General features: G+C 34.8%; 2 protein-coding genes across 5 annotated transcripts; one reads left to right on the top strand and one right to left on the bottom strand.

The window, feature by feature from the left end:
- Positions 1-3,361: 3,361 nt before the first annotated feature.
- Positions 3,362-29,425, bottom strand: LOC123526352 (protein lev-9-like). 3 transcript variants are annotated; one of them, XM_053525407.1, is made up of 13 exons: positions 29,341-29,425; positions 19,151-19,297; positions 18,563-18,754; positions 17,771-17,977; positions 14,109-14,288; positions 13,609-13,791; positions 12,453-12,626; positions 11,730-11,912; positions 10,635-10,719; positions 9,135-9,226; positions 8,334-8,510; positions 7,514-7,693; positions 3,362-5,019 (listed from the first exon to the last, which is right to left on the bottom strand). In XM_053525407.1, the coding sequence occupies exons 1-13, from the start codon at positions 29,408-29,410 to the stop codon at positions 4,742-4,744; spliced, it is 2,148 nt and encodes a 715-aa protein (XP_053381382.1). In that variant the 5' UTR covers positions 29,411-29,425; the 3' UTR covers positions 3,362-4,741. The 3 variants fall into 3 exon arrangements, with proteins under 3 accessions (XP_053381382.1, XP_053381384.1, XP_053381383.1); XM_053525409.1 differs by having other exon boundaries at positions 11,739-11,912; XM_053525408.1 differs by having other exon boundaries at positions 17,777-17,977.
- A 10,693-nt stretch (positions 29,426-40,118) lies between these two features.
- On the top strand, positions 40,119-115,082 carry LOC123525238 (uncharacterized). 2 transcript variants are annotated; one of them, XM_053525405.1, is made up of 7 exons: positions 40,119-40,174; positions 65,256-65,415; positions 79,622-80,211; positions 86,210-86,359; positions 87,750-87,812; positions 101,163-101,190; positions 107,083-115,082. In XM_053525405.1, the coding sequence occupies exons 3-7, from the start codon at positions 79,681-79,683 to the stop codon at positions 109,263-109,265; spliced, it is 2,955 nt and encodes a 984-aa protein (XP_053381380.1). In that variant the 5' UTR covers positions 40,119-40,174; positions 65,256-65,415; positions 79,622-79,680; the 3' UTR covers positions 109,266-115,082. The 2 variants fall into 2 exon arrangements, with proteins under 2 accessions (XP_053381380.1, XP_053381381.1); XM_053525406.1 differs by lacking the exon at positions 40,119-40,174 and adding an exon at positions 62,103-62,210.
- Positions 115,083-121,259: the final 6,177 nt, after the last annotated feature.

Here is a 121,259-nt window from a genome sequence, read left to right as displayed (position 1 = left end):
CCCATAAAAATTGCATCAGATTTAAAAACAAAAACGAGAACATAAAGTCTCACTTGAAGAAGAGAAGCCAGAATGAAATCAAAGGGAAGAAAAGAAAGCATTTTTTTCGGACAAAACGGAACATTTGATTTCTTTCGTTTTCAGTTTAATGAATGCGCCAGAAAGATATAATTTTGAAGAGCGTGTTTTCCATTATGCATTTCTCAAGCACATATTTATGGCTTACCAACATTATTTTAAGTGTAAGCATACCCAAATGTTTTGTTTAGTGCGTTGCAATAATTACTGTTTGCGTTATCATATTGGCAGTAGCTACGCAAATATTTGCGCAAATAACCAATCTGTGCATTTTTTAAATTGCTTAGCGCAAATAACCAATTTGCGATTAGTGCAACGATTGGCAAATCGGGCAACCTTGCCCACATTTGTTAAACGCGCAAAATTTCATAAGAGGGCTATTAATTAAATTGTTTAAAATTTGTTGAAAATGGCAAAACAGACATGCTTGAACATATGAATAGTCCAAGCCGTTTTGCATTATATGTCGACCGAAAACCCCAAAATTGGAGTATACACTAAATATTTTACATGAAAAGTTTCTACAACATGTACCTTCATAGAAACTGGGTAATGCAACTTTGTCATCATTGAGCGTTTGGAAATATAAAAGATGGCCTATTATGTTGAAATTGTAATGCTTTTGAATATGAACGTCCATTCTATTCACCTCTTTGTTACGAAAGTGTTATGAGCATTTTCATTTATTAGAAGTAATCATAAACAATAGGAATACATGCACATATAGAGTGTCTAATGCAAAACATGGGAATTTTCCAGTTTGGCGTCCATTTTGACCGCCATTTTGGATTTTTCAAAAGATTTTTTCCTTTGAAATATATATTAAATATATTATCTTGTTACCTCTAGCAACAAAAGTAATATATACATTAATAATCCTGTCTAAATCTTCTATAATTTAGGAGATACGTCAATGTTACATGTTTGGCGGCCATCTTGGAGGCCACCTTGAGTATTTCAAAATGCTCAATGATGACAAAGTTGCATCATACAGTTTCTACGAAGGTACATGTTGCAGAACCTTTTTATGTAAAACTATTTTGTGCATACTGTAATTTACGGTGTGGTAGCAAATTGGCATTTAGCATACTGTATATTACATTAAATAATAAAGAGGTGATCCACATATTATGCAGTCATTTGAAGACGATATACATGCATACGTCCTTGGTAATTTACATACTATTTACTGACTCTAAAAGTAGTTTTTAGAGCAACTTGTGTATTCTATAAGCAGGTATTATTATCAACTTTTTAAGGATAACATGGTGTAATAGGCCTCAATTTCTCCAAAAGCGTACATACAATTTGATAATTTAAGCTTTAAAAGTGTGAAACGATAGAAATAAGGTGCATATTGACAAGTTATATAGTGACAGAAGTTCTCAAAAAATTCCTTTAGATTACCTCCCCTGATAATTTTGTTTTTCATGGGTTATCTCATGTCTGTTGTGTTCAATTTATTGTGCATCTTAGTCCTTAGCATTTAAAATTATATAGAGCCCAAATTCAATACCTGATTAGACATTTACCAGAATAATGGTCTTGTTGACAAATGAGCTAGGTTTGAAACTTATTCATTTCGGAGGGACAACTAGGTAAGTCTGAAATTTAAGTACAACCATATACCGAAACTAAAAGGTCAATTTCGCATATGGGTCATGATCAGTCAATGCGTAGGTCACTGAATACAACAATAAAAACCCTGTTTTCACTACAAAGGCAGATGGGTGTGTATTAAACCCATAGAATAGAATATAGTAGTATTAAAGACGTTGGTCGATTAAACTAAGCCTATAGAAGGTAAAGTAAGAAGAAAGTTGGATGTTTCAGCAGGAAAAGTTACAATTTGATAAAAATGATATTATATCTGTGTCTTTCCATATCAAACTTATTAAACTCGTTAAACTTAATTGATGAAGTGTTCCGTAGAGCCTCACATTTAACTCGTTTAATAAAATCAGTATGAAAAGACACTCATATAATATTCTCGATATACAAATAACTGCTTTGTTTATTACATTCAAATAAACGAATTAGGAAAAGGGATGTTGCGATAACTTCGAGGGATTTAAAGCCTAAAATCCTTATTCCGATATCAAATCACAAGCAATACGCCGGAAAACCATACAAATAAAATCCTGACGTTGATGTGTAGCCATAGAATTATTCTTGCCATTTACTAGTTATTTTGGTATTCTCTCAACGTACGACTGGAATATATTTAATTATAACGATGAAAACTGTATCGACGACGTATAACATAACGCAGGCAAATTATTTTTCATTTCTAACTGACCTGAAATTCTGTAGTTTTTAATTTATACTTTCAGCATTGTGGAGTTAACTGTATTTTCTCGTGTTCAACAGGTTGCATGTTAACAAACTTAATGAAGATAAACGTTGAAAATAATCCCCTTCAAATGTCATATGACATTTTTAACAGATTTTAGTTACGATAATGATCAATGCAAACGTATGAGTTTAAGTTTAAGCGCAGTCCTTTCAGATTTACGTTATGGTTGAAATATACCCCCATACGCCATCCAAGCATAATTTCATGCATTGGCAGGCACCGTGGTAGAACCATCGACCGTTCGTAAGTCAGCTATATGACTTCGTAACAGGTGGTTTCTCGAACACACAGTGGTTAGGGGCAAATGACTTGAAGTCAGCGGCCTTATATTAACCGCGCGGCTAGGCTGGTCCTAAAAATTACCATCTGAAAAATTACTTGAAAATACACATAGATGTGTTGTTTTCTAACTAACAAGAATATTCTGAATGTAAAAACTGGCAACATTCAATTTAAGAATTCTACTTAAGCGCTTAATGCACAATTGCATTTGCTGAATGCATACGAATATCATAATGTATGAAAGAAATTGGCTTAATATTTTACGATTTGTTATTTTAAAGGTGACTTATTTCTTAAACCTGTATTTCCCTTGATGATAAATATTATGCAGCCGCGTTTCATATGTTTATGGACAGAACGTGTGTGATTTCTTTAACTAAAGACAACTTTTCAAACATTAAATGCTATTTTTGCGTTAACATTTTGCATACCGGTGTAAACGACATTTAGGATGTAAATCCATGTACAGCGATTATTACGCTAGTGTTGTTTATTCGAAAACATACGGTTTTTTAGACAAACTGTAGAAAATTATGAATATAAAAAACTTCAAATTTTCTTTAAGTGAAATTTCATTTACATCTGTTTGTAAGTTTAAACTATTTCAAGGTCTACTATATGCAATAATAAAAACGTAAACATAAAAACATTACATAAAATTAATTTTATTTATTTCATTTTTCTTACAAGTCATTCAAAAATGTTAAATTTACATAACATAAAACTAATACAACAGAGTTGTAGCACAACAGAGTTGTAGCACAACAGCAATATTCAAAATATAAGTGAAAATCATTGTACATTTACAGGCTTTGTCCAAGTAGATTAGTACAGTGCCGCAGTACCGCAGAGCAAAAGCAAAAGTAAACATCTTGCGAAAGCATACCCTACCCACATTTTTACCTCTTTAAAATTTTAATTCCAAGTGTCCGGCACATAATCCTTTAAACAAATATTTTAGGAAATATAATTCAGGTGTTACTGGATTATTTTTAATGGCGGATATAGCGAATCGGGCATCTGACACAAGTACACCAGTACCAGCACTAGTAATTTGATATTCAGACAATAAAAGGGTTCTGTTAAACACAATGACAATAGCATCAAGAACAATACAACCTTTTACAAAATTAAGAGAAATATAAATTTTACTGGTCAGGTGTGTCAGTATAAATTTTGAACTTAAGATAGTTTATTAAAGTCACTGAAAACTGACGCCCAGCTAAGAAGAACGTTTAGTTCATTAAAATGTAACCAGAAAAAACTGACAGTTATTTTAATCGTCTGCTTATATTTATTATTATTTTGACAAACTGGAACATATACTTTCAAAAATTTACTACATCTATCCAGAGTCGAACTGATGAAGAACCTGATATATTTAAACACTATTCGGACATACTTCAACTTGTAGAATTAACATATAGCTTTTAAACATGTTAACAATATTATATCAAGAAATTGAGTTCTCTAAGAATTATCTTTATGACAAACAAAACGTATGACGTCTTCTGCACTTAATTGCAGTTTCTGTTATAAACTGATAGGTCAAGCTAGACCGACGGTGTAATATATGTCAAATAACAATGAAGAGAATTCATGAACTACTTCTGACATGGTCAAGTTTCTGGGTTCAATGTTCGACTTTTCACAAGCTGGTTCCATAGTGATTGTTTTACTTTAGTGTGACCCTTCAGAACAATGTCATGCGGAACTTTTCCAACTCTGTTTCTAACTTTACCTTCCTCCTTTTTCCAGATACCGAAAAAAACAACATTGAAAATATGTCTATAATTTCAGGCAAAAGGACATCTTATGAACTTGTTATTAGAAGGAATTTCACTAAAATCAAAAACATAGCCAACATTTTCAACCATTTCAACTGAGTTGTAGCAGAGCAAACAAGCATATACCATAATTTGCATATATGCAAATATTGCATAGAATCATTGTATGTTTATGATGGATTTCTGATAATATTTTTACATCGATGAGATCGTTTGCAATTATTTTATGACTTTTTTCTCAGTTGTTTGTATAGATATTTGGAATAGGTGTCCACAGCTTTCGGAACGGCGGATGAATTGCTGGCTCACATTTTGTACCACTGAGCGGAGGCTGCCATTGTCCATTGACACAAGTAGCGCCACCTGGACCAGTGATTCGGTAGCCAATATCGCAGTCGAATTCCAGTCTGTCACCGTGCCGTATCGAGCGTATGTACGGTTTAAAGTCAAATCTTCTTTTCAAGCTCTTTTTATAGACCTGTCCGTGAGCAATGGTTCCAGGGTTTGGACAATAGACTGTAAAAATACATCTACACAATTAGAAGTAAACAAAACAAGGGACATTTACCTCTCTGCATGCTGATAATTCGTATAAAGATGTACGGATATTGTCGACGTTTAAAAAAGAGAAATAAACTAATAGTGTAGTCTCGCTTTTGTTAAGATTAGCATGTATATGATTCAAGCGTTCAACAAAAACTTACGTTTCTATGAACAAAAGCATGAACTGTATGCGGCGCCGTTTTACAATTTTTAGACATTTTATGACATCAAAAAACAAGAGGACCATGATGGTCCTGAATCGCTCACCTGTTCCCACATGACCCAGTTTTGAGTATGACGTCGTTTTTTCTATTATCTGACATAGTGACCTAGTTTTTGAGCTCAGGTGACCTAGATATTATCAAGATAAAAATTCTGACCAATTTTCATGAAGATCCATTAAAAAATATGGCCTCTAGAGAGGTCACAAGGTTTATCTATTATTTGACCTATTGACCTAGTTTTTGAAGGTACGTGCCCCTGTTTTGAACTTTACCTAGATATCATCAAGGTGAACATTCTCACTAATTTTCATGAAGATCTCATGAAAAATATGGCCTCTAGAGAGGTCACAAGGTTTTTCTATTTTTATACCTACTGGCCTAGTTTTTGACCGCACGTAACCCAGTTTCAAAACTGATCTAGATATCATCAAGGTGAATATTCAGACCAATTTTCATGAAGATCCATTGAAAAATATGGCCTCTAGAGAGGTCAAAAGATTTTTCTAATTTTAGACCTACTGACCGAGTTTTTGACCGCAGTTGAACCAGTTTCAAACTTGACCTAGATATCATCAAGATAAACATTCAGACCAACTTTCATACAGATCCCATGAAAAGTATGGTCTCTAGAGAGGTCACAAGGTTTTTATATTATTTGACCTACTGACCTAGGTTTTGACCGCACGTGACCCAGTTTCAAACTTGACCTAGATATCATCAAGATGAACATTCTGACCAAATTTCATGAAGATCCATTCAAGGGTTTGGCCTCTAGAGAGGTCACAAGGTTTTTCAATTTTAAGACCTACTGACCTAGTTTTTGATCGCAGTTGACCCAGTTTCAAATTTGACCTATATATCATCAAGATAAATATTCAGACCAACTTTCATACAGATCCCATGAAAAATATGGCCTCTAGAGAGGTCACAACGTTTTTACATTATTTGACCTACTGGCCTACTTTTTGACGGCACGTGACCCACTTTCAAACTTAACCTAGATATCATCAAGATGAACATTTAGACCAACTTTCATACAGATCCCATGAAAAATATGGCCTTTAGAGAGGTCACAATGTTTTTCTATAATTTAACCTACTGACCTAGTTTTTGATGGCACGTGACCCACTTTCAAACTTGACCTAGATATCATCAAGATGGACATTCTGACCAACTTTTATGGAGATCCATTCACAAGTATGGCCTTTAGAGAGGTCACAAGGTTTTTCTATTTTTAGACCTACTGAACTAGTTTTTGACCGCACATAACCCAGTTTCAAACTTGACCTAGATATCATCAAGATGAACGTTCAGACCAACTTTCATACAGATCCCATGAAAAATATGGCCTTTAGAGAGGTCACAAGGTTTTTCTATTATTTGACCTACTGACCTAGATTTTGAAGGCACGTAACCCACTTTCAAATTTGACCTAGATACTATTAAGATGAACATTTATACCAACTTTCATACAGATCCCATGAAAAATATGGCCTTTAGAGAGGTCACAAGGTTTTTCTATTATTTGACCTACTGACCTAGTTTTTGATGGCACGTAACCCACTTTCAAACTTCACTAGATATCATCAAGGTGGACATTCTGACCAATTTTCATGAAGATCTTATGAAATATATGGCCTCTAGAGAGGTCACAAGGTTTTTCTATTTTTAGACCTACTGACCTAGTTTTTGACCGCACGTGACCCAGTTTCGAACTTAACCTAGATATCATCAAGGTGAACATTCTGACTAATTTTCATAAAGACCCCATGAAAAATGTGACCTCTAGAATGGTCACAAGCAAAAGTTTACGCATGGACGCACGCACGCACGGACTGACGGACGGACGACGGACGCTGCGCGATCATAAAAGCTCACCTTGTCACTTTGTGACAGGTGAGCTAATAAATCTTGATTTTTAGAATTCAGTTTCTTGATATTATTTCTTTTCTGAAATTATACTGTTTTGTTTAAAATTGTATTTTTGTTTTTTATATATGACTGCTTGGTTTACCTACGGGTCTAATTTAGACCATCTAGTTTGTATCAGTTTTAAATAATGTTGGCACATGTATTGTCTTCTGTATGGTCCAAATATCGTTGGGCACCAAATCTTACAGCGTTCCGTTTAAATTATGAACGAATACTGATTATTAAACCAGGAACAGAAATTAAGTAAATGTACCTGTATTTGTAATTCAACAGCTAACGTAAACAGTTTAATTGGTAAAAACATAACTTACACTCCTCACAGTGTGGTCTTCCACCATTCCAGTCCCCAAACTCACAGGTCAGGTATGTTCCATTCATGCCCGTAAGACGGAAACCAGCAAAACATTTGTACTTAGCTCTGAACCCGTGCTCCTTCCCCATGTAGATACGCATTCCATTGTGCACGTGCGGAGGAGCAGAGGGGCATGGTGCTGAAAAGAGGAAAAAAATCAAAATGTATTTTGACCTGTTCTTGAAGGTACCATTGTTAATATATTAGTACACATGAGTGTTTTAAAAATGTTTCAAAAATAGCATATACATGTACAGGTATTGCAGAAGTCAAAAAATAAAGTACTTTTAAATATGTATGTATGTACGTATGTATGTATGCATGTTTGTCTTGCTTTATCAATATTATTTATAATAAATTACTAGTAATTATTATTCTTATCATATTAATTTTTTTGGTTTTTAAAATAAAAAGTAGGTAGTATTATCAAAGGAACTATGCCACTAGTTAAAAATTTACATTTTATTCTAATGTCCAACAAAACAAATGTATTTTGGCTTATGGGTGCATTCAGCTATACGGGTAGTCCGGTGACAATGATTACAAACAACAAGATCTGGAAAAGGGATAGAATAAAATGTGGTCACTATAGTCACTGACTCCTCAAGTGAAACGCATTAAATTTTCCTTTATTGACGATTAAAATATATGTTATTAAACATGTTCAAATAATTCACTGCCCACTTGCTATCACAATTACATTTGGTATTTAAAGATGTTTAAACGTTCATGTTGTATATGACATAAACGTAATGAAAATGAAGTGGTATGTTACGCACCCGGCATACATTCGGCAGAACTGGACCATGTTCCATTATTACATTTCATGCTTGACGAATCACGTGGCACAAGTCCACCTTTACACTGAAACTGTACTTCCGTGCCGTGGTTCACGTAGGCTAACTCACGTCCACCAACTAAAGTAGCATTGGGTATGGCTGGAACTTGACACTGGCCTGAAAAGTATGGAATGCCTTGTGAAACTCATGTGCGCCTGCGCGCCAGGAAGCATATCAAGCCAGCTTAACGAATGCAGTCCTATCAAAATTTATAATCATACACAAATGAGATCTCCTATCAAAGCATGACAAGGAAAGAAGATACCGTCGAAGAAGTATCAGGTAGGTAATACTAATCAAATTTGTTTTATTTATAAAGTTGTGTCTCTATGCCCTGCTCCGTGGCTATTCAAATTCTGTTGTGTGTATGCAGCCCATGATAACAATAGGTAACAGTTAACGGCCATGCGCCACACTTTAGCACGCAAAACCACAGGTATTTTATATAGACTTTTATATTAAACAGACTCTATTTTAACAGGCGTCACTGTTCTTATTAAGTGTTTTCATGCTTTTTCGGTGACAATTTAAGGCTAAATGGTAGGACTAGGTCTTTAAGATATTAATTACATATAAAAAACGGACAAACAACCGTATATAACATAAAATGACATATATATTACTCCATATAGTGTAAACTTACTTTTATTTTTTGTGTAATTTTAAAACTGCTAAAGTACCTAAAACAAACTTTTTTCGTAGTAAGAAACCGCACAAAAATGAGTGAAGTACGGTACATACCCCAGCATATTGGTGGTTTGTTGGACCATTCGCCAGTGTCCAAACACTGGGTCTGAAAAGTGTCCCCCTCAAACGATGTACGTGTGTTGCAACTAAAATATATACATTGTACAAGCATAATTTCAGGCAAATTTAAAGTTTGCATTCAATATGATTTCCTTCTAACCTTATGATTGTAGAAATATCATCTTTGTGATTAACAGAAAAGGGATATTTTTATCTTATAGACTAAGTGTAGATTATGCATCACGTAGTTTTAGTTAAAAATATTAAGTATAAATTAACGAACTGAACAGAAAATAACACTGACAAAAACAGAACTACATGATTGGCCGCCATGAATATAAAAAAGAAAAAAAAAAATTATTAAACTACAAAAGTTTCAGACAGTGATACCATATAAAATGCACATATATTCAGATGTGTGAGAAGTACTGACGTAAAATGATTCAAACTTTTTGTTAAAGAACAAATTGTGACGGAAGTAAACGAATGGTAAAACCGTCCTTATTTAAGCTTTGCCATATGTAATAAATCAACGAATGAATTAAAATTTAGATAATTAGATAATTATATTTTGAAGGTTCTTATGTTATAATATCTTATGTAAAAGTGTTATCATCTAATTTTAGTTCCTTATGGATTTTGTTTTACAGACTTTTGTCATAAACACCACTTTTGATATAATGCGTACCGTATACGGAATGGACGATGACGTCGATGTTCCCAAAGTGGTTGCCGTGTTGTTAATTTGATAGTACGTGTCATGGTATCTTTTTTATATTTTATTTTAGTCCAATTTTCATTTTTTTTTCACCAATTATTGTGTTATTATGCTCTTTCTAAGAAGATATTGTCAAATGTTACATATTTCCGGATAATTGAACGGGTGATGTTGTGCATGTGTCTTTGTTGTGCATTCATCATACCTTATGTACTGGCTCTGTGGTTTTACAAAGAAGATATTACACGAGTGTCTTTTCATATTGCATAAAATAACAAAATGCGAGGCTCTGCCGAGCATTTTATCAATCTTATTCAACGAGTTAAATAAATCCAATGAGGGAAGTCACCGATGTAATATTCTTTTTACCACACGTTAGTTTTTTATGTGGAAACATGAAAATCTATTTCTTTAATTATTATAAACAAGCCAATTCGACCAATGTATAGTCCTATAGTCGTCAACGTCAAAGCTTTATTACACAAGTGTAATATCAAATGAGAAAGGCTTTATTCACTCACGCGACGTCAACATGTGATAAATATGTTTACGATTTTTTGTTATAATATTTATCTCCCTTGACAAAACTGGCAGCCATTTATGGAATCTAAATTCTAGATATCTAATAGAAATAGTTTACAATTTAAGCAAAATTTATTAAAAGTTTCATAAAGTGAAAAAAAGGAAAAAAAATACATCATGTTACGTTTTAAAATCGATGGACAATTACCATTAGTCTGTGTATACGCAAAACGGATCTAACAGGGGACCCTTACCTAAAGAAGATAGTTGAACCGACAGTGGTCTTGTGCCCTATCAGATAGCCGTTGTAAAAAGGTCCAGGCCACCCACAGTTTATCTCTGTTAAAAGAATACATAAGACATAAACGCTTATAAATTATACAATCGTCTGTTTCATATAAATAATAATTCCAGAGAGAAATATACATGTACAGTCTATAAAATAAACAAACGTGTTTGTAAACATGGACGGATCCAAACGGAAGGGGAAGAAGCATTTTTATAGTAATATTCCGATGGCAAAATACAATACATATCCGTAGCCCTGACTAACCTTTAAACCGGCAAGTCTATTTTATAAGTATATCAACACGGCTGACCCATTAAACGAACTGTAATTGTTTTCTTAATAGCAAACAACAAGCCAAGAGTTCATTCTAAGCACAATATAAGTAGCAGCTTATTTATATTTTGATTAGGTTTGTAAGCTTTTGTGATGTTTAAATTTTCAAATTTCCTATTCTTATGTAATATACTGGTATAATATAATTCTTCAATCTAACGTTAAGAGAAATTGTCCCTCATGACTTCCAGCTTGGAAGACTCTATCAACATTTTTTAAATATCCCGTTCGATACTGAGAAAATTGAAAATACGCTGCCCAGCCTCTAACCCACCACCCCGCACCGCCTCAAACCGTCCACCATCCCGCCACCAACTCATGAAAACTACGTCATTTTTAACAATACGTCGGCATGTGTGAAGAATAGTAGCCTACGAATCCAGTGGGACAATTTTTAAAGATCTGTATAAATTAATTAATCATTGTATCTTCAATGTATATAAGATTTTGTTTAAACAAATCACAAATTATGGACCTCTTCTTATGGCGTTGGCATTTTTAACGTGGAAACATACAACACAATCAAATCACAACGACACAATTTCAAGTTAATAATTATAATACAAAAATCATAATAATTACGTTCCAACAGCAAACGTCTCCATGTCTGATTTCGAATCAGCAATCTAGAACTTTTTGATGTCAGATCTTTTATGTTGTAAAGGCTAGTAATGAATATCTAAAATTTAAAGATAATTGTTGCATTTCTATAGTTAAACATAAGAACCTTTGTAACCTTCACATTTCGCTGAATGTCCGCTCCATGTTCGGTCGGCTTGGCAACGTCTTTCGGTTGACCCAACGTTCTTGTATCCATCATCGCATTCAAATCTAATGACCGTTCCATAGCCCGTCCCATCTCCGTACATATGGCCGTATACTGGAGCAAAGAGACTCGGACATGTTACAGCTGAAAGAAACAAGACAGAAATATAGCGTAAGGTGGATATTACTGACACTTTTAAACGTTTATACCAATGCACAATCCCGATATTTCTATCCAAAATGACTTCGCAATAAGCAAGATATTTTCTACTACCATACTGTCGACAATCTAAAGCTTGACACTTCTTGACAGCATGCTGCGACTGCTATATCATTTTGTCGTTTACATACAACAGAAAGCTAAAAATAATATTACACATTTAGATAAAGAACGATATTCCTTTCACCACCAAGAACATTGTTCTAAACTTCTGATTGCCTTCAAGGAATAATACAGAACAGTATTCTTGTGCGGCAGCCAGCACTATTAAGAAAATAGATGGCTAGTAGGAACCTTTCATTTGACGTAAATATTTATCGGGTGACAGTTTTGCCTGCACCAGGGTTATTCAGAACACTTAGCACACGTTCTTAAATCCGAAACACTACTTTTTTCACTCCAATGACTTAGAGTGCGTGAAAATCGTTTGGAGGAGCCAAAGGAATATGCTCTGGTATTACTCACGTTCGCATGAAGGCTTATTTCCCGTCCACATGCCGTCTGCCTGACAAGTCCGGTATCCATCACCTATAAGTTCGAAGCCGTCATGACAGTAATAGTTGACCTTGTTCGGATAGGTGAAGGCGTAACCTGTACGCCAACCGTTGTCAATGTCTCCAGGAAATCCACAGCTTCTTGCTGCAAGGAAAGAAATTCAGTTCAAAAGCATTTAAGGTGTTGATTCCATAATGACACTCGGAAATTTGTTAGAATTTCAAAATTGTGATTTTTTTTACATAGATTTCCATTACGAAAACTTTTCTGAGGTTCCATTTTTTTCTGATATGTATAGCAAAATATCAAGCACACGAAGTTTTTTCTTTTCCTTTGTCAAATTTTACAAATATACCTTGAAGTTTTGAAAGTTCAGGGTTTAATAAAATTCTTCGTTGAAAATAACATAAAATAAAAAAAATAATAATAAAATAAATAAATAAAAACGTGCTGTACTAATGTCTAACGGCAATCTACGTTTGATTCCGTACTCTACGTTTACAAATGGCTTCTGCATTCCCCGATTGTGCTCGTTTGCAAAATATTAACTATCAAAGCATACCGAAAATAATCAGTTGAATATAAATTACCAACAGTCATTGTGGGTCCATTATATTAAAATGTTGCGGTTTTGCTTTGTAAAGCACAAAAACGGGAGTCTTTCTCTTTGTTTCAAATATAAAAAATCTATCACTAAAATAGTTCATATAATCCAAGGGCATTTTTACAGAAAGCTTCATGCGATAGCATATGTGTTACATGGACATGCACCAATAAGGGTAATCGAAAATGTTCTAGTACTGAAATATATTTACTAGGGCTACGGCCCTCGTGGTATAATTCCTGCGCATCTGAACTATGGAATGAGGTAAGCCAGGCGACAAAGTGCTCGAATATCTTGATTATTTGATAAATGAAAGAACATCTTAAACCTGGAGTCGCTAAATATATAATTTGAATGTTTGGCCATTTTTTCATAATAAGAGACCTCTTTCAATTGTCGTATTTTGAAAGAAACAATTTGAATAACATTTTTTACCTGTAACTTCGGATGGGGTATTTGAGCACGGCTTTAAACAAGTAAAGTCATATAATATTAATTTAAGAAATGGGCGAAAATAATTACGTGAGCAAAGCAAAGTAAGCCCAATCCATTTTCCTTCTCCACTACACATAGCACGTGGTTGTCCGTCCGCATAGTAACCATAGGAACACGTGTAGAGTAACTGCTCACCAGACGGGAACATTGGCTGGGTTGGATCACCATCGTGTTGTGCATGCTCGATATTCGGCGGCGCTCCACATGTCACTAAAGTTCAACAATAGTAGCAATTTTATGATGATTCGAGCATCTTGTATCTGTTAATAGATTTTTTTTTCAATTAAAGTTGCTTCTCTTTATTTACAGACAAAACCATTGTGTGTTTTCATTTGTACATCCATGTCATTTTTGGTGATGCAATTTCGAAAAATTGCAAGTCCACTTGTGATTTGTTCGATATGGAACTTCAATAATATCTTAATAAAACATGCTTACGTTATATCTTTACAATATTTAATGAAACATCAAAATAATTTTCCTAATCGGTTGCTAAATGGAAATAAAAAGATCCAGTTTATACCTACCGGCCTCACAACTAGGGGGCACTCCCTCCCACTTTGCCCCACTCAGACATTTTCTTTTCTCCCTGCCAGCCAGGAAAAATCCCCGTTTACAGTGATAGACTGCGACACTGCCAATACTATTAGACGGATGCTGCTCTACCCAGCCGTTCTGAATGTCTTCTAGTCTTGGACAACCTGCATCTGCAAAACAAACATAAAATACCCAGACTCATTCAATGAAAGACCTATCGCCAAAGCAGCAAACGGCTCGAGCACCTGAGCTCGATCGAGCAAGTAATGTTGTCCCCGGTCGTTTTCCCTATGCATTTTCAGTTTGGATATCTCAAAATCCTGGATAGCTCGAAAATCTTGCTTATCCCGCTGCAACGTGGTATCTCTATTTTAAAAGATGGATTGTCAGTTCACAGTAACTAAATAATTTTTTGTACGTATGAACAATACACGATTTATATGCCAGGACAAAAGTAGCATATTCTTAACACATGTAGAGCTAAACACAGTATGGATGTGTACTACCACTAAACAACGACAGTTCTTTTTATAACAGATGACTGTTGCTACAAGACATCTGATTGTGAAAGTACCTATACATGCTCAGTTACATCTAGTTAATATATTTAGCCAAGTTGAAAACATGTGATGAGGATTTTCTGCATTAAAAAATCAAACAATAAGATATTGCTTGAGAGTGGTGCCTAAATACATATTTCCGAGTTTAATTTCTTTTAGTTTAAACAGTAGTTATTCATATGAAATTTATCATGTATGTAGGTTAATACATCAAATGAATATATCTCAAACCAATGGGAGAAAACCTCTTAAAATCGAACTAGTTCTTGATAATGGATTTAGAACTTAATCAATTTTGAAAATAATACTCTAGCAAACTTGAAACTGTCAAGGTAAAAGTTATTGAAAATACTAAAATAGGCAAGCAAATAGCACTCCTAGGCCAGTCGGATATTAAACACACAGCAAAAATTATATACTTCTGTTATACCTATAAATCTAGCACTAGTCACAAACCTGGAGAATGATGGACTTAAATGAACACACAAGTTGTAACACGGTAGCATTTGTCGTTTTTCTTCCAAATAAATACATAGATACAAAACACTTTCATTCGTTGTATTTTTGCTACAACGTTTAGCTGATGCATTTTTTTGCCACTTTTTATTCGAGTATAGGTGATGTATAGGTGATATCACCAGCTGAGGACGTGCTATCATCTATATCTTCTCCCAATTACAAGTTACTGGAATGTGTGAGGTTATATTACCTACTTGAAAAGACGGTATATCTTGTATTTTGGAAAACAGTATAGGGCATATATTTTCTAAAAGTTATGAGAACATATCATATCAACTTATCTTGGGTTATAAATAGTACGAAAATAAAAATAGATCGAAGTAGGTGCTTGGAAAACCAATATCACCCTGATTTGGTCTAAATTTATTCCTTATTTCTTTATTAAAGATACAATTGTAATAACAAGACTGACTATACATTTATTCATGTAATAAAACAATTTAATTTATTGACTTTTTCATAGGTTGATATCAGGATTTATCAACCCTCAAAAAGTTATAAAATATAACTCTTTTCGGCTTGATAAATCCTGATATCAACCTATGAAAAAGTCGATAACTGTATAATGCATCATCAAGCAATGTGATTTCATATAATCCTATTCCAATAGATTTACATTTAATTTACACATTAATCAAACTGATGATATCATGATTTACTTCTTTAAAACTCAATGTAGATTCAATTGGTTTGAATTAACTTGAAGAATATTATTTCATATTTCTCAGTAATATAATACCTCATGCGTTTGGTATTCGGAACATGTGATATAATTTTCATATCTCCTTTCAGAGGGAGGTGGGTGCGAGAGAGGGCGGTATGATATTTTCTCACTGGCACTGCAACGGTACAATTGACAATGCGCTTATTATATACTCATATTAAAGTGGTCTAAATAGTATTTTAGCAACATTTTATGATGGTAAAATTCAGCAAAACATCTTTTATCAACGTTTCGACGCTTACGACTTCATCAGGATAATTACATTGTAAAACAACGGTCGTGACGTCATGAAGTTAACGTTACGTTGAATAGCGAGAAAACGTAAAGTATTTTTAAGTACACCTAAATTAAATGTATGTATACTTAATACATGTCAAATGCACATGTGAATAACAAATAAAAAGTTTAGTACAATGCGGATATAAGAATACTGAATTTACTACAGCATTATAATTTACATATTAGCCGTGCCATGAGAAAACCAACATAGTGGGTTTGCGACCAGCATAGATCCAGACTAGCATGCGCATCCGCGCAGTCTGGTCAGGATCCATGCTGTTCGCTAACGGCTTCTCTAATTGCTATAGGTTTTGAAAGCGAACAGCATGGATCCTGACCAGACTGCGCGGATGCGCAGGCTGGTCTGGATCCATGCTGGTCGCAAACCCACTATGTTGGTTTTCTCATGGCACGGCTCAATTATATAAAACATAAATAGTAAGGAACGTAATTAGTACTAAACATACACATACTCATGTAAAATTCATTAAATTAGGTTTAGTATTTTTAACTTATGAATCCAAAATGTTTCCTTGTATAACCGGTTAATTTAATTATTTACCACATCAACTGGCATAAATGTGAAATCATCAATATTATGGTCACCTTGATTAAAATGGCCAACAACCAACGTGGAAATATACAGGATCTGTAAAGCTAGATATGTCAAATTTATGTCTATTCATACGCCGTTAAACGGGCTCTACAGTCTGTCCAACGTATTGCATAATGTATTGCATCTTTTACAAAAACTTACGTAGTAGTCGCTTAAATTTTTAGTACGTCTGTACACCACTATAGGTTTGTATTCGTCATTTAACATTTGTATTCTTTGCAATGTTAAGATGATCCCAATATTTGTGTATATTTGGTAATGATGGATTTTATTCTACGATGAATGGAATAACACTTGTTCTGTTTTTATCTGAAGGCGTCAGGACTTCGTTTTGTGACGACTGCGACACCTTATTGAATGCATTAATCATATACAAACTGAAGCTTGTGTATTTACTCAAATTAATAAACAAACATTTTCGGATTTCAAAAAGTAAGGATTTCGTTATCAATATGAGCTTTACCGGATCTTGACGGGATATGCCGAGAAGATACAACTGGCGTTTTTAACATGTTTTATTGAGATATTAGGTATGGAAATAGACGGATAGATAACGCCACACAACACTAGTATTCCTCCGCATTCAGCAGGGGATAAAGATGAACACCTCTAACTGATACAGGGAAGGATGGGTTTTAGTGATGTACCGGTGTTAGTTTTAAGCTTTGGAGATTAGTTAACATTTTGAAGGCTTTTATTTTTGATATTGTTTGTTATCAAAGCTACACGTAAACTCAAAACTCCTGTACAAAACGGTGTTAAGTAACTACTGCAAAGCGCAAATTTTTAAAGACGCAAAAAAGGTTTGTTGTCTATCAAATTGCGAAATGAAATAAATGCAAAACTAACTATACTGTGTATTTCGAGCATTAATAGTATGCATTGTAATAACAGTTTAATCTGAACCGCAGTCTAAGCAGAAACGCAAAATAAAAAAGCAGAACGTTTGGTTACCCTTACGTGTGCAGGTCATGTTTGGCCCGACCCATCCGGTGATACCTCCACCTACACACCACGCCCGCACAACCGCATCACTGTTGAGGGTGAAGTCAGGTTCGCACTTGTATTGTAGCATTCTTCCAAGTTTAAACTTTTTCTGGTCCGGTGGACCGTCATGGACCGCATGATAGATCTCAGGCGGTGACGAGCATTCAACTTTCTCTGAAGTAAATAACAGCAATGAAAAGTATGGATGTATGTTTAATATAAACTAGACGAATGTTTAGTTGCTTTTTTCTTGGAGTTGGGGAGAGGGTGTTGGGGCGGGATGGAGGGGGAAACAAACTGTCCCCAATAGTTCAAAAGTTGTTCTTTTTTTTCTTACACTACGATATACACAATTAGTCAAAAATTCAGCTTCATAGATTGTATCCAGCAAACAATACTAGAGATAAGACATGGACAATTAATACTTAATATGTATAAAAATAAAAGGGCCATAAATCAAAACCCTAAAACATATATAAATGCGCACGTAGACTATGTACTGGTTAAATTCAAACAGACATTGAAATTCGTGGATTTTGGAGACGGGGGAAGGACAACCTACGTGCAGACAAATTTCTATATCACTTTGCAAGTATGTATAAACATAACAGACCAATAACTCAGTGAAAAATTAATTACTGATATGTAAAATCCGGTCAGGGTTCTTTGAGACCAGCATGCGGACGGACAAAATCAGAGGTTGTCCATGGGTGGGCTTTTACTTGTGTCCGTTACATGCTAATATACACAAACACTTACCGACGTTATGATTAACAAAACATTGGGGTATCGAACCGCTCCAAGTTTCGTCTCCTTGACACACCCGCGCCTGATCCCCGCGCAGCTTGTATCCATCTTCGCAAAAATACTGGGCCACGGCGCCGAAGCGGTTATTGGGCTTGATTTCTACTCGACCATGTGGGATATTGGCCAGTGGTCTGCATTCCTGGTCTACAAGAAGATATAAAACCTTAATTTTTTAATGAATTTCTTAGTGTTTTTGCTTCGTATAAATTTTCTGCAACATATGATGTAATTTGAAAACGCATTTTCACTGCTTGCTACAAATTAAATTTTGTTTTATTTTGTGAATGCCAAGAGCGTCAGTATTTTACATCGTAAAGTCTTTATTCTTTTGTCATCATTCCTAATACCGAGCTGCAAATATTTTGAACGGTAAGTGTTCATTCTTGTATATAGTTAATATGTAATCGTGCTTGATCATCTATAACACATTTAAATAATTTATATAAAACATATTAGAATATAATACAAAATATTATGCATCTAGTATATCTTAAGAGTTTTTTAATGCTCTTTACATGCAAAGTTTTGATCATAACTTACTTAATTTAATACAGCTCATGCCACAGATTCCGTCACACTGGCATTTTTTCTTGCTGGATCGACATTCTCTGTTGTGTACACACGCCTTGCGGCACTCTCGGCCCGTGGGTAGTGGATCTTGACGTTCTTGACATGTTCCTTCTAATGCTGAAGTTAAAGAAGAAACAAAGTAAGAGCGTGTCGGTCTCTGCGATATAGAATTCTAAATGTGACAATTTGATATCCTGTGTGTTTTAATCTAGCTTCTAACCATGTTGTTGGACCCGCCAATCCATAATGATAGTGTTGTTAGCAAATCTCAGCTTTATTTCTATGTTCAGTTTCTGATATAACTTAACATCATTTATAGTTCCTGATATAACTTAACATCATTTATAGTTCCTGATAAAACTTAACATCATTTATACTTAACATCATTTATAGTTCCTGATATAACTTAACATTATTTATAGTTCCTGATATAACTTAACATCATTTATAGTTCCTTATATAACTTAACATTATTTATAGTTCCTTATATAACTTAACATTATTTATAGTTCCTGATAAAACATAACATTATTTATAGTAAAACAAACCTAAACCTTAACTAGTTTAAATATCCAATTAGTAGCCAGATATAGACAGTTTAAAGACCTGCTCCAGTCCTACCTTTTAACCTTAAACTGTCACTGAAAAAGCGTGAAAATCCTGACTATGAACAGTGACGCCTGTCAAAATAGAGTCTATTTTATATAAAATTCTACGTAAATACCTATGGATTTTTGCGTGCGGCACGTGGCCGTTAACTGTTACCTATTGTAATCATGGGTTGCATACACACAATAGAATTTGAATAGCCGCGGAGCAGAGCTTTAACTTATTTAAAACCTACTATCAACAACCAGAGATAGTTAAACACATTTAATCCGTAGCTAGAGATTTTCAATTTTTTGTCTCATTTTTAAATTTGTAAATTTTGCCAGGTCGCACAGTACCTATTAATTGCATCCATTAGGTAGATCATTTAGTAGGCAAATATGAGGGTTGCTAACGATTTTTACAATTTCTTCAAATCTTAAAATAAACAAAAAAGTCGATTTATATTATTAAAGGTATTGTCTTGTAGAGTAAAAAATCTTGTTACGGAATAGGCAGATCAAACAGTAACATGACATATCACTCATAACTGAATGCCTCCTGAGCAGAATCGAAAATTACACTTTGATTTATCTATTAATTTTCATCGGAATTCCAAAATGAAATAAAATCTATATATATAGCAATTAACGCAGTCACGAATAACACTGCACCCGTAAATTGACAACTGTTCTGCTTGCTTCGCTTGCAAATTATGACACACTGTATTAAATCTATGATTTGAAATTGTGCACAGCCCTAGTCTTGTCTGCACTGGCCACAGATAAAAATCTTGTTTTTCCTGACAGACAAAGAAGTAATCATTCATATTTTCAGCGTTTGTTGTAATAAATCAAATAATTCAAATCTGAAAACCCAACGGCGCTGCGCAGCGAATTTCAGTATAAGATGTAGTTTCTAATTTAATAATTTGCAGAACTACAAGTCTTTTAATATCCAGTCAGCAACCAGGAATTATAAAATCTTTCACACAGTTATTGGTTTATTGTGCCAGGTCACGCATAAAGTAGATCATTTATTTGGCAAATATGGGGATCTCAGTATTTACTTACTGTTTTCCATGTTAAACTAGAAACAGATAAAAATCAGTTTTAGACCTTTATTCCAATCAATTTAGTTATTGCTTTCACTTCATCCGTTACAGCAAAAAAAAAAAAAAATCAATAGATTTCAACATGTCTTAAGCATTCTCCTGTCTTTTGCAGCAGGATTACGCCGGTCCATTGAATGGCTGTTTAATACAGGTTTGACTGTAAAGCCTTATTATAAACTGACGTTTGCATGTATAATATAAATTCTGAAGGATGGTAAAAGCCGCAATATAAAATAGATCTTCATTTTCGAGATTAAAATGCTTGCAAACACAATTTATCATCTTTCGGTGATGATTGCTGTGGGAAAACTCAATATTCACGTTGTGTTTTAGACATTTATTTTATTTATCTCCATTTCGGTTGCAATCAATTACAAGTATTTTGCGCGTATTTGACATTCCCTAAAATTGCAGACGAGAATTTTACATTTTAATGGGACACTATGCTTTTCATAATATGAACTTGTTGCTATGCGAGAAATCCCTAGAAAGCAGTACTTAGACTTTTCAAAATTATTACACCTAAACAACTGATGTTTTAAACTGCTTATTATTTTTTTTTTTTTTTTTTTTTTGGTATCCGTACAGCCATTGTAATTGTTTTAATTGTTTAATTTCGTTGTGAAACATCTACTTTAACCTTAAATGCCGGCGGCAAGTAAATTCTGCCTTTGTGACAAGTGTATATTATGATCAGCCTGCACATCCATGCAGTCTGATAAAGATCTGCACTGTTCGACTTGCAGTCAGTATCTTTTAGGTAAACACCCATTTTAACAGTTAATGGTACTTTCAAAATTGAAAGACGGGCAAGTTCATTATAGAAATTTAGCAGGGTAAGAGTCAAAGCTGTGGGGCCGTTATGACAGTTGGCAATTTTCGTGCAAATTTCTATTTGTGTCTGTTATTTCGGGAATACTCAGTTTACTGAACAAAATAATCTTTTCATTTACCCTGTTATATTTGCATATGATTATATTCTAAAACACAACAACATTCATGGTAGCATGTTGATAAATGCTAGTTATATATTTCATGCATCTCTGCATTACTGCTTTTTTCATGCATTGCGGATTTAACATCTTCTTGTGAGACATGATAATAAATTCAGTGAAAAGGTCATTGGAGCCGCACCATGAGAAAACCAACATAGTGGGTTTGCGACCAGCATGGATCCAGACCTGCCTGCGCTTCCATGCAGGCTGGTCAGGATCCATGCTGTTCGCTTAAAGGTTTCTCTAATTGCAATAGGCTTTGAAAGCGAACAGCATGGATCCTGACCAGACTGCACGGATGCGCAGGCTGGTCTGGATCCATGCTGGTTGCAAACCCACTATGTTGGTTTTCTCATGACATGGCTCAATTTTGGACATATAGAACGCAAGCAAGCACCATAACAGCAGACTTGTTCTAAATGAGTCTATGATATGTGAAAATCGCGTCCCATAGCACCGGAATAAGCCGAATTCTATTATAATAAATACTAGAATGTTTTCCATGATCCTAAAGTACCAGAAAGTATAACAACACCAGGTCAAAGTAGGGGAGACTTTTACAGCCGCAATATGGCATTTAAAGTCTGTTGCTGTGGTGATAGCTACTATTAATTGAAATAGATATATGGAGACGGGAGCAATCGTCATGTGATATAATATATATCTATGCTATCTTTTTTCTTTTATAAAATTCTATTATGTTAAAGCTAGCAAGCATGTACATGTTTGTATGTATCAAAATCTTATATATCAAAATTCATGTCTGTTTCTGGCAGACCTCATTCCTCTTTCCCAGTAAGAGTTTGAGAAAACCTTAATCAACAAGCCGAACGTTTCTAACAAAAGTGTTGTTTCGCAGATGATATACAACACATTACTTGTTATGAATTCCAGAACGCTGCATAAAAATATACAATGTAACCAGAAAGATAGTTTTCCTAAATTAGATATATATGACATTACATATATATAAAATCTATCCCACTGTAAGAGAATTCTGCTTGTAAATAGAATCAAAGAACTCTGGTCAGTTGAAGCCTATGTTATTCTTTTATTTTGATTAAGTTTAAAGGTTGTTCACGACCGACTAAATAAATGTCTAATTATCATTCGAAATGTCGATCGTATAATTAATCAGTCGTTATAGCGAATAAGAGTCTCTGTAAATAAAAATGAGCAATCAACCATCTCGGACGATCAATCGAAGCCTATGTGATTCCTTTAATTTGATTAATTTACATGGTTATTCACTACCGATTGAATAAATATCTATCTAATCATTGCGAGTTACGGTCAGCGCTCCACTCTCTCCGATTTACTTTAGAATGAACAAGCTTATTTACAATCGTCACCGGTAACCCATAGAGAAGACTCTGGCAATTCTAAGCGGGACAGCCATGCAAGACACAACAATACAGAAGACACCAATTCCGGAATCTACCCAGGTTGTTTAGCGTGCCAGATTTTAAGTATCTAAACACTGAACTCTAATTTCAATATTGGTAATTCTAGTTGGAGGAAACTTCCCAACTACAAAGCAATTTCTACGTTTTTGTTTTTGTATAAATACATCACCTCAAAATCGCAAAAATGTCAAAATTTCAGTTCAAATTTCTAACCATTTCATGCTGCATTTTAAAATGCGTGCAATAATTTCCAAGAAGAAAGACTTGTTAAACAAACAATACAATTCGATGATCTTCCGAGTAATTGAAAAATGAAACAAAACGTCCATCATACTCATAGAATGTAATTACATTAAAAGACAACTGTCAATTGACTACGCTTTAGTTATGTAGCTTAAAAATGGTAGAATGTTGGTAACTTGTAGTGGGAGAAAAAATGCAAGATACAGAAGATAGTAATTCCGGAACATTCCCCGTTACTTGAATGTGCCAGGTGTTATGCACCTACACACAGGACTATAAAGTTGGGCATTGTGCTCACTGCTACAAGTAGACACCGTCGTTTATATGACTGAAAATTTGTTGAAAAAGTCGCTAAACCCGAACACACACACACACACACACACACACACACACACACAAACATGATTCTAATCCAACTATTAGTAATTAGTCTGGTAATAAGTGCAAACAATCATGACTTTTTGTTGTTTATAGATAGATCTAGATCATTACAAAATCACGCGAATGTCTTAAATTGCAGTACAAATTTCTAACGATGAAATATTATGTTGTGAAATGCGTGCACCGTTCTCTCAGAAAAATCTCTGACAACCAATATAGTTTGGTGATATACTCAAAAAGTTAAAAATTAAACAAGACACTATCATACCCAGACAATATAATAATATTAAAGACACCTATCATCCATGCTTAAGCTGTGTCACTGAAAACGATAGAAGTTTACCTAATGCACACTCAGACACAGTTTTAAACTATAAACGACTCCTTTGACAAGCCTGATTTTTAGGCCCACAAAGAAGTAAATGTTTGACACCATAAACAATTGATTGTAAGTTTGAAAAACTTATTTTACCATCAACGTGAAACTGTTATATAAATGAAGTAATTATACTGTTTTAATGAAATACATTTAGCATAAAGTGCAATGCTACTATCGCTGTTTTCGCCCAGAAGATGACAATAACATGAAATTAGAGCGAAACTGTTTTAAAACTAAAAGCTGTTATTATAAACAGGTCATCGAAGCTGTACACATTGTTGGACGTATGCAAATTATTATCTTGGCTAAAAACTATTATTACTAGGTGTACAATTTAAATAGGCTGGATGGATGTCTTTAACATACAGTTGCTGTCGGAATTAACATGTCGAGGGAACCAAATTATGGCCAAAGCCGCAGTAACGTAAACTTTAATAAATAATAAGAAATTCCGTAAGGTATTTTCATTGCATTTATGGACAAACTGAACAGATTTTGCTTGGATATTCATCCAGTTAATAAGTTAACATTACAGCAGTCCATGTGGTATCCGTACAAATAGTTCTGTACTTTTTGTGTCTTGTTTCTTTTGAGTTATAGAGAGCATGATAGAATTCCGTTAAAGCCGGTCACCGTTGCTTTATGGAAGCCGTTGAAGGGTATTGCACATTTCATCCACCCTTATGAACAGACCAATCAAACCGAACCAAAATCTTATTATCCTGTTTCGTTCTTTGCTTCAAAAAGATCTTATATTTTATTGGAATAATAATAACATGCTTTATTTAATGTCAAGCACTTGTCTTAGAAAGAAAATTTTCTTCTTATTCGTAAGAAAAACTGATAATTTCTGTCAAATGATTTCAACTGAGTTTCATTCTATTATATTTTGTCAATAAGAAAACCAAATTAAAGTTGGTATACATTCGCAGGAATGTTGAATGTCTGTGAAAATATTTGAGAGTAGTTTCGTGTGCTTGATTGACGGGAATAAATTGAAATTTGTTTTCCAGCGCTTATTGACTTGAAAACTGGCTTAATAAGAATGCTCTGTAACTAGAATAAAGCGTTATTTATTGTCAGTCAATAGTATAGTAGTACAGACATCTACACTCCGCTACATATTATTTACCTTGAAGCCCTGACAATATGGAACAGTCCTGTCATTTGTTTTAACATCAGATTTATTATTCATGATGACGCAAACACACTGATGTAATTTTGATAAACTGGTAACGTCGAAGTTATAGAAATGGGCCCGTATCAATAACACTCGACAATTTGCGTGTGAATACGGTGCGTATTCCTGATAGCCTTAGTACCATCGCATTGTATCTTAACGTGATCATTGCTTTCTGTAAAAAACAGAGAATGTCGAAATGACATCTAGAGAATACTTTATTTGGCGATTGTCAATACTGGTCCACTACCATACTGGGAAACACGTAATTTGTACCCTTTGGTAGATGAAAGATTACTTTTTGAAGAAACTTTCTCCTATTGCAATTTTGAACATCTCTTTATATTACTGAGACAGACGTCTTTTGTATCTAATGCGTTGAGACTTTCCAAGCACCTTTGCACCCGCGGTGTCAGAAATCGTTCACAGAAAACAAGATCATATTGACAACTGCAGTGTTACTGAGTATTGCCTGCCATCATATTGTCTGGAGAAGGCGCTATTTAACGATCTTAAATTCAATAAAAGACGTAGAAAAGATGACGCCTTTGGATAGTTAAGACGACAGAGATCTATAATCATTGACATGTTTCACAATATTTGACAAAGTGCAATTCTCTTTAAGTACATTCTTCTTACAGTAATATATTTTTTCGATCTTATAACAACTACTATAAATGAACGATTACTAGTAACCTAAAAAGTATTCTTGCCTATAATAAGCCCCCTTAATACACTCGTTGACCGGTTACCAGTAAATGGCGTACAAACAGTTCTGAAGCATTTCTGTCGGGAAAAATATTAAGAGAAGTATTTTAAATCCAAATTAGCCGTATTACGGATTTTTGTTTTTTAGAAAGTAGTATGTCATGTCATTTCAATTTAAGACAGATATCTACCAATTTAAAAGTAACAATTTGTTGACATATGATAAATTTTTTTTTCACTTTTTGATTTGCAAAATGAGTGGTGCCAAAGACAAATTGTGATGTATTGCGATTGGAGTTTTTCGTTTACTGCTCCTAACCTTTGGAACTCCCTTCCCGTGATTAGCGAAGCTGACACACTGGCTGCTTTCAAAAAGCATGCTAAAATTCCGCTTCCTTATACAACATTATGAAAACGGACGATACAATTTCATATCAACGCGTAGAACAGTATTTTATCTATAAATAACTTTTTGTAAACGAGATCACAGAGTGATCTTGGCGCCCACCAATGTGCCATTTTTGAGTGTTCCAAATTTCAAGACTTATTGACTGGCTCAAGGTCAAATTTTCATTTCCATACACAACACTGTGCATGTGGTCCAAATTCGAAAGCTGTACCTTAAGAAATGTGAAAGTAGGTCACTAGATCAATTTCAAGGACAAAGTTCTTTGTACACAGAACTATGCATGTGCATCAAGTTTGAAGGCTGTAGTTTGAGAAATCTGAAAGTAGGTCACTAGGTCAATCTTAAGGTCAAAGTTTATTTCGGTACACAAAACTATGCAAGTGGTCCAAATTTGAAGGCTGTAGCTTGAGAAATGTGAAAGTAGGTCACTAGGTCAAAATCTAGGTCAAATTTCACTTCAGAACACAAATCTATGCATGTGGTCCAAATTTGAAGCCTGTACCTTCAAAAATGTGAAAGTAGGTCACTAGGTCAATGTCAAGGTCAAAGTTTGTTGCGGTACACAATCCTATGCATATGGTCTAAATTTGAAGCCTGTAGCTACAGAAATGTGAAAGTAGGTCACTAGGTCAATCTTAAGGTCAAAGTTTCGGTACATAAAACTATGCAAGTGGTCCAAATTTGAAGGCTGTAGCTTGAGAAATGTGAAATAGGTCACTAGGTCAAAATCAAGGTCAAATTTTATTTCGGAACACAGAACTATGCATGTGGTCCAAATTTGAAGCCTGTATCTTCAAAAATGTGAAAGTAGGTCACTAGGTCAATGTTAAGGTCAAAGTTTGTTTCGGTACACAAAACTATGCATGTGGTCCAAATTTGAAGGCTGTAGCTTGAGAAATGTGAAAGTAGGTCACTAGGTCAAAATCAAGGTCAAATTTCATTTCAGAACATGAAACTATGCATTTGGTCCAAATTGAAGCCTGTACCTTCAAAAATGTGAAAGTAGGTCACTAGGTCAATGTCAAGGTCAAATTTTTTTCAGTGCACAAAACTATGCATGTGGTCCAAATTTGAAGGCTGTAAATTCTGAAATGTGAAAGTAGGTCACTAGGTCGAAATCAAGGTCAACTCATGTCAAGGTTCATCTTGCCACTCAAAAATATACATGTGGTCCAAATTTGAATGTTGTAGTTTTTAAAAGCTTTTCCCTATATAAGTCAATATGAACCATGTGACCCCCGGGGCGGAGCCATATTTGACCCTAGGGGGATAATTTGAACAAACTTGGTAGAGAACCACTAGATGATGCTACATTGCAAATATCAAAGCCCTAGGCTTTGTGGTTTGGACAAGAAGATTTTCAAAGTTTTTCCCTATATAAGTCTATGTAAACCATATGACCCCCAGGGCGGGGCCATATTTGACCCTAGGGGGATAATTTGAACAATCTTAGTTGAAGACCACTAGATGATGTCACATATAAAATATCAAAGCCCTATGCCCTGTGGTTTTGGTCAGGAGGTTTTTCAACGTTTTTCCCTATATAAGTCTATATAAACCATGTGACCCCCGGGGCGGTGCCATATTTGACCCCCGGGAAATAATTTGAATCATCTTGGTAGAGGACCGCTATATGATGCTTTATACCAAATATCAAAGCCCTAGGCTCTGTGGTTTTGGACAAGAAGATTTTCAAAGTTTTTCCCTATATAAATCTATGTAAACTATAGAAATAAACAAAGGGCCATAACTCACTCATAAATTGTTGAACCAGTCTGATTTTCAGGGGGACACAACTAGGGTACCAATACATCATTCTGACAAAGTTTGGTCAAAATCCCCTCAGTAGTTTCTGAGGAGATGCGATAACGAGAAATTATTAACGGACGGACGGACGGACGGAATGACGGACGGACGGACCACGGACGCAGAGTGATTTTAATAGCCCACCATCTGATGATGGTGGGCTAAAAAAGTCTATCCATCTTTGTCTTGTTTGGTTATATCTATATGTCTTTATATTGATATTTTGTTAATTTGAAGAGGCGTTTATATATTTGTTCGTACCTTTTTTTTGAATTTATTCTATAAAGCGCATTTGAACGTGTATATGTGCATGACAATAGTGCTATATGAATTTGACAATTATGATTATATAAACTACCACTAATAATAAGAAAAATGCATGCAAGAAGGTCGCCAACGATAGCAACCGAATGAGAAATATTATATTATATATTTTGGCAGTTAATGACATCTCGCTGGAATACTTATTTTTTTTTTTTTTTTTGCTGAAAACACATACACTGATATATATTGTATATTCTAGGGAAAAAGTCATATCCAAAGATGTAATTATCATTACCGTACGTTTCCACATTACTGTTATGTTTCCTGTCTTGCTGCATAAACAGATATTCGGCTCTTAGTGTTTACATTGTACTGTTATAAAATGATACGACAATCATAGATATATCGCTAGAGAACGAAGTGAGCATCTGCACGCAAGTCCTTAAGTTCAGCATACGATGCTAACAGTTTACATGTTTAATTATTGGTATGAAATGATATTGTCCGACATGTATTTCTAGTATTAAATTTTGACGGCCTCATACCCTTAACATCTTACCTGATTCCATGTTCCATGCGCCGTTCAAGACTTAATTTCGGTCTACACAAGCCTAACGCCCACGACATACGAAGCACATACACTAGAGATATATTAGACAATGAACCGAATAGTATACAATGGCTTACCTGCCGTTAATTCAAAAACATTCCACAGAACAGCACAATATAGACAGAAAAATAGCTTTCTTTGGGTCATATTGCTTTAGATTTACACAAATTTCTAACCCACTGTAAGAAATCTATTTCTGTCTATTTATTATTCCAAAACCTTTAGTCAGTTATATCCTCCTTAATTTCTATAATCCTTCTTTATTTAATTACATGAATATCCATGCCAGTGAAATTCATGTGCTTATTCATCCTACAAAAGATATCTGAGCCGTGCCATGGGAAAACCAACATAGTGGGTGTGCGACCAGCATGGATCCAGACCAGCCTGCGCATCCGCGCAGTCTGGTCAGGATCCATGCTGTTCGCTAACAGTTTCTCCAATTCCAATAGGCTTTAAAAGCGAACAGCATGGAGCCTGACCAGACTGCGCGGATGCGCAGGCTGGTCTGGATCCATGCTGGTCGCACACCCACTATGTTGGTTTTCCCATGGCACGGCTCATCTGATCTCTATTAGTTTCCGATTATAAGATTAATCTGTCATTATTGCTAGTTAAGGCTTGCACGCTTAAACAGATGTTTGTAAATAAATTGGCTTCGTGCTGTTTCTGATTGCCGCTAGAATCCTTTTTGCGTGCTCATTACTGCCAATCAATTATCACGTAGTTATCATTAATTAACAGCTAAAGCAGGAAAATACCATGATAATCACCCGAGATAGCAGTTCATATTTCAGATAATTAAACGCTGCTTTTAACAATGATGTCTGCATATTTTCTCAGAAAGTTCAGTGTTGACTACAAATATGCAGCCTTCCAACAAGTGTAATTTGTCGGTGGATATTTGTCACGCCGCCAAGTGGGGATGGGGTGGGGTGGGGGGAGGGCGTGACAATCCACCGACAACTGACCTGTTTTCCCTGTCTGGAGGCACTGATAAAAATTGATCTACTGCTTGAAAGTTTTATAATGTTTATCTTCTGTCCATGACTTTAGTTGTTTTACTGAATGAAGATAGGTGATAACAACGCTTGGTTTCTTGATAAGGATCGTCTGGAATGTCATTTGAAAACAGTAACTTATTCTTCTTATCAGGGACAGTGTATGGAAATTTGAAGTCGTATTTTCTCTTCCATGTTCTGGGAAAATCACTTGAAGGAAAACAATACAAAATGTCCATCAATGTTTCAAAGTTTCAAGAAAGCACCCATACACGAATAATGCAATTATATTCAGGTCTGATAGCATTTCCCTTAGCAGTGTGATTATATAGACAACATATAAATATATCAGGTTCACGAAAAGTAATACGTACAATACCGACGGTTAACATGAGATTAACGTCTCCGTTACCACACGCTGCTCCTTGAAACGACAAACTCTCCAGTTAAATTCCTTGAAATTTGTAGAATTGCTGCCGGGAATTGAAAGAAAAACTAATACTTTATGTCAAAGAAGTAAAGAGTGTTTTATTAAATCAAATTTCCATCAATGAAACAAACCCATTAATGTCGGCGTGTGTTCAAAAGAGTGTCCAATGCCTGTCTAATCATTTGAGCGTTACTCCATGTAGCTGACTTTCGCGAATTAATTTAACGTTTGTCGGCCCATTTCCAAGATATTGAAAAGAAACTCGGCTTAATAAAATCGAAGCACAACTTGAATACGAAGGAAAACTTCGGGTATTTCAAACGAAAGACAAAATTGCTTAACATTTAGATCTACCCCTCTAAATTTATAAAATGGACAGGTCAATTATTCAGTTTTTTTATAGTACCAATTATGTTCAAAGGGGTGTTCAATGAAAATTGACTGACTTAAGCGGGAAAAGTGCAGACCAAGATCAGCCTTCACAGAGGTGCAGGCTGATCTTGGTCTGCACTGTACGCAAAGGTAGAACAACTTGCCCCTAGCAGGCTAAACGTTAAGGTAGTGGTTGGCACTTTTGTTGCGATTACATGGTAACTTTTCTATTACGGCATTCCTAGGCTATAAAACTTATTTTTATCACAACAGCACTATGGGGAATTACATGATCAAAATAATCTCTAAACCAAAATAAATTTGTGAATAATTAGGTGTAATATTGAAGCAACTTTTGCTGTAAATCTAAAATATAGCCTATCATATGACAACGTAGATGTATCCTTAAGCTATATAGATTTCAATCACAATCACCTTCTGATTATCTGGAGCACTTAAAAAACTGAGACTTCTTATTTCCTTAGTGTTTGTAATTACAGGATATCTATCATAATTGTCAACTACATAATAATTGAACAAATTCCATTAGTCATGATTTAGGCTATGTTTAATTTTCATATCTTATCATGGTAGGAAATTTATTCATGTTCTTCAAAAGGTAAGTTTGGTTTAGAGATTATTTTGATCATGTGATTCCTCACAGTGAACAAGGGAATACCAAAATCGCATACCGAGTATACTTAATCAAGCGTGAATATCGACTGTTATTACGGGCCCGTTACTTTAATACGGAAACGGTCTTATGTATGGTCAATAAGTATTCAAACTTATACCGTATATCATTGTACGAAACTACACTTCCCTTCATATTTAGTTTGCCTTGTTCATTTTGTCTGCCTCAAAGAAGAGGATTCAAACCCACTGTAATATTACAAATTTGATTAAATGATCAGTAATTCCGACAATGACGTATATTCATTTCATTGTCTCTCATGGACAATCTCGCCAAATTTTGCTGGGATCTTCTTAGATTCAATAATCACAACAGCAGTCTATAAGTACCATGCGGTAGCCGCAAATATCTCTCTGTACTTGTTGTTTTATTGTGGAGTCCGTTCATGTTATGACAGTCGTCGGAGCTAGTGGAAAATGGTTGAGGAGTGTTGCACATTTCTTCGTCTCTTATTAACAGATCCTCTCAAACCGAATAAAATTTTTATTATTATTTTCTTGTTGCAATCTATGCTTTCAAAAGATTTTATATTTTATTGGAATAATAATTGTCTGCTTTATTTAACGCGAACTGTCAAGCGCTTGCCTTAGTGCGAAAATTTTCATCTTATATAAAAATTGTTATTGAAATCGTTAGAAAAACTTATAATTTCTGACAAAGGATGGATCGCGCTGTTTGAAATTTTACAAAACATTATATGAAAATCTGATCGTTTTTAAAGAATTTTGCCTACATTCCTGTCGATATCTTATTAAAATTGTTATAGAACTCAAACTGTATTAGTTCTCAAGCGGTGTTGAAAATTTGAAGCGATTACATTGAAAAATGAATGCACCACGCGCGTTTATTGTGTCAAAAGTAACCGCGATGTAAATAAGATATGGGCGCACGAGCTCAGTAGGTAGAGCGTCGGTCTACGGATCGCGGGGTCGCGAGTTCGATCCTCGGGCGGGGCGTGTGTTCTCCGTGACTATTTGATAAACGACATTGTGTCTGAAATCATTAGTCCTCCACCTCTGATGCATGTGGGGAAGTTGGCAGTTACTTTCGGAGAACAGGTTTGTACTGGTACAGAATCCAGGAACACTGGTTAGGTTGACTGCCCGCCGTTACATAACTGAAATACTGTTGAAAAACGGCGTTAAACCCAAAACAAACAAATAGGGCGCACGTGTTTGTGGAATGGAAAATTACCAGCATGACGTTTTGATATTTTTACGATTCGCGGGTAAATTCCAGTCAATCCAGGTAATTTTGCCTGATGTATTAATTTCTCAATTTGGTAAAGTTACCACGTAAAAACCACTCGCCCGATCGGTGGAGTAGTCCATTCGTGCAAAGAGCTATAAAAATAATAATATACTTATTTGCAAAAATATGCGGCCCGATTTTACCGCTAAAAAAGTTTAGGGTCGGCGGTAAAAAAATAGGGTAGGTCGGGCCACCGGAAACAAACAAATTTTTTTACGCCTCATTTATATTCTTAAAACTATGCTGAAAAGAGATTGACTAAAAAAGTTAGCTGATTAAGTTGTGAAAACACATTTATTCAGGAAGGGCATATTAGTAATTTATTCAATATTCTAATTTCTCTTCGCTTTAACATCGACATTTTTTTCTAATTGAAATTTTCTAATTTGAAAAAAAAATATAAATCGGCCAGTTGATTGAAAGGTTAAAAAGGAAATGGTGGAAAAAATGCACGAGTCGCTCAACATGACAAGAAATGTGTTGCAGGTTCAATTACATGTAGGTTATTCACGGACGGTATTGGAAATGCCTGCTACTGTTTGCGTAACATTTGTCTATATGATCAGATTAAACAGGAAAATTTGCGATTGTGCACCATTGCGTACAGTGTTTTGAATTGTTCTTTAAACGCGATTTAGAAATAAATCAGTGGCTTCTTACCAGAATTGTTACATGCATTTCAAAACATTGATAGGTATTTAAAGATGTATAACATGAGTTAATTTGACAGTTCTTAAAATGTGTTTTTAGCTTTAGATAGGCTTTTGAGGCAACAATTTCAAATTGTGTTATTTTTATTGGGTCAGTAAAGAAGTTGCAAATCGCCATGAGACTGAGCATCGCACTTGAATCGATATTCTCAGGTCCACTCTTTTCATCGCTCTTTAATGGCATTGATATCTTTGAGATTGCCTATTCATTGCTGGTTTCCCAGTGAATATCCTTGTTATATGATTGTCCATTAATCTTGATATTTGTCCTTCGTGTAAATATAAAATCTTCTCAGATGTGTTTCTGCATTCCTTACAACTGTACGTCTTTTTATCCCAGTACCATTCTTCCATGCGACAGGTTTTGATCCATTTATACTTAAATTACCAAGCTATACAAGCGGATTAACGCTTTAAGGTCATCTCTAGGGTGAGAAAGTTCTTCTGCTGTTAGATAGGATCGGTTTATGTGAGGTTTGAGGTTAGCCCTAAATTGTAGGTACAATGTGCAATTATCCTTGACGTATTCACAAACGGCTCTGCTCGTCGACACTATTCTTAACTTGCCCTTAATCAAGGTCCTGAATTTGATATTTGTATTGTCTTCTTTCGAAGCACAAAAGCCCCACAAAACAACGTATTGTTTGTTTTAAAAATACTGTTCAAATCAATACAGTTACTTTGTTGTTACCACCTATAGAAACATTGTTTGATAATCTTTTATTAATTATACGTGTTATCCTTTGAAATTGTTCATGGAATCGAAATTAAAAGTTGCCTTTGATTCATTCTGATAAAAATAAGCAATTACCAGAGTTAATACGCTTTATGCTTTATAAACAAAATAAATTGAATAAAAGAAACCCTGTTGATTTCCTTCAAATAAATTTAATATTAATAAAATCTTATTACGGAATCAAAATAAGAAATGTTTCATTCTATGTTAATTGTACTTACTTACTGAATTACGAATCAACATTTGATATTGCGTACTTATTTTACTTCCGTATATTTCAGTGTGTATATAAATTTCAGGTTAAAATAAAACAACAAAAAAACATATCAATCTCTTATTATGTTAAATTCAGGAAGATAGAATAGTCGAATATGAAAAAAGTAAACCAAATTTGAATATATTCTTATACTGACCACATGAGGGGCCTTCGTTCATAAAAGTTTATAGTTGCTGACCTCTTATAGCAACTTTCCTCCTTATCGTTTGGGATTTAAAGGCCCGCTCGAGATGTAGAAATTTCATGCAATTGGCCTGCGAAAGGTTACAACCCAGTGTCCGCCCATGTAGAGGTGTAAAGAAAATATCGAAGCAATAATGCTCATTTAACTTAAATGGATTTGCTTAAAAAAGAACAGAATCAACAACAACAATTAAACTCGCACTACCAAGCGAAACTACTTAGGAGGAACATATACAAGATATTATTGTTTGTGATAAATTCTAATTTTGTCTGGGCACTCTTACATAGCATTATATAATCGATCGAAGTTTTGGAGAAAAGTAAACTAAATCCTGGATGTAGAATAAACAAAACTTAAAATCAATAACAGAACAGGTCAAATATAAAAATATATTTTTCTCATAAGTAACTGTAATATTTCATTGTCTGCGGATATATAAGAATCATGCAGCAAATACATTTCACTTTATTACATACGACAGGTAGGAATACAGGAACTAATCGGACACAACCGTAGAGGTAGAGGAGGTATATTTTTTAACATTACTGTTGTCTGAGTAATTCTATGTACGAACAATTCATTTCTTCTTAATGTTCTTGCATGGTGTTTAAACCCTGCCGAAAAAAGAAGCCCCGAAGGAAAAAATTACGCTAAAAGCAGAAGTGTTACATATATATTAGAGTAATGTATTCACATCCCTTTACTTGACAGAAACAAAATATTCCTTGTGCTTAGCGAAAATTCTTTCAAAATATAATCTGTTTTGGTTTTCGACTCATATCCATAATCTTTTCATACTTAAATCTTACAAGCACACACTGCACATGAAAACATTACCAGTAAAGGTACCTTTATGGACGCTCGCTACAGTTTCGTATTATTTTCTCAATAATAGATTTTGATGAAATGTTTTGTATTAAAAGATCATGTTATGATGTATTGAAAAATGAAATAAAACTACTAGGTCACCAGCTTTCTTTCAATTTAATTTGCCCCCAAATATGGTGCTGTTTTAAACATTTTTCAAAATTTCTGTAATCCTAAAATATATTTCAGTAAAGTACAATAACCAGCATAAATTTGATTATCTAAACATTTTTATAACGGAAAACAATATATCGATTTGAAACATACTTAGAGAAATCAAAAGAGCATGATTTTATAAAGAAAGGAATACTTGTTCAGCAGTCACAATGCCTATTTTTGCATATTTTTGTCAGTTTTAAGTTGGTACTTCTGCTATTTTATCTAGTTTCACATAATACTACCCGTTAAGAACATCGTTCCCGTTTGACTTTTTGCCCGCGTTTCACTTTGAACAACTTCAAACAAAAAACCCATAGTTTGATATCGCCGCAATATCTACGTCACAGTCGCCAGCTGTCGTTTACGCTTACAATGACAAGCGTGTAGGCCAATCAAAAATAAGTTGTTTGTTTTAATTTAACTTTTGATTTAATTTAAGATAACTGTTCAAATTCAGTATGAAAGTTCAACATTTCTATTTACACGAAAATGTAACGTCAACATTTTGCACATCACGGAAGGCACGTTCAACTTCCCACCAAAACACGTATAAATTAGCTCCTTTACGAGACATTCAGAAAATGTGTCGTTCTTAATAATAACAAGTAGAATGGCGTTATTGTAGATAATGTATAAGACACAGTGTCTCAACAAAATACAATTTTGAAGAAATTTTTTTCAGTCAAGGGCATCTTAACTTTAAAAAAGTACATGCATGTCATGATGCCGAAAAGACTGACGATTCCTCGAACAATAGTCCCGATATTAAATCCATGTAAAAATGTAAAGCATATCTAAAATCAGTTATGTAAAAAGGCTGTTTGAGATGCAAACTGGCTTTGCTTCTCCTTCCCTCCGGAGCTTGCACGTCGCGGAAAAGGAACAGGGCATCGCCAGATATGGAGCCAAGACAACTGTCGGTGTCCTGACTAATCCGGAGGGAGTGGCCCTGCAAAGGATGGGACGACGAGGATGGGCCATGCAGACTCCCAACGACTCTACCCGTGGAAGCCAACCACTAAACTTCGGTTGTTTATCACATATAGGCTTCGGCCGCCCGGCCCCATTCAGCTCGGGTGGTAATGATGGAACTTCTTCATGGCGATAGACGGCAATGAGCACCTGAACGCTGCGGCAGATCTTCGTGGGACACTTCTGAGTAACACAGTCGTGTAGACCAGATAGAAGACCTGCCAGTACTTCAACGAATCCACTGACGGCATGCAGAGAAGACCCCGAGCTGTTCAAACTTTACGCTAAATGTGAAGGGCAAGCAGGGAGGGGCATCAACACCACGGGGACGAACCTACACCTGCGGCATCGACAGTCCTTTTGAAGGCGACCGTTGTCACACCTTACCTTCTCATATTGTCTATTGGCTACCATAGGGGAGCTGTCATTTAGGTTTCATTGGCTACGACAGTGACCCACTTTTGGCTTCAAAATTACTCATCTTTGGCATATACTCTAAAGAAATTGCGTAGAGGTAAATTTTCACCACTTTGGCTTCAAAAAGCATCTTTAACGGCCTGACTGGTTACATGCCGGGGGTCTATACTCTACGTAGCGAAGCTATATTGTGCCTGAAAGGGCGGATGGACCCTTATTAAACTTAAACACTGACTGACAAACTGGCTTTGGCAATGTGATGATTTGACTGAAAAATAGGTACCATTCCCAGTGCACAACAGTTACATCCAGTTTGTTCGATCTTTGCAAAGAAAACATGTGACGTGTAAAATTGCAGTTAAGGATTTTGTGAACACAGTCCTCATAAAACATGTTTCGCTACGTATGTGACACTTGCATGAATCAGACACTGTTACCTTTCTGTCAATGACATATTACAGATGACAAATATATGTTTAAAAAGCGTAATATTTTTTCTCGTTAATGATAGAATGCACCACCCCTCATTTTTCAACGGTCTGTTACAAAATTTTCACAGATTTGGCGTTATTTCCGACGGTTTGGAATTCCTTTTCTCTCCATTTCGCTACCACGACCACTAACATTGTCTTTTCAACACAGCGCAAAATGACATACTTGATTTACATTAATTCGAATTTAGTTCTTTTTTCTATTGCTGGATAAAATGAAATATAATCACAATAATAATAAAAGGTAGATGTTATTTCACGGCATTGTGCTCTCCTATGCATGACAGACGCACGTTTATTGTACACGAGTGCGCATGTCCGAGTCAAATAAACGGACTTAGTCGACTATTAAATTAGTGCATGAAACAGTGAAATAAACGATTCTGTTACATCTTTTATTCCATAAACTGTATTGAAAAGAGAACGTAAAACTTTTACCGAATAAGGACATTCTATGAATTTTAAAGCAATAGTAAGACTACAGATTCGACAGGATGATAGAAATATTTTATTGAACAGAAATAAAAACAAACAAAGCGGAAAACAAACAAAATTTTGATTGGGGCCTTACCGAGTGTTTGCAACATGCATACCGATAAACTCCATCCATACTGAAATGTACCGCACAACTTTTGATGACATGTCGGGTAAGCTTCAAAGACATGTTCCGAGGTCACGGAGGGCAAACAGGGGATTGAAGTGATTCACAAGAAAACGACTGCAAACTGGCAAGCGGGAAACGTCGTCTTAATGGGTAGTAGAATTTAATCAAACTCTGCACATACCTTTGGTTATGTCTACCTAATCTAAAACAAAAAGAAAATTGATAGTTCACCATATTAAATTTCGCTTAAATCAAATTACAACGAGGTGGGGTGTGGCGGGCATTTATACAACGCAGATTGGCACGAAATACTCTTTCAGTGTTTGAGCAAATGACTTAGAAATGTATATATAAAATTATCAAACGGCAGATTTCTTAATAATCGGATTTTATAGTGTTTCTTAAGCATTTTGATGGCATAGAACGATGAAAGTTTCCACCTTTTTTAAACAAAATCTATAGTTTACGAATGTACGGTACGGGTACGGTACGGGATTAGAAACAGCTGTGACTCAATGCAGAGTTGGAGCGTTGGTATAAATAACAGACTCCAGTATATGTCGGAATGAAGCAATTTGAACTAGAAGTACTTTAAATGTATATATTTTGTAACCATGGTGATACTTACCCTAACCTTTAGTCAGTATATTATACATTTTGTACATTACATACGCGACATTAGATAATAACTTCCGGGCATGCGCAGAAGACCGCACCAACACTGCAGTGAGCTACAGGTTATAACACACTAAATAGTTGTTGTTCTTTATTCTATATAAAACTGACCTATTTCCAATGACCGCAGCACACATCAGGACCCATTTTAAATTTCTGTAACCTACAGTTTCTTGAAGAATATTGTCAGTGCTAACTAAATATCAAAAGAAAAGTGGGGGTCATGTTTGATGCAAGAAAAATAATTTCAGTCAAACACACAAACTGCAAAATCAGCTAAAAAATGGGAGCCCAAATTATACTGGTGGTGTATGATCTAAGTTTCCATGAAAAATTTTGTCATGTTGTTATTTCATTATAAAAATGCTACCTACATGTCAAGCATAGATCTGTCATGTGATTTTTGGCAAAAAAAAAAAAATGCAAAGAAAATAAGGAAAATAGCTCTACAGAGCAAAAAATGGAAGGACTATTTGTGTCCGCCATTTTTTTTTTCGCGCCATTTTTCTATTTAGTGTCTGTATGCCTATAAGAAAAACTTTTTCTCTGACAGTGTGCCAGTTTCATTTGAAATGTACAAGAAACCCACATGCATGAAGAAATACAAGGTTTTAGCTCAATATCACCAGTTTCCAAGTTTTTACGGCATTTTCAGTACCATAAGACAAAGCGTCAGATTTTGTCAAAAATAGCTGTCGAGACATAATTTTGAAACAGTTTCCCTAAATTCAGCCTTGTTTTGCCCTGTTTTGACATTTTCTACTCTGATCTGCATGCAAATTACACATTTAAACTGTTATAGATGTTCACTTTTACCTCTGATGGCCAGAATATAGCAATCAGTAGCCTATAAATATGCAGTTTTTGAAAACAAAATACACCCATAACAGTGAAAATGTGATATTCGCCATTATGCGACTACCATTTTTTTCGCGCCATTTTTCTATTTAGTGTCTGTATGCCTACATCGAAACCAAATTGGCACGGTGTTGTGGTAAATATCGACCCGTAGCGAGTGCCTTTAAATTCAAGGTCGTAAGGTTAAGGATTGATATTGTGTCAATCTGAAAGGTGAGCTATAATTTTTAGATTAATTTATTAAAACCAAGTACAAACTTGTGATTATATTGTTATTGTTCGCGTTTGTTTATTGTTTACTTTTCATCACGGGACAATGTTTTTTTTGTTGTTTTTTTTCATCGCTTGGGAAGTTAACAGTTATTATCAACTTAATGTTAGACAAAGATCGACAAAGCTATTATTAGCGCAGCTATCATGGGTATTGAAACGTACTCCTGTTTACGACTATATTGAATAGCCTCGTTCATTTTAAATCGATAAACGGGATCCTTTGCAATTGTTTACATTTAGAAAAAAACACAAAAACACACTGACCTAAATAACATTACATCCAAATGTATGCAATACCGTTAGAATTCTATTATAAGTTGTCTTTTTCATAGGCTGTCGCTGTCTTAACTTGTCAGCTTTTTGTGTTTTCTTTTGAGCATTTTCTCACATTATAAATTGAATTCAACGGTAACTATCTCGTGTTCAAATAAGTGCGTAATATGCGATTAATATAAAAGACAAATTAATACGAAGGGTATAAAAAAAGAAGTGTGCCGAAAAGTCAAAATACACGCCTTTCTTAGCACATTTCTTACAATAGCACATGCTTCTGCAAATGAAATTACAATTATGTGGTTGTATAGTAATTTTGTAATTCCTTTGTTTTTTTTTTCTAAGTCCGCAAAAAACAAAGCAGGTAGAGAATACACAAAATTTGGAAGTAACATTTATGTTGTACCATAAAAATTATGATCATGGTTTTTCCCTACGGTCAGTTATATTTACTTTGTTTATTCATTTTGGTTTTAACGCCGTTTTTAAACATTATTTCAGTAATGCTACGGCGGGCCATTAACCTAACCAGTGCTCCTATGTTCTGTATCATTACACACCGTTTCTCCGCGCATACCTACCTACTTCCCCAAATCAATCAGAGGTGGAGGACAAATTTTTTCAGACACAATGGCGTTCCTTTAATACGTTCCGTTTTTCAAACGGGCGTAAAACACCAACATTTTGCAGAAAGGTTATATATATTTGTTTCCTTACCGTTTGAAGAGACCGTACCATAGCTCTTCGCATACTTCCATTTTTCAATATAAAGTCGTTTTTTACACCGGTTACGATTAAAAAATGTAAAGAACGGACTCTGTCTATACATCTTTGGAATGAATGAATGAATGAATGGCAGTCTATCTTAGTCATAATACTGACTGATATAGAATGCAAATGATTCCGTTTGTTGCAGAAAGGTATCTAGTTTGTAACTGTAATTTCCTATCAATTGAAATTCTTTCAAAACTGGTAAAATAATTGCTTATATTTGGACAAAGCTAAACGTCTTTGCCGTTCGCCAGCTGCTACAAGGGAAATTATAAATGATTCAGTGAAGTAATATTTCACTAGTACTACCAGTTAGTAAGTTCATTCTCTGAACAAAATGTCAGAGAAATTTGGGCAGTTTTGACCGATTTAAACGTTTGCAGCATTAGATTATACTTTTTCTTTACAAGAAAATTGCCCATTGGTAACAAAGCGAACACGCCGATAATCCGGAGTTCACCGATTATGTTGTTATTGTCACAAAATTGTTCCAGTTCACATAATAAATAGGTGCACTTTAACTGCATAGTTATTAGCTACTGCTGTTCTAGGGAAGTGATAAAATGTCTGCCTTAGGTATGAGAGGTCCTGGGTTCGAGTCCCGGTTGGAGCTTAAGTAGTACATTCTGCTATAGCATATTTTTGCTGTTTACAGATTGCTCAAAATTTTAAGCACACAGTATCATGGATCAATAATTAGAAATCAAGATCACAATTGAATGTTAAACCAAATGCCCCAAATTAGAAAACATTCACTATATTATGTCCCTTTGATGTTTCTGCTCTCCATGTTCAACAAGAGTTACATTTTCTTGATCACAAAATATTCTTTTACATGAAAATATTTAACGCTCATAACTCTACGCTTCCGGTTCAAATATTGTCTATATATCTATTTTTGAGAAATATATTGACACTTGCCTTCATGTCAAAGCTTTTTAAATTCAAACATATGATCTACAAAAGTTGGGTACTTTCTCTGCTGTTTGTGATTAAAAGTAAAAAAAAAATGTCAAAGCTTTATTATGTTATGTACAAAAAAAGACTGAATGATATGTGAAGTACCAATATATTCTAAAATACCTGGTATGCAAAAGGTTTGTTGACATAAGAACCATTCGGTTTGAGACCTTTATATAATAATGACGTAGTTCTGATATAGGAATTGTGTTGCATTTCTTCAAGGAAAATTTCCCAGGAATTATGCAAATCAAACGTTTCTCTAAAAAAGATTCACATTTTTCTATAAAGAGTGTTTAGCAATATTTATTAGGAGTTATCTGTAAAACATAGCACGCAACATTAAGTTATATTCCGAAATGATAGGTAAAAATAGAAACTGACTTGAAAAGTATTGCAAACAGAAAATAAGCTTTATTCAATGTATATCGCTAATTTGAGGTCTAAGTAGAAACGGTTTAAAGTGTATCTCAATACATTGTCAGACTGTTATCTATGTATGTCAAAAAGTATGAGAGTATCTGAGTAGGGTAGGTACTACTTTTTTACGTTAAGAACGTCCAATAGATTTCCCTTCGCCGTTTAGAATTCAAAATGTAATTTTGGGTGTAGAATTTGCTCACGTAATTTTCCTATCTTTGCTTTAAAAAAAAGCAGAAGAACATTTGTGTTTTTCACCGCCGCAAAAGTCTGGAAAGACGCCATATACATATGATACATATCTGTGTTGATGTTACTTTAGCCAGCAAAAAGACATGAAGCGAAGCTTAAAAGATGGCAGTGCAGTTATCTCAGAGAGAGGTGTAAGTTTATTCCTATGCCATATATCTTACATCTTGATAATTACCCGTAGCCATAATGTTGGGTGACGGAGCAGCTAGCCTAACAATAAATATTTTTCTTAATATCGGTCATAAACAATCCATTCTGTTATTGTGATGAAACGGCAACTGCAACCCATTACCTTTAATTCAATTTGATATATGCGCAGAACAAAAAGGGTATCCAGTTTTAACAGACTTATATGCCACTTAACCATAAGCATCTTATTTGGTATAAATTGATAGGTAACTGTTAACTAGAATATATTAGTTTTTATAAAAATGCAACAACCCGTCTTTATCTAGACGCAATTGTTTACATGATTGACACGGGTGGTACTCGGGTACTATAAGCGAGAATGTGGTGCACAATGCATCACACATGTAGGTGATATGTACGTGTTTTTTCCTCAGCAATTTTGTCTGAAAGAATAATTATTTTGTATGAGGGTTTTATTGGTATTTTGTCTTTCAATTTTATAAGTGATTATATATTGACTTAAAACATGCAAACCGCTCCATTCAATATCAGGCACGTCATTACGGGTCAGTATAGCGACTGGCATTGTTTATAAACCAAGGAAAAGGCCGAAGTTACGAATCATTTGACACATTTTTGTCTTGCTCTTTGCGAGAAATTGAAGATCCATTGTAAAGCAGAGAACGAGCTATTGCAAAATCTAATGACAATGAGACGCTTTCTAAACTAGCTAGTGTTGTTTCCTTTTCTCGTAACTGGTCTATCTATATATTTACTTCACATATCATTTAGTCTATCTCGTGCTATTCGGACATTAAATAATCAACGGGCCGCTGACTACTTTTACAAATATCTTCCTTTAAATCACTTACAGTAAGGAAAGACTTATATTACCTTTTGTAAGATCTTGTTTTTTATACGCCCGTTTGAAAAACGGAACGTATTATAGGAACGCCCCTGTATCGTCCACAAACTTGGTACAGAGCATATCGTCTTCATGCATGGAGTGATTTTGATGAAACTTGGTACAAATGTTTATCATCATAAGATTAAGCAGAGTGTCATGCACAAGAACCAGGGCCCAATGTCTAAGGTCAAGGTTACACATAAATGTTAAATGTCAAATTCAATAATGACTTTGTCCGGAGCATTTCTCCTTTGTGAATAGAGGGATTTTGATGTAACTTGGCCCAATTGTTTACCATTATGAGACAAAGTGTCAAACGCACAATTGTTCAACACTATAAGACGGATTCATTGTTTACCATCATGAGACAAACGCTAAACCCTGTCTCTAAGATTAAGGTCACTGTTACACTTAGAGGTCAAATAATACAAAATGGACAACATTGTCCGAAGCATTTCTGCTAAATGCATTAAGGGATTTTGACGTAACTTGGCACAATCCTTTACCACTATCTATAAGACGGAGTGTCCCTAGGTCTAAGGCAACGTATAAGACATAGAGGTGAAATGTCATATACAAAATGACTTTGTCCTGGGCATTTCTTCTTAATGCATGAAGGGATTTCTATGTACCTTGACACAATTGTTTAGTATCGTAAGTCGGAGTGTCGTGTGCAGGAACCAGGTCCCTTTATTTGAATAACTTTCCTTTACTGTTATTATAAACAGCTTATATATTAATATCTTATTACTGGTCGAATGAAACAATCTAGACTACTTTTCTGTAGTATATCATGCAATGTTACATCCATTTTTGAGGTGTTTTACCTATCTCTACCTGGTAAGGATTTTTGTGTGGACTTAGTATTTTTATGATTAACTCACCTTTATAAATAACTTATATAGATACTGTTTTATAATTGACCGTAGGGAAAACTCAAAAACACTTGTCTGACAGTGGTACAACATAGCTGTTTCTTTCAAATATATAGTGTATTTTAAGTTATCTTTACCTGGTAAGAAGGTTTTTTCGAAAAACAAAAGAATTACAAATTAGATTTAAAATTTCATTTACAAATACAGTTGCTAGCATAAAGAAATTTGCTGAGACGGGCGTATATTGTAACATTCTGGCACTCAGGATTTTCACCCCCTTCGTATAATGTGAGAAAAGGCTCAGAATAATGAAACCAAGTCAAACCAGTGACCTTGACGAAATCCTATGAAAGAAATTATATTACTTTTAGTTAAATAAATATAATCATACGTCTCGCACATAGTAAAGATCTACAGGACAGTTTTGTTTTATTTCTATATTAGTTTTTAGGAATTCTAACGGTATTGTCGTACATTTTAATGTGATATGATTTCAGTCAGTTGTTTGTTTTTCTAAAAGATCCCGTTTATCGATTTGAAATGAACGAGACTATTCAAAACAGCCGTAATTCAATCCATAATAGCTGCATTATTAATACCTTTGCCGATAGCGCACCAAAACTATTTCTAAATGAAAGGTAACTTTCACTTTCGCTTCAAAAAGTCGAATTTATGTATATATGTTGTTAGGCTGAGAAGATATAGATCCACAATATATACTATAGAGACTTACCCCAAGCCCTCTTTACACAAGGAAAACAATCTGTTTATATAGTGAAATTGTTTAGTGAACACCGTTTGTTAATCCTAATCCTGTCCATGTTATACCAGTGCAATGGAAAAGTAATCTATCTATGTTAAATGCTATGCATGATAAGACAATCATGCATTGAACAGTCCTGAAATTGATTTCTTTGATTTTCTCATATGTCTAGATGTTTTCCCCATACTTTGACGCATATATATTGATAGAAGAGATTGTTGTTCTCTTTCCAGCAGTAACCTTTTCAGTATATTTTACATTGTGAAATTCTGTGGGTTTTGACTTTTTCAAAATAATCGTCTGTTTGTTGACAAATTTCACCACAGAAAATGTCACACTTTCTCCAGGGCATTAACTTATTTGATCTTTATATAATTTTCTATTCAGATTGTTAATCCTGAGGGCAATTATGCATAATTAAGCATGCTTTTTTTTTCCTGCGTAGAGGTAAAAAGTGCATGGTTTGCATGGAGTACTAGGTCAATAGCCACCTAAGCCTACAGTAAAGTCATAGCGGAGTTGTCTCCAAATTTTCCAAATATAATACCCGGGATAATTTTTTTTCAGCTCAAATAACTCTTTTTCCGAAAATGATATCTGAAATATGTTTTCAGTCTGCATACTTTGATGCAGTTAGCTTTACATATATCTAAAATAGATAGTTCCTACTTGAAGTTTGTATTTTTAGTTACAGTGCCTATATACTACACCTTTATTGCATAACAATTTTGTTATTTCTTCGCATAAATTAAAATTGTGTAAACGTTAAATTAAAAAAAATATAAGAAAATTAAACAAATCTTAGAAAGAGTTCCGATCTTTCTTCACTTATTTTGTCGGTGCATGTTTACACATTTAATCTATAAACGTTATTTTGTCTAGGAAACTGTATAAAGTGCAAACTTCTGAAGACACGTCGGGTTTATTTCCTAGTTGTCAGAAATTGTAGATTGACAACGTGTTAAAATATTCATTCCCACATACCCAAACATTACCCCTTGGCAATATTTTGCATACAATGCACTTGTTGTTGGATTTTAGATGCAACCCGTTTGCTATATCTTTACTCTACAGATTTTCTTTTGCTGCGGGCCTAATTTGCAATCCATTTTCTCATTGAGTTTGTCTGGGGTGCTCTGCACTTCCGGAAAATCTAACCTTTCTTTTTATGTTTTATTGAATCAAGGACATGATTTCTGACATATCAATACATAACAATGTCACTTTCACTTTAAAATACTATGTGAATCTGGACACATGTTGCCTCAAAGTTTAGGCACGTGTACAAGATTATGTTCCTCGTATATTCTAATGTTCTGTTTTTAAAGCTGGCCTACCACCAGCTTGTCTGTGAGAATGAAGCTTAATTATTATTGTTGTTTTTTTCATCAGCCTGAATTCCAACAGTTACAAAACATTACAATGATCAATAAGCAGCCGTTGATAATCATGCCGATACACATCAGATTGTTCTTTTTTGGGCTAATTTAAATGTCTCCATCTAGTTTATGCCATGTTATTTCCAACGACATGTTTTTACATTGAAATACAAGTTCGCACTGGTAATTATTATCACATTAAATATAACGTTTATTGGCCCGAGTACGTTTAGGCACTTATATTTACGTGGTTATTAATCCCCCGCCACAAGTGGTGGTGGGTTATAGGAATGGTCTCCGTCCGTCCTTCCGTCCGTCCTTCTGTCCGTCCGTCCTTCCGTCCGTCTGTCCGTAACACTTTCGTGTCTTCTCCATATCTCCTACACCCCTTGAAGGGTTTTTATAAAACTTGGGTCAAATGATCACCTTATCAAAACGATGTGCAGAACTTATGAGTCAGCCATGCCGGCTCAAGGTCAAGGTCACAACTCAAGGTCAAAGGTTTGAGCCTTCCATTTTGTGTCCGCTCTATATCTCCTAAACCCCTTGAAGGATTTTCATAAAAATTGGGTCAAATGATCACCTCATCAAGGCAATGTGCAAAATTTATAAATCAGCCATGCCGGCTCACGGTCAAGGTCACAACTCAAAGTCAAATGTTTGAGCCTTCCATTTTGTGTCCGCTCTATATCTCCTAAACCCCTTGAAGGATTTTTATCAAACTTGGGTCGAATAATCCCCTCATCAAAACAATGTGCAAAACCCATAAGTCAGCCACGCCAGCTCAATTTCAAGGTCACAACTCAAGGTCAAATGTTTGAGCCTTCCATTTTGTGTCCGTTCTATATCCCCTAAACCACTTGAAGGATTTTCATCAAAAATTGATGAATAATGCTCATTCTGACACATTGTACATACCTCATTGGTAAATTATTCAAAAGAATACGTAAAAGGTTTCACTCGGTGTGCAACCTGAGCCATTTCTGACAAAATGTAGCAAATTTATTGCAATACCATGTCCTCATAATCTATATTACTAGTATTGTAATTGCTTAAAGGGTTATACTTAATCGTCGTGTGCTGTTAAAATGCACGGTTTAGTTGATGATCAATATTAAACTAAATATAGCGTATTTGGTCCGGGTACGTTTTCAGAGTGAAAGATATTGGTGTATTTTATAGGCATTGATATTCATTTGATTATTCCTATGTTGATATGTTTGAGGATTTCTAAGGATGAGCTAATTTTATGTAAAATTTTCATGCTATCAAATTATACATACCTCTTTGTTAAGTCATTTGAAAATAATGCGGGACATGTTTTACTAGGTGTGTAATCTGGTCCATTCCTGTCTCAGGATTCATTATCGGATTCGTCTTGTATTCGGGAATTTTGTTAATGATTTGTACCTCTGGGTTGCCTAATATGGTTTACTGGATATTGTTTTCCGTGAGGATAAATTCTGTTACTTACAAGAAGTTTACATTTCTCAAATTATCTCAATTATTATATGAGCCTTATGCTCATAAAGCTATCATGGGCTTTCCAGTTTGCCTAGCGCAAATTCAAAGATCTCACTTTCTACCTTATCCTATTTTCTTTCCAATGGTATCTATTACTTTGACTTGTACATTTAATCTAGTGAGCAGCAGTACATTGGAGAATGAATTTTATACATGGATTTAGAGATATACCCAAATAAACACATAATATATGTAAATTGTGAAGCAAAACTTTTAATTTTTACTTTAACTTATGTGACGGTGTCCATCGTAGACTGTAATGTTCTGTTTATGGTTCTGGCCTAGCTGCGAATTATCTTTGTGAGTAAATTCTCAAATGAATTTGTACCGTAATTAAGGAATCCTGTCATTGCCTCGTTTTGGATATTTCAAATTTACAATACCTTGCCCCCATAATATTTTTTTTCAATTTTCTTTATGGATTTATTTACGGCATTCCGTAAGGGCCATCGCCTTAATGTGTTAGTCAGAAACGCGACTCGTGATAGCACGATGATGAAAACAAGAAATCACGAAACGCGAAACCAAAATAATAATAACTCGATACTACGATAACGAAGACACAATAATACGATAATAATACGATGATGAAAAAATCATTATCATCGTACTATCCTGAATACACATTCAAAGATGATGGCACGGACGGAATTTCATATTTATTAACGGTTTTGTAGTTGCATTCTAGTATTCTGTTGATGACGTGTGCCTTTTGTTTGCATTACTATGAATTACTGTTGAAGTTCCCGTCAGACAATGTCTTTGAATCAACAACATACGAGTCTTATCGCATAGAAACTCGGCCTCTGTCCTCTTAATTGAAGTTACAACTCTTTATGAATGCCCTGACTCCCGAAATGCTCAGCGCCTGTGCTATAATCCCAATGTCTTGGCTGTACTTCGCCCGTAATACTGAATCGTCTAAAAGCTGGAATTCTCCTACTATCGCAGTAGATTAACAAGCTCTGGGACTCTGTCTCAGCTTTCCGATGCTCAGCCTAAATTGCTATCGTCTGAAGCATTCAACTATTCTTAATGTAAAATCTCTATGCGCTGGCCCTATAGCTCGAAACCTTGTTGAAATTCTGCAACTCTTCCTTAATCTATGAACACCAAACGTTTTCTTTTTAATAATCTATCCGCCCTGACAGTGTAGTTGTAATAACTTCCTTATTAAGGTACTGGGATAAATTATTAATTGAATCCTCGATGAGTCTTATTTGATCGGTGGATACAGATTGAACTTTCCGTCATCCATCTACCTATTAATACCCTAGCAGGCGTGCTATTTATAGATGTTTCTGATTGGTTCAAATTTACACATAGTATTTTACAACGAGTACTTGCTCTAACACATATCTCACATATCACATACATGTATCTCTAACACGTATCTCAGTGTTGTTATATTTTCTGGTCCTTCGGGATCATTGATTTCAACTCATTTAGATTTGAAGATTGAATACCGCTTAAGCCGGTGCTAGGGGGCGTGGGCAGTGTTGCATTTTCCATTACTGCTCATGAACAGACTCATTCAAACCGAGTCTGCAATTTTCACTGTTTGCCTTGTTCTCGGTGCTTCAGAGGGATCTAATTTCTAGATTTTATTTCTTTAACTATTTTATATGATATTATTTGTGATGCTGGGATCCAGCTATCTACATAATGAACCCAAATCAGTAACAAAGAACCCAAATCCTATTACTTACATCAATTCAGCAATTAAAGCAAAGACAACATGATAAGGGAGTCAAACATTATCTGTGATTATGCGTTACATTATCAATGCAAAATATTCTGACATGGGATATGTTTTCCGTAAGGGTAAATTCTATTATTTACAAGAAAATCACAGTCAGCAAACTATCTCCATGATTATGATAGCCTTCTACTCATAACGCTATATTGAGCTTTCTCGTCTGCTTACCACTAAATCAAAGATGTCCCCGTTTAACTAATTCTCAGCTGTTTCCAATGATATCTGTTACTACGAAATACACAATCAAACTTTTAAACAGTTGAGCAGCATCACAATTGAGAATGATCATTTTTTTCATTCAAGTTTTGACAAATGGCCTTGAAAAGTCGTATTATATTGTTTGCTGGAAACGTTCTATCTTTACTTACACTTTAGTAACGTTGTTCTTCGTAATACTAATGTTATGTTTTTGAATATGACCTGTCTCCAACTTGTGTGTGCGAATCAACGGTATAATAATTTGAAATCCATCGTTTGCAAGAAACATTACAATGATCAATGTGCAGCCGTTGACACTTCTGCTTAATGCACATCAAGTTGTACTTTTTACGCTAAATTAAACGTCCTCATCTAGTTTATTATGTCTCCCACCACACAGTGGTGTGGGAGACATATTGATTTACTCCAGTGTGTGTTTGTGTCTGTGTGTCTGTCAAAAGCTTGTCCGCACTCTAAGTCAAACATTTCTTATCCGATTTTCACCAAACTTAAACAAAATATGTTTGACCATAAGACCTCGGCCAAGTTCGATAACTAGTCAAATCGGTCAAGGCGTCTTGGAGTTATGGCCCTTGAATTACCAAAAATCGGTCTTTTTACTCTTGTCCGCACTCTAATTCAAATATTTCTCATCCAATCTTCACCAAACTTAAACAAACTGTGTTTGACCATGAGACCTCGGTCAAGTTTGATAACTAGCCAAATCAGTCTAGGAATTTTGGAGTTACGGCCCTTGAATTATGGAAAAATTGGCCTTTTTACTCATGTCCGCACTCTTAATGAAACATTTCTCATCTGATCTTCACCAAACTTGAACAAATTATGTTTGACAATGAGACCTCGGCCAAATTCGATAAATAGCCAACTCGGTCCAGGCATTTTGGAGTTACGGCCCTTGAATTATCGAAAAATCGGCCTTTTTACTCTTGTCCGCACTCTAAATCGAACATTTCTCATCCGATCTTCACCAAACTTGAACAAAATGTGTTTGACCATATCCCTAGCCAAATCGGTCCAGGAATTTTAGAGTTTCGGCCCTTGAATTACCGGAAAAATCCGTCTGTTTACTCTTGTCCGCTCTCTAAGTCAAACATTTCTCATCCGATCTTCACCAAACTTGAACAAAATGTGTTTGGCCATAAGACCTTACCCAAGTTCGATAACTAGCCAAATCCGCCCAGGCACTTTTGATTTATGGCCCTTTAATTACTGATTGGATCCACTCATCCAGACAATCTAATTGGATCCACTCGTCTAAAACGTCTAGAGAAACAAACATTTTTCATAGGGGCAGTTGTGGGAGACATGCGCTTTTCTCAAAAGCATCTCTAGTTGCATATTGTTTCCAACGACAAGTTTATATTTGCGCTGGTGATCAGTATCGCATTAAATATAGAGTGTTTTGGTCTAAGTACGTTTCCAGAATGAAATATATTGGTAAATATGTTATTTATTTATATTTAAGTGGTTATGTTTATGTTGATAGATTTGCGCGATTGAGTTATTTTCATGAAAAGTAAGTGAATGCTTTATCGATTTCCAAATTTCCTTAGAAGCGGGTGTATCTAAAATACTACCTGAACCCTTTTTATTATTATTATTATTATTATTATTATTATCATTGGTTATTGGTTTCCTTTTTTTTTACTTTTTGCTCGTATAATAGACATTTCGTTTTTGAACAGTAAATATTTTTTTGTCATAAAATGTAGGAACAGCGAATTACGCAATTTACGACGGTTTAATGTAGCATCTGATTATAAAACCTTCAACTTGTTTCATTTGACTAAATGCACTACAAATGTATTTCAATACATCCTTTAAATTTGTAACGTTATACTTGCTTACAAAATATTGATTTTGAAATTATAAACGTCTAGCATAATATCGTTTATAAGGGAATTGTACAAGTTTAAAATCATTATCAATGCATGTTTTCTTTGTGCTACTGATTGTATCCTGTTATTCGACAGATCACTTGTAAAGATAAAGTTAGACGTCAGCGGTGCTTTTGTAATTTCAAAACTAGGAAGATTTGTAATTTGTATTTCGTTTATATTTACAAACCAGTTTGATTTAAAACAGTTTGGGATAATGATTATTTTAGCAATACAAAAAAGTTTCGCCTAAATAGCCGTGATAGGACAGGTAAGTGAAACCATTGTAATATCTATGCTGTGTTGGTGTCGGTTCGATACACGACAGCGTCGCGATATTATAATTGTATTTAATTCGGCATGTCGTTAATATAAGACTTAGTCATCGTAATCCCTCGTTTTCGATGTTTAGACAAATGAATTACTTGTGACTTTGTTTACGGCAGTACAGTAGAACAAACAAGATATTATTATTTTAACACATAAGATATTTTGAGACCGTTATTGTGCATTATGTTGACTTTTCTATTGGTCGCTGATGGGCCGGGCCTCTTTGGCCAGGTGGTTAATATCACGGACATCAAACCACTAGCTCTTCATCGATGTAGGTTAGAACCTTATTCCAAACGTAAACTGTTTCATGTGAGAAAACCTTCAAGCTGGTTAAATTAAGGCCGATGGTTCTACCAATGTAAATAGTGCGCGAGTGGGCACCTACGGTCGTCTTCCGCCGTAAAAACACAATCACCTGCTATTGTAGTCAGTGAATGTTCGTCGTGCGTCAACATTCCTTTAAACAATATCTTCCCCTAAACCACCAAGCCAATTTTGATGAAACTTCTCAGGACCGTTCGCTGGATGGTATTCTTTAACAATTATTTAAATAATTGAATTCCATACAGAATCTGGTTGCCGTGGCAACCGAAAGGGAAAGCTTTAAAAATATTCCTTTCAAATACCGCAAAGCGTAGAGATTCGATATTCAGCGTGTGTCATTACCTAATGGTCTTCTATGAAGATTGTTCAAATTATGCCACTTGGGTGAAAAGAGGTCTCGTCCCGGGAGTCCAAGTTAGGTAGACTTATATGAGAAAAAAACTTAAAACTCTTCTTGTCTGAAACCACAAATCCATTGCCTTTGATATTTGGTATATAGCATGGCCTTGCGGTTCCCTACCAAGATTGTTCAATTATTGCTTTTGATGAAAAGAAGCTCCGCCTAGGGGGTCCCAAATTTTACGTAGGCTTATGTAGAGAAAACAACTTCAACATCCTCTTGCCTGAAACTACAAGGACTAGGCTTTTGATATTTAGTAAGTTGCATGGCCTAGTGGTCCTCTACCAAGATTATTCAAAGTATGCCCCTGAGATGACACATAGACTTATATGGAAAAAAGACTTTAAAAATCTTTTTGTTTGAAAGCACAAGACTTAGGCCTTTGATAGTTGGTATGTAGCATTGCCTTGTGGTCCGCTACTAAGATTGTTCAAATTATTACCCAGGGCTGAAAAGATGCCCCACCACGGGGGATACAAATTTTACATAGATTTATTTAGGAAAATCTTTAAAAATCTTCTTGTAAAAAAGTCCTAGGCTTAAGCCTATGGTCTTTGGTACGTAGCATTACTTAGTGGTTTTCTTACAAAATGGTTTAAATTATGCCCAAGGGTTGAAAAGTGGTCGTGCCCCTCAGGTAACTTTGCATATGAGTTATATACGTAAAAAAACTTCATAAATTATCTGATCACATTTCCGAGACTGTTTAAATATAATAACCGCATGGTCCCAAAATTAGGATCACTTGACTTTGACTCTGACCTAATGACCGACTATTTTAAGATACAGCCTTAAAATTTGGATGACATATACAGTTTTGAACACCAATCTTTAAACTGACTTTCAGAAGCTTTGAATATGACTTACTGACCTACTTTCTAAATATTTTAGCATCACTTTGACTGTTGAAACATGTAACTCATATTACTCAGATGAGCGATCCAGGGTCATCTTGATCCTCATATCATGATATGACCTTACACACCTTCTATTGTTCGTCTAGTTCAGCCCCTTATTTCAAGAGTTATGGTCCCTGAAATATACATAGATGCACATTTACACCTTGTTTTTGCTCAAAAAGTATTTAATGTAAATTCATGAAAGCTTGCATGTTCTTTATCACGATATGTCCTTTCACAAATGAGATTTTAGGGCTAATAATAGAGTTGCGGCCATTGAGATAGTAGAATATTTGTTTGTGATGCTCATAGCTCAAAAAGTGTAAGCCTAGAATAATGAATCCTTTATATATTTTTTTCTGGAGGTTATACTTCCTAAAGATTGGACACACTTGAATCATTGCCACTTATCTGTGCCAAAAGTACATACAGACATATATGCATTTTAGTTTTATTGTGTATTTGTTTTCGAAAAACATGTCCTGATGCAAAATGTGTAACGAGATTTGCATATGAAAACGAATGTTTTATCACTCGCTGAACTAGCTTAAAAGTAACATTAAAAAGTGAAACATTTTTTAAAATTGAACGACTGAAAAATCGAGATCTTATATATATTTTTTTAAACATGACCTCGTAAGTAGGATGTTGAGGAACGAAGATGCGATGGCAGAGCGCGACAGTACGACGGTGGTGGAATACAGTATGATGGTGACAGTCCATCGTACTGTCGCGCTCTGCCATCGCATCTTCGTTCCTCAACATGGTACTGTTGCCGTCCTGTCAATCATGCGCAGAACATTTATGTACGACTTATTACCGCCCGAGTGTATAAATAGTGTTAAAACACGGTTTGCTATATATTATTTCGATTCTAATATGCCCTTGAAAAAGTCAATATTAGTTTTATTACATGAATAGATGTATAGTCAGTCTTGTTATTACAATAATTACAATAATTGTATCTTTAATTCAATTGAATTTTGAAATTGGAAATATTGCCGTCTATTTTCAGACCAACAGGTTGATATTGGTTTTCCAAGCACCTACTTCGATCTATTTTTATTATCGTACTACTTATAACCCAAGATAAGTTGATATGATATGTACTCATTACTTCTCAAACCATTTTCAGCCAATCAGAGAAACAATAGAATACAGTCATGTAATAAAACGTAATATTTATAAACAGATAAAATATATCGTACCTACATTACAAAATGACACATCCAGCAACGGAGCTCCGATGCCTCAATGTAAACAGTCAAGGATGGTACTAAGAGGTCTAGCATTTCGTCCTGTTCGTTCGTTTCCTCGTTAAAAAAGCGTCTGTCATTTTTAGAACTTGTATATTATGTAGTGATGTATACCAATGTACAAACACGTACAGCCACCCATTTGAAATTTGAAAGCACGAAAATTTCGGGTTATACCACTAGTTGATACAGTATATTTAGAAGGGCACACGATAATAATTTAATGTTTATCTTTCGAAAAAAAAAAATTCTATTCATTTATTTATTCATTCATTAATATATTCTGTACAATTATCGTCGTATAAGTCAGATACAGTTACTCGTTTTTCTTCAAAAGTGTCCTCTTACAGACGTAAGAAGCCGTTTTGTTAGGACGAACACCAATTTTATCCTCGGCTGAAACGGCTTCTTACGTCTGTAAGAGGACACTTTTGAAGAAAAACTCGTACTGTATCTATTACGAAACACCGCGGATAAAGAGCATGTTAAGATAAGTACATGAGAGGTACTCACGAGTTAGCTATGATCTAGGCTTTAGAATTTCCATGTGATTAAAGCCCTGCTCCGCTGCTATTCAAATTCTTTTGTGTATATGCAACCCATGATACAATAGGTAACAATTAACGGCCACGTGCCACACTGTAGCACGCAAAACCACAGGTATTTCATACAGAATTACATATAAAATATGATTCTATTTTGACAAGCGTTACTGTTCATAGTCAGGATTTTCATGCTTTTTCAGTTACAATTCAAGGTTAAAAGGTAGGATGGGAGCAGGGCTTTAAACAGTTTTTAACAACGTACTGGAGTCAGATCCTTGAGACATTTTCTTTGATGTGTAGAAGATAAAATCAATCAGATAATGTACTAATGTCATGATTTATGTGGTCTAGAAATTTGACAAAATACTTACAGTAATAAAAATATCTCGGCTTTGTAGTATTTACTACACTTCGCCAAACGTAGATAACTGCAAGTAGACAACAGATCATAATATAGGTGACATAATAATTGCAGCCGTTTTTCAAAAGCAGCACAGTAATTTTTGGAGACCAAAATGATAACCAAGCACGTCATGGACTTTTCATGCTCTTTCATGTAACACTGAAACTGTGAATGTGAGAACATCTCAAATTGGTAATTAATTAATGATAAACATTTTTATTTCACCAATAAGCTTAAAATGTCGAAAACATAGATCAGTGATAATGATTTAAACCTTGGTGTGTATGTAATGTACGAGTTGCATACAGATTAACCGGGGAACTGCAGTAAATGGCGAAGGATACACACTCAGGTAAAATTCTAGCTGTGTGTGAGATATGTGTATGACTAAAACCTACCTACCGGGGAATAAATTTCTATCACTCAGAATAGGCTCAAATTTCGAGAGATGACTAATTTCAAGATCAGGATTAACGTGGTGTTGTTATATTGAATTGGGGAATTCCGCGTTTCGTGACGTATCCCCGGTACGTTGGTGTGTATTCATACGAAATTACTCAGTTGGCAGCGTTTACAAATGTACAAACCCACACAAGCACAAACAGAAATAAAAACACTCAAAACGGTCAAAACGCAGAAAAAAAAACAACATATTGGGGCGCCGTCCAGGAACGGCCGGCGGCCAAAAATATGGTTGGCACGATAACGCTCTCATAGTAAAAGGAGAGGGAGCGCAAGTAAAAGAGGGTTGGGGTAGAGAGGGGAGAGAGGACGGAAACGCCAACAAAAAACATTCGTATCACAATATACAAGACAGACTAAAACAATGAAAATAAGGGCCCACCGTCTTGGAACTGTCGGTATCCTGTATAAAGGAAACTTAGGGTTTCGAACATTCCAGCCTTGCACTTACCCCATTTTCAACAAGTTAGACAAGACAGTGTAAAATAGTAAGTCTTCGCTGAGCAAGGCTTTAACATTAGTGACAAAATGCCAGATCATATAATGTAAAATATTTAAATTGTTTCCGTCTATAGTATAATTACACCGAATAACTCAAAAACTTGCCTGAAGGTAGAGCACCAAGAGCCTAAGTTTTAAGGGCACGGTCAAGCAAGCTGCAAGATAAAATTCTATTCCCTCCGTACACTGTACGTACTTGTTTGAAGATGGTGCTACTAATATCGGATATCTAATCCATATAGATATTCGAGACAGGAAGCGTTACAAAGAAAAAAAAAACATTGCATAGTAAAAAAGTGTGTCCGACTGGGGTCACGACCATGCGTTCTCATATGACATCAGAAAGGAATTTCCAGGAAGATTACTCGAGTGTTGTTCCAATAAGCTTGAACCTTTCATCGCAATCGATACATGCGAAGCCGTCTTTCCTGGGAAGAACCAGTACAAGTCTCTTAGTTAGATGGGAGACACTCAAGAGCATCTCAGAAATTTCCAGTGTCTAGACCGGGATTCGAATCCCGGACCTCTGTATTGACAGTCAAGCCTGTTACCTCTGTGCGTCCTGTTTCTGCATAAGGCTGTATCAAGATATGTTTTCTTTAAGGCCTAATTTCGTCATTAACATAAAGCCAATAATTACTAAATTACGTCCAAGATTATACTCATGAGCTGGCCTAGCATTTTTAATATACCTAGTGCAAATTCAATGATGCCCCCATCTAATTCACTCTTTGCTATTTACATTGAAAAGAACAATTGCACTCATGGTCAGTACCGAATTAAATACTGCGTATTTTGGCCCGGATACGTTTTCAAAATAGAAGATATTGGTGCATTTATAGGTTTCTTTATTCAATATTTTACTTTTATGTTGATAGATTTGAGGATTTCCAGAAATGAGTTATTGTTATGTAAAATGAATGAATGTTTAAATCGTTTTCCTAACTCCTTAGAGTGGACGGTCTAAAATAGTACCTGAGGTATCGAAACATTCCCATTGTTTGCGATTCATTTTCATGCTTCCAAATTCCAAATACCCCTTGGTAAGAGCTAATTTCCATTACTTACACACAAGATCACAGTCATCAAATTATCTATATGATTATAAGCTTAAACTATGCTCTTTCCAATGATATATCTGTTACAATAAAATGCACTTTTAAAGTGATAAGTAGCATCACATCTGAGAACGACAGTTTTCTATTAAGATTTTTACAAATCAATGTATTGATTGCCAGAAATCAGTCTTTTCTTACATTTGTGAAACGGGATCCTTTCTGTAATCTAATGTTCTGTTTATAATTATGAAGCCTCATTATAATCTGGCCCCAATTTCACGAAAAAACTTAAGTAATTGCTTAGTTAAGTCTGTTATTTTAAAATCATGCTATTGCTTAAGCTATTGTTATTTAATGTTGATGTTTTTCTATACCAATGTATTTATAGCTAAATTAAACTATGGTTAGTAGTATTTGTCTGCAGTACTTATTTCAGTCACGCAAATATTATATTTCTATTTAAGCACGATACAACGAACTTAAGTATTTGCTTAAATATTTTTCTTAATTTTATACTTCATTTCTGTAAAATTCAGAATTGTTGAGTTTTGATCTATGAAATAGTCATGTACGGGTCTGATATACATGAAAAAGTCAACATTGAAGACGCATAAAGGGCAAAAACAAGCATTTGAAATAACAGACTTAGCTAAGCAATTACTTAAGTTTTTTTTTTGTGAAATTGGGGCCAGTGTTTTCCATAAGGCCGAATTTCCATCATTAACAAGGACATTCAATCATCCATTTACGGCCTTTGATTCTCGAGCTTTATACAAATCAGACTGACCTTGCTTTTCTTGAAGCGAAATCAAATGTGTCCTTGTCTTACTTATTCCATGTTCTTTCAAATGACACTTTGATTTTACGTTAAAATGCACGTTTTAGTTGATGATCAATATTACATTAAATAGAGCGTATTTGGCCCGGGTACTTTTTCAGAGTGAAAGATATTGGTGTATTTTATAGGCATTGATATTCATTTGATTATTTCTATGTTGATATGTTTGAGAATTTCTATGGATGAGCTAATTGTACGTAAAATTTTCATGCTATCAAATTATACATACCTCCTTGTTAAGTCATTTGAAAATAATGCGGGACATGTTTTACTAGGTGTGTAATCTGGTCCATTCCTGTCTCAGGATTTATTAACGGTTTCGTCTTGTATTCGAGAATTTTGTTAATGATTTGTACATTTGGGTTCCTAACGGTGAGATATGGTTAATTGGATATTGTTTCCCGTGAGACTAAATTCTATTATTTACAAGAAGTTCACATTTATCAAATTTTTTTCCATTATTATATGAGCCTTTAACTCATAACGCTATGCTGGGCTTTCCCATTTGCTTAGCGCCGATTCAAAGATCTCACTGTGTAGCTTATCTTATTTTCTTTCCAATAATATCTGTTACTTTAAATGTTATGTTTAATCTAGTGAGCAGCATTACATTGGGAAACGATAATATTCTTCAAAGAGTTAGAGGTATGGCGATATAAACTCGTAGTACATGTATATTATTCGCCAAAACTTTCAATTTTTACTTTAACTTATGTGACAGTGTCACTCGTAGACTGTAATGTTCTGTTTATCGTTCTGGCCTGACTACGACTTGCTTGTACGAATGAAGTCTCACATAAATGATTTGTCCCCCAATTACGGGATCAGGTTAGTGCCACATTGAACGTCGTTGATTCCTTGCACAATGGTATCAAGGCAATGTTGTGAATTTTTCAAATTGACAATTCCTTGCCCCAATAATTTATTATTTCAATCTCCTATAGCATTTATTTATGGAATTCCGTTAGGGCCATCGCCTTTGAATGTGTTGGCAGGAAATGCGACTCTTGATAGTACGATGATAAAAACGCGAAATCTCGAAACTACGATAACAAAAAAATCAACGCCAAACTACGATGACGATAATGCGATATAACGGTGATAAAAACACGATAATACGATAGTACGATGATGAAAAAATTCAATATTTTGCGTTTTGCGTTTTCATCATCGTACAATCGAGAATACACATTCAAAGGCGATGGCCCGAATAGAAATCCGTATTCATTTATGGTGTTTTAGTTGCATTCTAGTATTCTCTTAAGGTTAAGAAGTAGGCCTTGAGAAATAAAAATCAAACGACACCAAATCATAAAAAGAACAAATTGTTTGACATGAAAATTGAACAGCATATTAAACATGTATATTACTTTACAAAACAAGTGTCAGTATGCTGATATAGACATTGAATTCCAGAAAATGACTGCCTATAGGGGCCCCACTTCCGGACAGTTAAAACTCACAATTTTCAAAGGACACTTACACATGTTCGTTTTGATGCATTTGCAATAGCGTGCGAGTAGTGAAATTTCGCATAACAAGGTGGAACACAGTTTTCAGCAATTGTTTATCTTTATTTCTTTACAAATGGTATTCATTTTCAAAGGGAGACAACTTTTCGGAATATTTTAAGTACAAATTGCATTCATTTTCAAAGGAGGACATTTTTTTTCCGATTATTTTAAGTAATTGTCGAGAAAAAGTTGTCTCCCTTTGAAAATGAATGCAGTTGGGCCTACCTCTTAACCTTAATAATGTGTGCCTTTGTGTTGCATTACTATTAATTAGGCGTTATTAGAATTTGTTTTCCGTGAGGCTAAATTCTTTTATTCACATGAAGATCATAGTCATCAAATTAACTCCATGATTATAAGAACCATCTACTCATAACGCTATCCTGAGCTTTCTCGTCTGCCTAGCACAAAATCAGCACTAAATTAAAGATGTCCCCGACTAACTGATTCTATGCTGTATCTAATGATATATGTTACTATAAAATTCACTTTTAAACTGTTGAGGAGCAGTACAATGGAGAACGATAATTTTCCATTCACATTTTGACAAATGGCCTTGAAAACTCGTAGTACATTTTTGCTAGAAACTTTTTATCTCTACTTACACTTATGTAACGGTGTTCCTCGCATATTCTAATGTTATGCTTTTAAATCTGGTCTGTCTTTGCGAAAAACCCTCATTATAATTTGAATTTCATCATTTACAAGAATATTACAATGATCAATTTGCAGACGTTGACACTCATGCTTTATACACATCAGATTGTCTTTTTTTGCGCTAGATTGAATGTCCGCATACAGTTTATTCTATATTATTACCAACGACAAGTCTTTATTTGCGCTGGTAATAGCCATTTAAGTATTGAACAGTAAATATGTTTGTAGTGAAATTTAGGAACAGCGAATAATGCAATTTACGACGGTATAATGTAGCGTCTGTTTATAAAACCTTTAACTTGTTTCATCTGTTTTATTGCATTGTTTCAAAACATCGTTTGATTTTGTAACATTATACTTGCTTACAAAATGTATTGTTTTGAATATTGTAAACGTCTAGCATAAAATCTTTTAAAGTTAATTGAACAAGTTTAAGTTATTATTAACGCATGATTACATTGTACTACTGATAATAAAAAAAACAACGATCAATTCTATTATTTGATAGATCAATTGTATAGATCAGGTTAGACGTCAGCGGTGCTTTTGTATTTTAAAACTGCAACGTTTATGTGTATTGTGTTAATATTTACAAACCTGTTTGATTTAAAACAGTTTGGGATAATGATTATTTTAGCAATACAAAAATGTATCGCCTAAATAGCCGTGTTAGCACAGGTAAGTGAAACCATTTTAATATCTATATTGTGTTGGTGTGGGTTCGATACCCGACAACGTCGCAATTTTATAATTGTATTTTATTATATACAATTTCATCTTTGGCATAGCGTTAAGTTAATTCATACATATTCTTGTGACAGAAAAAAAGATGAAATCAAATTTAGAGATAGTACCTAAGGTTTTTAAATCATAAGTTTGAAGTTAAAAAGCTTTGAAATGAAGGCAAGTGTCCATATACTTCTCAAAAAAAAAAGATATATAGACAATATTTTAACCAGAAGCATAGAGTTATGAGCATTTAATATTTTCATGTAAAAGAAAATTTTGTGATCAAGGAAATGTAACTCTTCTTGAACACGGAGAGCAGAAACATCAAAGGGACATAATTTAGTGAATATTTTCTAATTGGGTGCATTTGATTTAACATTCATTTGTGATCTAGATTTCTAAATAATGATCCATGATACTGTTTGCTAAAAATTTAGATCATCTGGAACAGTTTGTAAACAGCAAAAATATGCTGTAGCAGAATGCAACTGTTTAAGCTCTAACCTGGACTCCAACCTGGGACCTCTCATACCTAAGGCAGGCGCTCTATCACTTGCCTATTACAGCAGTAGCTAATAGCGATGCAGTTAAAGTGCACCTGTTGCATTACGTGAACTGGAACAATTTTGTGACAATAACATCATAATCGGTGAACTCCGGATTATCGGCGTATTCGCTTTGTTACTTGACGGAAATTTTCTTGTAAAGAAAAGGTATAATCTAATGCTTCCAACGTTTAAATCGGTAAAAACTGCCCAAATTTCTCTGGCGTGTTGTTTACTACACTGAAGCATTTATATTTGCCCTTATAGCAGCTGGCGAACGGCAAAGACGTTGAGCTTTGTCCAAATATAAGCAATTATTTTACTAGTTTTTAAAGGATTTCAACTGATAGGAAATTATAGTTACAAACTAAATACTTTTCTGCAACACACAGAATCATTAGCATTCTACGTCAATCAGTATTATGACTAAGATCGACCGCTATTCATTCATTCCAAAGATTCATAGACAGAGTACGTTGTTTACATTTTTAATCGTAACCGGTGCACTTGTAAAACCACTTTGTTTTGAAAAATCAGAGTATGCGAAGAGCCATGGTACGGTCTCCATTGAATTAAAAGTCTTCTGTGTATTTAGCATATCGTTCTGTCAAATATTAGTATAAAATAGTCCATTGAAATAAAATCTGTACACAGATCCTTTGAAAGCAAAGAATGCAACCAAGAAGAATAATAGCAGACTCGGTTTGATCGAGTCTGTTCATGAAAGGTAATGAAGGATAAATGTGGAGTATCCTGTCGCTTAATTATCGATTGTGTTAAAGGAGTTATATCTAGTACAAATGTCGTCACTTGATCGATAGCGTCGGCGTTGGTTAAAATTTTCATTTAGATCAACCTTCTCTCAAAACAGCTACAGCTTTGAAACTTTGCACACTTGTTTATCATCATCAGCTGGCTATGTCGGTGATGAACTATAGTCTTGATATGCATTTTGTCAGATTTTTTTTTAAGACTTTGAGTTTAGTCCGCTATTTTCCTAAAAAGTATAAAAGGTACAACTTTGAAATTTTGCACACGTGTTTATCATCATTAGGTGACTATGTAGGCGAAGAACCATAACACTTACCTGCAATTTGTCAGAATATGACCTTTTTGTACTTAGAAAACCAGTATTTCTTATTTGTTTGTTTAAGTTCACTTTTCTTGTAAACAATATTAAAGTTTTGAATAGAAAGGCCAAAAACTGTATCTCTTTTATTACGTGCCGTTCCAACAGTTCATTCCTGAAATAAATATGATTGCACAAGTGTCCGTAGCTTTAAAAGTGGGAATGATTTCTTCGGACAAAACTATTACCAAATTAAGGGAATACGCAAGTACGTTTAGGAATGTCAAGGATTTAAGGACGATTTCCGTGTTTTAACACCAATAAAAAAACGAAAGTAGGTAAAGAAATTCCGATACTGATATATATATGTTCACTATTTAACACATTTTTGACAAAGAAGTGCTTTTCGGCCACAAAATATTGACTACCATTGAACAAAATATATAAACAAGATATGTACATCTAATGCCCTTTATAAATGTCAAGGGTTTTATGATAACCCATTTTTCTATACATGTCACTGGTTTCTTCTACAGTTTTACAGATACAGGACTTAGAAATATGTGTGACATAAGTATTTTCTTTATTGTAACAGATATATCATATATCAGTAAACAAGTGCATTTCGGTTACATGTATTTTAGCATAAAAATGTTCTTTTTATCATTTTCAGAGTGTTTTAAGAGGAGAGTAAACTTGTGTTAACATAGAGATACTTGTGTGCCATAATAAAGCATTAATTTAAATTATTACGACCCTATAAGAAATAAAGTCAGCATGATAAAACAACGTTGAAATTCCCGAGCATTTCTTAGACATAATTATAATGGCGTTGATGGACAACAATTCTAATGTAATTACTGTTCCCTGATTTGCAATGTTCTATTTGACCAAAGCCGATTGCATCATTGCAGATAAAGATTCAGCATTTAATAAGAGTAACGTCTTTATATATATAAATAATATATAAATACCAGTTTCCAGTGTTATATCAGTCAAAACTGAGTGTTCTGTTAGACAAATAAGGATAAATCTCGTTTGGAACGTCGAATATTTTTTTTTTATTTGACCCATTGATGCGAGCTTAACTTTTGTAAGACGTCACATCATTATGACAGCATTCATTATGTCACACTTTTATGACGTCACTGCTGAATCATAACTTAGCTAATTCGCTCGTAGAGATCTAAATATGTTTTACGGCCTTGCACCACAGGAGCTCGAGGTCGGGAACGCAGATTTTTCGGCCTTATCCTGTCTTTATGTATAAGCATACGGCCTTTACGAATATAATTCAAAGTTTCCATAATCTCAACTTTTAAAAATTAGAATCTACTCACAAACTCAGATATACTAAAATGTGTTGTTGTTTTTTTTCAGTCTAACGTCACCTTGGCGGTAATTTACGAAAGTTACGATCTGGGCAAAATAAGACCATATTCATTGAGCTTGGTCCTTCGGTCACGGACGATATGAAGGCAAAACCGCGCAGGAAAAGTACAATTATGACTCCGAGCTTCTGTGCCTTGCACATAAGTCAGTAAGACATTTTATCATAATCATGTTTTTAAAACATATATTCCCTGGAATAATGTGTATGTAATGGAACAGTTCTAAGTAGAATCTCTTATGTTACAATCGTAGGGTGTAAAATGTATCAGCAAACCATATTTTCTCAAGATTCATATCTATGCTGTTTGCTATATCTTTAAATAGTAAACAATGCGTGTCTTGTTAGAATTTATATAAAACTAATAATATATTATTTACAACCTTACGTCAGTAGTATTTAACCTTCCAGTATGACTTCAGTATTTGCAGAATATTGCAATGGCAAATGATCCTTATGTATGCCTCACAACAAGTACGTAATCTCAAAAAATCCGAAACCCAATCGAAAAGAATATGTATCCTATTAAACTGTTGTTGAATATCACTTGGTCAAGAGATGACGTTGTTTTTTTCCGAGTATCACCAAATCTTTAGTTAGTAATATAAACTGAACTTTTACAAAATACAAAGTTATAGAAGATAGTGTTTGTGTTTGAATTAAATTGTCAAGCTTTATTAACTTTTTAGCTCACCTGTCACATAGTGACAAGGTGAGCTTTTGTGATCACCCCTCGTCCGTCGTCCGTCCTCTGTGCGTCCGTCCGTCCGTCAACAATTTCTTGTCTGCACGATAGTGGTTTCATTTACAATTTTATTTTAACCAAACTTGCACACAACTTGTATCACCATAAGATCTCGGTTCCTTTCTTGAACTGGCCAGATCTGCTTATGGGTTCCAGAGTTATGGCCCCTGAAAGGGCCAGAATTAGTTATCTTGACCTTGTCTGCACAATAGCAGCTTCATTTATAATTTTATTTTAACCAAACTTGCACAAAACGTGTATCACCATAAGATCTTAGTTCCTTTCTTGAACTGGCCAGATCCGCTTATGGGTTTCAGAGTTATGGCCCCTGAAAGGGCCAGAATTAGCTATTTTGACCTTGTCTGCACAATTGCAGCTTCATTTATGACTTGAATTAAATCAAACTTACACAAAACTTATGTCACCATAAGAACTCAGTTTCTTTCTTGAACTGGCTAGATCCCTTAATGGGTTCCAGAGTTATGGCCCCTGAAAGGGCCAAAATTAGCTATTTTGACCTTGTCTGCACAATAACAGCTTCATTTTTGATTTGATTTTAACCAAACTTGCACACAACTTGAATCACCATAAGATCTTGGTTCCTTTTTTGAACTGGCCAGATTCCATCATGGGTTCCAGAGTTATGGCCCCTTAAAGGTCCAAAATTTGCTATTTTGGCTTTTGCAGCCATATAGAGACTTCTTTTATGGTTTGATTTGATACAAACTTCCAAAATATCTTCAACAACAATAAATCTTGGATTCCATGACACATCTGTCAGATCCAATCATAGGTTTTATATCTGATTACCTCCCCTGATTGTAATCAAAATGGATTTATATCAGTAAGTACTTATAGGACTTATTTGAAATTTCATTATTGACTTTAGTTGAACTGAGACAATCAAGGTAGATAACTATGGACTGATTTTATGTCTAATTACCTCCCTTTATTTCCAATTAAAGTGGGTATATCTCCGTAACTAATGAAGTTACTGATCTGAAATTTCATTTATGTCAACAGATGGACTTGGACAATCAGTGAAGATACATATTGACTGAATGTATGACAAATTATCTCCCTTTATTTTTTATCTAAATGAATACACCTTAGCAGCTTCTAATTAGATTGGTTTGAAACGATCATATCAAATTGAGCAATGGTACTCAGGTGAGCGATACAGGGCCATCATGGCCCTCTTGTTTAACAAGCTACCACTGCACCGTAGTGACAATTTTTATTGATGAGAGATTTTATCATTTGATACAAGATATAGGTTTTAATGAGGTTTTAATTGAGACTTCGCAATTGTTCAAGAAATAAGACAATATATCACAAGCAGCTTACAAATCCCTTGGTCACGATACTCTTAGATGTCAAAGATTATCTAAAGTGTGATACTTTTTCTTGGCACAAAAGCTGTTTACAATGTAATGATGAGTCATGCATAAAATCCTGACCACTATTTGAAAGGTCAAGGTCACACTGCAGACCAATCTGTAACATTTTTCTTCTTATGCCCTCTCAATAACATTTCCCGTTATCAAGGGATGTTGAATATTACTTGGAAACAAATGCTGCCCTGCCACGCACAAGACCAGTCAGCTAGCTTTAAACCAAAAGTCGTGCTACGAAGTTACAAATTTAAGATAACATTTTTGTCGAGTCTGTAACTTTGTCACAATGCTTTGTTATTGAAACATTCTGCCTATCAAGCTGCTATGTCATATTTACCAAATTCTTCTGAAGTCCTTACTTTTCTCTATTTAAACCAATTAAAACATAAAATGTTATCAAAAATATATTTTTACAGATATTAAAAACACTTGGCAGCTGTAGAATTTCAGTTCAGATCAGCTTACGCTTATGAGTATACAGATTCCTAGGCCCTCTTCAATCAAGGGAAACAAACAAGTTTGTCGATTGTAAATTGTTAAGAGAACACAGTTTGTCAATCTTAATCCTGTGCATATTTATTTCAAGTAATGAGAAACAGGGCGGGTGATCACGTGACTTTTGTTTATGATCACATTGTGTCCACCTTAATGGCTGTCCCCATGTACTGGAAGGTTTTTTGTATTTTTCTGCAATTTCTCATTACATTTGAATATATTTTACCGACCATGTTCCAGCCAACATCTTTCCTGTTTCAACGATGTATCTTGTTGCTACGTGAGTGTTGCCGTTTTCCCATTTACCTTGCGGAGATTTTCGAAGCGGTGATTTTTCTCTTGAAAATGTGTGGTCACATTGAGTCCCTAATTCCAAAAAATACATTTTATGCAATTTAACAGGTTTGTTGTTGGTAGGAATCGACTGAAAATGCACTGCAATCATGTAGTTTGCTTCTCATGCGACTTGTAAATGTTAATACCCGTATTCTACAATGTTCTATGGATTCATGTCTGAATGGTCACATTGTGTCATGGTCACATTGTGTCCATTAAATTTAGTAAATGGTGTATTTAGCAAGTAATTCCAATCTTCTACATAATAGTGAGTCTTTTTAAGTGTTTTAGTGTTGCAATTCATTAAAGGAATAAACGTACTTAATATGTAATCCAGAAGCACTTTCGAGCTTGTCACATAACGGCTGAAAGAAAAAATCCTTTTTCTCTAATTATTTTTCTGTAAGCTAGTTCCTGTTTTACATCATTGTGGACCTATACTTAACATTTGTAGCATTTTCAGGGATGCTTTGTATAGACAAGTAAACTTATTCCACATAAGAGTGTAAAATTTTCTTTTTTGTGTTGCTCAACAATCTTGACTAAACTTGTACATTGTAACTTGTATATTGTATTATGAATCTCTTGGTATTATTTTTTTAGTTGTCTGAATGCATGACTTACCAAAATTAGTAATAAAGAATTCAGTGCATTACATAATTATCAAGCTAATAAGCATAATTGTGCTGAAAATAGTGAAATCACTGTGCCATCAATTGTAAAGTTTAACAAGTATTTCTTATTTTTCAGTCACTGCAATATTTAAGTGATATTTTCTTCTAACTTCACTTTTTAAGACTTGAGCGATGGTTAAAATACACCCCATTTATTGATATATACTGTTTTATTGTCCGTGCATTCAAATATGTATTGTCGCCAAAGCATTAATCATATACGTTACCTTCATTTGTTAAATTACTAGAAAGTTAAACAAATGTTAAAATCTTATCTTTATAAGACATTGTGTAAAGATATTTAAGTCTATAGAAGTTTGAAAATAAAGTATTACTATGGCCCATAACAAACAGCATTTATGATATGATTTGATTTTAAATTTTGATAAACCGTATCTTATGATAACAAAATGCATATACATTACTGAATGATGCCTGAATGATTTCACAGTCAGCAATCGATTTTTTATTTTCCCTTACAGAAACTGGAGAAATACCCATACGCATTTCACAAACGGAATTTTTAACTAAACGAAATAGAAAAGGAAGAAGGATTTAGACATTGAAACCAGATACGTTACCGATATTTTAAATTTGGAATGTGTTCTCTGCTTTATGGATGCAAAAGTGATGGAATTACTATCAGATAGTCACTGAATAGAGGCAAAAAATGCCAGAAAAGTGAAGTTTACACGAAAACGACATCTCTTAGTTGTACAGGCAATTTTAGAATTTGATAAATATAAATGCATCAGCAAAATCTTACAACAACTATCACTTTTATAATCTTTCAAATTGGTCAAAAGTATTTTTTTCTAGTTTAATACAATTTGTAGTATTGAAAGTACAAAAACTGTATGAGGTTAAAACCTACATAGGCACACGATGCTAGTTGAAACTACATTTTAAAGCGTATTCATTTAATGGTATTGAAAATTCCAAAACTACATACGTTATTATCAAGCTCTTTTTATAATAGGGCGTTGATTTTGCGTTTTATCTATAAATGAAATAAAACATTTTATTTGTTATATTTAGATTCCTTAATGGATGCATGCCTTACTTTTTCATTTCTAGTTAAGCGTATGTTTACAAAGTTCTTGTGTTAAAGGAAGAAATAAAATTAAAGCCTACATCAAGTTAGATAAGTTTGACAGCCTAGCATTTAGTATAGTAACGTAAATTCTGGATCCTAAACACAAGTAGCTTCTTAAACATCAATATCACAGTTCAAATTCAGTCATACCTGATGTGAATATGTGCACTACGAATGCACGCATCAATACCTGAGGTATTTTGTAACGTATCTGACACTATTTAAAACAACTTTACTTACTGCATAAAAGTGTTAATAATTAAAAACGAAACAATTCATGACCGCTAAAGATAAAAATTAATTGCCACAACGACTGATTTATACAAAGCTTTGGTTGCAGATTTCGATATAAAATCTGATGTTAACGTATCTGATTATTTTAAGAACCTTATAAATGGTGTCAATTTGTGCATTTACAGCCATACATGATGTCTAAGATCTCTCATTTGGTATATAGGCTAATCGGCATCTGTGACTACACTATGTTTTACGAGGTCTCACGAAGATCAGACTTAGATTGTAACAATTTGTTTGAGTTTTTCTCCTCTTTTCTGAAACATTTATTACATACCTTTTGTGATTATATGATATTAATTCTATCACTTATGCATTTCTAAAACGCAGAATCATGTGACATTCTGAATTTAAAATCTCTGTAACGTATCTGTTCATCACGTATCTGGTTTCACCCATCTAAATTCTTCTTCCTTTTAAATTCCAAGTACGCAAAAATACAACATTTCATGTAAGGGATCGGTGTTCTTCTGCTCACGTAAGGGAAAGTAGAAAAAAATTGATTGCTGAATGTGAAATCATGCATCAATCATTCAATAATGTACTAGTATGTGGCTTTTGTTATAGTAAAATACTGTTTATCAAACTTTAAAATCATATCATAAATGTTGTCTGTAATAGATGGACATTACTAATAAAGATCAGATTTTCACATTTGTTTCACTTCGTAGTAATTTAACAGATGAAGGTAGCGTATCTAATTTATGCTTTGGTGACAATATATATTTGAATGCACAGACAATAAAAATTATGTGCCAAGGATGCTGAATTTTCATGAATGAAAACAGTTTGAGAATTATTCCAAAAGATTCTAAATTCAACGTACAATAGGTTTAGCAACACAAAATTAGGCAATTTTAACACTCTTACGTGGAATCAGTGTAATATGGCTCATTTACTTTTCTATAAATGCAAAAAGTCTCCTTGAAAATGGTATGAAATGTCAAGTTTAGGTCCAGAATGATGTAAAAACAGGAACTAGCTTTAGAAAATTGAAAATGACACTTTATCTTGGGGAAAAATTGACTTTATTTCTTTTAGCCTTCATGTGACAAGCTCGAAAGTGCTTCTGGATTACATATTAAGTACGTTTATTCCTTTAATGAATTGCAACACTAAAATACTTGAAAATACTAATTATTATGTAGAAGATTGGAATTACTTGCTATATATACCATTTACTAAATTTAATGGACACAATGTGACCATGACATAATGTGACCATTCAGACATGAATCCATAGAACATTGTAGAAAACAGGCATAAACATTTACCAGTCGCATGTAAAGCAAACTACATGATTGCGGTGCATTTTCAGTCGATTCCTACCAACAACAAACCCGTTAAAATGCATATAATGTATTTTTTAGAATTTGGGTTTCAATGTGACCACACTTTTTCAAGAGAAAAATCACCGCTTCGAAAATCTCTGCAAGGTAAATGGAAAAACAGCAACACTCACATAGCAACATAATACATCGTTGGAACCGGAAAGTTGTTGGCTGGAACATGGTCGGTAAAATATATTCAAATGTAATGAGAAATTGCAGAAAAATACAAAAAAAAAACCTTCTAGTACATGGGGGCAGCCATTAAGATGGACGCAATGTGATCATAAACAAAAGTCGCGTGATCACCCCCCTCCCCCCCTTGAGAAAGTAATCTGTCCATGATACATGCAGTGGGGATGATACAGTCCTGCATTTAATGGACCTCAAATTGTTTTCTTGTATTTCTAGACATTTCTTGCATACTTTATTTGAGACACATATAGTCACCTCAACGCAACAAAGTCGTATCTTATTATAAATTTATAATAAGACACGACTTTGTTGCGTTGAGGTGACGATATATGTGTAGTAGAAGTATTTTTCTGTTTCAATTAGTAGTTTTTTAACTTATTTAATCATTTTAATGGTCAGTCTGTTGTTAAATTTCTTTATAGAAAAGGTGCCTCTGGGGTCGGATGGTCAAGTTTGCTGACTTTAAATTACTTGCCTCTCACTTGTTGTTCGAAACTCACTCGGAGGTGAGGGGAGTGGGGCGGGGTAGAATAATATATATTCTACCCAGGTGTTTGCTAGTGATTGAATAATGCCCGGAGGAGCACATGAGGCCTTCCTCCACGACGAAAAGCTGAAAAGTTACCTTATGGCCCATAATAGTGTCGGTGTGACGTAAAACCCAACAAACCAAAATAATATTTCAAATAAGAAAATGACACAAATGGCCAAGGGCATTTTATTGTTTATCTTTACATCTCCTGCTTCTCAAATCACTGACCATTGACTAATAAGAGGCCCTAAAATCATCTATGGAATTATGCACTTTTTCTATGTCTAGAGGTAAAACATGAACGGATATGAATTAATATATGTATAACAAATCATGAGGTCATGCTTGGGTTGGGATATTTATTCACTGCATTGCATGGCAGTACGTCTTTCACTTGTAAAGTATCTATTAAAAATGACAAGAGATCATTTACTAATCGAAAGGTACCGCCACTACCATCCACTGAAATGACTATTTATTGCCTTTATCTTAAAAGCTATTAATCATGTAGTCAAACAACTATGTATAGTATTCTATAGTTAAGAACTTTGTTTAGATTATAACTTTATCATACACTTCACAAGTTGTTGATCCGAAAACAATGCAAGTAAACGGATGTTGAAAAGTTAACATTTCTTATTGAGTTTTTTTGCGTATCTAGGTTGCTGATGCTAATAGTTACTATATTTATATATGCCTGCTACTGCCGTAGGCTAATGTTAATCTTGTTGATTGTGGGTGTTTATTTTTACATTGACTATTCAAGATATCTACCCAAACATACTTGCGTCTACAAAAAAAATTTGCACGTCATGTTTAACCATGTTTATTATTTAACAGTTTTATTTTTGACATCCATTCATGATTATAATTTGGTTTTTAAATGCTTTAGCAATCATATTAATCTACCGTCATCAATGCACAAAGTATTTCCATTTGTGGAAGACTTGTTTGTGCAAATTGGCATGTCGTTAATAAAAGATTTAGTCATCGTAATCTCGCACCCTTTTTGGATGTTTAGACAAATGAATTACTTGTGGTTTTGTTTACGGTTCCGTTCAAGGTGTGATGGCAGACATTTTTCAATCTGTTGGTCACTGGAGTTTTTATTTCGTTATACTCTGTCATCTTTTTTTCTAAAAACAGTTGAAAAGCTTTTTTAAAATTCTAAATGTGTTACCTTACATTTGAAAGGATTAACAGACTCTCAAATTTGGAAATCATGTCCATGAATAAATATTCGATACTTGGTGACGTGGCAGTGGACAATGCGGCCAATGGCGTCCTCGTGTTCAGTGAAAGTGAAGGTATCAGCGAGTGGTCAAAAACTGGAAATAGTAAAAAGCGTCACAGGGAAAGGTTCGGGTGGCACAAGCGGGAGTGGAATATACATGGATGAATTTAAACAAGTGTCAGTTGATGATAAAATAGTTGTGCTGTTTGCGTCTGTCATTTGTCGAAAATTACCGAAATTGAAATTAACTTTGACCAGTGTTACACATGCAAGATAAAGTTAAAAATATAGAAAAGGAAGTGAACATACAAAACAATAGAATGACTTTACTGGAATACAAATCCATCGATTCAGAAACCAGAGCTAGGAGGAAAAATCTTATAATTGGAGGTTTTAAAGAGGCCAAAGGTGAGGACTGTTTTAGTGTTAGTACTTTTCTGCAAACCACATTAGAGATTAAAACCTCGGTTGTAATGGAAAGAGCTCACCGTCTTGGCAAATCTAGCCGGGATTCTAACAGACCCATTATTGCAGCGTTTAGAGACAGTTCAGACATTCAAAATTTATTCAGGACGGACGGGTAGTGCGCAATGCGTTCCCAGAATGAGGCCATATTATGCAGGGAAATCGGCTGGGTCATAATGACCTGTCATCTTATATCGACAAAAATGACATTTCAAAGCATGAGTCACCTGCGCGCAGTAATCCGCAAGATAATCCGTCACGGCAGGTGACTTCAGATACTACGGCGCGTAGTAAATCAAATTGTTCTGTGCGGTCAAACGGTTCCCAGGAATCATTTTCATTGGATCTCATCCAACGATCAATCCGCAAAGAATCCCGTTCGCCGAGACCACAACGAGATCATCATGCACGTAGCTGCGTTCGGCGTCGTTGAACATCTGACGACACCATATATATATAGCTATGCCTCAAAACGGACGATCCATTCAGAATTCACAAACCCATTAGGATATTAGGGGGGAAACTACCAGGACAGTGAGAAACATTAAATGTACGGGGGTTAAAACGTAGATTACTTTATCCTAAATTTCTGAGTTTCATTAAAGATTATGATATAGTTTGTGTATCAGAAACTAACACTGACCAGTCGGATATTGTTGAAATTGATTTTTTGGCTAAACACAGATCTCAGTTGTATAAGAGAAAATCGGGAAGCATTGGTATATGTGTCCATGAAAAAATAGCACCATTTGTTAAAATTTTAGATGATAATTCTGAATACGTACTTTGGATTTCTATTGATAAGTCATTTACTAATTATCTAGAAAACGCCGTTATTGGAACAATTTATTTACAGCCTGAAAGTTCTAGATTTTTAGATGAGGATGATCTTAACAACCTCGAAAATGAAATAACTTTAATGTGTAGTGAGTATAAATATGTAAGGCTCGCTGGTGATATTAACGTAAAAACTGCCGATGTAAGTGATTTTGCTCAAACTGATCATTATTTTAATGAATGGTTTGACATTAGCCCCGAAATTGTAACCGATCTTGACAAATTTACAATTCTTGAAAATCTGTCTATACCCTTAAATAGAAAGTCATTAGACAAAAAGACCAATACACATGGCCTTTGGCTAATTGATGTATGTAGAAATAACATTTTTTTTTCATATTAAATGGAAGGGTGGGCAATTCACTTTCAGAGATACATTTGTGATTGATTATTTAATATCAATAGCAGAATGTTTTCAATATTTAACTAATTTTAAAATTATTGAAACTGGTACTTTTTTTTCTGATGGGCATAATGCGTTAAGCTGGACTATAGAAATAAATGGGGAGACATAGAATTATGTCAATAAAAAAAAGTTACTTCATCAACATGTGCAATGTTATAAGCAATGTTACTGATTTTTTCCGACATTGTTTAGCAGTATTACTTTCGTAATCAGTCGCCATATTGATGACGTCATTTTCGGATCCAGTCGCGGTCTCATACATACATATTATATCTGTCTTAGACCAAGGAATAATTTGATATATATATATATATGTGTGTGTGTGGCTATATTTCTCAACTACTTTTGAGCAGGATTATAAATGGCAGTGGACCATTTTATTTGATACCATTTGACACCTTCACTGGCTAAAACTTACCAAGAAATAATTTGTATTACTTTCATACATGCCCAATTTTTAGCGAAATTTGGTCATATGTTTACATTCTTATTAATATGAACATAAATATGCTTATTAGTTAATTTACATAAAATTACATAAAATAACTGGAAAGGAAAGGGCATTGGTTTAGGAACATTTTGATACTCTTTGGGTTCTTATATAACTAAAATCGACCAAGATATGATGACACAATGGATTTTCTTGTTGGTCAATTTCTTACCCCACCCACTTATGATTGAACTCAAGCCTGGTATCTACTAGATATGACCTTAAACAGATAAAATATCAAGAGCACAGTGTCTTACCTTTCATTTGTTACCATTCGAATACTTCACTGACAAAAACTTACCAAGAAATAATTTGTATAATTTTAAAATATGTCCATGTTTTTGCAAAATTTGGTCATATTTTTTACATACTCATTAATATTCATAAATGTGCTAATTAGTTAATTTATATAAAGCTGGAAATGGAAGGACAAAGATTAAGGAACATTTTGATACACGTTGGGTTCTTATTCACCTGAAATTGACCAAGATAAGATGACACAATGAATTTTCGTGTTGGTCAATTTCTTACCCTATCCACTTATGATTGAACTCAAGCCTGGTATCTACTAGATATCATCTTAAACAGATAAAATATCAAGAGAACAGTGTTTTAGCTTTCATTTTGAACCATTTGACTACTTCACTGACTAAAATGTACCAAGAAATAATTTGTATAACTGCAATATATGTCCATATTTTTGCGAAATTTTGTCATATTTTTAACATACTCATTAATATTCATGAATACACTAACTATTTAATTTACATAAAGCAACTGGAAAGAGAAGGACAATAGTTTAGGAACATTTTAGAACTCGTTAGGTTCTTATATAGCTTAAATTGATCAAGATAAGATGACACAATGGATTCTTGTGTTCAGGAGTTAATTTCTTATCCCACCCATTTATGATTAAACTCAAGCCTGGTATCTGCTAGATATCACCTTAAACAGATAAAATATCATCACAGTGTCTTACCTTTTATTTGGTACAATTTGAGTTCTTCACTGACTGCAACTTACCAAGAAATAATTTGTATAACTTTAATATATGTCATTTTTTTGCAAAAATTGGTAATATTCATACATACTCATTAATATACATTAATATGCAAATTAGTTAATTTACCTAATGTATTTGAAAAGGGAAGGGCAGTGCTTTAGAAACATTTTAATACTCTTAGGGTTCTTATACACCTACAGTTGACCAAGATGTATAGTTCTCATTGGTTATATCATTGAATTCCATGGCGGCCATATTTAATTCAAGATGGCCGCCAAAATATTGACATGAAAATTTGAGGATGATACTTTTTTTAAAGTAGAAGGTTCATAGAACAAAATAAACCCACTTTCAAAAAATCCAGGAAGATTTAAAAGTTGACCCCAAATTTTAACCATTGAAAACCCAATATACAGTCCGGTCAAGAATTGAGCGGACGCACGGACGGACATTGCAACTATATCATGCTTACCATCGGGGCCGAATTAAGAATAAATGGAGAGTATTTATCGAAAATGCGTACTGTCAAGCGCAGTCCTCGTAAATTCCCTTTGTTTTATCAAGTCCTTTACCAAATAACATATCCAAGCTATATTTATTTCGGGATATAATTATGTAAGAGTCACCAGAATCTCTTGCTCAGAGGTCAATATATCAAAAGGCAACGGGAAACATTGCCACCGGTAGGGACTTTATTTAGTTTTCTGTCAGCTCTGTATGGCAATTTTGAAAAAAAATCTTAAAAACCGTTTGTCCGACTTCAAAATATTTTTACAGCAATGTTCCTTGGAAGACCTTCTTACATATGTCACTCTATTAATCTGTGAATAAGACTGACATATAAGTTATCTAGGGACAATAGAACTTACATGTTGATTGTAAACTAGCATCTCACTAACCACTCGTGAGAACGAATTGAAACTTCACAAACTTCTTCACTGAGATGACCGGACATGCTCTGGACAGATTTCAGAACACTATTTTGCATTTTCACAAAGTTATGCTCTTTTTGACTTGGCAATTTTAGTTCACTAATTCATAGAGTCAGATTAAGCTATTTGAAAGGTAGATGGTCTAGTGTTTGTCGTCATTTAACCATCGTCCGAAGTTTGCGTAAAGATCTTCTCCTGGAAATACTGGTCAAAATTACACCATACGAGGTCTATATCAGTCATTAAGCGGCCACTGGAGCTAAAAATAGAAATTAATTTTAAACAATCTTCTTCGCTAAATGGTTCTGATTCTTCATCAGAATTGCTCTGTAGCATCATTGTAAGGTCACTTTCCAAATTTTTTTCAGAATTGGACACTCGGTTCTTTTTAAGGCAAGGAAAATGTTTAAAACAAGTTTATATCATGACGCGCTTGAAGGAGTCAACTTTTGTCCGTGGCATCATTGCAATGTAAGGTCCTCTGACACATAAATTCAAATTTGAGCATAAAATATAAATTTTTAACTGCTTCTCATGAGCCGCTTTATGGATCATCAATTATGGTCCCACGCGTTATTTTAAGGTCCTCTCCTCAATGAATCATTTTTGTCGAGCCAGCTTGCGGAAGCGAAGTCATAGTCGTCCACATGACTGTTCCGTGTATATGAGTGTGTGCGTCCATCTGTGTGTCCGTCCGTCTGTGTGTGCGTACGTCTGTGCGTGCGTCTGTACATGCGTGCGTTCGTCCAGATTTGTTTGTCAAAGTTCAAGGTCACGACGTATATTAATGACCCGAGTGTATAAAAAGTATTCAAACTCGCTTTTGCTATAAATTATTTCGATTTTTTGTCTTTTATTGCAAAATTTAGATCATATGTGATGATATAATTGTTCCTGTATAGCGCATGCATGGCGCCAAATAGTAGGTGGTCACACTCCTTTTTATACATGCCAGGACCTGAAATGGTTTTGTGCCAGACTTCAGTCTGGGCGGAAATGATGACAAATTATTCCGGAAAGTGAATAACCAACTATGGTTTAGTATAAATGAATTCTTGCAGATGTGCAATGTTAAATTTAATTTTAAACATGCTATTTAGTTAAAGTTTTGAGTACATTTAAACTCGCTATTTCTAGATGCATATTTTGCGCTAAATATCACTTCGACGTGATGCAAACATATTATCGTTGTGATGAGTTAGGCATATTAGAATTACATGTACTGAAACTCCTTAAAAAATCTTCTAGCTCATGATAGAAATGATATCACAGACTTCTCTTTTGGCACGATGACGCAAACACACACGCGCCCGCGCACGCAGGCATGCAAACACATGAGGACGCAATCAAGCAAAGTAATAGCAAAATCAGTTTGATTTAGTCTGTTCTTTAGACTAATGAAATGCGCAACCCCGTCACACCTCTTTCCAGCAGCTAAACGAGAATATATATAATGAACGGAAATTACAACCTTATATATTAAGGAGACTGTCCGCTTAGCTCAGTAGGTAGAGCGTCGGTTTACAGACCGCGTGGTTGTGAGTTCGATCCTCGGGCGGGGCGTATGTTCTCCGTGACTATTTGATAAACGACATTGTGTCTGAAATCATTAGTCCTCCACCTCTGATTCATGTGGGGAAGTTGGCAGTTACTTGCGGAGAACAGGTTTGTTCTGGTACAGAATCAAGGAACACTGGTTAGGTTAACTGTCCGCCGTTACATGACTGAAATACTGTTGAAAAACGGCGTTAAACCCAAAACAAACAAACAAATTATATGTTAAGGTATTATTTTTGCCTCATATAATGTAAAAAAAAAAGAAAACATTTTACATTCCAATATAATGGAATAAAGAAAACATGAAAATAAAACTTGAATTTCCTCTAATAATTTTCAGATAGACTTCTACAAAGGGAAATCTCTTAACGCAAAACATATCGAGACATCAGAATAGTCATGCCTATCGACACATTTAAGAAAAGGGAAGTGCAAAATTGGATGAAAGCTATTTTGGCAATTAATAAGATCGCGGAAGTATTACATTCTGCTGTCAATGAAACGTTTGAAATATTTATATCCGACCTCCCCGATGACGAAAAGGAACACCTGAAAATATTTTACCAATGCCTAAAGGAAAATGAGGTTGAGCACTTCAAGACGCACACGAAAGGGCGGAAAGTTTGGCAATGCACACATTACCTTTGCAAAATGTTAATGGAGCGACTTCTTGATAATTTTAAGAATGGATCTCAGAAATGTCTTTGGAACTTCCAGATTACAACACCAATAAGATCTGGAGATGGGCTGCCTAGAGCTACACAAACTGAAGAAACGGGTGGAAAATGGATGTTGATGAAACTCTATATGTGCGGAGATGGCATTCCACGTTCAACTTTAAATGAGCTTGACCTATCTCAAACCATCAGACTAATGCAAAGTTGTAACCTATTCACTAAAATTGATGGCGCAGTTCCAGCATTCGGAAAAGTAAGAATGTTATTTACTTTACTTTTACTTTACCTTTTATCAGTTTTTATTTATTTTATGTTATATATTTGACATATTTACTTTTCATGTACCTGTGTATTTCAAAGCTGCTCCAACCATATATGTAAGTGTTTTCGAACCCGTAACAGGATTTCTCGATAATTCTTATTCATTTCGCAATATTCAGATAGAAGCCATACATCAAATACAGGGGCCACTATCTCGAAAACTTATTCGTATCGTAAGTCAAGGTATGATTTACGATAAACCTAAGGTAAGACTAAGGTAGCGTTATCTCCAAACACCTCTTATATTAACACCTTCGTAAAGCGCTCGTAACTTAAGGTATTGTTAGTTAGTTACGATATCGTAAGTCGTGGATAATCCATTTAGTGACGTCATTTTCGAGCAACTGCATGTGTATCTAATAACCCACAAGCTGTCTGTTGCTCTACTAAAAAGGATTTACATTTCGTCAGACTTTTTCCGTAATGAAATATTAATAACAAAATAAAACAATTGTCTTATATTTATTTAGCGAAGACTTTTAAAATGGTAGAGATGCCAATTAGCTTTATGCTCAATCTTATTTTGGTCAAATATAACAGGTTTTGCAAGGATAGTATGATATTACTTTAGACTAGGGTATTCGATGAACAAATGTAATGCATAATTGTAATCTTTTTTTTTTTGGTTAGGTTTAACGTCGCACCGACACAATTATAGGTCATATGGCAACTTTCCAGCTTTGATGGTGGAAGAAGACCCCAGGTGCCCCTCCGTGAATTATTTCATCACGAGCGGGCACCTGGGAAGAACCACCGACCTTCCGTAAGCCAGCTGGATGGCTTCCTCACATGAAGAATCCAACGCCCCGAGTGAGGCTCGAACCCACATCGATGAGGGGCAAGTGATTTGAAGTCAACGACCGTAACCACTCGGCCACGGAGGCATAATTGTATTCAAAGAACTTTTTTACTAAACATCTTTTCAGCTGTATCGAATCTGCCTTAAAATACCCAACATCTGCACAGGTGTGTTGTCAAAACAATCTACTGTACCGATAAGGCAAAGACACTGTTGGAGTTTGCAATAAACAATGTTAAAATTTTGATCAGAAAGTAGAGTTTCACGCCTTTTTCTGTGATAAAATTAGTCAGTTATTAACAGCATTAGTGTCCCTGGGTTCCTTACAAGCCTTGAATTATTCTCCACAAATGCTTGGCATCTACTCCTCATAAGTCATAGGTGGAGAATGAATGACATTAGATATAGTGTCTTTAGCCAACAATCACGGAGAACAAGAACACCTCGCCAGTTATTCGAACCTGCTTTGAGATCTTGTGTGTTCTGTGTATTATGCTAGCTGAGCGGGGATCTGCGTGTAGCGTTCAATTAAAAAATTAATGTAATATCTTGAATCTATGTAAACGTTTCAGCCTGTCTTTTTAATCTTGTTACTTTCTCATTGTGAAATATTTACGGTCAAAATAAGTTCATATTGATCGGACATAAGTGTGTAGTCTTGCACACTGTAGTTCATATCATAATTGGTCAGTTCAGAAAACATGGACGAAAACAAAATTCAATCTCACTAGTTATTACAGTTCACGGGCTAAATGTCTAAGATTCCAGTAATTCTAGGAAATTTTAACTACATGTATATTTGTGATATAAACGCAACGTGTTTCGTACTGCTCTAAAGCTTTTTAACGTTTGCGTTTCTTCAACACCATTTTATGAACTACCAGTGAATATAAACAGCAGTAACTGTGGTAAAAGCCAAGTTTTCATCAATTTCTATGAAATACTTTTTAACTAGGTGCGTCATAAGGTGAGAGTGTGCATTTTTGACTCTCTCAGGGGTCATAACTTTAGAATTAGGGGCTGGAGACAGACGAAAAAATAGGAGGTGCGCAATCTCGGATCGTGATATAGACTCATGCAAAGTTGCATCCATTTATATGAAACACTTTCTGAGCGAGCGGTACAAGGTGAAAATGTGAATTTGTTACTATTTCACAGGCCTTAATTCTGAAAATAGGGGGATGAACCAGACGAAAAAAACAGGAGGAGTGCAAGTTCATATCATGATAAAGACTCATGCGAGGTTTAATCAATCTATCTAATTTCTTTTTGAACGAGGAGCATCATAAGGTGAAATTTTTTTACTATTTTAAGAGGCCGTAACTATGGAAATGGGGGAGGTGGGGGTGTGGGGGAGGGATGGGGGGGGGGGGCAGAACCAGGCGAAAAGTAGAAGATGCGCAGTTTCATATCATGATAAAGACTCATGCAAGATTTTATCTACTTATATCGAATACTTTTAGAGCTAGGTGCGTCACAAAATTCCGACGGACAGACCTACGGACGGACGAACGGACATTCTAACGAAACGGTATTTATGTGACACCCCCATTGTTCTCTCTATTGTTCTATCAGTCACATAAAAAGAAAACGGTCACATAAACAGGACGGAATGAATGACATCAAAGAGAAAGTACCGTTATGAAGTCACTTAACCATCATTTCGCGGGCACGGACTGACGGACGACAGGACGCACAATACCAAATCTATATGCGCCCTCCACTCTGTTGTGGGGGCACAAAACCTGTGCGTTTTCATCTTTAAAAACAGATTAAAAGCACTAAATGTATCCATCTATACGAAATAAATTCATGTTCCTTGACACGATCTAATGGAAAGACAACTTCAATAAATATATTTCCGCAATGTCAGCATGGTACAATTAGAAACGAACTGGTTCATCTTCAGATAGATCGAACACTGTAAGTTTTTATAAGATACGAGAACGTTAAGGGGTGGATTTTTCATTCACAACTTACGAAGGCATTTACGAATTTTCGCAAATAACGAGGCTTTCGAGATAGAGGAAAAATCTGCTACGAATACCTTACGAACCCTTTACGAACATCTCAGGACTTAAGGTACCTTCGAGATAGTGGCCCCAGATCTACATGAAGAGCGGAATTTAGTCTTTGCATTATAGAAGCCTTCCATTGTTGCAGTTTTATTTGAAAAATTATAATATTCTCAAAATGTTTGAGCGCGTCATAATTTCTATTTCTTAGCTCGACGGTTTGAAGAATAAGGAGGTAAGGAGGGCTACTATTCTCTCTCTGGAATTGGCATTCAAATTAAAGTCTTAAAGCAAACGTCCTAATTTAGCTACTTCTTTTTAACTACTGCACCTTTTCTTTATCAGTTTTCACAGGGTGCCTCCGTGGTTAAGGTCGCTGAATTCAAATCACTTGCCCCTCATCGATGTGGGTTCGAGCCTCGTTCGGGGCGTTGGATTCTTCATGTGAGGAAGCCATCCAGCTGGCTTACGGAAGGTCGGTGGTTCTACCCAGGTGCCCGCTCGTAATGAAATAATTCACGGAGGGGCACCTGGGGTCTTCCTGCACCATTAAAGCTGGAATGTCGCCATATGACCTATCATGTGTCGATGCGACACGTTAAATCCAACAAAAAAAATTTTCACAGACTGATAAGGGCAAGCTGCCTTTAAGGTTAAGGTCAAATGTATCAAATTCTGTAAAAGTTCAGGTTAACGTTTTATGAACAGATTCAAAATTTAACAGTATCTTCTTAACTTATGCCGCTATAATCATTGCTCTTTGTAGATTATTCCACGGTTTTAAACATGTTTCATTAAAAAAAAAATGGTCGCGAGATGGCGTGGCTAGTTTTGACTCTATGTGACCTTTTAAAATCTCCTCTTAATCTTCTTACTCGATTTGAATATCATTTCATAAGTGTTTTTTGCATGACCCTTAACTTAAGTCCTTTCAACCATTTTGTTTTTCGTTCAAAAATTGAATGACCTTCAGGCGGGGTTGGGGTGCAGAGTTTGTTTTCCCTGTATGGCTAAATACAAACCCTGTATGGCTAAATTAAAAAAAAAAACTAAAATCTATTCATCTGACATTGTTGGCTCGATTACAGCAATGTGTCTTTTTGATCTTATACCAATTCCGTTTGAGTATTCTAGTGGCAGCAAGGGTCAGGGCTATATTGCTATTAGAATACATTGCAGTGTTCCGTGGTCGACCCACTACCAATTCCTCCAATTCATGTTGAATTAGTAAAACACATGACTGTCTAGGAATTGGGCTAGATTTTTCATATGACTATATAGGAAACTTAAGCATCACTATATGGGAAACTTAAGCATCTTCTAAAACTACTGACCAAATTACAAAATAATTGACGACAAGCCCTCTACCAAATTCTTTTAAGTTTCCTGTTCACAGACAGTTTTCCTGTCCCCTCCTCTTAATCCCTGTATCTTTCCTCTTTCAGCTCACTTGCTGATACACTTATCTTGAATTCCTCATCCGCATCCTGCATTCCATACATATGCATTTCTTAAAACTATTCTATTTGCCATGTTGCAGTATTTCGCTTGCGCAAATGAGCGTATTATGCACCGTTATGTGGAGCTCGTTCTTTAAATCTGGTTATCTATAAAAGCCGATCGAGATATTCTAAGGCATTTCTAATCTATCCCGATGTTCAGCTGTATACTTAGGCATTTCAATATATTCAACTATTAAGTCCATGTAAAACATAGTTGTTTCTTTCTGATGTCGTCATAATGACGCAAATACCACGGCCTTACTTTTATTCTTGAGAGTTATCTGATTCTGTACGTGTCGTATATTTGTTTGAAACTTTCTGTAATGAATGTGTGCACTTAAATATATTCCGCCAAAACTTTCAAAATTGACTATTGTTAGATATTAGCAGTTCATAAATTCCTTATCTTTGTTGCCCAAATTAATAAAATGATTAACCTTAATTTGCCTGAAGAATTTTAGAAATACATTTAATTTTGTATTGAAAAGAAACATAATACTGTTACTTTTAGTGCCCGTTGTGAGTATTTTATAAAGTATGTAGCTCAACATTTCGAAAATACCTAACTCCTTATAAATAACAAATTATTAACTAACTTGCATTCGAAACCTTTTTCGACGTTTCCAATTGTAAGTTTTGAATACAGTTACTCTACATTTTCACGCCCTTATTCACAAATACGATTTAAAACTTGAACTTTGAGTTTTTCTACTCCATGTTTACAACTGGGTTGCGATAACGGGCATTTAGTGTTCGGCCTGTCGGCTGCAAAGTTATATACATGTATCACTGGATCGACAGCCACATAACTGACCACTCGATAATTCTGTCTTACTGTTTTGTTTGAAATCATATGACCGATAGTTGGTATTGTTTTCAGAAGTCGTATATTGTTATTTATTCATTTTATTTGCTATAACGTCACACCGACACAATCATAAGTCATTCGGCGACTTTCCAGCTTTGATGGTAGAGGAAGACCTAATGTGCCCCTTCCGTACTTATTTCATCACAAGCGGTCACCAGGGTGGAACGATTGACCTTCCGTTAGCAAGCTTAATGGCTTCTCCGGTGGAGGAAGTCAACGCTCTGAGTAAGGCTCGAACCTACGTCGATGAGGGGCAATGGGTTTGTAGTAAATTTGAAAAGGTGCGTGTATGACTCACTGTTTCTAGATAAATTTTAATGGCGACTTAGATCTCCCTGATTTGATTCCCGGTCATGGATGCAATATTTTCTTTAAATCATTTCCGCATCTTTCACATTTAAATAATGTGATATTATTGAATATATGTATATATATTTTGTATTTATTAGTTCTTTATAAAGTCACTTTTGTCATTATTTATATATTTTGATATTTACATGTTATTCAGTTAACAATTTGAGTAAACTGATATTTCGAATTAAAAGCGCCAAATGTAAGACTGGAAACAAGAAACTAATTATCGCCTTAAGATCAAAGTAAGAGTAAACTGATATTTCGAGTTAAAAGCGCCAAATTTCAGTTTGGCTTAAGACTGGAAACAAGAAACTAATTATCCCCGTAAGATCATTATATACTTATACCTAAATTATGAAATCCATGACTTTTCTTTCATTTCCTGACCAAAGGCGCTGGAATCAAGATCCCAGTTAATGCATTCGAGGGATAATGAGGTCAGTGATAGCAGAACAAAAGAACTTTTCGAAGAGATGGAAACACTTGTATTCCTTTTTACTGATAGAACATCGAGCCAGCAAACCGTTAAAGAGCTACATGAAGTAAATATGAAACATGAGGTTTAATAAATTCTTAATAATTTCTAGTTTTATTATTTTCATTTGGATTGATTTACAATTTTTGTAAGTTAAGTTTAATATCCCTACACAAATACGGCTGTAGATATGTATGTACAGACATTTGCAGTTTTATTTAAGTTATACTAGTTATCGTACTTTGTTAGTTGAGACCGAAGTACAATCTGACTAAAGTACATCTCATATTACGCTACGCATAGGATCAGACAACGAGCTATTGATGGCCTCGTTCTGACAACCCTTCCGCTAGCCAATCAAAAGCTAACTTACAACATTCTGCAAGCTTTAAAAAGCCTTGGTTTTTGATATCAACAATTTTTATGTCGAAAGATGTCAGATAGGCGGTTAGCTCAGTCGGTAGGGCACTTGCTCTGTAAGCGAGAGGTCCCGAGTTCGAGCCCTAGATTAACTGCAATTTTTTCTTACTCTTTGACATTCGAACAAGTTGTCTGATTGGATCAAACAAAAATAGATTTGCGAAAATAAAAATAGCAATATTGGAAATCCAAAATATACAGAAGACGAATGTGAATGGGTCGTTCTCAGATCTTCGTTTAGAAGATCAAGTACTTAAGTCAGGTTGGATCAAAGTATGTATGTAAACTTTCAATCTGAATAATGGCCTTTTTATACTTAAACAATTCAATTCCTTTGTTAGTGCCAATTTTTCTAGACACTACAAGTAAAGTAGATCAAGAATAATAATAATGCATTATGACAAAGTCTTAACTAAGTAAGAAAGGAATGGTACTTCTTAGTAAAGTTTTAAGATCTAATTTTCTTGAATAAAACAAGTTTTTAAAGCTCTATGTTTGACACTCAAAACACTCCTGATGAGATAAATAAGTATGCCAAGAGTCATAATTGAATCTTGCAGTTTGTTTGAGGAGTTCTAATTTAGAATTTCATGGTCACATGTTTTGATTAAACCTATTGATCTGCTTGAAAACTATAGCGCTGATACTTTATGTATATCTTCGTGATCAGCAGATGAGTAGTTTAGTCTAGAATTCAACTCTTTTCTTGCACGCTACATTATGCCAATCCCTTGAGAAAAGCTTTGGAAAGCGGTCCTCCAAAGTATTTTCAGTATCGGGCAGTTTGCAATAAATAATAATAATTGAACAAAAATTGCATCTCCTTGATATGTACATAAATATTCGATGTCAAGATACGGTGTTTAAAATGCAAAATGAAAAAGTGTCATGAATATGCGTGAATCTGTTTTATTTATATGTATATTTCTCAAACATGTGTTACCGTTACCTTATTTGGAAAATGAAATGACATTTTTGTCGAATAGAATAATCAATGTGTAATACTTTGGCCTTCATTGAACGTATGTGAATTTCAGCTTAGAGACACTAACCTGATGGGAAAGGAAGATACTACAGAATATAAAAATCTAATGAGCGGGGTAAGTCGCATTTCTATAAAAGTATGTACCCTTTTCTTGCAATAAATTGTTAAGATTTTGTATGTAAGCTGGTATCATAATACTTGATGGGAATGGACCGAAACTTCACACACTTGTTCACTGTGATGCGATCACTTGCATTTTTCCCGCTTCCGAATTTAATATTCATTCGACAAGGTTGTTGAATAGTTGAGTGTTGCTGTCCTCCGACATTGGACTCGCCCGTGCGTCTGAGTCCGCATCCGCGTCCGCGTCCCGATTTGGTTCTATGTAAACTGGTATATCATTAACCACTTGTGAGAGTGGATTGAAACTTATTCACCGTGAAAAACTGACTTACATTAAGCAGGCCCAATTACTCTACTTTGTTGTTTTTTGTTTGTTTATTTTTTGTTCTTTTTTTTCTTATTCAAAAATATGCCCCTTTTTCCACTTTGATCTTTTGGAAATGTGATACCAGGTTACATAGCTTTTTATTTTGCTTTTTTCACAAAATTATTGACCTTTTTCGACTTAGAAATTATAAGGTTTTGTATGTAAGCTGGTATCTCAGTACTGACTGATGGGAATGTATCGTAACTTCACCAACTTGTTCACCGTCATAATCTGACTTACGTTAAGCAGGTCCAATAACTCTACTTTGTTCTTTTTTTCAAAATTATGCCCCTTTTCTCCACTTTGCTCTTTTAGTTAACTTTTTTATGTAACCAGGTATTTCAGTATCTACTTACGGGAATGAATTGAAACTTCACACAATTCTCCATTGTCAGGACCTGACGCGGTCAAAATACAAATGTTTGACAAATATTTAAAAAGGCGATGAATTGTTCAAGATGTATATCATTAACTAATTATTTGAGCTTAACAGTTTAGTAATTGTCTCGATATTTAAGTCGAATACCATGCAATTTAATTTAACCCTAGATCGCCGGCATAGGTTTTTCACTCATGTACATGTGTTAAACGTCAGGTTTCAAAATTAGTTGTCTCTAGTGGACATTTCAGTGCGATTTTAGACAGTATAAAACATGCCTCCTTCATTTCATTTTGAAAGCTAAATAGTGATACTACTAAAGTATATAAATTGTTAAACTGTGCCTACATGTTTAAATTGGAGTTGCTCCTGTATCTGTGTGTTTGTTTGTTTCGGGTTTAACACCGTTTTTCAACAGTATTACAGTTATGTAACGACGGGCAGTTAACCTAATCAGTGTTCATGGGTTCAGTACCAGTACAAACCTGTTCTCCGCAAGTAACTGCCAACTTCCCCACATGAATTATCAGAGGTGGAGGACGAATGATTTTAGACACAACGTCTTTTATCAAATCGTCACGGAGAATATACGCCCAGCCTGGGGATCGAATTCGCAATCCCGCGATCCGTAGACCAACGGTCTCCCTACTGAGCGGACGGGCTCCTCTATCTGTAGAATGGACGGCTTAGCAGTTGTTGGTTGAATTCTTATATGTAAGCTGTTATATCAGTACCCATTTATCGGAATGGATTGAAACTTCACACACTTCAATAACCCTGTTTCGCATGTTTACAACGTGATGCCCCTTTTTCGACTTTTGTATTTAATTCAGCGGACAAGGGTGTTAGATAGTCGAACTGCACTTGTTGTATTCGCTCCCGATTTCGTTAAATAGTTAGTTAGTCAGTCAATCATTCATTCTGTCAGAATACCATAGCTATGTAAGTATAATTCTTATACAAACTTTCGTTGGCATAAGACAGCTTGTAATAAAGGGGGGCCTGTATCAATTACGCGTACGTTTGGTAATAGGCAAAATATGATATTTTTTAATTTTTAAAAAGTCCTGCATTTTTTCAAATACAATTGTTCAATTGAATTTTATAAAACAAGATGTATGTATATATTCTGCATAGCAAATATGTAGCTCTAAATTTAAGATTCAGGGCAGATTTTGTTTTAAAAATATATACAAAATCCATTACAATTTGAATAAGAAGAATATTTAACGTCTGAATATGTCACGTCAACTCACTCCGCATTAAATTAGATGTTAATGGCCATTTCTAACTAAAACTGACTTTATAATTTTAGCCGTATCACAATATTAATATATTTTGTAAGGTTAAATAAAAGCAAATGTGACATGGGCTTAAGACATTGTCTTCTCATAAGACACCAGTACCGCTTTTTCCAGAAAGCGGACTCGAGATTGGTTCAAATAAGCTGAAAGCTTTCCGCACAATCAAGCTAAAATAAATTAGTATAAACTAAACTAAACTAGAATTTTAAGTGTTATTCTCAATGTACAGAAAACGTAAGATGTTGTGTCGATGAATTATGGCCGTTTGAATCAGATTCTATTTTGAATTCCCGTTTTGCTAAATTATGATTCGTTTTTTTTTTGTTGTTGTTGTTTTTTACAAAAAATCTCCACATACAAGGGTGTCGTTGGGTATTAGGGAAGTCTTAAGTAGTTTTCGCTGAACTATGCATGTTTTTAATAGTAAGACTAGGTAGATGTATCAAAATGTGTATAAGATTACTTACGCTTGCTGCTGGTAACCAATATTGGCTACTCCTACAGAAGATTGATAGTTTATTGTAACTTAGAGGATAATGCAAGACTGAATAATAATTCTCTGATCAAACATCAAAAAGACTTATAGTTGGATTTCTGCGCAACTGCATTTTAAATAAATTCACTTCCTGAATACAGCAAAATAACCTAGACAATATACAGGCGACGAACTAATCTCCAACGATAACATGAGAGACGACGTGTCTTGCTCAAAATCTCGACATCTAGAGCAAAGGTCAAGGTCACAGTTGGAGATCAAAGGTCAATGGCGTTTATTTTTATGTCCAGAACTCTGTCAAGCATCAAGATATTACAATAATACGTGGCAAATATGTTCCCCATGATAACACTACGTGTCATGCGTATCACCCAGAACCCTAGCTTAAAGGACAAGGTCACACTTGGAGATCAAATGTAAACTTCAAGAATGACTTAGTCTTAGTAATCCTTCTCCATGTATGGAGGAATTTTGATATAACTGGGATAGTGTTTATGTATGACTGACAGATATCATTTCATTATGTATAAAGCTATACTGCAGTAAAGAAAATTAGATGCCTTCCAGTAGGGGATTTTTGTAAGAAAGAATAAAAGAAATAAGCAAAACACAATAGAGATAAATATTGAATATTATGCAAACTCGAAATGGTGTCATGCATTGGTGCACACTGGTATTGTTTGTTTAACCTTTAGCCTGCTGGCGGCAAGTGATTATGACTGTGTGGCAGCATATCCGTGCAGGCTGATCTTGGTTTGCACTGTGAGCTATTAAGTGTGCAAATTTTCATTTAACACCTCTATGAATGAAAAATGATACTGCACAAACTGAATAATGGACCAGTCCATTTTAGAAATTTAACAAGCTAAAGGTTAATTCACATTGCACTTTTAAGCGCACATGTGTTAAACGACACCTGACATGCATTTTCACATCAGCCAATCAGAATATTTTGTAATCTAGACCGGAACTTCATTACTGACGTTCATCAAAGATTTTACAGACACGTTAATGAAACTATAAACTGTGTTCCTCTTTGATAAGAAATATTAAAATAATGTGACGGGTTCAAAGTGAAAGATAGATTACCACTTGTTCAGTATCCATATTAAACATTTACTTAACTGTGCGTTTTGTGTGATGAGAAGTTTGCAAAGGAAATGGGCTAGTATATTTTCATGTTTATGACCATGGTTCTTATAGAACACCAAGTTGTAGGGTATAATATGCGCAGTGGTACTTCCTCCCTGGTCTGGTGCTAGTGCTCTCACCAAAGATAGCTAACACACATTTAATTAAGCTGATATTTTGTTTATTTGCTTGTTTAACTATAAGTAAAGTTGCACAAAATAAGCGTTTAAATAAAAATATTTTTACCTCACCGGAGCGAAAGGCCCAAGATTAGCTTTTTTGGCCGTTCGATGTCAGTCGTGCATCATTCGTCGTAAAACTTTAAAAATCGTCTTGTCCAAAACCACAGGTCATAGGGCTTTTGTATTTGGTATGTAGCATCATATAGTGATACTCTACAAATACTGTTCGATTTATCCCCTTATTGTCAATTATGGCCCCGCTATAGGGATCACATAATTTAAATAGACTTATATTGGGAAAACTTTGAAAATTTTCTTGTACAGAACCACAGGACCTCAGGCTTTGATATTTTATATGTAGCATAATCTAGAGGTCCTCTACCAAGATTGTTCAAATTATCCCCCTAGAAATATTGCCCCGCCCAGGGTTGTCACAAGGTTTCTATAGACTGTATAGGAAAAGTATCTAAAAACCTTCTTGTCTAAAACAACAAGACCTACGCCTTTGATGTTTGGTATGTAGCATTGCCTTGTGATCTTCTACCAAAATTATTCAAATATACCCTTGGACGAAAAGAGACCCTGTCCTGGGTTTCCTAGTTTTACATTGACAAAAATAAATAAAAAAAACAAACAAACTTAAACATCTTCTTGTGTGAAACTGCAAGGCCTAGGATTTTGATATTTGGTATTTTGCATTGCCTAGTGGTCCTCTACCAAGATTATTCAAATCTTGCCTCAGAGTTGAAAAGAGGCCCAACCCAGGGGTCCAAAGATTAAAATTAATTTATATAGCAGGAAAACTTTTCTTGTCTGAAACAACAAGACCTTGGCCTTTGATATTTGGTATTTGACATTGACTTGTGATCTTCTACCAAGATTATTCAAATCATTTCCTTAGGATTAAAAAAGGCTCTGCCCGGTGTTCCCTTATATTGCACGGACTTATACTGAGAAAACAACTATTGAAATCTTCTTGTCTGAATCTGCAAGGCCTAGACTTGTAATATTTGGTATGTTGCGTTGCCTTGTAGTCCTCTACCAAGAATATTCAAAGTATGCCTTTGTGTTAAAAAGAGGCCCGACTCAGGGGCGGGGGGGGACAAATTTTAATTAGACTTCAAGGAAATCAAAACAAAAATGTTCATGCCTGAAACTGCAAAGCCTTGGCTTTTGATATTTTCTATGTAACATTGCCTAGTGATTTACTATCAACATTGTTCAAGTTATGCCCCTTGTGTGAAAAAAGACCCTGCCTTGGGGGCCCCAAGTTTTATATAGACTTATAAAGGAAAAAAAGTGTTCTTGTCTGAAACCATAAGATCTAAGCCTTTGATACTTTAATATTTTGTATGTATCATTGCATAGTTGTTTGTTTGTTTTGTTGGGTTTAACGTCGCACCGACACAATTATTATAGGTCATTTGGGGACTTACCGGCTTTGATGGTGGAAGACCCCAGGTGCCCCTCCGTGCATTATTTCATCACGAGCAGGCACCTGGTTAGAACCACCGACCTTCCGTAAGCCAGCTGGATGTCATCCTCACATGAAGAATTCAACGCCTCGAGTGAGGCTTGAACCCACATCGCAAGTGATTTGAAGTCAGCGACCTTAACTACTCGGCCGCGGAGGTCCTCATTGCCTAGTTGATCAAGATTGTTCGACTTAGGCCCGAAGAAGGAAAAAAGTTTCCCAGCCCCGGGGTCACTTGTTATACGATTATATGGGAAAAATACTTCAAAAATTATAAGATCATATTTCCTAGACTGTTGAATTATAATTACCTGATGAACCTAGTAAGTGATAAGTGGTCACCCGACTGTGACATTGTCCTATTGACCTATTTGCTTGGTTTTTGATTATCTTGAAATTTTGACGACATGTACTGTTTTGCTCACCGATATTTAAACTGACTTTCGATTACCATGAATACGACCTACTTGCCTACTGTCCTGTTTCCTTTTTAATACAGCCTTGATTTTGAGTGACATGTACAGTTTTGCACTTACTTTTCTCAGATTTATTTCAAACTGTGCAGTCTGATGAAGCTTACTACGCATATATCACAAAATAGGTAGTAACTGCATGATGCATCAAAGTTCCCCTACCTTTCACACGCAAGCGAAGAGCACACAATCCCGCAAATATTAGACATCTGGAGTGTTCCGACTATTTTTGTTGCGCTTAGGTATCTATCTATTTTGAATGCCATATCTTTACCTGAGTGGAACAATGCTTTATCTACCATTTTTTTGAGCGTGGAAAAATCACTTCCAAAGTTTAACTAGTGTCTAGTTTCTTTATTTCTTGGCGAAAACGATAATAAAATGTATCTGCTTGTTTCTTGCGTTTAATTTATCCTGACCATAAATGATTTTTAATTCTATTATTTTTAACATTTCTGCAATTATACATTTTTCTTTTTGGAGATGTCAAAATGTCAAAGGTGTATTGCTCTACCAGGAGATGAAGCACAGTGAAATTACAAAATTGGACAGAGCGCAAAATAATATTTATCATATTGCAATCAGGGCAATGAATTTTGAATGACCTTTTAAACAGTAATTGCAGTCACTGTACCCATTTTGAATTTCCAGGAGTATTGGTTCTGCTTTTACTTGCGTTATCGTCAAATTCACACAAGTATAGGCCATATTGCAACGTTCAAGCTTTTCATGGTGGAGAAAGGCCCTATGTGCATTATGTTTTGGCACGTGTGGACACATGACTTTCCACATGTTAGTTGGATGGCATATTAACATGAAATAATTCTAGTAATGACTGTCAACAATGAACAACAAATCTTAAAATATATTTAGTCATAACTATTGTATTCTTCATCACGCTAGGTACGTTTCTCCATGTTTTTACCTGTTGGCATAACACTTAACATAGCACTTAGCATTATAACAACACCTAATAACATTGAGGTCTTTGCAACTTAATATTATCAAAAATAAATAATATTATTCTCTTTCACGAAACAACCGTTTTTATTTTACTCTCAATTTTCTGCATGCAACTGTTTACTGAATCAAACTTTCTCAGTTATACCCATACCCTTTAACAAAATATAACCAATGCTCTATTCATATCTATTTAGCTCACCTGAACTTTGTGAGCTATTAGTATAAGTGGATGGTCCATCGTCTTGTGTTAAATAAGCCTTAAACATCTTCTCCCCTGATACTACAAGTCACAGTTATACCAAATTTGGGCAGTAGCTTTCTGGCATATAGAAGACCATACAAGAATCACCCCTGTGAAGTTTCATTAAAATCGGCTCGGTGGATTAGGAGGACGCCGGACAATGAGCAATCGAGACTTTGTGCTCAGATGAGCTAAAATCGAAAACTAAAAGATCTCAGTGAGATTTAAATCGATATCCTCCCATTCCAAATCCCCTTATTTTATTTTTAGCTACAATGACCTTGACCCTGATGCAAGTGTCCTCAAATACATTCCCAAACTGTTGTGTTTGATTAAAACCTTCTACACACCAAGTATACTGACTATAAGTGTACCCAAGCTATAGATATCTAGTGAAAGTCATTTTTCTATTTTTCGTAACAGTCATCCCAAATATAATTCAGTTTTCTTTTTCAGATAAGCTTGCTGTACACAAAGTTTGGCAGTAAGTAAGTCCAAACTACAAGTGTTTACAAACTGTCATTTTCTTTGTAATGGTATCATTTCTTGTTATATGTTTTTCATTATTTTTGTTATTACATGTATCTAATTTCATGCTGCTGATATAATTGCAATAATGAGTTCCTTTTCAAGGTAATCCAACACTCCCTCGCACTTTTCTAAAAATATCAAGGTTTTTAATCTAGTGCATACTGTTTTAACGATAGTTTTGTGCCATAATCTTATAATTATTTTGTTCGAAAAAATTGTGTGAAGTCAGCTTTACTGAAGCTATCCAAAACCAATTGAATATCGTTAATTACTTACGCGACATACGACATACAAAAACAAAGTATCTGTTAAATCGAATGGTGCTCCCCGATGCATGTGCTTGTCCCACTATGGAGAAATTAAAATGGAGAGAGAAAAAGAAGAACATTGAAAAATGGAGATAATTAAAGCAAGAGACATATTAATTAGTTTAATACTTGCCTCTCTCATTTTGTAAAGTTCATAAAATGTGCCATTAATACTTCTTAGGTAATGCTCTGGAGAAGCCTTATGTTGTATAGTAAAAGGGGATAATTAAATAATAGCTAGGCAGAGTTATTGTTCTCTGACAATGTACTTTCTGTCAATAGCCCCCATTATTTTGTGAAGATTCAATGAAATGTCATTTATTTAATACTTTCAAGTAATGCACCCGACAAGCATTATTTTCAATAATAATCAAAAAAGGGTAAGGTACAGTTTTTAATACTGTATTTGTCTTAATGGCCTGCAGGATGTACGAGCGTTCTTATTTTTTTCGTTTTTTTTTTTTTTTTTTTTTTTTTTTGTGTATCCGCCATTTTGAAAACTGTTTCTCGAGTATAACTTCCCAACAAAATATTAATGCTAACTCATTCAAAATATGGCTAATAATGTACCATTTAACAAAATAGATTCTACTCGTCAACAAGAGGGCCAAGATAGCCATAGATCGCTCACCTGAGTAACACACCATAAAAGTGTAAACATACTTGACCTAGTAATTTCATGGAAACACATATTCTAGCCAATTTTCATTGATAAAGATTGGACCAAAAATGTGATCTCCTGAGTTTCAGCAAGTATTTTCTTAGATATGACCTAGTGACCTAGTTTTAGACCTCAAATGACCCATTTATAAATTTGAACTATACTTTTTAAAGGCAATCATTCTGACCAAATTTCATGAAGATCAATTAAAAAATACAGTCTCTATCGCATACACAATTTTTTTCTTTGATTTGACCAAGTGATCTAGGTTTTGACCCCAAATGACCCATATTCAACTTCTACCTAAATTTTATCAAAGCAATCCATCTGACCAAATTTTATGAAGACCAGCTGAAAAATACAATCTCTGTTGCATGCCCAAAGTATTTCTTTCTTTTGACCTAGTGATCTAGTTTCTTACCGCAGATGACCAACATTCAAACTCAACGTAGATTTTTTATCAAGGTAATCATTCTGGAATAATTTTATGAAGATCTGATATAGTCTAGGTCGAGTTTGAATATAGGTCGTCTGAGGTATGAAACTAGATCAATAGGTCAAATCAGAGACTGTATTTTTCAGTTGGTCTTCATAAAATTTGGTCAGAATGACTGCCTTGATGAAATTTAGGTAGACGTTGAATGTGTGTTGAATATGGGTGATTGAGGTCAAAGACTAGATCACTTGTTCAAATCAAAGAAAAACTTTGTGTATGCGATAGAGACTGTATTTTGCATTTGATCTTCATGAAATTTGGTCAGAATGATTGGCTTGGTAAAATATATTAAAATTTATATATGGGTCATTTGAGGTCAAAATCTAGGTCACTAGGTCATATCTAAGAACATACTTGTTATATTCTAGAAACATTTTTCAAAATGGCGGATATACCAAATACACAAAATATAAAAAAATGCCCGTACATCCTGTAGGCCATTAAGACAAATGCAGTATTAAAGAATAAAAACTGTATCTTAACTTTTTTTAATTTTGTCCATCTATTATTGAAAATAATGCTTGTCCGGTGTATTACTTGAAAAGTATTAAATAAATGACATTCCATTGAATCTTCACAAAATGATGGAGGCTGTTGACGGAAAGTGCAGTGTCAGAGAACCATAACTCTGCCTAGTTGTTTCTTAATTATTTCCCTTTCTATACAACATAAGGCTTCTCCAGAGCATTACCTGAAATGTATTTATGTCACATTATGTGACCTTTACAAAATGAGAGAAGCAAATATTAAACTAAATGATATGTCTTTTGCCTTAATTATCTCCCTTTATTAATTTTCTTCTTTTTTCTCTTTATTTTCAGGGTGGGGGGTCTATAGTGGAACAAGCACATGCAACGTGGAGCACCATTCGATTCTTTGTTTTTGTTTGTCGTATGTCGCGTAAGTAATTAACGATATCCAATTGGTTTTCGATAGCTTCAGTAAAGCTAGCTTCACACAACTTTTTTCGAACAAAACAATTGTAAGATCATGGCATAAAACTATCGTTAAAACAGTATGCACTAGATTAAAAACCTTGATATGTTTAGAAAAGTGCGAGGAAGTGTTGGATTACTTTGAAAAGGAACTCATTATTGCAATTATATCAGCAGCATGAAAATAGATACATGTAATAACAAAAATAATGAAAAACATATAACAAGAAATGAGACCATTACAAAGCCAATGCCAGTTTGTAAACACTTGTAGTTTGGACTAACTTACTGCCACCAAACTTTGTGTATAGAAAGTTTATCTGAAAAAGAAAGTTGAATTATATTTGTGATGATGATGCTGAAGTAGAAGAATGGTTTCCACTAGATATCTTTAGTTTGGGTACACTTATGGTCAGTATATTTGGTGTGTAGAAGGCTTCTATCAAACACAAAAGTTTGGGAATGTATTTGAGGACACTCAGACCGGTCAATGTCTTTGTAGCTAAAAATAAAATATGCGGTAATATTTGAGATTAAAATAGATTTGTTGTGATTTGGAATGGGAGGATATCGATTCAAATCTTACTGGGATCCCTTTGTTTCGTTTTTAGCTCACCTGAGCACTAAGTGCTAGGGGTGAGCCATTGTGATCGCTCACGGTCCGGCGTCCGTCCGTCCACACTTTCCTTTAACAAACATCTCCTCCTAAACAACTAAGCCAATTTTAATGAAAATTCACAGGGATGATTCTTGGATGGTCTTCTTTAAAATTATTCAAAGAATTGAATTCCGTACAAAATTCTGGTTGCCATGGCCGAAAGGAAAAACTTTGAAAGATTTTTGTCCAAAACCACAAGATGTAGGGATTTGATATTTAGTATGTAGCATCACCTATAGAGTATCTACGAAGATTGTTCCAAATATCCCCCTAGGGTCAAATTTGGCCCCACCCTGGGGGTCACATGGTTATATAGACTTATATAAGGAAATCTTTCGAAAATCTTCTTGTCCAAAACCATAAGGCCTAGGGCTTTTATATTTAGTATGTAGCATCATCTAATGGACCTCTACAAAGATTGTTCAAATTACCCCCCTAGGATATAATACGGCCCCGCCCTGGAGGTCACATTGTTTCTATAGGGAAACAATTTGAAAATCTTCTTGTCAAAAACAAAAGGGCTTAGGACTTTGATATTTGGTATATAGCATCATATAGTAAGCTTCTACCTTGGTTGTTCAAATTATCCCCTAGGATGAAATATGGCCCCGCACAGGGGCGTCACGTGGTTAATATAGACTTGTATATAGAAAAAACTTTAAAAATCTTCTTGTCTGAAACCACAAGACCTAGGCTTTTGATATTTGGTTTGTAGCATTGCCTTGTGGTCCTCTAACAAGATTGTTCAAATTATTCCCCAGGGGTGAAAAGAGGCCCTGCCTTGGGGTCCAAAGTTTTACAATGACTTAAATGGGGAAAAAACTTTAAAAATCTTCTTGTCTGAAAGTTCAAGGCCTATTCCTTTGATATTTTGTTGGTATCATTGCTCAGTTGGTCTCTAACAAGATTGTTCGAATCATGCCCCTGGGGTGAAAGGAGGCCCGCCCAAGGAGTCACTTGATATATCAGTTATAAAGGAAAAATACTTCGAATATTATCAGATCATGTTTCCTAGACTGTCTAATTATATTTACCTGATGACCCGAAGTGATAAGGAGTCACCCGACTGTGACCTTGACCTACTGACCTTCTTTCTTGTTTATTAAGATACAGCCTTGAAATTTGGATGACATGTACAGTGTTGCACATTGATCTTAAAACTGACTTTCAGTGACCATGAATATGACCTGCTGACCTACTTTCTTCTTTTTGAAGCTTTAGCAAAGAAATTTGTTCAAGCAAGCAACTTAATTCAGTTGAGCGATATAGGGCCATTAGGGCCCACTTGTATTTTTTTTTCGTGACAAAAGGGTCATTTTAATGCCATTGAGTAACTAGAAATAGTAATTTATGGTCAAATTTATGATAAAAGATAGATGTATCATGTAGTATGAATTATGTTGCGAACATTTATCCTCGCGGATCACACATTTTAGAAAATCAACTGTTCTGTTAAATTATATCCGTCAATGCACACTGTCTCTGTACAGTCGATGTAAGCTTGAGATCCAGATGAATATCATAGAAAAAATATATAGCTTCTCCCGTCCCAGTTAGTTTAAAAGACAAAAATGTCACCGCAAATTTGTGGGACATGAAAACAGATATTAGTGTATACTTGTATATGCAATTTTGAAACAGTAAAAGTATGTTTTACAATTTTCATCTGTATATAAAACAACATCGGATGTTATCCTATAAGTTCATGGAGTTATTGTGCTATATGCAGACTCTTTTGTATTGTTAAGGTCTTTCCACTATACCGTGGTGATGATTCGTACGTATAAATTCTCTCTTTATATAACAATTTACAATGCAAAATTGTACACTTGCGAATCGTATTTGTAAGTTAATTACATCGATATTCAGTGTATGTTCGATATTATAAATTGTTTGTAACGCTAGGCGCTTTGACGTTATTGATCTGGTATATTGTGGTGGTGATTTGTTCGTATCAATTCTCACTACCTAATATACATACGTAGTAGGTATTTATTCCAACCAATCATAATTGATTATGTTTCTGTTTAATTGTTAAAAATTGTATGATAACGTTTTAGGTTATTATTTCTCTTCCATTGTGAGGATTATATTTAAATAAGCATATACAATATCCATTGGTTGTGCCAATGATTTTTTTTATAAATATAGGTTAAATCATGTTTTGTCGGCTTAGGGCATTCATTGAAAAAACGCATGCATACCTTTTATGACTTTCGTCAATTTCTGTCCCGATTGCTTCAGTACTTTTGTAAGTTCAAACATATTTTCTTGCAAACTATTGCCATATATAATATGTATACCTTCACGAAGGGGCCTTTGTGACCGGGTTGGTAAGGTCGCTGACTTCATTTCACTTGCCTCTCATCGATGAGGGTTCGAGCCTCACTCGGGGCGCTGAATTCTCCATGTGAGGAAGCCTTCCAGCTGGCTTACGGAAGATCGGTGGTTCTACCCAGGTGCCCGCTCGTGATAAAATAATGCAGGAAGGGGCATCTGGGGTCTTCCTCCACCATTAAAGCTGGAAAGTTGCCATATGTGTCGGTGCGACATTAAATCCAACAAAGAAAACAAAACAAAATACCTTCACGAAACATTCGGATTGAAATAATACAATACACTCAAGCCATTACCTGTTCCATGTAGCAAAGTAATCATCATGGAAGAAAGGATACGTTATTCGCCAGGCAACATTAATTGACTCCGTGTCTAACTGCTTAAAGTTTTTTCTATTTACTTTCAGGTAACAGATGGAGAAAACGACTATTTTGGTTATAAAGTCTTTTTTAATACGTCATACATAGGAGGTTCTATTATTTTGTGATTATAATATGTAATGTTTCCCGATTTTATGGGATTCATATTACTGTTTTTGCCTTTGCTTTTGTCTGTCTGTCTGCAGTTAGTTTGAATGCGCCTCAGTTGTAGATGGATTTCAGTAAAACTTTAAAGGAGTGATTTGTAAAAAGCCTAATTGCTCTTCTGGACTTATGCTAATGTAATAGTAATTAAATCTGAATAGTATCTCATAGGCATGATCAGTAGTAAGTCTAGTCGTTGTCGTTAAATGATTTTTCACTGCGTTATGCTCATTCAAATTTTATGTATTTTCTAAGTAGAGGTTATTGTGTGTTTGATTGTCATATCTATAGCATCTGCTTGAACTTTAGAGGAGTATTAATCATATTATGCATATCTTTGACATTTCCTTTTCGAAAATGAGATATGGTTCCTTATTTTATGGTTATTTCTGGATTAAATTTGTCAGGCCTTCTCATGTTGTTGTTGGTGAATTTCAGTAAACCTTCATAGGAATGATCTCTAGCAAGTCGAAATTCACATAATACAGTGAGTTGAACGGTTTGATGATTTTTGGCTTAATTATGGCCATTTTATTTTTATACAGACTTTGTAGTGATTCATCCATTTACTCTCCAAACGTTTAGTTTGATGCCAATAAAACTTTCCAGGAAAACCTGGTATTGAAAGACTTATTGTATAAATTGGTGCTTCGCTCCGCTCAGAAGTATTTCGTTGAGTAATGGCGTCTTAATGGCACGTTAAATGTTTTATGTTTTTTTAGAATACAATACGCCTAACATTACTTGATTAAGCAGGACTTGAAACTTCGGCTGATTTATGTAAAGAATTATGTCGAAACGTCTCTCTAAAATATTTATCTTGGAATTATGGTCCCTTAAATTATATTGACTTTGTCCTTGTCTCCTTTCCTATGCTAGTGAAAGGATATTGATGCATTTTACAGGAGTGATCCGTAACAATCCTAGTTGCGCACATACTTCGACTTTTTTCGACGAGTTATAGCATATATATTGAAAGAGTGAAAGGGAAATGCTTGTCCTTAATCCTTTACTGCAGTAATTCTTACTTTGCCTAGTTGTGTATGATGTTGGGATATTCTGTTCAAACTTACTGTTTATGGAAATATGGCACCTGATAAAATTTGAAACGGCACTGGATTGTATAGCAACGTCCTAATTGTATACATAATGGGATTATTTGTAATATGACTGTTCTTTGATTTCTTTATAAAACCTCAGCTGCGATTTCTGTAAAATTGCACGGGAGTGATTGGTATTCTTGAAATTATTTAATAAAGTTTGGCCAAAATACTTCTCCCATATTATTAGTGGAATTCAAAGTGAACTACAAAGTAATGTACAACAGTAATAAGCCTTGTAGTGTAAATATTACGAATTTTGTTGTAAGAACATTTCTCATTGTGTTATTGTTCTAGATTTCTGTACATGATTTCTATGACGAGATCGATTTATTTCTTTTCCAAACGCTTTTTAATAACACTTCACATGAATTTTTGATATGTGTCAATATTTCCTACTGTTATACCTCCACAAAACGAAGTTTGGGAAAGTGTGGAGGTATCTAGGAGTGAGCTTGTATATCGGTCTGTCTGTCGGTTGGTCAGTCCGTTTGTTTTCATGGTTTTCGGATGATAACCCATGAAAGGCTTGATCGACTTAAATATGCTTTGGCTCACAGGTGGTACATCAGAAAATACAGGTAAAGTTTAATTCTGGGGTCAGTAGATGAAAGGTCAATGTCACAGTGAACAGTTAAACGGTTTCCAGATGATAACTTAAGAACGCTTGGCCCAAGGATAACAAATTTTGGTACACAGGTGTTACCTGATAAAAAGCAGGTCAAGTTCGACTTTGAGATCAGTACGTCAAAGGTCAAGGTCAAAGTGACCCTGAAAATTTAAATGGTTTCAGGATGATAACTTGAGAACGATTAAGCCTAGGATGATACATTTTGGTGCACAGATGTAACATCATAAAATACAGGATAGGTTTGACTTTGAGGTCAGTAAGTCAAAGGTCAAGGTCACAGTGACCTCGAACATTCATAGGGTTTCTGGGTGATATGCTGAGAACGCCTCGGTCTAGGATCATACATTTTAGTATACAGGTGTAGCATGATAAAATACAGGTCAATTTTGACTTTGAGGTCAGAAGGTCAAAGGGCAAGGTCACAGTGACCCTGAACCTTTAAACCGTTTCTGGATGATAGCTTGAGAATGCCTAAGCCTAGGATGGTAAATTTTAGCACACAGGTATAACATCATGAAATACAGATCCAGTACGACTTTGAAAATAGTAGGTCCAAGGTCAATGTCACAAAAACACAAAACAGTTAAACGATTTTCAGATGATAACTCGAAAACGTTTAGACCTAGGATTATGAAGATTGGTAGAGAAGTTGTTTATGAACAGCAGGTGACCCCTAATGATTCTGACATCAATAGTTTAAAGGTCAAGGTCACAGTGACCCGGAACAGTTAAACGGTTTCTGGAAGATAACTTGAGAATGCTTTAGCCTAGGATGATATATTTTAGTACATAGGTGTAACATCGTGAATACAGGTCAAGTACAACTTTGAGGTTAGTAGGTCAAAGGTCAAGGTCACAATAACATATAACAGTAAAACGGTTTTCAGATGATAACTCGCGAGCGCTTTGGCCTAGGATTATGTAAATCAATACAGAAATTAGTTATGACCAGCACATAACCCTTTATGATTTTGAGGTTAATAGTTCAAAGGTCAAGGTCACAGTGACCCGGAACATTGAAACGGTTTTCGCACAATAACTTCAGAATGCTTGAGACTTGGATCACGAAACTTAATAGGGAAGTTAGTCTTGACCAGCACATGACTAATATTGATTTCGAGTTATAAAGGTCAAAGGTCAGGATGACCCGGAACATTTAAGTCTTTTCCATACAATAACTTGAGAAAACTTCGGCCGAGAATCATGAAACTTCATAGGGAAATTGATCATTACCACCAGATGACCACTATAGAGTGTCAGGTCAGTAGGTCAAAGGTCAAGCAAGTTCTGCTTTGACATTAGCTTATTTCTTTGATAAGGCTATATTGTAGGGTTATAATTCGACACTCATGTGACGATTCTAGTTAAAGGGGCGGTTTCCATAAGGCAAAGATACAAAAATATGCCACTTCATATGCACTTTGTAAAATCTTACAAATTTTGCAACTACCAACTTTTCGGAAAACCACAACATTTCTTGACATACATGTTTGTAAAGGTATGCTGCAGAAATAAATGTCCTACATCATGTCAGTATGTGTGTTATAGTATACACATTACCCCTTTACTTTTAGTTCAGCTGATATAAAACACTGAAATCCACCTATTTGTTCTGTAAGGCAGGACAAGTATGGAATTATCCGACCCACACTTAAGACATGATTCTCTCAAAACTAAAGCTCCGATTGGCGAGCTATTTCCGAGATGTAAGACCCATTCATAAGGCTAACTGTTAGCAAAAATAAATCAAAGTCTGTACCAGGAAAACAGCCTTATGGAGACTGCCCCTTTACCATCAGTTTCAACTCATCAAGCATTCTCAATCGGATAGATATGAATAAAAGACACATGCACTGTGTGTGCATGTGTCAATCCGTAAAGGATACCTCGTAGCGCATTTTCCCGTGTTTAGTACCTCGAAGCCTTTGGCACAGAAGCCTCACAGCTGAAAACAATATAGATATGATTGACTCCGGCAAAAGTGCTTATAAAAAGGATTAAATGACAAAAATAAGATTTATTAAGATCATCGCCATGTCTCACGGAACTTTCGATAGGTTTATTTTTAGCTTACCTGAGCATGAAGTGCTCAAGGTGAGCTTTTGTGATCGCCCTGTGTTCGTCGGTTGTCGTCGTCCGTCGTCGTTAACAATTTGACTGTTAACACTCTAGAGGTCACAGTGTTGGCCCAATCTGAATGAAACTTGATCAGAATATTACCCTAAATAACGAAGTTTGGGGGTATATAGGAGTAAACTTGTCTGTCGGTCTGTCTGTAGTCTGCCGGTCTATCGGTCCGTTGGTTTTATGGTTTCCGGATGATAACTCTTGAAAGGCTTGACCGATTTAAATATTTTTTGGTAAACAGGTGTAACATCAGAAAATACAGGTCATTTTCGACTTTATGGTTAGTAGGTCAAAGGTCAAGGTCACAGTGTTACCGGATGATAATTTGAGAACTATTGGACCTAGGAACATATATTTTTGTACACAGATGTATCATCATAAAATGCAGGTCAACTTCGACTTTGAGGTCCGTAGTTCAAAGGTCAAGGTCACAGTGACCCTGAAAAATTAAATGGTTTCCGGATAATAACTTGAGAACGCTTGGGTCTTGGATCATAATTTTGTACACAGGTGTTTCATCATGAAATGCAGGTCAGGTATTACTTTGAGGTCAGTCGGTCAAAGGTCAAGGTCATGGTGCCTCGGAACAGGTAAACGGTTTCCGGATGATAACTTGAGAACACTTGGGCCTAGGATCATAACTTTTTGTACAAGGGTGTAACATGATAAATTACAGGTTAAATTCGACTTTGTGGTTAGTAGGTCAAAGGTCAAGGTCACAATGACACAAAATAATTAAACGGTTTCCGGATGGTAACTTGAGAACGCTTGAGCCTAGGATTATGAAAATTGATAGGGAGGTTGGTTATGACCTGCAGATGACCCTTTTGATTTTGCGGACAAAGGGTAACAGGTCAAGGTCACCTTGACCCAGAACATTATAAACGGTTTTCCGACAATTTCAGAACACTTTGGATTAGGATAAAAAACTTATTAGGGAGGTTGGTCATGACCAGCAGATGACTCCTATTGTTTACGAGTTCCAAAGGTCAAAGGTCAGAGTGACCTGGACTATTGAAACCTTTTCCGGACAATAACTTGAGAACGCTTAGGCCGAGGATCATGAAACTTCATAAGGATGTTCATCATGACTAGCAGTTGGCTTGTATTTCGAGGTCAGTAGGTCAAAGGTCAAGCAAGTTTGGCTTGACAATGGCTTACCGGTAGTTCTGTGACACGGACATGATGTGGGGGTAAAATTCGTCACTCCTGTGACAACTTTAGTTTGTTTAGAGGGTTGATGATATTCATCCTCGGGAGCTGCAGTTAAATATAACTAGCAACTCGGATACTTCTGCTTCATATCTATATTTACATCTCTCTATTAGCAATTACAGTGCAACCTCTGTAGAGCAACACTCTTCGGGAGATACAAATTTTGACTGTTATGTAGAGGTTGTTGTTATGTAGAGGTAAATTTGACAGTATATTTCAGCTTAGGGAAATTTTGATGATGTTGTTTTAGAGAGGTTTTTGCTTAAGAGAGGGCCGCTCTAGAGAGGTTGTACTGTATATATAAAGAGCATTTGTGCGTTTTACATGCCTTCTGTTGCCTTTGCGTATGTTAGGGTTTCACCTGGCGGGGATAAGTTTTATTTACACTGTGCTGTGACTTTGAACATGGTGGGGTAAGAGTGAGGTTGTGTTCAACATAAACCGGTTAAGCTCCTTAGCGGTGGTTTTGCCATTGACCGTTCGAAGGCGATGTGCCAAGGTCAAACTGTTTAAAAAAGTTTACGTTGATATGAATGTTATGCCACTAGATCATAGAAAAACACTGACATTTAAATAATATCTTTAAATGGATATTAAATGAAAGTTTTCTTGTCCGTATAGGTCCTTACTCAACAATTGTCATACTCTATGATATAAGTTGACAAACTTGCATCAAAGTCAGTTAAGCTGTACAACTCCGGGCAGTCATATACCTCTTTTTACTTGCAGAACGAAGTCAAGAGGACATTACATGCAATAATTACGATTCACGACAGCCTGATGTATTTGAACGCGATCCTTATGCATTAGACCTTTACTGTAAAGCATTATCTCAAGGTGAAGAAACAGACTCTACAGTTAGAGTAAATGTTGTTGGTAACTTCGCTCAAGGTAAAACGTCATTGATAAAACGACTATGCATGCAAAACATTAAAGATGTCGAAAGTAGTGTAGAAATAAATCACTGCATATATGAACACATTCATAGCAATGTTGTTTTTTACACAAAAGATACAGAGGAGGGTGGAAATGAAGTTATTAACCGTATTGCCTCAGTCGCACAACTAGAAAAAGAGAAAGAAGTTTGTTTGCAGGCATATCAATCACAGATAAGTTGTGGTCAGGATTATGTTTTCCAAGAACCTTTCCTAGAAGAATCGTCATCTGCAAGTTATGAAAAGTATATAAACACAAATGAACATATTTTCTCAGACGAGACATTGGAAACACTCGAAAGAGATCTTGAGCGTTCAGCGTCTATGCTTGACAGAAGTTCAGAGAATTTGGATAATGATGATGCCAGTTCCATACAGAAGAAAGAAGAAAAAAATACCGGAATTACCTCTCTAACACAAGATGAACAAAGGGCCTTTTCACGGCTTCTTGAATCCAATCCAGACAAAAACAACATAGGCAAAGATCTTGAAATCTGGGACTTCGGGGGTCAGTTTATATTCTATGCGACACATACTTTATTTCATAGTAGGCGTGCAGTATACCTTTTGGTATTTGATTTAACAACGCCATTAGACAAAGTCGTAAAGGACCTGGAGTATCCTGATGAAAATGGAGACAAAAACATGGAACAGTATGCAAGATTTTGGATGAATTCAATACATACGTATGTTGGATCTGAAGATGCTTCAGAACCTCCAGTAATTCTAGTGGGAACACATAAAGACAAATTAAAAGGAGATGAACGCACAAAGCAAAGGTTTATAGAGGAATACTTTGAGAAAATTAGGAAACTGTTTGAAGACTCAAAACTGATCAATCACATTCAGCCAGCAGATTTTGCAGTTGATAACACCCGTTCTGAAGATACTGATATTTTGGAATTACGTAAGGAGATCATACGTGTAGGAGCAAAGTATACAAAAGCAAAAACTATTCCAGCAAGATGGATACCATTAGAACGAACGCTAAAAAGAATCAGGAAAGAGAAGATAATAACATTTGCGAAAGTGATGGAAATTGATGCAGAAAACGAGTATCCACTGAAAGAAGAGGAACAAGTAAAACTGTTTTTACAATACCACCATGCGAAAGGAAAACTGTTCTACTTCGACGAAGAACCAATCTCCGCCTACGTGGTTCTGGACGCACAGTACCTTATTGACGCCTTTAAGTGTATCGTAACATCAGGCAGATTTTGCAGAAAGGATCCAACATGTCGATATCTTTGGAACACTTTTACAAGACAAGCGAGGCTAGAAACTGAGCTTATCGAAAAACTTTGGGGTAGAGATACGAACAGCGATTTTCTCAAACACAAAAATGTACTTTTAATGTATTTGCAAAAGCATTTTATCATGTCGGAGGCCTCCATCTATGACGAGAATACTCTGACGTCACACGGATTAGGCTGGTACGTAGTTCCAAGCTTGCTAAGTGACCACAGTACTGCAGATACACTGAAAGAATTTCTCACGAAAAGGCGGCAATCATCTGTAAGGTTCGTTATGTCATTTCGCGAGTCTCCACTTGTACAAGTTGTATATCATCGGCTCCTTGCAGCGATGATAGGAAAATGGCCTGTAGTTCAAATGGCATCAGCACAAAAGAAGACATTACTACTGTATGAAAATCTAGGAGTATTCAAACTGGATAATTCTCATGCTGGAATTGCAGAAGTCAAAGACAGCGACATTGATTTGCGGGTTATCAGTCTCTGTCCTTCGTCAAATGTTGACCACGAAACTGGTGAAAAATTCCGACGATATTCTGAATCAATAGTGAAAAATGAATTTAGGAAGTTGCGCAATTCGTCTGTAAAGCCGGAAAACTCCTACACATCATGTTTCAGATGTAACAACGAAAGCCATGGCTTAAATGGAGGCATAATCATAATGCCATTAGAACACATTAGGGATAAAAAATTGGAGCCTTGTCCAGATATGACGAGCCATTAAATTTATCCAGAACAAGCACTGTCTGAATGGTATCTATACGACAGAGTGAGAGAGTTGACACCTGATTGTCACCTAGATGAGAGACAGCTTAGTAAGATCTCTCAGACAGTCGGAAATAATTGGGAATTACTAGGTCTTGAACTAGGATTAAGTGATGTACAACTCCAGAGAGTAGCAATGGACTATCCAACTTCCGACATGAAAATCTATAAGATGCTATTAAAATGGAGGAAAATAAAAGATGAAGGAGCAACCCTGAATGCTCTAATCCATGCTATGAAAACTGTGAAAAATGTTTATATTGAGTGGGATGACATTCGAAATATCATCGAACAAATTGAACTTGAGCGACACTAAAATACAGTCTAAACCATAAAGGTAGGAAAAAACAAAATAGCAGTACTTGTTGATGGGATAACTTTGCAAACATATAAGATTTGCTCATCGTTTTAAAAGTGATAAAACACTTAAGCTCCTAAAACAAATGTCACTTTTGGCCAGAAACTTTAAATTCTGAAAATATATTGTCGAAATCGATCAATAAGTCTAGTGTGCATTAACGTAACTTCAATTGTTTTCTTAAAACATCGCCGTAAAAATGTACAAACACTTCGTTTCTAGGTCCATGCTCGCATAATACCTTGGTTCCCGGATGAACCTCTGGCACATTTCGCCGATATTTATGGTATGGTCACATATCAAAACGTTACAGCGAATCAGCGTCGTTTCGCGACAAATCGCGTCCGTTCCAATATCGATGTCGACTTGCGAAGAATAGTGATTTTTCTTTATGTAAATCTGTTAACATCAAATTACAGGAATGAAGCCACAATCATGGAATATCGCTTTATTATCGTTCATTCATCGTAAACTTGCTTACATGTTGTTTGAAGTTATAATTCGGCTTGTCGAAAAATGGCGAACAATGATTGGCTAAAACCATTTCCGGCAGTATTTACGAGTGTGCATGCTAACCAAATAAACGATAGAAATAAATCAGAGGTTCGTCTCGGTATTTTTGACGAATGTCTGATGGATAAGAATGTTCCAGGTCAGGAACACAAATAGTTGATAACACAAATAGCTGATGTTTTTTAATAAACGAGAAGAAATCAAGTCTAACCTCAGCCAGCCATTAATGATTCAAATGATTTGTCGTGTAGTTATTACCCTGAAATCAGCCACATCATTTTAGGCACAAAGAATATATTTTCTATCATATGACTAAAACATTATATCTCGATGGCTTAGCGCGATACTGGTCCAAGTGACATTTTTTTTACAAAATCACTGTTTTACATATTTTCATTAACTAAGGTCAAATACACCGTCTGTGAAAAAATAGGGTAATGTACCCATTTTTACCCACTTTGAGTTGGACTTATATTTCACTAAAACAATGCTTCTTGACACATCTAACTTGAGATGGACTTAAATTGCTCTGATAAAATTGTTTGATTTTACCAATATACATTAGTTAAACCTATCAATGAACAAAAAAAAAGTTTTTTTCTTTCAAGTTAAAGTACTACAAGTAAGTAAGTAGTAAAAGCAAGAAGTGCTCGATCATTTAGATCAAGAATTACAGCCAAAACTTCTAATATTTGGAGCAGGCAAATGGTCTGGCAAGTCCATCTAAAATTTCTTTTAACTCTCTTATAAAATTTTAAGCTGAAGTTCTGCCGCCAGTATATCAATTCCCTGTGGCCTGAAAGTGGCCAAGACGAACAAATATTATATGAGAAAAAGAGCCTATAAGGTTACTTGTGTAATTAGATTTTTACCATACCAAAACTGTTTTCCCACGTTATACTTTTGTTATTCCAATGAAAACATTATGAGAATGTTTTGTTCTATAGCAAAACTTGAGTTTATAGTAAATAGCTTGGTATCATTTTCTTTTTAACATGTAATTTCAATAAATGGATTTAATGGAGAATGTAGTAATGAATAAAATACTTTTTTTCCATTGCTGAAATAAATAATGATGCTAAGAATATTTTTGCTCTCACTGACATTTGACTGTCTGAGTTACATCAAAACTATTTTGACTAGTTGCATTATTTGCAATCAAAGTATCTTCTCATAGATTTGATTTATTAGATTAAGATTGTGATTTAACTACATAAAGATTTCCTTGCTAGCAAAAACGATTGGTCGTTTTGTATATATCAACTGCCACAAAGAAGAATTATGCAAAACATAATGTAACCTGAGGCACAACATTATCATACACTGTACTGCTTTGACTGAGTGCCATTTTAGCTCATCTGAATATTATTATTAATCTACCAGGTTTTGTTGTCACTTGATCGGCGTTGACGTTGGTTGAAATGTTTGTTCAGGTCCACCTTTTCTTAAAAACCATTTCTGAGAGCTAAAGCTTTGAAACTTTGCACTCTTGTTTTTTATCACTAGATGACTTAGTAGGCCTAGAACCATAACTCTGATATGCATTTTGTCAAAATTATGGCACTTTTTGTACTTAGAAAATTTGATTTTCTTATATGTCCACCTTTCTTTTTAAATCTTAGAGCTACAGCTTTGAATCTTGGCACACATGTTTATCATCAATAGATGACTCATGTAGATCAAGAACCATAATTTTCATATGCATTTTGTCAGAATTACCAGTATCTACCAAATTTTTAAAATCATTTTTGCAAAGACATTTTTTGCGGTAGTATGGTGAAGTCATGAATGAAACAATTTCTTGCATTATGCAAAATATGCAAAATTTTCTTAAAAATCATCACTTTTTACAAAAATTCGAAACAGCATGTTTTCAAAATTCGTTTTCACTATATTTTGCATGTTTTAACAACTCACTTGTAAAAGTTAAAGAAATCCTGCAAGAAAATATGCAGGAGGCCAATGCACATTTATCTGACCCTGTAACATAATTATGGTATCAAACATAGACTGACTTGGTTATGACACCTGTAATAAATTCCTATTGTATTTCAAGATAAATTCAATACAGTTGAGAAAGAAGTAATGTAAATCTGGAAATTTGTAAACAGCATGGTTCCTTAGTTGGTAGAGCATAGGAAGAGTATCCCAAGGCCAAAAGTTTACACTTCAGTCTGGCTGCATATTTTTCTCACATAATTAACATCTTGCCATAGCTTCATCACAGAAATGATGACAGCTCCATTTCCCTAATACATTTAAGTAGCTATGAGTAATTTGTTTGATTTCAAATTTAGTTTTATATATTAGGTTTTTTTGCTGTTGTTAATTCCATGTTAAAAGGTTGGAAGTCACAGAACTACTAGTAATTGTAGGATATGTAATTCTGTTGTGTTTTCATACAAGTTGGAAGATTCTGTTACTTTCTCTGAAGTACAGAATAATACTTGGGTTCTTGTCTGTATGTATAGTGGCAACACCCATTTCCCTATTCTAGTTGTACTGAAGTACTATCTTCCCTATTCCAGTTGAACTGAGTTGCCTATTTTCCTTATTCTAGCAATGCATTTTTACCCTATTTCAGTTGTACCGAGATGCCTATTTTTCCTATTTAAGTTTTACTGAGGTACGTATTTTCCCTATTCCTTTTGTACTGAGGTGCATTTTTACTCAGTTGTACCTAGGTGCCTATTTCCCTTTTTTAGTTGTACTTAGGTTTGCAGTTTTACTCAGGTGGCTATTTTCCCTATTTCAAGTGTTGTGAGTCTGAGGTGCCCGTTTTCCCTATTTCAGTTGTCCTGAGGTGATCTGGTAACTTTCTCTCTGTTTTTTTCCGGATTGTTACAATTACTTTCTTTAAACCTCTATTTGAAGGTAATTATCACAACTTTGCCACCAACAGGAATGGTCAGCTGAAAACCGACTTTTGTCTAAAATGTTTAGGATGGGCAAGACAAAATAATGTTTATCTTCATCTCCTCTTATAAAAATACAAATGTATATTTATTTTGTGTATAATTACAAAAAAAAATGTTTTCTTTTCAGTGCAGTTTTATTAGCTCTGAAACAGCGACAATACAATGTGAAAAATCGTCTAACTCAAGTTGGTCTTGTATTGCACTGAAAAACTGAATGCAATATTGGTCCAACTCTCAAATACACTATTTTAACTGCTTTTGCCAAAAAATAGATTTAAACCATAATTTCTTAAGGCATTTTATACCAGCATGTTAATTTATATTTTTCCAATCCAAATAACTTTCTTATAGGAACAGTTTTTTGTCTCTCCTGAATAATTTTAGAAAATTGTGTTGGACCATTATTGCGCTAAGCCATCGATCTTATGTTTGATTAAAACTCTATGATTGAGATTCATGTTCTGGTTAAATGTAAAATGTTTATTAATATACGGGATACGTTGTTTGAAAGGGCCATTGTTCATATGACTCATCTTATTAGTTTATGTAAAAGTGATAAAATAAAGTGTTTTTTAACTGATAGTAATTCTGTAAGAATTTTAGCTAAAGCTTCTTCTTAATAATACAAAGAAGACAACACTACATGTGTAAATAATGCTTATTTGTTTTATATCTACAAACCTTTAAATATTTTTTGGGTAATTAGTGCTTATGCTTACTTACAAATCTAGCGTCTGGCATCTGTATCATAAAACTGTTTTCTTAGATGAATTGGCAGCACTGATTTGGATACGATGTTTATGGGGCGATATTTGATGAAGAAAGGCCAATCTATATTAGTTAATATAGATCAAGTGTAAGAGAACTGTGATATTAAAGATTTTTATAAATGTTATATTTTAGTATCATTTGTGATAATTGTCTCTTGTGAATCGATTCATAGAATCGCTTTGTGCATTTTATGTTTAGATTATATTATATTATATTCGCTGATTTTCGTTAGTGTATGTCAGTGGATGAGACTTTAAAAGCATAAAACCTTAAATCTTAAACCAAAACAATTTCTAATAATAGGTATTTCAAATATAATTTGGGAACTACAGTATCTGTCACCATCAAAAAGTTTGCACATCTTTTTTTCTATTTCAATTCCATGGGACTAACTTACCCATTTGGAAAATTTAAGCTTGAAAATCTTTCGTTTTATTTCTTTACACGTAAAATCTTTCGCTATAATTGTTATAATGGCGATTTCATCATCATAACAATCAGGTGACTTAATACTTTCTTCATTTGACAGAAGAACAAATGTATTGGCATCGGCCCATAACCAAGTCAAAAACGACTGTCTTAGGCCAAATGATAAAGCCAGTATAAAATACTATTTTACATACAAAGGCCTCGCCAAATTAAAAAGTTGTTCATCAGATTTGCCGCTCGTATACTTTCTGAAACACAAAATATATATAGTTTGCTTTTGACTTGCGCTCGCTTCATCTGAACAAGTCAAGGCAAAATGTTTGGGTGCGCTACGTTTTACGGCAGTAACTGTGTACAAATGTTTATGAGTTCAGTCCCAGACTGTGCTTAAATGGACTTTAATCACAATAAATACACACTACGCAGACATCGTCTATATCATAACGTTTATATTTAGTTGCATTAAAGTTATTTTCCCCTTGATGCAATTATACCATTTACTTCAAAAGTTTACCAAGTTGTGTTGATACAAAAGATCGTATTTATTTCATTGAAAATCGGATTAAAAATCATATTATAGAGATGATTCCTACCCAAATAAATCAAAGGGGGACAACTCTAAATTGATCAATAAACTGAAGCCAACATTAAACATTGATCAAAAGTGAAAGAAAAATCAGATAGGTCCTTTTTCAAACAACTTATCAGGCAGACAAAATATGACCTACATTTGTTTAAATCCCTTTGTATTCAATATACAATATGCACGCTTTTCTCATGACTTACACTGACAATTATTTTGTAAGTTGTAGTGAGGCCCTGATAGAAAGTTTAGTAATGCTTGAAGATTATATAGAATAATGCATACATTCCTTTGAAGAAAATTAACGACATTAAGAAACGTTATTAAGTTTTGATCTTTTAGCCAAAGTTTGTTTAAATCATTTATTGTTCTCAATGGTGATACATTGGTTTAACCAACATTTATATATCAAAATATAAAATGTATATATATGCAACAATGAGAAATAATAAAAAAAGTTAAATTGGTAACACAAAAATTCATTGTCGTCAAATATAATCATAATGTTTTAAGGTAGTGGTTGTAATTACTACATGTTAAGGTAGCTGACAGGTAATGACTCTATGTAATGTAATTTAAGCAATTCTCAGTTTAAACATTATCCGGAGGGATCGAACTAGCACGATCATTTGCTTTCCTTGAAAAACGAATAAATGCTGAAAAAGCATATGGAGATTACTCTATGTGATGTCAACTACCATAAACAAACTAAAAGGTGTTTTATTTATTGTTGATAACAAAGTAATCGGATAATTTCAGATATCAACATTAATTTAAAAGTTATACCAGTGTTTACACAATTTGAAAAAAAAAGGTTTTTTGTTGGGGCCTCTCATTTACAAATATATCAACAATTATCACCTGAATTGAGTGCATTCATGAATGGAAAATATTGATGGCAAAATAGTGTAGGGGTTTGTTTACAATATATAATCTTTAATAACTTCTTTAAGGTACATTTTTGGTATGGTTTTGGTAAGCTTATAATAAAGAGCATGTCATTCTCTTTCACTCAGATTTTTTTCAAGCGTTTTAGACTCTTGGCTAGTCTTGGAATTTGACTTTATTAAAAGACAAAAGGAAGTTCAGTATAGGCTCTTTCAAAATGTTGAAAGTAGAGTAAACTTACCTTATACTCTATTAAATTTATTTAGCTGTGGGAGCTTTTGATATAGACTATAATTGGGGAAGTCCTAAAATCTTTGAAAAACGGTCAATACAAGAGTTGTCCATTTTGCTTCAGATATTTTGAGAGAGTCATTTTTTAGATATCAAATAATTCTATTTTTGACATGGAGAAAAGGAAGACCATAAATATATTTAGAAAATTAGTGCACTTAGCTACCATTTCACTCTGAAAAAAACTATAAAGATGAATTTGAATTTTTTAGGTACCATCTCTACATATTAATTTATTTGATAACATCAAACTTCATTATTTTGGGTAAGGGTAAATACATATAGATAAAGGCCACTTTTGTGTTTTCTGTTTTTCCTGTCCAAATGATCAGCATTTGTATACGAAAGTGGGTGGGGTAGGGAATTTACATTATGAGTTGTGTTCAGACCTGTTTACATTTTCAAATTTTCCAATCCTCGAGTAGAATAATAATCAGACTTTGTTTCAACAAATTTAATGATAAACGATTACAGATGATTAGTAATTACAGCTTTGCTAGTAACAGGGGTACAATTGTCAAAAGCTTTGAAAGTCACAGAGCTATTGGACGTTATATTAATCTTAAACAAAACTATTCTAAGGTAAAAAGGAGCACGACTTGAGAGCTATCTGACTTGTTTCTCCTGTTTTGGACCTTAATAGTAAATAACTATTTTAACTTTCAAGTCAAAAGCTTTAATAGTGACAGAGATATTTGATAAATAAAAAGTCGAGCTAGAAATGCTACATTTTCACAGCAGTAAATATTCAAGTCACATATCTATGACATGATTATCGTTTAAAGATGTATTCTGCTCATCTTGCATTGAAATATTTTATATTAAGATATTTATTTCAAATGCTGATAATCCTTATCAAATACATTTAACTTTACTAAATATCTAAATAGATTGTCTACATGGAGCTACATTCATAATCAAATGCCATGCAGTAATAGCTGATTGTGTAAAAAAAACTTCCAGTTGTTCTATGGTAGTAGACATTTATACTTTTTTAAGCTATACGTGTATGCAGTGTGTACTATTTTTAATCAAATTTATAGCAGTCTTGATACACATAAATTTGTATATTCTATGTTTACATAAACTACTTGTAGTATTTTTTATGTATTTTAACATGAAATTTGGGTCTAGTATACCTTTAAGGTAATGCATTGTAACAGTTGTAGATTGCATATTTTCTATCAGCATTATCAAAATCAGTTCATTATTTTGATTACACTGTACTGTATGCCAATGTCCTTTTGAGTTTGCTTTGTTATGCATCTGAAGGTAACATATTCTTAATTCCAGGTGAATTGTTAACGTAAAAGGGCTGTACATTCTTAGAATTCTTATTTTAAGGTTTTTATTAACGCAAAAACAAAACAAATATATTTCTTTGCTCTTCGCTTGCTCGTAAGTTTCTCAATATATATATATATATATATATATATATATATATATATATATATATATATATATATATATGTGTTATTTTTTCGCTCGTCGCCTCAATTATTTAAGACAAAATCCGATTAAAAACTTTTCAATCTGGTCTGGCCTAAATTTTAATCCTAAAAAGTCAGTTCAGACTTCCATTAACTGAATTTACTGTATGTAGTATATTGTACTAAATAACTAATCATCTGTAATCGTTATCAAATGTTATCAGTAAGTTTATTAAAAAATTGAAAAAGAAAACTTTAAAAGTCCAAGACAGATTCTATTTGTTCCGGAGAATGAATCCTGATATTGGCCAAGTCAGAAATTTAATTGCTTTCAGCAGAGGTGAATAACCATTTTAATTGAAGTTATGTGATGCTTGGACATAAAATCCTACATTGGACAAAATTTGGCAGACTTTATTCACGTAAAACTTTTTACGACAGTAAATGCAGTATAATAACAAATTGTTAAAATATGCAACTGCTTTGAGATTATTTTGAGCTATTAAGACCTTTTGCTAGAAGATGAGTCAAGTTGTTAAACTGGAAAAAGAGAAATGCGTATTTTAAAATGTTTGTGATGTATAATTTAATATTGTTAAATAATTCAAAACAGAGCAAAAGAAGATTGGCATTTAAATGCATGTAAACCTAAGAGCAAAGTAAACATTGTTGGAATGACTTTTTCACGTCACGCAGCGTTAGTAATAATGTGATTTCTTGAGTATGTCTGTATTTTAAGGTTATGACGTAATTGTATACGGGGAGTACGTAAACAGAGGAAAATTCCCGATTGTCAATTACGTCATTCTCCGGTGGCTATAAAGAATCTCTATATTAGTACCGAAAGATGCCGAAATCGCATACTTAGGACATTATATCTCACGGAAATTGGCGACTGTCATTACGGATACATTCCCATAATATTCAGGGTCATCATCAGTCTGGTTGAGTATGTCTTTAAGTTTACTAGTTGTTGTTTGTTTTGGGTTTAACGCCGTTTTTCAACAGTATTTCAGTCTTGTAACGGCGGGCAGTTAACCTAAATAGTATTCCTTGATTCTGTACCAGTACAAACCTGTTCTCCGCAAGTAACTGCCAACGTCCCCACATGAATCAGAGGTGGTGGACTAATCATTTCAGACACAATGTCGTTTATCAAATAGTCACGGAGAACATACGCCCAGCCCGAGGATCGAACTCGCGACCCCGAGATCCGTAGACCAAAGCTCTTACCTACTGAGCTAAGCGGGCGGGCTAAGTTTACTAGTACTTCGTTATAAAGTATATTGTATCATTTTCAAAGTGACATACAATGTATGTTACATGTTCCTTCCTAAGAAAATTGTGAAAGAATAAAACTTCTGATTCTTTCCTTCCTTAAGAAAAAAGCATCTATTGTTAGTATTATAAGACAGTATTAGTTTGATTTCGTGAGCCTGACTTATTTTAATGTGATGGAGACGTAATGACAATCGGGAATTTCCGTCTCTTTACGTATTCCACGTAAACAATTTCGGCAATCTCCGGTGGCTATAAAGAATGTATCTTTTAGTGCCGAAGAATGCCAAAGTTGGATATGAAGAGTATTTTATCGCACGGATAATGTCGACTGTTATTACAGGTCCAATACCTTAACATTCAGTTATCAATACGTACAATTGTTGTGTTCTCAGAAGTAAAACTTGATAGGGTAGTCACAAAGCTGAATGAGTTGTATGACTTTCATTTTGGCTCATTGATACTGTGTAATTCAATATATATTTCGATTTTTGATAAAAGTTTCATTTCCTCATCTTCAGCATTTACAAGACATAGCATGTATGTATTTGACTAAGGTGATTTATACCTTTCATTACCTCTCATGAACAAACTCAGTCAAACCGAGTCTGCTAGTATTCTTCTCGGTTGCATTCTTTGCTTCCAAAGGATCTTATTTACAGATTTTATTAATTATTTGTTATATTTTCCATTTGATTTTGTTTTGTTTCTTTTTTTCTTTTATTTTGTATTGAATCTGGATATTTGAGGTTTTTTTTAATCAATCAGCTCTTAGTATATTATGTATATTTATTCATATCAAATATGTAATGTTGCGTTTATCAATCTAATTCTAACAGTATTGACGGTTTGTTATGAATAAATGAATTAGGTAATTTGTTAATATGGATATTGTTGTAATGCTGTGATAAGAAATCTTTTTTAGGGATGGGTGATATTTTCCTCCTAGCAATAAATTGGATTTCTTGTAAATTAAGCTCTCCAGAGCAACATGGTTCTCTTTAGCAAACAATTGCCAGTTTCCCGATGCTATCAGTTTGCAATAGTGGTTTGTACTGTACTTTCTTTTTCAAATCTGTTTTACGAAGTCATCCTTAGTCAGAAAAAATATTTCGTATACTCTCTCAGTATGGCATTGGTGTACTTTGCATGTAAGATATCTTGATAATGCAAACAATAGATTTAAAGCTATGATGTTTCGTATGTTGTATAACAGGAATATAATATTTTAATAGTAGCTCGATCTGGGAGGTTGTATTCGGCTCGAGTGAATTATACCAGATTGGATCTCTCGAGGCGCGCACAAAAATACAAAATTCCAGGTGTGGCTACTCTTGTATTGACCATTTTATTATGTAATTCCGCTGTTTTTGTTATCTAGCGCAATCTTAAAAATGTATGTCGGCGTTCAAATAGAATTGAGTGAAGCTTTTATATGCGCAATAGATAGAACTTTTTCAGGACATGCATATTAAATGAAAATAGTCCGGCAACATACACTACAAAAGGTATTATAAGGATTTTTTTTCTGCCTGTTCATATTTACTTGTGAAATGCAAGCTGTATTTTATGACAGAATTTGTATAAATATATAATGTATACTGATGTACGAAAACGGAAATGGAAGCGATATGTCTGTTTCAGAATTAGATTATAGTATTTACAACACTCCTACTATATTTGTGTTACTTCCTAACGTAGACTCTATGATAAGCAGTTTTTAAATCCTACCAGGACTGAACTGTTTTGATATTTGTCTTCTGGCCTGTTTCGTCGGGCCCTTAAGGGTGTTTCTCTTGTTGCTCTGTCTTCTGAAAAGGCATTGAGTACATACGTTTTTGGTTCTTAAGGTTTGTTTTTTATATATTTATACACGAGCATTTTTGTGTTTTACATGCCATGCCTTTTTGTTTCCATTACGTGTGTAAGAGATTCACCTGGAGGGGATTACTTTTATTTACACTGTCCCATGTCTTTGGAACATGGTGGGGGTAAGAGTGAGGTTAGGTGCACCATAAACCGGTTTAAGCTCCCCAGTGGTGTTTTTGCCACTGACCGTTCCAAGGCGGTGCCCCACTGTGTTCCTTTGTTTGTTCGTTTCGTCTTATGTGTTGGCTTTGTGTGCGTGTTTGTTGTTCGTTTTGTCCTTATGTGTTGGCTTTGTGTGTGTGTGTGTGTGTGTGTGTGTGTGTGTATGTGTGTGTGGTGCACGCGTCTGCGTGCTGGGGGTTTCGTTTTGAGGAGGCTGCGTTTTTGGTACGTAGCATTCCCTGTTTGATATTTTTCTTTGTTTTTTACTTCCTAACGTAAAGTAAAATCATGTTATAGTAATACTATAGTATAATTATACAGATATCATTGTTTCTTAATCTGACTTGTAGGCAGTCGAGTTTCATTTCTTATTGGATCTGTGTACTGTTTAATTCCATTTTGAGCCAATTGTTTGTCATTTTTCAATATTCTTATATAGACATGAAAATTTGTTTTAAGAAGA

The sequence above is a fragment of the Mercenaria mercenaria genome, chromosome 15, assembly GCF_021730395.1.
Source record: "Mercenaria mercenaria strain notata chromosome 15, MADL_Memer_1, whole genome shotgun sequence".
NCBI lineage: Eukaryota > Metazoa > Mollusca > Bivalvia > Venerida > Veneridae > Mercenaria > Mercenaria mercenaria.
Note: the sequence above shows the minus strand (reverse complement) of the source record. Positions and strands in the feature narration are given on the sequence as shown.

Excerpts from the sequence above, each read along its gene's own strand:
- LOC123526352 (XM_053525407.1), bottom strand. The coding sequence starts at position 29,410 with ATGACCCAAAGAAAGCTATTTTTCTGTCTATATTGTGCTGTTCTGTGG. Across the intron at positions 13,792-14,108 it reads GCCCCCTAGTTGTGAGGCCG|TGACATGTGGAGCGCCGCCG; the intron begins GTAGGTATAAAC and ends GTTGAACTTTAG. Across the intron at positions 9,227-10,634 it reads GGTTCAACTATCTTCTTTAG|TTGCAACACACGTACATCGT; the intron begins GTAAGGGTCCCC and ends TATATATTTTAG.
- LOC123525238 (XM_053525405.1), top strand. The coding sequence starts at position 79,681 with ATGCCTATCGACACATTTAAGAAAAGGGAAGTGCAAAATTGGATGAAA. Across the intron at positions 80,212-86,209 it reads CAGTTCCAGCATTCGGAAAA|GCGCTGGAATCAAGATCCCA; the intron begins GTAAGAATGTTA and ends TCCTGACCAAAG. Across the intron at positions 101,191-107,082 it reads TGGAGAAAACGACTATTTTG|AACGAAGTCAAGAGGACATT; the intron begins GTTATAAAGTCT and ends TTTTACTTGCAG.